Source organism: Hydra vulgaris, chromosome 07 (genome assembly GCF_038396675.1).
Source record: "Hydra vulgaris chromosome 07, alternate assembly HydraT2T_AEP".
NCBI lineage: Eukaryota > Metazoa > Cnidaria > Hydrozoa > Anthoathecata > Hydridae > Hydra > Hydra vulgaris.
The window spans coordinates 2,847,281-2,957,500 of NC_088926.1; the positions used below are offsets into that span (position 1 = coordinate 2,847,281).

General features: G+C 27.8%; 3 protein-coding genes and 1 long non-coding RNA gene across 6 annotated transcripts; 3 read left to right on the forward strand and 1 right to left on the reverse strand.

Moving 5' to 3' along the window:
• The first annotated feature begins 16,291 nt into the window (after positions 1-16,291).
• Positions 16,292-18,062, forward strand: LOC136082816 (uncharacterized). Its single transcript, XR_010639739.1, has 3 exons — positions 16,292-17,457; positions 17,609-17,655; positions 17,766-18,062. It is a non-coding gene; the product is annotated as an uncharacterized LOC136082816 (long non-coding RNA).
• Positions 18,063-37,355: 19,293 nt separating this feature from the next.
• LOC100200691 (mRNA export factor GLE1) lies at positions 37,356-87,947 on the reverse strand. Of its 3 annotated transcripts, none has more exons than XM_065800812.1 (5): positions 87,869-87,947; positions 67,397-67,520; positions 56,269-56,733; positions 43,454-44,038; positions 37,356-37,719 (listed from the first exon to the last, which is right to left on the reverse strand). In XM_065800812.1, exons 2-5 carry the CDS (start codon positions 67,503-67,505, stop codon positions 37,691-37,693), a joined length of 1,188 nt encoding a protein of 395 aa, XP_065656884.1. In that variant the 5' UTR covers positions 67,506-67,520; positions 87,869-87,947; the 3' UTR covers positions 37,356-37,690. The 3 variants fall into 3 exon arrangements, with proteins under 3 accessions (XP_065656884.1, XP_065656882.1, XP_065656883.1); XM_065800810.1 differs by lacking the exon at positions 87,869-87,947 and adding an exon at positions 87,372-87,567; XM_065800811.1 differs by lacking the exon at positions 87,869-87,947 and adding an exon at positions 85,945-86,094.
• Positions 45,076-47,799, forward strand: LOC136082186 (uncharacterized). The gene is made up of 4 exons (XM_065800702.1): positions 45,076-45,467; positions 45,547-46,685; positions 46,833-47,263; positions 47,508-47,799. Exons 1-4 carry the CDS (start codon positions 45,224-45,226, stop codon positions 47,797-47,799), a joined length of 2,106 nt encoding a protein of 701 aa, XP_065656774.1. The 5' UTR covers positions 45,076-45,223.
• LOC136082233 (uncharacterized) lies at positions 80,918-83,696 on the forward strand. The gene is made up of 2 exons (XM_065800809.1): positions 80,918-81,309; positions 81,411-83,696. Exons 1-2 carry the CDS (start codon positions 81,066-81,068, stop codon positions 83,627-83,629), a joined length of 2,463 nt encoding a protein of 820 aa, XP_065656881.1. The 5' UTR covers positions 80,918-81,065; the 3' UTR covers positions 83,630-83,696.
• Positions 87,948-110,220: the final 22,273 nt, after the last annotated feature.

Genomic DNA, 110,220 nt, shown 5'->3' on the forward strand with positions numbered 1-110,220 from the left:
TGTCATTGGCAAACATAACTGTTGTCAAATTTGTTGCTTTACAGAGATCATTAACATAAATTAAAAAAAGTAAAGTTCCTAGTATGGATCTTTGTGGAACTCCCCATGATTTATTTAAAAAATTTGATGATGAGGTTGAATCTATTTTAACAAATTGTTTCCGATATTTTAAATAGTTTTTTAATAATAATAATACATTCCCTGTGATTCCATAGAGTTTTTTAAAAAGAATTTCGTGATCAAAAGTAAAATCAAAAATAGTGTCAAAAGCTTTTGATAAGTCTATGAAGATGCCTAGAGTATATTGTGATTCTTCAAGCAAATGTGCTATACTTCTAGTAGGTAGAAGTATTGCATGTTCAGCAGAACTATTTTTTTTGAATCCAAATTGATTGTTGTATAGTATCTTATTTATAGTTAGATAGTTATATATTCTATTATACAAAATTCTTTCAAAAACTTTTGAAAAAACAAGGAGAACTGAAATTGGGCGATAGTTATTGAGTTTAGTTAGTTCACCTCCTTTAAAGATTGAATTACCTCCTTAAAAGAATTGATCCGGCAGGTCCGGCTTTCGCCAGACCACTTTTGACCAGCTCATGTTTTAACTTATTTATTTATTTAAATCTGCTGTCCGTTTGCAGCGATTGAACCAGTTCCTGATTCCTGTAATCTCCAATTGGCATTTGCTTCAATCCAATATGGCAAAATGCTCTACTAGCTCTTTTGAGGGTTTGCCTTCTCAAACTCATGTATCCAATCCACCTCACCAGCCATCAGTAGGTTTCAAGTTCCCTAAGAGTTCTTTTGGAATCAAAAAGGTAGAACAGAGAAGTTTTACGTCAAAACGGTTTGCTAAGTGGCCTTTTTTACATTATGGTGAGGCAAAGGACACAGTATTCTGCTATACATGTATTGAAGCCTGCAAGCTTAAACGAATTACTGCTAAGAAACCCGAGGCAGTATTTGTAAGTATTTTTGTATACTGTTTGTATATAACATTGCAATTAGATTAAAACAATTGACATTAATGAATTATCCTTTTTTACATACCCTGTAAAAAACTATTTTATTGTTGAAAATATCTTTAAAATTATAAACCGTTCATGAATTTCATCGTTGTGGCAGGTGGTGGTTGGCTTCTCTAATTAGAAAGATACAGTATCATTCAGGAGCCATGAATTGAGTTCTTTTCACAAAGAAGTAGCCATAGTAATGGTAACTATTCCTTCTACAATATCAAATGTTGGAGAGCTACTGTCAAACATACATACAACCAACGTTTGGCTTCTTCACTTGGATCAATTAGTTAGGATTTCGCTTCATTAACAAATAAAGAAGAGCCTAACAGTCTCGTTTTGTTTTTATTTAAGATCCTATTTATAAGATTATTTATATTATTGCACAAATAAACAAGTTTGTGTTTGTGCGTGGGTATTTTTCGTAAACTTTGACGAAAACAACTCATGTAAAATAAAACGCGCTTTATCGTCAGTATAACGGGCTATAACTCAAGTATAAAATTATTTGAACCTACAAACAACTTTTCGGCACCTGATTTTTTAATAAAAATGCCCTTATTATTCAACAACTATGAATCCAATATAAGTGCTATATTTGTTTATTAATATCATTTATTAATATGTAAACTTCTGTTCTTTGTTTACTTAAAAAAAAAAAAATTTTAATTGTTTGTCTTAAAGCAAAATATTTATTAAATATGTTAGTTATTAAAAAAACAACCTGAGATAAAACTTTCTTTGATTTTGAAACTAAATGATTTTTATTTTCATGTATTAGTATAAGATTTATGTTTGTTTTTTTGTTTATTTTCTTTAATTTAATTTCTAGGTTTAATTACTGAAATTTAAATTACTGAAGTCGTTGTTGAAACAATGCACAGTACGGTTTTTTAGTGTCACATGTAGTAAAAAACTGATCCAGTAAATTTTTCATAAAGAGTGTTTTAGAAGAATTAAATTTTAAAATATTTGATTTTTATTTTAATAATTTTTTTAAATGTAGGGTTATCACGCGGGTTGGTTGTCACAATATTTATTACCGAAAATCTAGATAGAACTTAGAATTTTTAAATCGTGCAACAGAAACCTTGTTAAAAAAAATATTTTCACAGTTTTTACAATCTTCTTTTTAACGTGTAGAGAAACGGGTCGTTCAAAGGTAAGACCTCACAAGTTGTATTACAGACTGTATCTCGAAAGAATATTTTGAGTGGTTTTGCTGCAATTGGTGTTTACTCATTAAATCTTAATATTTTAACTGATGCTGATTATTATTCTAATTATGTAACTAATGCTTAAATCCATCTTCTTTACATGCTGATTCAAATAAAGAAATCTACCAACCTTATTAAGTTTAACTAGAACCACCAAATAAAAGGTTTAAAGACCTTGTTCAGATACCGACTAATCAGCCAGACAAAAGTATAAAAGATTCATTTTTATCAAATAAAATCTCTGATCATGATCCAATAACTCCATTAGTTTTTAAAAAATCAATCGTACCACCTGGCCGTATTAGGCCTCTTCCTAAAGCAGGTCAAAGGTTAGCATCAAAAAGGGTGAGGAAAAAGCGTTCAGCTATGGTTCTAAATAACTCAACTGTCAAAAGCATGATTTCAAAGCTTGGCTTTAAAGTATGGTTTCAAAGCATGGCTTACTTTACTAACATGGCTGACAAAAATAAGCAAACTAGTAGGACAAAAAATTCTAAACCACATGTAAATGGACGTAAAAAAAATTTGTTGAAGTCAAATTTTGCTATAAAAAAAAAGCATTTCCATTTAAATTTATCTAAAGTTAAACAATATCTCCTGTTTTAAATCAGTTGCTTATAGCAAATCAAGAGAACAGTGAACTCAATGTCAGCTTTGCAAAAAATGGGCTCATGAATGCACACCGGGCATACTGCAGTTTATTTGTGAAACCTGTTCTTCTTACAGCATTAATTAAAACACCATTTTTAAAAACACTTATTATAATGAAAGTTGCGTTGTACTTTTGAAAGAAAATTAATGTTTTCAGTATATTACATTTTCTTTATTTATATTAGGATTATTCCAAGATTAATTTTCCACGTCCCTGGAAGTATTGCGCTCAACTTGTTTCTCCGCGCAGCGACTTTCTTCGTCAAAGTTTGTGTTTTGGAGTTAGAGAGTTGAGGGAGGGTTGTAACCACAATAAGTAGCCTCCTCGACCAAAGTGGCCTCGGCTTTAGGGATGTGAAATTACTAAAATAAATTTTTTTGGGGGTTTTCGGAATAATCTGAAAAACTTTGGTCTCAGAGTTATATTAATAAAATTAAGTTGTACTCAAATTGGCATTAACTGGTTATAATCCAAACATACTAAGAAATGTGAAAACCAACCCCACACTCTGTGATAACCGACCCTATGGTTGTAATAGTTACCAGAAATAGATAAACTACCTTTGTGCAAAGTTTGGCTTTGATTTAATGAAAAATAAAAAAAAAGCAGTCCAAAACATAAAAAGTGTGAACCAACCCCGCTCTTCCCTATTTGGTGGTTAACCAAGAACACAGCCATGTAGTTAGATATTTAAATAAATTATAATATTTTGCGTATGATACAGGCACAAGTTTTTATTTTTGTTTAGAATTATCCATAAATTACGCTAGATTTGATGAAATAATAGAAGAAGATTTGCACTTATTTCCGGCGATTTTGTCTGACTTAAAGTGTTATTTTAAGTTTTCGTATACTTAGGGTGCACAGTGGGCCAGAATGCACTTTTACTGGACAAAATTCATAACTAATTTAATATTAGAGCTATATTCACTAAAATTAGTATGAGTACTAATATGATGTCTGCGCTTTTTATGAAGGTAATATTTTTTTATTTCGTTGCTATGAATACCTTTATTTTGCTTAGCAACAACCTACTTTTGTTATCTGCAGATATTTTATAAGTGCTATATTCACTAAATTTGGCATGAGTACCAATATGAGATCACACTTCTTACAAAAGTGATAATTTTTTAAATTTAGTTGTTATGGATACTTATATTGCTTAGTTACCGGATACTTTCCTTAGTTACAAAGTGGTAAATTGATATTTGAATATCTTATCGGATTTTTGACCCACCTATATTGAATAAAAATTGAGTATTTAGGTAAATAATGTTTTAGGAATAATAAAAGCAAAAAATAGTGCAAGAAAACGTTATCAATTTTAAATTACATCAAAAAATTATAAAACAATAATATCGTTTGAAGATTGTTTAAGTAATTGTAAAACATCTGAAGGAAATGCTTTATGATTTGTTTGGTGTGATGTTGATTTACGCAATGATGAAATAACAGGATTACTGGAAACTAGGAGTCTATTGATAAGATCAGTATTTGTTGCCTTTCTGGATGTTTTTCGGCTGAAATTTTCGCGATAAGATTTAAAGTCTTTATTTCTAGCCTCTTGAGCTTCCTCTGACATAAGTCCGATGGGTAATGTAAGGCTTTTAATTATGTCATGTCCATGTATCAATACTTTGTGAACTGATTGAGCCATGTAATACCATGGATAAAGGGACACATATAGTCTAAAAGTATCAAAACAATAATCCTTGAACTTTAAGCAGTCTATTTCATTTCCTGAAGAGAGCGTTACCAAGATAATGTAAAATCTGAATATAAGGTTTTGGTCAATACCCAGAATTTCAGCTGTTTGTTCATATGCTGTAAAAGCACGCCTTGAGGTATTGCCATCATTACCTGTTCCAGAACCACCACTTTTAGGGAAATCAACAACAAGTCCCATTTTGTTCATAAAATCAGTCTGAATCTTTTGTTTAGCTACAGATGCCTTTTCTTTGTGTTCTTTAGATCTTGCTTGCCACTTTCTTGTTTCTTTTTTATATGCAATGTGCAATAACATCTCAAAAAATCGAATCCATGCATGAAGACTGGAAAGACCATATTTGAACTCTCTGTTAGTATAATCTATATTAAGGATATCAAGACTATTCATATTTTTTGGAGAGACACCACACACTGAACAGAATTGGTATGAGTTATTTTTTTCAGATAATATTGTTTGAACCTTCCCATCAATCATTGTAAGTTCAATAATACAATTCACTTCAATAGAAGATCCGCAAACCTCTAATAAAATCATACCCAAGCTTTCTATCTCACTTTTAATGTCCTGATCTTCTTCAATCACAGATTCCTTGGATTCCATTTTGTATGCAAATCTTATGGGTCTACAATAGGCTGTGGAGGACGACTTTTGATTTCTCCAAATAGGCACCTTTTCGTTGCTGTTGTTAAATCCAGTCAAATTCAATGGGACAAGACAAGTAATAAATAATGATTCTTCACGCTTTAAATCTCTGTTAATGTCGGGTTCTGATAAAAGTTGTTTATAAATGCTTTGGCCAGTAGCACCATCAAAACCAGCCTTACACGTTAGTGTCATTGTTTTTATTGCTTTGTCGTTCAATATCAAGTGCCTTAGCACAGGTTCCTGAACTGCACAGATTCTTTGCAAAGTATGAGTCATTAAATCTTTTAAAGGAACTGAAGCTGAATAGTCCTCCACTGTTATGTTTGCAGGATAACATTTCAATTTTGCATCTCTGACATCATTGTAAGCGGGGTAGATGTTATATTCTTTCTCCAAGGCTCCGCTTCTAATCAATTGATAGGAAGCTTTTGTCAGACTTGCATCAATTATTAAAGCCAGTGCTTCGTCTGCTGAATATTTAGTTGCTTTATCTGTATTTGATATATTTTAAACATTCTTGGCAGCAATAACAACAGATTCATCTCTAAATTTTTTATTAGCAGCAAAAAATAATTCATTGGATGAATGAGATTCAATTAAACAAGATACACGCCGTTTTTTAGTTTTATTAGAACTATTATCAAATGCAACTGGTTTTCGACCACGTCTACTTGCAGTTGGTTCATTGTCTTTTTTTCTGACAATTAAATATTCATTAAGCCAGTTCACAAACTTCTTTTCAAAATTTTTCACAGTATAGTTTGCAGATTTCCACTTTTTTATATACAAGTAAACAAATCGTTGAACAGCATGTCTAAAATCAACGTCTTTAAAATCAGCAAATTTTGGCTGAATAAATTTTAATATATCTTCAGTAATATTTTGTTTTGAAATACTAAGATTGTTTTTTTGGAGAAAATTATGAATGTCTAAGTTTAACAAAACCATATCTAAATAATTATTGTAACAAGTAATTTGTATTTAAAAGTAAAATGTTATAATATATATGCCGCCTGGACTACTAATACTTGTTAGTAATTAAGTTACTACAAGTGTTAGTAATTAATATTAAAAGTAATTAAATTACTGTCAGTGTTAGTAATTAAATTACTAACAACTACCGAAAATATGTTGTTGCTATGTTATGCAAAGTAAGGTATCCATAGTAACCAAAAAAAGTTAACCTCATAAGAATTCTGAATCTCATTTTAATACATACCCCCAATATTGTGTATTTAGCGCAAGTAAAATACTGTTAAAACAACGTTAATGTAAAAATGAGTTGTTGCTATGCAAAATTTAGTACCATAGCAACCAAGTTAAAACATACATAAAATCTGAACGGGGATTTAAGGGGACGAGCAATCAATTAAAACTCGATTGAAGCATCATATAGCTCAAATAAATATAAGACAACACATGGCAAATTGTGGTAATTATTAGTTATTGTGCGGCAAAAAATAAGTTTCTTAAGAAATTTTTTTTTTTAATCTGTGATTTTCAAAGTATAACTGAGATAACATGCTATAACAAATTTATTTCACACATTGGTTTTTCTTATCTCTAAATACTCTAGAATAACATGTACTAATTTTTTGTTTCAAAAACGTAGATGTAATTGAAATATAACACAACGTTGATGTCACCGTTAATTACTTATTTATAATTTTTATCTTTTTTTATTTTATCTCAATATTCAAATGCTTAGAGTCCTGGTAACTAAGGGATTTAATATAAATAAATTATCAATAGATTTCTCCTAATATATGTAGATACTAAAATTAAATAGGTTTTCAAGATTAGACAACTAAAATTTTTCCCATTTTGTCCACCTACTGGCCCACTGTGCAATGTAAAGTTCAAGTCGAACTTGACTTAATTTATGGACAATTTAATTTTTTTTTGATTTCTTAAGAGAAATCACAACTAAATTCATACTTTGTTGAATTTTTTAGATAACAAACTAGTTCAGTTTTATATTGATTTTAACAGAAAGTAAAAATAAAAAAAAAGTTGTCAATTTTGTTTTTTGCTGAGTGATCAATCTCGTAAAGCTTAGTGTCAAATTTAATTTCGTGGCAGAGGTGAAAAACTGTTCTTTCAAGTTTGCCTCAACACCTTAAAAAATATCATATCATTCAAGTAGTTTATGCAAAGCAACTCTTCAACTCGGCACTACTCTTTTTTTAGAGGTTTTAACTTAAATTCAAATTTTTAAAACCCTTTTAAAAGTTTAACATAAAAGAGAAGACATTTTTATTTATTTATCATTTTTTTTTCTTCTTTAGGTATACCATATAAAGATACATTTATTATCTTGAAAAAAAAAATATGTGCAAAGATATTACGTATCAGATTGATAAAAATACATTAATATAATATTGATACATTAATATAAATTTTGGTATAATAACTATTATATATTTATTTTTCCAAATTATAATACCTAAAAAATAGAAATCAAAGAAAATTCAGCATTTTGGGGTACAAAACTCCAAAATAAACTTTTTGCAGATTCCCTTAACAGCGCTATTTGGCGTATATTTGTGTCTATTAGGGGTGACCAAATTGGAAATGTTGAATTCCGGCTGGAACCGGATTTGCCGAAATTGTTAACAAAAATTAACAATTTTTATTAACAATTTCGGAACAAGAATTATATTTATGTAACTTTTCACCATCAAAATTGAAAGTGAAAGATTGCACCTCAGCATCGTGGCTACATAATATATATTTATAACCTATAATATATACATATATATATATATATATATATATATATATATATATATATATATATATATATATATATATACATATATATATATATATATATATATATATATATATATATATATATACATATATATATATATATGAATTACAATATACCGGAAATATTTTAATTCCGGTATATTGTAATTCAGTAAAATTTGGTAATTTTTTTCAATAAACTAATTAAAAAATTTTATTGCTCTTGTTTTAAATTTTTGGCACCTTCAAATCTATCAAACTAGTCTGACCAGTTCTTAACATCAGCGTTTATATCCCATAATTTTTCTTATTCCTTTCATTGATCCTAACACCACACAGTAAAGAGTAACCCACTCACAAATGAGTGGTTTATCTTCATGTTTCAGATGGTTTCAGTTCTTATTTGCATTTTAGCTGTCTTATACGGCAGGAAGAGTGGCACACGTTGGCAGGAAGAGTGGTTCAATAAAATTTGCAAAATACAAGTAAATAAATATTATTATTGGCTGGGACAAGAAGATCACCATGTTGCCTAGTTACCAAATCTTATTTAAACGCATTGTGCAAAGCAATAATTAATAAAAAATATTTATTAAATAAAACCAAAAAAAATGTAAATAAATATATCTTTTTTGAGAAGTCACTTTGTAGCTAAGTTTGAGAAAAAACATTCATATGTTGAATACTGATATTTTACAAAATGAAACAAATTTGTCCTGGGATGAAAAAAATAAAATAAAATAAACATATTAGTTTCGTACTTTTATAAAACTCTTAGGAAATTATATGGAACTTTTCCATTTTTACCTTGTTCCATAGCAACTTTTATTGGTAATAATTTTATTATTAGAAAAACCATTTTAAAATAGTTTAAAGTATTAGCCTAATAATTTATAAATTATTAGAGTAATCTAGTAGTCGCCACGTAATGAATTGACGACTGAATTACCATCAGTATAAACCTATAGCAAGATTAATTATCAAAAACTAGATTAGATATAATTAGCATAAATAAAGTTATTCTGTAATTTATAAGTTGTATTCAGCTCAAGCTTTGTCTTAAAAAAAAGCCATAAATAAGGGTTAGGGTTAGTGCCAATCGGTATTATAAAAATAATTTCTTAATTAAACTCTGATAAACTGACGCTAATATACATAATAAAGTTTTATAATCATAAAAGAAAACTCAAAAAACCTCTTTACGCTTTGTCTAGATTTGTGAGCATAACAGCAAGATTTATCAGAATACCGGAGCATTAGTTGATTAAATAATTCAATTTGAAGGCCGATTTCACAATTTAAGGGGGTGTTCATATGGATAAAAATCATCCCGCCTAATCGGAATAGAAAAATACCAAGATCACGTCTCTTCTTTAAAACTCATTTAATTTTAACATTGCATTCATATGTAAAATAACTCTCCCACCTTGGCGAGATCTTGCCAATGGGCTACCGGGATCCCAGGTTAGGCATGGTAAAAATTCTTCATGTAAACACACGATGAATACCATCCCGGGTAGACTGGACAGCCTTGTTACAAAATTTAAATAGCATTTACTTGATTTTTGAATTAAAGTCGTTTGACCATGTATATATATAAAACTTTAACATTTCATCGCGTTGGTTTGACAAGGTTCTAACTGGCTTTTTTATGTAAGGAGAATAGCAAATAAATCTTTTTTTCCTCTTTTTTCAATGCCTTAATAAATATATTTATTTGATTATTTTTTGTTTATTTATGTATTTTTATACATCATTTAAAAAAAAAAAACATATAAACTAATTAAAAAATAATAATATAAGTAATTTTAGTTAAACATTAAGAAAAAGTCAAAAGATTTTTTTTCTAAATTCTTCTTGTATAAAAAGTTTCAGTTTCAGACCTTTTCAAATCAACGCGACGATTTGTCTCGAGAGTTCTTTTTTCGTTAGTCAATTAATTATATATGATAATTATTTCGAAAAACTCGCAACATCATCAACTTTTAATATGCGTATAGTAAAAGTTAAAAGTTATCAAATAATTTTTTGTAAATCGAAATAGTTTTTATTAAACTTTTAGTTTTTAATTTGACAATTGACGTGAATGATTATTTGTAAACAAACATCACGTGACCTTAGAAACGAAACACCCGTCTGAGTGAGGTGTTTTTTTCCATATGAACATGAGCTGAAGTTCTCACCGAGGTACTGGGATAGGCGGGTTGTTTTTTCTTCATATGATCAGCCCCAAGTTATGGAGAATTCTTAAATTCATTTTGGGAATCATTTTTATTGAATAATATAGTTTTTAATACTACTCAAGACTTTTCTCCAGAACTTTAACTTTTTAAACAGCGTATTTAAAAAACCTTGTTTTTTATATGAAAAAATATTTGTATCCTATCAAACCCTTGATAATTTCAGTTCTTTAATAATTAATATTTTTTGTTTGAAATTGTGTAAATTATTATTTTGATTTTCATAACTAACCTCAAAATACTACACAAATATTGGATAAAAGGGAATTACTTATGACATATTTCTTTTTAATGAATATGGCAGAACTAGAGATGCGGAATCCTAATAGGATTCCGACTCTAAATCTCTATTTTTTTCTTGGTCTTTGGTGTCCACGAGCTTTAAAAATGTTGTGTTAGTTGAGATCTGCAATAAGAAAAAAAAAATCATGAAGTTTAATGGCTTTTGATCTATTGTTTTTTAGCATAGATCCTGGAGTTCTCACACCATTGTACCAAGGACAATTGGTTCAAAATTGATTGTACTACTAACCTAAAAGTGTTAACTTTTTCTAAAAACTAGCGCAAAAGCCTTTTTAATTTTTTGGAGTTGGTTTTGTCTTCCTAGTTCTTTTTTTCCTGGAGAACCAGGAAAATCCAGGAAGACATAACCATTTTTTGACTTTCAAATGTGGAGTCCTTTTTGTGACTCTACATACCTGGACAGAATGAATTTTTCTTACAATTCAAATTTGTAATTTAAATTGTAAAATTTTAATATTTTATATATTCAAGTTTGTTAACTTAAAGTTTATTAGAATTATTACTCTGCTTAGTTAAGTTTTAAAGAAAACTATAAAGCGTATTATGTTTTTATAATTTTTTTTCTACCACAAAAGTGAAATATTAATTATGGTTTCATAAGTGAATCTGAAAATATTTTTCTGGCATGACATTTTATATAAAAAATGTCGTTGTTTTATTGACATAATTTATAACTAATTGGTTAAATTGTGTGCATATGCAAATATGCGATGATATGATTGAATCTTGCTCACCCCTAACTTGACACCCATAAAAAACCCTAACACCTTTTTCATTAATAAGGGCATTAGCTAATTTTATGCAGTCATAACTTTTAAATGTCAAAATACTTTTTCATAAAGTTTGTAATAAATCAATGATTTTGATCTGGATTCTGATAAACATTTTCTTTTACAATTTTCTAGTTTATTATTAGTATTTTTAATATGTTCGCGACATGCATTATCAGTAAACAGACATACTTATTATCTTCACAACGAATAGACTTTCTTATCTTCGCAATAAACAGACATTCTTATCTGCGCAATAAGCAGACTTTCTTTTTCTATTATTATTATTTCAAGTAGGATTTTACTTTTTTAAATATAATTACGTTGTTGTTTATTATTATTATTAATATTGTTAGCAGTGGCGGATCCAGCATTTTTTTTCAATCTTTGAGATAGCTAACTTCCAGACATGGAGCTAACTCCAATGTTTGGAGTAAGCTCCATGTCTGGAAGTTAACTATCTCAAAGATTAAAAAATGCTGGATCCGCCACTGGTTAGTGCTATTGCACCTAATACAATCATATATATTTACTGTTATTTTTACTTTTAAAATGTTTTGTTATTGTTGTTACTATTACTTTTATTATTATTATTAAATATGATAACTTCAGATAACCTGAAGTAAATATGTTTACTTCAGATTAATAATACCTTTTGTAAATATTCATGATGTAAGTACTTTTTAGCATACATTTGAATCAATATAACTTTAAATTACAAGAAAAAAGGAAAAGAAAAGGAAAAGAAAAGAAAAAGGAAAAGATACTCAAAAAAAGTTTGGCGTTAATAGTTCCAAAAGTGTAATCAAAGATCCAAAATGTATTTTATGTTAAAATAAAGTGAAAAGAAAAGTGTATCATAAATGCTATCCATCAACGCTCAATTTGAAAACGTATAAAGTAAAATTTGAATACTTGTATACTGAACATTTTCTATAGAAAATGGCGTTTATGTAAATTTATTTCTTTTGAATGACCTAGTATAAGAATCATATAACTATAATGAGAGGTTGTCGATGAAGGTATTAATGAGATAGATGAAGATATTAATCAGATAGAAATGCAACAAACTTCTCTTTTATAACAACTTTAAAAACTTTTAATTTTGAAAACTCTTTAATCTTGTGAATAATAGTAAGATTTTTATCAGCTGTCGTTATATTTCAAAGTGAGTTCATATGTCAAGCAACATATGGTGTCACTCTTCATAAAAAAAGAGGTAGTAAAGTAATGACACCATTATGTTAGGAAAGAGAGCTGTAAACTTCTATTAAATCTAGGAATACTGCAAAAACAAACAGTTATACTTACAAAAATGTAGTTCGTACTTAGATTTCTTTATCCCTAAGTAATCATCAAATAACAGGTCTAACTTATATAATAAGATAAAACCACAATCATGAAAAAAGTTATTTTATATGATAAAAATGTCTTAAACAGCTCAGCATATAGTATTAATAAAAATAAGGAAAGACTTGCATTGGACGATAAGGAAAGTTGATGAAGAATTTATATCAGAGTTTATATTAAGTCAACTTGATATGAACCTGAATTGCACATTCTAACATCTAGTGCTATATATGTCTCCCTTCTCTATGCTATCTTTTTAACTCGACTTCTTCTGACTTTCGCTCTATTACACTTTGTTCTTCATAAAATTACTTACTACTGGTGCGCGAAGCGGGTTATGATGCTCATTAGTGTGCTAAACTCGTCTTCGCCGGCCTTGGTATGTGGACTCTATATGACAATCAGCCTGAGGAGGATAAACCACAATACCAGAAAAGACTTATTTGGAGAGGAGAATATAATTAATTGAAAAAAAGTTGCTGTAAAATATGCGAAAAAGTTTTCTAATTTTTTGTATTTCTTACATGGCGGGTAATCTAATTTAATTACTTCCTATTTTTTCTAAATATATCTTCTTAAACTCACTATTTTGTTCCGTTGCGGCGAGTTATAATGTTTTTCATTGCCAGAGGGAGTTTGGAAATACTATTAGAAACTCCAGTTGTATATATTTTTTTTGATAACAGAATGGGATATTATTTAAAAACTAGGTATTTACGAAGAAATAGATTTTTTTTAAATTGGATGTAAAGATTAAAAATTTATAAATGAGTTAGTTATGATAATAAAATAAAACAAGCATGGTTCACGGCAAGGCACAAGGATAAAATTAAAAATATAATTGGAATGAGAAATTTAAACTTGGTACCAGATCTACGAGACTAAATAATAATAAAACTTAACTTTATTTTTAACTTATATAATAATCAAAGAAATTAATTGAATGAATTCCAAGAAAATAAATGTGTTCACAATGTTTGGAAATATAATTATTTTGTTAAGCAAATTATCGATATTGCAAAAATTAGTTGAAAAAATATTACGATAATCATAAGTTACAATGACAACATTATTTTTGTTGGACGTAAGTCACAAAACACAAACTTTTTTCAAAAATAAAAAATTTTAACTAACGCTTCTTAAACATTTCAATAGACGTATGCTAGGTTATTGTGCAGTTATGAATGCAGTTGATTAATGAATACACAAAAATGTTTGCTGGGTTGAAATTTGGTTGAAGCGTTGTTTCAACGTTGTTCAACTATGTCACAACGCTAAAACAATGTTACGGTTTAAACGTTATTTATTTAACGTTGTTTTAACGTTGACAAAAAAAGCTCAATTATAAAAAAACCGTACGTTGAGTTGGCGCTTAAAGTAAAATTAGTTAAAGTGAAAAAAGTAATTAAAATAATATTTTAGTATAATGTGCAATACAGAGGTGTTTATGTGTGAAATTTTTTAATTTTCAATTTCAAAAACGTTTCATGAAGTATTCAAATTTCTACTTGTTCTTACGATAAAAGAAATTAATGGCTTATTTAAGAAACTGGCGAAAAGGCCACTCTAGTGTTCTAGCTCTGGCAGAATCATCTTCTAGTAGCGAAGAAGAGAAACTCGAGAGAAATAATGACAATTCAAAGTTTACACAAAACATCAGTCAAGTAGTCTACTTGACTGATTTTGTCCTCTTCTACTTTGTAGAAGAAGACAAAAATTCGAAAGCGATTAGGGATGCCAAATATTTGGGTTTTTAATATTTTTATAAATACCAAATACCCCAAATAGTGACCCCCCAAATATTTGTACAAATAACAAATAGTAAAATGTATGAAAACAATTTATTTAAGAAGTGATATTTTAAAAATACAAGCATACTCAATTTTTCTTCTTTCATTCTATTACGAAGTTTAGTCTTGAAGTTTCCAGCTAAAGAAAAGACTCTTTCAACGTCTGTTGATGTTGCTTGGACAGTTAATAAGGCATCGTAGATCATCTGAAGTTTATCTGTACGTTCTTTTGTTCCTTCAAACGCCTTAATTTCGTTTTCGATTGAATTTGACTGTTTTCTGATGGTTTACAAAGTGGTTGATAGTGTCATCAAGCTTGGATGTTTTATTTGAATCATTTTCATTATCATTTTCCTCCAACAATGATTCTGCAAATAGTCTTGTATTGAGTTCCTTAATTTCTTTTCTAATAGTTAATTTTGAGGTTTATTTAAAATAATCATTTTTCTTTGGATAATCACCAGTGTGAAGAAAAATCAATGTTGATACTAAATCAACATTTCTTCGTGAATCAATTCGAGTATTTAAATTTTCGAGCATTTTTGGCGAAATATCACTTTCCTGTGCGTTGAGTGTGTTGAATAGACAAATGATCCTTCTACCACCATCAAATTGCAGCATTTAGAGCTTAATTTTTTAATAACTTCTTCAACAGGAATCAAACAATCTATTATGTCTTTAACTTTAGTTTCAATGCTGTCATCATATGAACCTTCAAATTCAATTATAGTAGATTTTACGATTTCTTTCAGTTCATAAAATCTTTGCAACATAGGAAGTACACTATTACATCTTGTCTTGCAGTCAATTAATAGAGTTAACTCTTTTCCTGTTGTTTCTTGGATATTTTCTTTAAAGAGAGCATTTTTCAATGGAGATTTTTGAAGTTTTCTCACATATCGCTTATCACATATCACAATCGCTTCAAGCGATTATGAAAGTGAAGAATTTCTTCATGATTATTTGTCTTAAAGTGACAATGACACTGTGCTTTTCTCAAGAGAAATTGAAAAAAAGGATGTTTCACTTAATCATAAACTGGTGAAATGGGAAGTAGAGCACTGCTGTTTTCGTGAATGTGTAAACGAGCTGTTAGCTATACTGATAGCAGAAGTCTTCTGCTATCTGCAGAAACAGCTTTTAGTATACCAGTCTCAAGACCAAAGTAATATTATTGACCACCACTTTGCTTTTGAAAATAACTGATTTTGGAGTCTGAAGCAAAGTACTTTTATCTTACGGCAGATGATGCCCTTCTGAGAAGGGCATCGTCTGCTTTAGACCCCAAAATCAGTTACTGACAAAAGCAAGTGTGGTGGTCAATACTATTACTTTGTTCTTGAGACTTGTATACTAAAGCTGTTTCTTCATCAAACAAAGGTTCATCAATTTTTATAAATGAAACAATACTTATTGATGTGAATATTTTTGGTTTACCTTTATTTAGGTCTACATCAATGAACCTTTGGCTTATTTTATGTAGAATAGTAAATTTTAACCCTTTTATTGTGGGGTTATATTATGAAAAATCTAAACCATCTAATATTAATGATTTAATTTTTGATTTTTTAAATTATTACAGACAACTTCAGATAGATGGGATATTTTGATATTTTTAAGACAAAAAACTATATAATGTAGTTATTAGAGCATTTATATGTTATGCGCCTGCAAGAGCATTTATTAAAGGTAAATTAATCATAACAGATAAAATGCTTGTGAAAGATGTACAGTTAAATGAGCTTTTAGTATACAATGAGGATAAGAAAAAAGGAAACAAAGTACCAAAATTAGATAACCTTGATTAGTTCCTGATGGCTAAAGGCAGTATGTTATTTATTTTTTAGTAAATTTTTATTTAAATTTATTAAGTTTGTAAAAATATACAACAAAAGATGTTTTAAGAAACTATTTTAATTTATAGAGTTTCAAAAGAGAGTGTGATATTTACTTACTGATATAAGAAATAAGCTACAAAGCAAAAACACAGTGACCAAGCCTGCTTATAATAGTGAATTTATGAGCTAAATTATGTTTATTTAGTCAGTAGCTGAATTTGATGAAGTGGACAAGATATTAGATGACGAAAAAAACTATCCTTATGTGTGAGTTTTAATAAGTATTAAATAGTTATATCCTTTAGTTTCAGAACTTTTTTAAATTTTATGTCTACAGCTTTATGTCAAAACTTATAAAAACTTATAATTGTATATATTAGAACAATAGATTCTTATTTGGTAGTATAATTTCAATGGTTTAAGGGCAATTAATGTTTAATGTCCACAGTTTTATTTCCATTAATATGATTGTAATACGTTATGAGCAAGGTTGAGCAATTTTTACAACCAGATGCCGTTCCTTGTGTTAACTTGTGTTAACTTTATATATCCAAGCTTTTCTTCTCCAAGAGTCTTAAGCTGTGCTATAAATATGCCTGTTCTAATATACGATCAATTTAATCACATGACCAGGACAATATAAAAACAAATAACATTTTTGTATTGTTTTAGAGCAGAACTAAAGTTATTAATAAATTTTAGCAGAACAAATAAGGGGTCGTCCATAAAGTACGTACGCTTTTTTTCGTCCCCCTCCCCCGCATTTTGCAATACCCTTTTTGAGTACCCTCCACCTCCCTGAAAGTACCTACGCTTTCAACCTATTTATCTAACATTTTATGTTGTTTTTTTTTAAATTCAGGGTCTCCTTTCTTTTATAATTGATCCACTGCCCTACCCATCTCATATACGCCATTTGCAGACCCCCTCTTCCCCTCCGAACATACGTACTTTATGGATGATCCCTGAAGTGATTTTAATTAAATGTCATTTTTATCAGTCACTTAAAAATATGTGATTATTTGTATAAAGATAATTAGAATTTCAAAAAATGATATTAGCTTTACATGTTTTGTTTTATTAGTTGAATCAATTACAATTAATTGGTGTAATTTACTTTAAAAGACAGAATTCATAAAATAATGCTGAGGTAATCAAAATAATTTTTAATTATTGATGAATTTTAAGGATTGATATATTTAGAAAAAATTTGTTTGATAATGAGTTTAATTTAAATATTTGAAAAAAAAATTAGTATTAGTTCTCACATAATATTAGTTCTTATATCTATTAAAATTTAGAATATTTTCCAACAGTTTTATGGCCTCCATGAATATGAAGGGATAAGGTGGAATGAAGGGATAAGGTGAAAATATGCTTTAAGAGCACTGATTTATATGGTGTTGTTAAAGGTATACCTTTATAAGATATGTGAAACTCTTTCATTTTTATTTACAGCTTCTTCAATTAAATACGATGGAGCAACTGAAACATTAACTGATGGCATTTTGTCTGACTTCTTAAAATACGATCCATTTCAAAAAGGTGGCGGAAAAGAAAAGAAATTAGATTGATTGTTATAAATATTTACATATATTTTAATGAAGAAATATTTTCTTGTTTTCTACTAATGTTTCGTTTTGAGCGTTAATTCAACATTACCAAAAAAAAACTCAATTATTAAAAAACCTAGGATTGAGTTAATGTTTTAAGTAAAATAAGAAAAGCCGAAAAAGTAAGTGATGTAATATTTTTATTTTTAATAAAAACACAAATACTAATAACGTGGTATTAAAAATTGGTATTAATATTAAGTTTATTAAATGAAGATTAAGTTACAAGTTATTTTTTGGTCTTTAAAATTGTTTGAATGATAGTTTATTATTTTTTGAGACTTTTTCTTTTTTTTACATATTATCAATCAAACTTAGATATGGTTGTGTGATATTTTATTGTATACCTTATATTATACTATTATATTTTATATTGTTAATGAATATCATCTATTTTTGTAATATAATAAATTTATAAAATAAAGAAAATCTTATTTTTGCTAATAATGTCTATTAATATTATTGTTTAACAAGTATCATGGTTATAAAATGTCAAGATTTAGCTAGTTTAACAAGACCTGTTAGTACACTTATATTATGGTTTCTTCATTTTATTATTAGTTCATATAATATTTTCAAAATCAAATATGTGGAGCTGTTTGAAATGAAGATTTACAAGGAGAAGAAGGTGTAATTTTATCTAATTGGATTAGTGATAAAATTGTTTATTGGCCACCAGATACCAAAGCATTGATTGGGCTAAAACGCCAAGAATTGGCTTAAGTTTCCACAAATAAAAACTAAATTCTCTTCAAGTATTTCATCTGTATGTTACAATTATTATTTTTTAAATAATGTGATAAAAAGAGTTATTTTTTTGATACAAAATATATAACTGTTCATATAACTATTTCAATTCCACAGAAAACAAACAGGATTGTGTAAAATTTGAGTTCACAACTACAAAACTTTTCTTTATTTATTTCTTGATGGAAGTACAATGTTCAAAGTACCCATTCTTGGTCTGCAAAGCTGGTTAACACTTGAAAGTGCAAGGGATTGTAAAAAATTGCTTTAGCAAATGCATCCTATTTAACATAAAAAATGACATTATTGACCCCTGTCCAAGCCCCATTAGTGTAAAAACATGGACGTTAAACCTAAATAAAAACGAAAAAAATTCTTTAAATTAGATGCAACATCTCCTGTAAAATCCTATTTTTCCTATGAAAATTTTATATGGCCACCCCGAAAATTGCTTTTCAATGTTAGAAAAGTTTAATATTTTAATTATTAATTTATTTTGAAAAAAGGTTGTTTCATTAAAATTCAATATTTGAAAAAATTATTAATAATCATCTAACAGCAGGGCCGTCCCAAACGGGGGGTGTAGGAGGTGTACCACCCCTCACCCCACTTCCCTAAAGCTGTCATATAAGCATTTTAGTTAGCACATTTAGCAAGTTTTGAACTATAGTTGGCAAATTGCATATATTGAATACCTTATATTTATATATATTTTTTTCAAATCTTTCCTTTTTGATTTTTTTAAATATATTTTTTTATTTACAGCTTCTTCTATTGTATTCAATAGAGTAAAAAACCTCGGTTAATTTTCTAAAATATGCTCCATTTCATAAAGATGATGGAAAAGCGAAGAATTTTGTGTAGATTATATTCAGTTATGTAAATAAATGTAATATTTAAATATATTTTTTAACAAAACAAGTTTTATCACTTTCTTTAATCATACTATTTTAACTAAACTAAACTGAAAAAGTTCTAAATAGTCTAAGTATAGACTATGAGTAGATTCAATATCCATAATATACCTTGATAATGTAATAGAAATGTACAACAACACTATTGGACATGCATAGTACGTTTTGATGGTGATAACAGTTTTTATCAACGGTTTCTGTGATTACAAAACGTTTTTAACAGTCGGTTTAACGTTGATTTATCAACGTTAAAAAAACTGTCATTCTAAACGTTGTTTCAACGTAAGTTCAACGTTATTGTAACGCTTTTTTGCTTCGAATCAACGTTGATATAACGTTTGAACCTAACGTTGATTCAACGTTGACAAATTAACGTTGAAAAAAACTTTCATTCTAAACGTTGAATCAACTTAAATTGAACGTTAGGTTTCAACATTGTTTGCCGGCTGGGTGTGTTTATTATAATATTTTTGATTTCTTGTTTTTGTTTGTTTTTATGTGTAAAACGATTAAGTAAAAAGTACTGTAATTTTTTTAAAAACTAAACCCAGTTTGTACAAGACATGGTTTAGACATCTTAAAAATATTTTGTGCCCACTGGTAAGTAGTTGTTTTAAGATTATTGTTGATTGCTTTTGTCGATTTTTATATCGTTTTTTATCTTGCTTTTAAGTTCTGGGAGAACTTACAATTTATTTGTTCATTACTTATTCTATTATATGCTAATTTTTTTTTACATATTACAGGCCTTGTTAAGAAGCGCTACGCAGCTCGCTTTTTGCTTGCGAAAAGGCGATTTGCCTACGCGTTTAGCAGTTTTGCGCTACGCAAAAACTTTTTAAAAAAAATCTTTTAGAATATTTAAATTATCTTCTGATTGTTGTTAACGTGACGTAACGTAACATTTATTCAGAAAAAATAAAGTCAAAAAGTAAAAGCATTTTAACCGCAATTGTAAAGTAATAGATTTTTTGTTAAAGAAACAGTTTGTTTCATAATTTTTTTTGTTGTTGTTAAAAATTAGTTGAAAAAAATAAAGTGTTTTAAGTTTTATCTTTAAGGAATTAAATATATAAATTCCTTTTAAATATAAAAATTATTTTTAGTCATAACTAGTTTAAAAAATGCACGATTTATTTTGATGTAAATATTTTATTAATAAGATATTTTGTTTATTGTTAATTCAATAACGTAAAGTTTTAATGACGTTCATTTAATTTATGAAAATAAATTATGATCACGAATATGTTTTCGGTAACTGATAAATAACAAAAAAAAACTTTGTTTAAAAACATTATTAAAAAGAGTTCACAAATTAAATAAGAAAAAATGTATTAACAGTTAATAAAATAACCAAAAACCAAATATAAAATCATAAGAAAATAAACAAATATTTTACTTTCATGAAAAAATTATTTTTTTTAAAATAAAATTTAGTTCATATTTGAAAAAAATAATAAAAATGATTTTTTTAATAAGAACTTAGATTTTATTTGTAACTTTTGTTGTAGTGAGAAAAAAACAAACTGTATGATTTTTAACGCGTTAATAAAATAACTTTAATTACAATGCGGTATTTGAAAAGACGCTAGTGACGCAATATAACTTCTAAAGATGCAAAATATATGTGAGTTTGAGTTACTCAGAAATGCGTTACGCGTTTTCGCTACGCAGCGAAATCTCGTAACAAGGCCTGTATTACAAGCTTATTTAGAAATACTTGTATTTACTTATATATAATTGCTTGATTCTATCTTTAGGATATTCTTGATTTACACTCTTTTTTATTTTGGTTCTTTAAAAAGTATGTATATTTGTTAATGCGTCAGAGTGCGTGTATATATTTATTATGAGATGTTTTGTGGTATTTATTTCTAAAGCTTCCGTTTGCATCAGCTCCAAAGAAAAGCGCTTGTTCTTTTCGTTTTGGGAAAAACTGGGTTTTCTTCGCGTTTAAAAACTGCCGGGTGAGAAAAGTTCTCCACCCTAAAATGAGTTTCTTGTATGAAAAAAAATTGATGATTTTATTTTTAAACGCATTATTGTTTTCTTCTAATCAAACCCTTATCCAAACCATTGACGTTTAACGTATAAATCTTATTAGCTGCTTTTGAAAACTAATGCGTATTTTTATATTTTGAAAAATAAAGTATGTTTTTACTTGATTACGAATCAAGTTACGTTAAATCAATTACGTTGATTACAATTCATTAGGCGTTTAAATTGTTTACATAGATTTAAGAGTCATTATACTGCATGCGTCTGCGGTCCGCCTTCAAGAAAAATTAATGCATTCCAAGATTACATTCAAAATATAATTAAAAATAAATCGAAATTAAATAAGTGTTTACTTCGTTAGTGACGTTAACCTCAATATTTTAGACTTTAACGTTATTAAACACGTTGATAAAAATAACGTCATTTTTTAATCTGAATACGTTACAAATATTTATAAACACACGCAATTAACAAAGGGTTTGCTTTATTGATGTTGCACTTGCAACATCAATACATCAAATTTTTATTGATGAGTTTATTAGTTCAAAATTTAAATCATAATTATTTAAAGCACATATTTCTGATCAATATCGGAATTTTAATGTCTTATAAATGTAATAAGCTTGATGCTCACAAAGGGAAAAACAACAACGCGATTAATAAACAACACTACCATTTTCACGGCATTTTACTGCGTGAAATATGAAAAAAACATGAAATAAATTTTAATACTAATATAGCATATAATATCTTTTTAACTGAATTTCTTAAACATTATAAATAAAAATTTCTAGGGTAGATTTATAAAAAAATTTATTGGGTAGATTAGGGTATTATGAGTACCTTAAACTAAACTTATAATATTTTCAAATATAACTATGCTGGATCCAAAATTTAAAACAAAAAACGTTTTTTAGGGATCACTACTTATGACTCAATTAGATATTTGGGCACCCAAAATTTTTTCTTAAAAACATAGAGGTTTTAAAAAAGTATCGAAATAGCTCATATTACGCAGACCTCAAGGAGCACTTTAAATTAGCTCAAAAAAATGACATTAAGTAACAAACTACCAGACTGACAATTAGAACTAATATGCGGAATATATTGATTCGTTATTAACAAAACTTTTTATGAGAAGATCAAATTTTAGGCCACTTTTTATTAAAACAATAGTTTTCTGTTTTAAAAAGAAAAGAAAAAAAATTTATTCGTTATTTATTCAATTTTAATTAACCTTAAAGTTAAATTTTTTTTGAAAGGTATTTAGTATTGTTAAAATATACAAAATTTTTACTATGTTTTGTTTTTATTCAAAAAGCAAATAAAACCACTGCAATTTAAGGACTTTAAACTAGGTAATTTCAATAACACTGGAAAATGCGAGCATGTTATATTACACAAAAATGGTATCTTTAAAGTCGAAAATAAACTTTTTTATGTATTGTTTTTTAAATGCATAGAAAAATTCATTTTTGACTTTAACTTCACTGCTTATATCTTAGAAATCTTTTGGTATGCTCATACTACCAAGGTGTTCATATTATCCAAATCTACCCCAAATCAAAAACGCATTTAAGCTCTTGGTTAATACATAGAATCATAGATCTTACAAAATAAAAAACGGTACACGAAAAAGATGACGTGATATTAAGAATGTAGCTGGCAGAAAATCAATACATCAATTGAATTAAACCAAGACAGAAACACTCTTCTAAAATATGCCAAAATTAAAAATAATTTTTTTTTTAATGAACCTATGGTAGCAAAAACACATAATAACATTTTTGTTAATGTTTGTCAAAATTTAACCGTTAAAATTAGGCCATTTCGAAAAAACTTGCAATCATACTCAATAATGCTGTTAATTATGTTATCTAACTATGCTGTTAATGCAAATGATACCAAATCATAACTGACGCAGGAAAAACGTTTTATTAAATTTTATATCTTTGTTAAAACCAAAGATTTAATGATATCAGTAGTAAGGTAATTATAAATTCAATATTATAACAATACCACTTATAACCTGTCCCCCACGTTTACACATTATTTATTCAACTTCACATGAAGTTTTTTCCAAAAATTTAATGCAGACGTTTTAATTGACCTGATTGAGCATTTTACGCCTAATATACTTAAACCAAGAAAACTTCTCGAATCTTTTTTAATATTCTGGAAAAACTGCTCATAGCCAATCCAATTTAAAAGGTTCTTAAACAATTAAAAGGTTTTTAAAAAATTTCAAAACTTCAATGTTATAACAAAAAATGCGAGACAAATATGCGATACGAAGCTAGAAAATAATGAATAAGCAATGTAACAATAATTATTTAACATATGAAACAATAGAATTAGTTATAACAATGAAAAATAGAATTAGTAGAGTTCGAACATTGAAGTAAGCGCAAAATTTTGAGAATAAACGAAACGAAGTTTAAGTATTAGCGAACGAAAGTTGGGAAGTTAAAAAAGGTCTAAAATATAATGAAAAAAAACAAACTATATTATATCAAGCAATGTTGTTATAAGACGAGCGCGTAAGAAAACAGTTATAAAAATAACAATAGAATCGTTGTTGTGAAACTTTTATATTTTAAAGACAAAACAGCTTGAGCAACGTACTTAATAAATACGGCAAAATAAAATCCTGAAATCTTTTTCATCAACAAAGATTAGTCAGCCCAACTACGAAATAATAATACTAAGTGATTATTAAGTTGCTTACAGACGCTAAATACTTAAGACAAAAGACCAAGTACGCTTGTGTAGCTCTGACAGCGTAAGTTCTAACACAAATAACTGTATACCAGGTTTTAATGAAGCTTTGTTAGAGCGTAAACGTAAAACCGAGGCTATGGTTTACTAAATTATTTTAAAGAATGCTTGAAGTATATTAATAGGGCTGACATGAATAATTTTGATTTTTTGATTTATCTGAGGGAATCTAAAAGTAATTGGCATCTTGCTGGGAATGCAACTGGGATACACTAAGCTTTGTAGCGTTTTGCTTAAGACAATATGTGCGGTCTGACCACTATAAAATAAAAGTATGACCTTTTCAGAAGTCTATAAATCCAGTATACATCCTACTAGTAAACCACAAGTAAGTTTGGTCAGGCTTTCAAATACCGCAAAGAGAAGCTCCAAATATTGTAACAACTTGTATTTTTAATAAATCTATCGAAAAAGTTTTTTTTTTTTTTCTTATTTCTCAATATTGTCGCTGTAAAAATTTTCTTTTAAAAACGCTTTTGTTTTAGTGAATTAAAAACATTGAAAGACATTAATCTCTGTTTCGTTGGGAAAAAAAAAGATTTTTTCTTGCAAGACATTAAAATTTTATATGAAGTATATGACGTAATTTTTTTTTAATGTACGTACGATAAACAAAAAAATTAATGGCTTTAATATCACGTTAGATCACAAAATATTCTCCTAAGAGCCATTGCCTCTAAGAATCAAACAATTTTGAAGAAATAAAATTGTCACCAATTCTGCTCTTTTTACATATTTGCTTTGTATATTAGATGCATTGATAAATACAAAATATTTTGGTCTAAATATTTGTCGTTCGGCAACGGCGGTACTTTGAAAATCGGACGAATTTTAGTCAATTTGCTTATATCATACTTTAAGAAGCTATAACTGGAATATTATTTATTTTGAAATGTTTTGTCAACTTATTTATAACAGCCAATTGAAAATATGTTCATAAAAATGTAGACTTTTTGTAAAATTTTAACCATCGTAGTTATCATAATTATTGTATTTATTATATTATTTAGTTCTTCTTTGTCTATTAGCTGATTGTTTGCTGTTTCCACCGGTTCTTTCGATGATTCTTCTTTATAACTTTTGGCTCATCTCAAAAGTAAAGATTTAATCTGCTGCGAAGTAACATATTGGTGGGGATTTAAATTTTTACAAAGTAACTTCTCCACCTGGTCTGAACTCATTTTCATTCTGTTGACAAAAAAAATAGTCTTGGTCCCCGATCCGCTACCGTATTATTCTTAGTTTTTTTAGTTTTTTGTTTGTTTGATTGTCTCTTATTTTTTATCGATAAAATAATTTGTCAGTATTTTTAAATGACTATCGTTAAAATTATATTGATACTATTTACTTTCTTTCTTTAAATGTAAATATTTATGAAAGTTTTTTATCTTTTTATTATATTGGAATTGTACATAATATTTTTAACAATCTTATTCTATTTTAAACTCGTAAAGCCCACATAGGAGCTCTATGAAAAGATTGTGGTGACTTTAGTCATCAATATCTTCTTTGAGCCTCTGCCTGTTTTTTTATAAATCAACTTTGAGAGCCACATCAGATATAGTAAGTATATCTCTTGATATCAGCAAATGCAGTTGTGAAGATGATTTCATTTTTGATACAAACGACTTTTTAACTTTATTCTTTGCCGCTGTTATCTGCGAATAGTGGTAAATACCATGTGCGTGTCAAACTCGATCCTGTCAATAAATAATGCACTACAACCACTCTTTTGACAGAATATTGGGTTGCATAGTTGTCTGTCTTCTCTTGCATTTGGCTTTTTAAAATTTTTCTCGCTTATTAGACGTTTATCTGTTGGATTACATGGAAGAACCATTTGATAGTCAAATACAAATGTAATGCCACTATGTAGTTGATTGACACCTTTCCCAATATTAAAGTCTCCACAATTTCATATGTTGGGCAAATACTTTAATGAATTTTCCTTAATAACAACACACAGAGGTAGCGTATTTTTTTTTAAAGCAATCAAAAATATATTAACGTCGATATCATCACTTTTTGTCAAAGCAATTATCAAGTAAATTTGGGGTATAATTTTACAATAATACCAAGGATGTTGATTAATTTATATAATAATTTCCTCAATAATATATAGAATAAAAATACATATTTTTTTAAATTTATTATAGAGCAAAAGCTCTGTAATAAATTAAAAAAAAATAAAAACACTGAAAATGAGATAAACTACAAAAATTATAAATAATTTTACCAAAATCTTATCAAAAAGGCAAAAAATAAATACTACAGTAATCAAGTCATTAAATGCAAATCTGATAATAAAAAAACGCGGTCCATCATTAATGAGAAAATGGGAAGGAAAAAAATAAATTCAACTTCTTTACCAAAAAGAATTAATATTAACAACACTGACATATCCTGTAAAAAACAAATCTTGGAAGAATTTAACAAATATTTTATAAATATTGGTCCTAATCTCGCTAATAAAATCCAACATCTGATTCATTTAAAAACTACCCAAAAGCGCAGATAACGCTATCATGTATGATAATGAACTCAACTATAAAGAATTCGAAAAAGCCTTTTCCTTTTTAAAAAAAAGAAAGCACCAGGGTTTGATGAAATAACTAGCGATTTAGTTATCTTCAATAAAATCAGTCTTAGCAGACCTCTGATCCATATACTTAAGCTCTCAATAACATTGACGATTTTCCCTGATGTACTTAAATTAGCAAAAGTAATTTCTATATTTAAATGCAATGAACATTCAGACATAACCTATTATAGACCTATATCAATACTTTTTGTATTTTCAAAACTTTTTGAACGTGTAATTTAAAATAGAATCTATAATCACTTCACTAAAAACAAATTATTTTACTCAAACCAGTTTGGATTTCAAAAAACCTCTCAACAGAGCATGCAATCATTGAATTAGTTAATCAAAAAACTGATAATTTTAAACAAAACAAATTTACTCTGGGAGTATTTACTGACTTATAAAAAGCTTTTGACACACTTGACCATTGCATCCTATTAGATAAACTAAAGCACTATGGTATAATTAATAAAACTTACAATTGGATTCAAAGTTATCTTACCAATAAAATAATACGTTTGTAATATCAATCTGGAGTTTTAAATATTTTATGTGGAGTCCCCAAGGATCTATCCTTGGCCTATTCCTATTTCTAATTCATATAAATGATTTTTGCAATGCATCTTTAAAACTTAATTCAGTCATGTTTGCTGATGATACAAATCTATTTCTTACTAACAATGATATCAAGAAATTATACTTAGATATGAATATTGAACATATAGATTTGAATATTGAACTAAATAAAGTAAATAATTGGCTTAGGGCTAACAAGCTCTCATTTAACTCAGAGAAAACAAACTATATATTATTCCATAAAAAAACACAAGAAGAAAATCTTCCTCTTAAGTTGCCTGACTCTATCTTAAATGATAACTTAATTAAAAAACAAGCCAGCATAACATTCTTAGGAGTTTTTGTTGATGAGAACTTATCCTGGCTTCCTCAAATAAGATATATTCAATCTAAAATCACTAATATAATTGGTATGATGTATCGAGTTCGCTCATATATTAATAAACAAAGTCTCAAACTAATATATTTTGGACTAATTCATTATTTCATTAGCTATGCAAATATAACATGGGCGAGTACGCAACCATCAAAACTTAAAAAAATTTATAGTCTACAAAAACATGCTAGCAGAATCATTTACTCTAAACATAAAGGTGAACACGCCAAACCTATAATGAAAGATATAAAAATGATGGATGTTTTTGAAATAAATATCTATCAGTATTTAATTTTTATTTATCAATTCAATAATAATCTCTCTCCTGCAAACTTTAATAACAAGTTTGAAATAAACATAAATGAAAACTATTATCTAAGAGCAAATATTAGTAACTTATATAAACTGCCTCAAAACTTTAATAAATATGCTGAATATAGCATTGCGTATCGAGGACCAAATATATGGAATAGTTATCAAAAAGGATTCATTAAGTTCATTTAAGTTTCTAATAAAAAAGGAAAATTTTAAAATTTAAGAATCATTTGTGCTTAAAAAGATCACCAAGTAATATTAATTATTTTAGTATTTATTTTATTTGATCTTTTTTTGATTTTCTGATTAGCACAGCAATTTTATGCCCATTAGGGTTTTTAATTAAATATCTATATTCTATTAAAAATGTCTAAAGGGGCTCTATGAAAAGATTGCGATGAGGTATTGTCATTTTCATCTTCTTTGAGCCCCTGTTTGTTTAACTCTTTATTTTATAAAGATCATAGTAAAAAAAAACAGTTTTTATTTTTTTATTGTATATACAAAAACGGTGCTTGTTGACATAATTTTACTGTCTTCTTTGTTTCTACGGACATATTTTTATTTTTTTCTTGTATATATATATGTTGATTATTTACTGTTAAACAGAAAAAAACAAAAAAAATTGATTATGGGTATTAGTATTTTGTTTTGTGAGTACCATTAAATTTAAAATAATTAAGTCACTTTCTAATGCTTTTTAAGCAACAAATATATTAGAAGTTGTTTCAGCATATGAGTTAGATGAGTTCCAATATTTACCATCGGTTAACTCATATCAGAACACTAACGTTCTAAAATAACATGAGTTGTGTTAAAAATAATTATAAGTGAGTAAACAGTTAAAAAAATCAAATTCATTGTTTCCAATGTATTAAACAGTTTGCTGTAGACTATTTCTTAATAAAGAACATTAGTATCCTTAAAATACTTTTTATCAAAAATTATTTATTAAAAAATACTTACAAAGAAATGAATGAATGAATATCTAATATTTAAATATAGTAGGTAGCGATTTAAAAACAAATCAAAAGCAATTCGATGGTTCAACATTCACATGGACAGGTAGAGAGCTTGTCAATAATACCTATTGCACAGCTTTTAACAACAAATACAAGAGCTGTAATATCTTCCTTGATAACTTTAATAAATTATCAGTGTTAGTTATGCTAATAACTAACACTGATAATTTATTTAATGTTAATAACACTGATAATTTATTTAACGTTAATAATCAGTGTTTATAACACCAAGTATCAGAAAATTCTGCCATAGCTCGTGAAAGAAAGAAAGATTTATTGTAAGAAAAAAAGCAAAAACCATGAAACAACATTTGCACCCTAACAACCTCTTAAAAATGTCTCACATGTGATACAAACTAAACTCACAGCACCACTTTTTGTATCAACAATGATTAAAACAGTTTCAAAATTATTTTGTAGAAAAATTTACGAAAGAGTAGAAAGTTTTTTTTGTTTCAGTTCCAAAATTAGAAAGCAAACACAGAACAGATTAACAGAGTACAAAGAAAGGCAATAAGAAGGGCATTTAAAGAAAGCAAATCTTTATTATTAATTGCGATTAACTAATGTTTTTAGAAAAATTAAACATTGATAATTAAATTAATGTTATAAACTTTTTTTTACACAGTCCTGAGTTACTCACAACTTCACAAATGTTATCTATTATGTTGACAAAGTTCTACAAGATTAAATCTCCAAACATATATATAAAAATATATATATATATTTTTTCTTAGTTTATATTTGTTGTCGTAGTAAGTAAATTCCTTTCACAAACACAAACAAGGTTTCTGAAAGAAGATCGTACTGATCTTATCGTCAGAACCTTTTATAAGCGTGTCTGTATAAATTACATAAAAACATAATCAACAAAACAAAACGTAATTAACAATAAAAGTTCTAAAGAAAATATAAAATAACAACTAAAAAAACCTGACTACATCATCCATTAAGATAATTAAATATTATATAGAAATTATCTAAAATATTTAATATAAATTTAAAATAATTTATATGTTTATATTGATATAATGCTTATGGCAATATTTATAATTAGTATAAAAAGGTACCTCCTATGATGCTATGTAAGTATTGCGTGGTTTTTAACGTAGGTATTGGTTGGGTTTTAAATAAGGCAGCCAAAAGATAAAGAGATTTTTTGATAACATCAGAAAGTTAAAAAAATGAAAAATAAAAAATTTTAAAAATTTGCATTGTTATTATATGAACCATTTTTCCACCAGTAAACCATTTTTTCCACCAGTGAACCATTTTTTCCACCAGTGAATCATTGTTTCTACCAATGGGAAATCAAAAGTATGCGCATTGTTTTTATATGAACCATTTTTTCCACCACTAAACTATTTTTTCCACCACTGAACTGTTTTTTTACTAGTAAACTATTTTTTCTAGCAAGGGGAGTTTTCTTCACAATACAGTGAATACCTTTGAAATTCCGAAAGAAAAAAATCCTAATTTGCAAAATTAAAACGTTCAAAAAGAAAAAAAAGGATTTAAAAACAAAATTAAATCAATGATTGATTTAAAAAGAGATCATTTTACGCATCTAAGAGATTTTGAAGCTTAAACAATCTACAAATAAATCAAAAAACTTCGTAATCGTTCCTAAACTAAACTTTATGAAAATCCTTTTTTTTTTTTTTTTGTTACTTTGAAATTTATGAAAATCCTAAAGTTATTATTTATTTAGTTATTTAAAATGTAAAAAAAAGGAAAAATTAATTATTCCCGTACTTTTGCTAAAGCTATTTTTAATCGGATCAGTAGGAAATTAAGCTTGAACAACTTATTTGTTTCACTTGATAGAAGATGACGAGATAAGCCAATAAAGCCATGCCAGGTATGTGAAAGTGAATATCTTGTACATCTTTTTTACCTGTATATCTTTTTTATGCTGGTAATCTCTTTTACCGGATGTTAATTAGTTACCAGTTTCTTTAATTAGTGTTATTTTAGATAAAGAGATCTTTTAACAATGATATTAAAGCCCACATGGCTAAAAAAGTTTAAAACAAACTATATATTGTGAAAAATATTATTTCAAGAAAAAAAAAAGACTCTGTTACAGTATAAATATTTTAATCTTTAATCATGCAAATTTAAGTTAAACTAAATAGTTAAATGTATGTATATATTAATTTTATATATTTTTTATAAGAGTATATTAATATATATGTAAATTATATCAGGAATTAAGAAGATCCAATTTTATTTGTCTTTCAAAAGAGAAAATTAATTTTTAGTCTTTAGTAAATTTGCATTTAAAATTTTTGAATGCATAGTCCAAATTCCATAAACCAAAACAATATATATACGCAAAAGATTTACTTTCTTTTATTGAAATTTAAGAGGAAAAAAGGTGCTCTATCGAATCGTTGCGTATCAAATTTTTTCAGAACTTGAGTCGCACCAAAAAGTTTTTTTGTGCAGATACTTCTTTCCGATATTTTGCTTCACCACAATTATGATAGGTCATCGGATTTTTTGCGATTTATTGAAACGAGTTACTGAAATTTTATCCGGCTTGAGTTTTTTCTAGAGCATATTCATCGCGGTTTACCAAAATAAGTCACGGCTAGCTCTCAGAACATGGATTATTTTTTGTTTTTCTTTTTCTTTTTTTTCTTGTAAGACTGCAGCTATAGGAGGTAATTTAGCAACCCTCTTAAAAGTAAAAGTAGCTGCTAGGGCAGCAACCTGTTCAATGGTGAAGATATTTTGCTCTTCTTGAGCTGCACGCAAAATACAGCTGTTTTAAGACTGAGGGGCCAAATATTTTTTTACAGCTTCAAGTAGTAAAAAAAAGGCGAGCGCTTTCTTTTACAACTAAAATGTATCAACTAGATAGGATTCTCTTCAGCAGGTACGTCAACACGAAAGTGTTCGTCTCTACTCTTGAGATTACCAAATATTTACCGGCATTCAGAAAGCTTCTTGCCCTTTTACATACTTCATAGCATTTTTCCAGAGCTGATGTAAGTATTCTAAATTTATCATCGAAATTCTTTTTCTTTATCTGGACGCCTGAAATGTATTTTGTATGTAAATGTATCTAATTTATATTGCGAATAGCTCTCTAATCTAATAACGAAGAATACTAAATAAATTGCATCACCATAAAAACATTACCTCCGCAAGACTTGAGGTATAATTTTGCTGCTGCTAAAGTAACTCATTGCGGAGACAAAGCTAATTTACCTAGAGACGTTAACGTTGCAGAGATGCAAAGGTTTGCTGGTACCATACTTGCTCGTTGCTATCTACTAATAAATCTTTCTTAAAAGGTTCTAGCTAGTAAGGGTTGCCCGCTATGGAGAAACAAGAATTTTTTGAAATAAAGTCTGAAAGTTGATTCAATATACAATGAGCAAGTAAAGCTCACATTGCTCTCATTTACAAAGTTCAGTAACAAAAGATTTAATATTGTTGCTCAAGAAATCAATGCAACGAGTCGGCTTTTTTTCATAAATTGCGCTTAACTCCCCGCGTTATGTAGCTTCTTCTTTAACAAGCATTATTCTTTTACATACTGGGATGAACATTGGCTGTAATACAATTGAAATGTTGTTGAGCAACATTGTTTTAAAACCTGGCAAGCATTTTATGTTTTTTAAGCACCAACAAAATACTGACATGTAAGTCCTGCAGCAAACCTGAAGGCAGTCTTATTGAGAGCTTTAGCTACTCATTTTTGATGCTCAGCACGAACAAAGACAGCGTTTATCTTCATCCTTATTACGCCTCTATCTTAAGAGCCATCATGGTTGCGTGCACCCATTTTCGCATAACTAATCAATTTCCGGCTAACCACCACGTACCCATCGGTCAAATCTTAAGTACTTTGCTTTACGACAATATATCGAGGACATATTTTTTTATAAACCCTCCGTGAGAATTTCTAAACTTCGTCTTGAAAACATGTACCAATTTGCTTTCAGTTACATTTCTTGTTCACATGACCGTTTACATTATATTGGCGATATCAAGTCGAGGCAACACTTTTACTATATGGCTTAGCCCTCAACCAGGTGAAAAGTAGTTTAACCACGAGCCAAAAGTTCTTTAAAGATCATCTGAGAGCTAAAGTGCTGCGGTAGAACTGACTCAAACAACTAACCTGCCCTTATGTCAGACTCGGATAATGAAAGAATCAGCACATTTCTTATCAAACCGAACGTAGTCAGGTTTTTGACCGGCTTTCTACAGTGCAAAGAATAAATTATTGACGCAGCCGTTCGTGACTACTTCTAACATATGATTTTTAAAATCAGACAAAATTTTATATACTATAAAAAATTGAAGGTCATAATTTAACATACTTGCCATTAGTTCTATTTAGTTAGAAACTTAACTCTCTACTTATTTATATTTATTATCAAATTTTTTTTATTTAGACATTTAAAAATGAAATAAAAAGCTTACGGCAAAGATTCTCTTAGAAAAAAGGTTATTTTTGAATTGCATCCAAAAGAGAATAAAAGCTTTGTTGTAAATCATTTTTGAAATGGAAAATCTACTTTGCATAATATAATAAAATAAATTATATATAATATATTACAAAGAAAGTAGAAAAATAAAGGATATACTCCTATATATATGATATATATATAAATATAGGATATACTCTAAAATATATTTTAACAACAAATTTATATAATATAATATTGGGCCAAAACAAATGACCTTGAAGTTGATTTCAATGTGAAAGAAGGTAAGAAACAAGAAATTTAAAAGTTTTTTAGCTTTATTCATTTATTTTACATTGAATAAATGTATCATTTTTTTTATATACGCGATTCTTGTTTTATTAAAAATTAACAAAAAAAATATCATTTGTAAAAAAAGTGATTGAAAAGAAAAGAAAAAAAAAATCTGAAGAAGCATCTTTGATTTATCAAAAGAACAGTATTTTGCAGCGTGCTCTTCCATAACAATTCAGTATATCACAACCAAACATATACAAAATTATCATTAAAAAAAACAAATATTCTTTATCATAAAACACCTAGAACATATACACCATAAGAACATAGCAAAAAAGTTGTTTATTTGAGAGACGTAATTTCGGAAAAAAACTGTTGTTATTGACAATTATTGTAGTTGTTAATGACTACCAAAGTTGTTAATGAATACCGAATTTGAACAAACCAATACTTCAGTTAACACAAGATTCTATTCTTATAACATAAATACAGAATCAAATAATGTAAGGTTGAAAATAAGAAACATATTTTCTTGGATTTCATTCTCGACGAAAGAAATTTCTCACTATTACATTGGCCCATCTGGTTAAGCAGTCAATCAAAATGTGTATATTTCAATATCTCGAAAGCTTTAGCAAGTCTGTATTTGTCTTCTCCCATTTCGGTTGGTTGATTTTTTGCTCTATAGACAACATTGCCAAGCCGGAAGATTTGCCAACCATTCGCCACCCAACCATCGGTTTAACCACCTCTGCTGGTTGCACTTCATTGAATAATTGGACAGTGAACTCGGCATAATATTAGCATGTTATTATATATATTATAAAACTATATATTTTTTATATAGTTTTATATAAAGCACACTGTGTGTAGATTAGTGTATTTTACACTAACCTACACACAGTGTAGTCAAAGTGTGTTCACTTTTTGTAGCACTTTTTTCTTACACACAAAAAGTGTACATGTTCCTAATGTACTAAGCAGTAATAAATTAGTAAAAAACATCCAACTTATATCTTTTGTAATTGCATGTAAATATTTATGTAACATAAAATGACAACATTTAAAACATCAATATTTAATTTAAAAAAACTATTTCAGGAGAAGCTCACACATCTTATGGTAAAAAGCTGAAGCCATCAAGGAAGCCTGCCATAATTGAATGTCGTTGTAGATGTCTAACTAAGTTCACAGATATTGAAAAAGAACAGATACTTTCTGCATTTTCTGCGCTTAAAGATCATGGTGAACAAAATATATATCTGCAGGGTTGCATAAATATAACCCCTGTCAGTAATATTCGTCGAAGACCTATAAAAATGGCAAAGAACGAAGCAGCTTTTTCTATTCAGTCACTGCAATGGATCAAACTGTTACCGTTTGCAAAGCAACGTTTCTTGCAATACATGGGGTAAAGGAATCTAGGCTTAAGAGAAAAGTTCTTAACTTTACTGCTCCCATTGAAGATGGCCGGGGTATACACGAAAATCACAAAACAATTGTTAAAGAAATTAGAGATCGCGTTTGTGATCATATTAAACTGTTTCCTGCACGTGAAAGCCACTACAGCCGATCAAAAAACAAACACAAAAAATACCTGAATTCATCTCTGACTGTGGCAGAAATGCATCACCTATTTTTAAAGACAAACCCAGATCTTATACCTAATGATTGTAAATACTGGCTTTTTACCTTGACATATTTAACTTTGAATTTAGTATTAAATTTGGATTTCCAAGGAGTGACATATGCGATAAATGTGAAAAATTTTAGGCACAAATAAAAGCAGCTAAGTTTATTAATGATGCCATTCTTGTAAATAAACTGAAATTTCAACATGAGCTTTACATAAAGAAAGCTGATGTGTTTAATGTGCAAATCAACGAAGCCACAGAAGCTGCAAAACTAAGCAAAGACACTGCAGTGATCTGTTTGGACTTTGAAAAAAATTTACCGCTTCCTCTAACTGGCATTGGACAAGAATATTATGAGCGTCAACTTTGGATTCACAACCTGTGCATTCATGACAATATAAATGAATCTGTTCACATGTATCTGTATGCTGAGCATTTTGCAGCTAACGGCCCAAATGAAGTCATTTCATGTTTGGATCATTACATTTCTGGTCTTACATCTACAACTACAAAGATTGTGATTTTTATGGATAACTGTTTTTCAGAGAATAAAAACCGTTACATCTTTGCTTATCGACAAAGATTGGTAAATAAGAATGTCTCTATAACACGAGGTTATGTAAAGTATCCCCTTCCAGGACATAGCCGAATGCCTTGTGATCGTAATTTTGGGCGCATTGAATAAAGGAGAAGAAAAAAAGGACAGGGTAATTTTACCTTCACAGTGGGTATCGCTTGTAAAGAATACAGATACCAGAAAACCATTTAATGTTGTTTACGTGGAACATCCTCTTACAGACAACATGATCCAAGATGGAACCCCAGTTGTTAAAGTACTGGACTTTAAAAGGGCTTATAATCTTTTAATAAAACCAGTAACTGGAATTAGCGAGTTTAGAGGAGCAAAATTTGAACGAGGCAATGTACCACTAAGTAGAATTTCAATGACCGGAGAATGTTGTGATGTCATAAAAACTTTTAAATGTGGTAAAAAACTTTCAACTCTCCTTTCACTCAAACCTAATAGAGCATACGTAAATTTTTTGCCTGTTAAACCTGCAAAATTTCATGACATTTGTGATCTTTTAACCCATGTCAATCTTCCCGAAGGAGTTACTTTTTATAGCAATATTCATGGCATAGATGGAGACACGAGTGACATTGAAGATATAGAATAGACTTATTTCTTTATTGTAATAATATGTTGAAAAATTACATTAGTTCTGTGTGTTTTTTTTGGTGCAAAAAGTACCTAACTCTCCTTATAGGACAAAAAGTACTTAAGTCCAAAAAATAAATTAAATATATCTTCTAAAAGATTAGGGCGTAAGGCTTTAAAATAAGCAGGTTTATTCATTATAATAATGCAAATGTATAGGAGTTATTAGAAATTCATTAGCATGTCTTGCCTGATTTCAGGATCAGTTTGAATATTCAAACTACATTTTCTTAGAATGACTATTTTGTGACTTAAGTACTTTTAGCACTAAGGTCTTCAATTATGCTTTTCCAAAATAAAAAAACAAAAACAAAAAACAAAAACAAAACTTGCAAGATTTTTAAACATCTTTGTTTCACTGTGTAAAATCAATAATTTGATTTCCGAGTAAATGGTTTTATTTGCAATAAAAACTATTTACTAATGGTTTTATATAAGTATATCATCACATTTCTAATCAACGGGGCATAAGCGACAGAGTAGAAATAGAATTCAAAAAAGTGTAACAATGAGTCAACGGAAAACTATTCTAAAAAAGTAAAACAATGTTTGAAAAAAACTGTTTTTACATGAAAAAATAATAAAAATAATTTTACATGACAGGAAAAAAACTATAGAAAAATTACAAAAGCTATATAAATAAAAAAGATATATATAATTTATTTAAAAAAGTTGATTTAAATTGTTAAAAAAAAGTATTTAATAGAAACATATAAACTAAATAAATTCTAATATAATGAAATAACTTCTAATAAACCGAAAAGTCATCATTTTACAATCAACTACAATAAATACGTTGTCATTCGTCACCATTGTAAAACTTGTTAAAGTGTTTTCTTTCATAGTAAATAAGTTCGTGAAGCATTTTAATATACTTGATTAGTTAGTTGTCTTCGTCTTCTACTTTGACATCTATAAAATTAATTTTTCCAGTTTATCTGACATTTAAATTACACTATTGACATAGTTTAAGCATATATAATACAATTGTAAGTTTAGACTGTATAACGCAGTATGAGCGTATGAATTAACACGAGCTTATAACGTATGACATAGTACGACAGTAAAATACATAATACAAAATGAAATTAATTTAAATTAATAAAAATTCCTTTCAAAATTATGTTCGAAGCTTTATAAAAATAGATAATAAACAGAATGTTTACTAAATAAATTTATGAACAAATGTAAAACAGGTAAGTATCTAATAAGGTAAATATCTAAAATATAATAAAATAGATGACAAATAACTTTAAACATTTCAGTTTTTTGGACAACAAATAAAAAAATAATGTCTCAAAGTTAACGCATGATTTGGACACCATTAGTGCAGTAAATTGTTAGAAACCCTAGAAAACAAGTTGTATGTAAAAATGAAGTGTTCCACGATACAACAACGTGTTATCATTAAATGCTGCACCTTTGTTGATGCATTCAGCTTTTCATTGTTGATGCATTCAGCCACATTTATGCAGAATATTCATCAAAAATTTCAACACAAGTGTGCATGTGTCAACAAAGGCGTGGAAGACATTGTGTTATCGTTGATGTGTTATTCCATAAATAAACCTGTCCTATGTACTTTACAATTCCATAAAAAGTTTTAAAAACTAAAAACTTTGTTTTCTATTTAATTCAAATCTTACTTTAAATTTTTTGTCATCCTGTATATAAAATGTTTTTGTTGTTGTTGGAAGAATAACATATATCAATCTAATGTTTGAATGATCTGAACGTTGCCATTAAGAACTTTGAGGTTTTTTAAATGACAAACATAATAACTAAAAACTCTTTTTTTAGACGAAACAAACCATTAGAGTTTATCCTGAAAAAACCAACCCTTTTATAAATCTGTCTCATATTTTACATTAGCATTTAAGAGTTTGCTTTTCTTTTACCTATATGCAACAGATTTAACAAATTCATGGAACAAGATTATCCTTCCTGAATGCTAATACGTTCAACTTATTCTTTTAAACTTAAAATTGAAAGTCTGTTTTTTTCTCTTTCGCAATTGCTTTTCAAATTTATTTATTTTTTAATTTTCTTTTTACCGCTTTTTTAGTAGAAACAGTTTACCTTAATTTCTAAGTTTACCTTCTATTTTTATCCAAATATTGCACATATAGAGATTAAGCTAACTTGCAGCTTTTCTATAATTCATTAATGATTATGAAATTGTAAACAAAATGTTTTAATTCATAAACAGTTGCATGTTCTCAACAAAAAACTCTTTGTTGATCTTTCGTTCAAAAGCATGCTGAAAATAAGAAATGAAAACTAAAAACTAGGATATAAATGATGCAAAATGTATGTTTCTATATAAAAATAACATTAAAAACTTGTTAAGGCGCATTGTAAGGCATTTGAAACGGCTTCATCTTATTATTATATCATCTTGTTGGCTGTTAAGACAGATTTTGTTAAGTCTTCGAACTAATATTTGGCAGAATCAGTTGTTTGGGCTTTATACTAACTTGAATCTATGCAGTTTTTCAACCAGCTGGTAAAAGCTGCAACTTTTATTATCAACCAAATTATTTAGAGACATTGTTGCATTTTGTACTAACAATGTACTTTGATTACTTTCTAGTAGTATTTCAACAACTTTGAGTAGTAGAGCTATGCAATTTTCTTTAAATTTGTATTTTATGCCCTCTGTAATATCTTTAGAGCATAAAGTTAATTTGACTGCTGTAGTCAAAGTGCATTTGATCAGCAAAAAAATTTTCTAAATGAAAATTAATTTTATAATAATTTTCTATTTGACTTATTGTTTAATGAGTTTGAATCCAATGGTTGCCAGCATCAATTAAATTTTTATTATGAAAAAAAAAAAAAAAAAGCCCTATCTCTAACTTTCCTCAAGATATATGTATATTATATTTAAACAAATACATATTAAAAACCTAAATGTTTTTTAAATGTCACTAAACCAATTGAAAATTCCCTTCTAACATTCATTTTACATAGACATCCTTTCTAACAAAAATTTTGCATGAACATTTCTTCTGACATTATTTTTGCATGGACATCCCTTCTGACATTAATTTTGCATGAACATTCCTTTTAGCAGGTGAATCAGGAAATATTTAGCACAAAGCTTTTAAAATCTTTTTTAGACATCCTTGATTTAACACTAAAAATAAACACAGTCTATCACATGCAATCCACAACCGTTCAGTTGGAACACGGACCATCCATGGACAGCTGTACCACATTTTTTGTCAGAAACTTTTTTAATGCCTTAGTTTTGTGATTAAAGCATTAAAAGAATTACTGATAATTACATGACTGATTACTGCTTCACCCTGTTACTTAAACTAAAACTACCCATGCAAAGCCTTCATCTTGCATTCAACACAGTCATAAAAAATAATTAAAAAAAAAGCAACTAATTATTTAAAAAAATTTAAAACTTAGTCTCATATTATGCATACTCGCCTTATAAATACCAATAATAAATTTTTTACACAATTATTTTATTTTAATGTTTTCTCAAAAAAAGTTTTTACAATAAATGATAAATTGTAAAATAATACAGGCAAAATATTTTCAAAGTTAACAAAAAAAAAAGAAGAAAGAAACTCAAATTAAAATATAATTTTACACAGAAATATGAGTACGCACCTTGAAAATTTGTTATATCATAATAAAAAAAAATTCATAATAAAAAATAAAAAATAAAAAGTGAGAAGTAATATAGCAAATATAAAAAACTGAAAAAAAAAAAAAAAATTTAAGTATAAAAATATTTTTATTTTTAAATAAAGAAAAAAAAGAAGTAAACACCTGTCAAATTCAATAATATAATAGCAACAATATTAATAACAATAATAATATAACAAAAACAGTAACATAAAAATAATTATAACAATATTAACAACAATAAGAATATTTATTATGATAAAATTATAGTAATAATAATAATAAAGTTGTTAGAAGATAAATAATTAAAGAAAATTTTTTTAGAGAAATCTATGCTGTATTAATATATAACTCTAAAAATATAGCGATACTCTAACAATACTCTAATAGACAAAATAATAATAACAAGTTAACTTCTGGCAACTAAGAAACTGCTGACATGTTTAAAATAGACTTTGTAAGTGCTTTTATAGAACATATATAATAACAAATACTGTAATCATCCTCTTATTAATAGACATGCAGGAGATTCAATAAGTGATAAAAAAGATAAATTTTCTATCGAAAGCATTTTTTAAATCTTTAACGGAAATTAAACCCAGCACATTGTATGATCCTGGTGATATATTTAATATACTCTTAAAATTATTTGTTTTGTATTCTACATTTCTATTTGATGCCAGTTATAAGTTAAGTTCTTTACTAATAGCGCCAAGCTCTTGTCTCTCGGATTTTTAAAATAGAGCTACTGCAGATCCAAATAATTAAAGGACCATCTTTTTGACATGCACTTGTCACACTATGGAAAGAATATTCAATTTACAAGCTATAGAGCATCTAACAAATCAAAGCTTAATAACTCCTGATCAAAAACAAGTTTCCTATTTCAACAAATTTTCAACAAATTTCCTCAAAAAGTTTCCTTAAAAAAAGATTTTAAAAATTTTTTAGATTTGCAAATGATTGAAGTAGCGCGCACTTAATAGCCATTTGATAACGAATGTTAAATTTTTTAGATTTCCAAAAAGCATTTCAAATCTCTAATGATCATTAGTTGGACTTGTATTATTATTAGTTGTATAATGTAAAAGGTCACATGATAAGTGGGGTTGTGCAGTGTGTAAACCTGATTATGCTCAATTACAGGTGCTTGATTTGGATTCACTTGAAGTTAGGCATCTAAACTATGATTTGGTAACATGTTTTAAAATTTCTAATGACCTAGTTTATACTAAAAGTTCTATGTTCTTTGTCCAATATTCAAACAACGTTGGTTAGATTTTCAAAAATATAGTTTTTCTTAATGAGTCAATGCCATCTAAAACCAGTATCCAAAAAAAAAATTTAAAAAAATTTCAATTTCAAAAATATTATTTACTCTATTAATTTTTGTAGTGGTACATTTTTAATTTATTTAAGGGCATACTGTTGTTTATCTTTTGTATAGAACTGTTTTCTTTAGAGGTGTGTCCTTTAGAACAGGTATTTGTTGTTCTAATAACGGATGGTTACTAAAAATCCGGACTATAGACTCACAGTAAAAGTCATACTTCAATGCTGAAAAAATTCCAAGAAGCACTATCTATGATATAATCAAACTTGCTGAGAATGATTCTGGATACAAAAGAGTGCAAGAAAGTGGTCGAGTGGCCAAAATCATGATCACCAAATTGATCAAGGTCCTGAGAACCATTTTTGACCACAGTGACTGAGTTTCAATGAGGCAAAGTCGAAAAATTGTGTCATTCATCAACACTCATCATACCGATGGTAATTATGTAATTTGGCCAAACATGGCCTCGTGGCATTATGCCAAAACACCAATTTTGTCAAAAAAGTTGACAACCTTGTATTTTCACTTTTGGGATCAACTTGTCTTAGAGTTAGCAGAATCTGAAGAAACAGACTGGTTGAAGACAAACTTAATTAAAATAAAAACTCTATTTAATGATATTAGTTAATCTCTACCTTAAAAACCATGGGAGTTTTTTAATCTCTACATTAAAAACTATGGGAGCCCTTGAAAATAAGACCTGATTTTTAGTAACAACCCATTAGGTATAAATCAATCAAATTATTTCTTCTTTCCTTCTTTTTAAATCCCAAATATAATTTTATAATTCTTTTTTGTACAGCAAAAAAAGTTGTAAAAATTTTAACTTTAACTATTTTTATAACTTTTAATTTAAAAATTTTTTAATTATGTACAAAATTACAACAAAATACTGTAGTAAGACAAAAAATTGAAATTTTTTTTTTGAAACTTGGTTTTGTTTAAAGGCTTGGACATTTTTTCTGACATAAAGAAAAACAGATAAGTGTTTTATAACTTATTTATGTGCAAAGTTTGTTCTAAAAAAATTGAAATTATACACACACACACACACACACACACACACACACACACACACACACACGCACACACACATTATATTTTAAAGAAAAACACAATCTTTTTTAATCTTGACATGTTTCGTAGTTAAAATACTACATTTTCAAAAGATAAAATTACAATTTAAAACTCTGGATATAAACATAAGTAACTATAATTGTTTTAAAATTTTGGATACTGCTTCTAACAAAAACAAAAATTGAAAATTAAAGAAGCACCCCATATTAAATGGGAAAACCCATCTTTAAATAAACAAACTGTTCATTATAATATAAATTTGTCTAGTGTTTTTTTTTTTGTTTTTTTTATTTACTTATAATTTTATTTTTTTGCTACTTACGGTATCATAATTTGTATTGGTGTGTAATAATACTATTTGTCTGTTATTATTTCTCTGTAATGTCTTCAAATTTTGATTTTATATTTATATCCAGAGTTTTAAATTGTAATTTTATCTTTTGAAAATGTAGTATACTAACTACGAAACATGTCAAGATTAAAAAATATTGTGTTTTTCTTTAAAATATGTTCACATTTATTGCTTTTGTGTTGCTTAAGAAATATATATATATATATTAGGTTAAAAATATTTGAGTTGAAAAATACCTGAAAAACTTCCATTAGAGTATGAAGACTTTTCTTCTGAATTCTTTGAATTGGAAAAACTTCTCTCAAATAATTTTTGATTAACTGATTTAGATTCTAAACCTTTGTATATATGTAAAGTTTCACTTGTTTTACCTATCTCACTTTCGTCAATAACTACAGACTTTTTAATAACACCATCTTGTGGGATTTCATCCTGACCTCCATATGTTATTTTTTTGCGCTGCTCCATTAAGGTTGCTGGGTCTTGAACTTTCTTTTGAACAGGACGAACATAACTAGAACTTTTTTCAGGAGCACCTGTCTTGCTGAACATAGTTTTTGCAGATTTAACATCACCAGTCACTAAGTCATCAACTTTTGAAGATTTTTTCCAGCCACTCTTACCTATACTGTTAAATCTTTTACGAATGTCATTTATGTCATGTGAACTTTTTACAATTTGCTCTTTGCCACCAGATTTCTCAATCAAAACACCATGTTTATCATACTGAATGGAATCATTTCCATCAAGATCATCTTCACTGTCACTATGTTTGTAGAACTCACCTTGAGCAGTTTTTAAATAAGCATTTTTAACAGCACCTAAATATGATACAATAAATATAAATTAATATGACAGTCATAATATGAAATAAATATGATATTTATAACTGTTATATATAGAATATTATATAGATATAAAAAATTAAAAAACCCAACAATAAAATAACTTGTTTTTTAAATCAATACAAAAAGTAATCTATTAGATACAATATTAATTCTTTAAACTCCTTCATAAACTTAAAAAAAATCAAACCTAAAACCTTTTCTCTTTAAGAGAAAAGGTTATAGGTTTGATATTTTTTACAATAAAAATATTATAACATCTATAATTATATTGCGAATATTTTTTTATGGTTGGTATTTAATGTTTATAGGGTCATTCCATGCCAAGTGGTGCAAAGGTCCCTTATGGACCATCTCAGATTTTATTGAAATTTTTTGATTTTGTACATATATATGTTAAAAGCATGTTTTAAAAATTTTAGATCAATATCTAATATGGTTCTTGAGAAAACACTATTTAAGTAGTGGGCTATTTTGCATAAAATTTCACTCTACAAGAAAAAAGGGTTTTTTCATCATTTTTAACAGCCAATAACTTTTGAACAAGTTAGTTTTATACTTCAATTATTATAAGATAGCAAGTGTGCTGTGGATACTTTGAAAAAAGAAAAAAATATTATTTCTGGCATCTTAACTTTTTCCATAATGGCGGGCTAAAGTTGATTTTTTTGTTTTAAGAATAAGTTTTTTTGTGATTTTAAAGACCTTAATCTTAAAAACTAGTTACAAAGTTAATACAAATCAAATTGCCTGCTGATCTACATGTGGTGGATAAACATTTTTAAAAAAATCAGTTGATTAAAGAGCTGCATTCAAAAGTTATAGGTCTCCAAAATGAGTCAGATCGAGATTTTCGTAAAATTGATCTGTGATGCAAAGCATCTGTAACCTAAGATGGCACTTTTTTTTTTTTATAAAATTTTTTATACGCATCAATTAAAGACTGTTAATTATTAAAAATCAAAAAAATTAATGGGCGCTTATTTATAACCCCCAAAAGGTAGTCTCTAAAAGTCAGGTAAATTTTCCATAAAAAATTATTACTTTTTAAAAGTTTAGTTATTGTTTCATTTAATTCTATATTACTAGTATGTCAATCTAAAAAGTACTAATAAAACCAAATAAATTGTTGTATTTTAGAACTAATTAATAATAAGTAATATGCCTGAGCTTTCTACTTGCTGTATTGGTAAAGCATTAAATGAGCAGTGCTATCTATCTAATAAAAGTAAACGCTACCAAGAACTGTCTAAACTAAACCAAGAGCTTATTTCTTTGAGAAGCAAAATAAATCCCATAGATTTTATTTGTAGCTATCACGAGAAAGTTTACTTGTCGAGGTATGAGAATGAACATCGCAGGTATTGTTGTAATCCGTTGAACAAGCACGCAAAAAATGTGAAAAGTAAGTTTCAATATTTAATATCTTAATTTAATAAAAATACCTTAATAACACTAAATAAATAAAAAAAAAAGATTCTTAGATTCTCTTAGAGTTATCAGTCTTTCATATGCCAAAGATTTTGGTTTAATACCTGGTCAAAAAATTTGCACTAGTTGCAGAAAAGTTCTGAATTGCAAACATAATACAAAAGAAAATGAACTCCAAGAAAAAGAAATTTATGTTGACAACCATACATTAAAAGAAGATCTTAATTCAAGTATTGCAAGTTTTGGATGCTCACCTCTAAAACTTGTTTCAAAAAAAGATAGAGTTGCATATGGAAAGCGTAAAATTGATAGCGTAAGAGCTCATACACAAAAGGCTGTTGCCAATGTGCTAGGTTTAGAAATAGCTGCACTTTGTGGAATTGAATCACCCTCAAAAAAATGTTTGAAAAAAACAAACACAGATTTAGACAATATTATGACTCAAATTAAGTCAAAATTTGAAAAAACATTGTCAAATTCTGAAAAAATCACACTTCTTACACTCACTCCAGACAATTGGTCAATAGAGAAAACTCAGAAGTTTTTTTTTACTTCAAAAAGATCTGTAGTACAAGCCAGAAAATTAGGTAAAAAAAGTGGAATACTATCAAAACCTTCTCCAAAATCGGGTAGAAAACTAAGCGAAGATGTAATTACAGAGGTTGTTCATTTCTACGAATGCGATGAATATTCAAGGGTTTGTCCAGGAAAAAAAGAGTTTGTTTCAGTTAAAGTAGATAGTAAAAAGCAACATATCCAAAAGCGCCTTCTACTAGTCAATATAAAAGAGCTACATATTGAGTTTAAAAAGAAATATAATTATCTTAAAGTTGGATTTTCAAAATTTTGTGAGCTAAGGCCCAAGTGGTGCATTCCTGTGGGTGGTGCTTCTGGTCTGCATGCAGTTTGTGTTTGCCAGTACCATCAAAATGTAAAGCTCCTTGTACAGAAAATTCCTGGAATTTCTGATTACAAAATCTTGTTAAAATTAATGGTTTGTAGCATTGAAAATAGAGATTGTATGCTGCATAGCTGCGATAAATGTCCTGCTAAAAAGGTTTTGTTAGACTACATTGACACTTTGTTTACAGAAAAAGAAATTAGTGAAGTTAACTTTTATCAATGGCAAAAATCAAATTACCAATGTACTTTAGTACCAGCAACTCTACCTTTAGATGAATTTATTGAAATGGTTTATGAACAGTTAGATAGTTTATGAGTGCATCATTTTATATCAAAAAGTCAAGCCACCTACTACCAACATTTGAAAACTAATTTAAAAGAAAATCAAGCTTTGGTTCTTCTTGACTTTGCAGAAAACTATAGTTTTCTAATACAGGATGCAGTGCAAGGTTTTCACTGGAATAACAGCCAAGCAACTGTGCACCCCTTTGTTGCGTATTTTATAAAAGATGGAAAACTTGATACTCAAAGTTATTGTGTTATATCAGATCATCTGAAACATGGAACAGATGCTGTTCATTGCTTTATCGGTAATGTTATTGATAAACTTAAACAATTACAAACATTTGAACACATTATCTATTTTAGTGATGGAGCTGCATCACAATATAAAAATTACAAAAATCTTATCAACTTATGCTACCATAAACACGATTTTGAAATGACTGCAGAGTGGCACTTTTTTGCAACATCGCATGGTAAAAGCCCTTGTGATGGTGTTGGTGCAACAGTGAAACGTCTTGTTGCACGAGCCAGTCTACAATCACTAAACGATCCTATTGACACACCAAGCAAAATGTACAGCTGGTGTGTTCAACACGTCAAAGGAATATCTTTTTTTTTTTTTTGACAAAGTTTCAATAGAAACACATACTACAAACTTCAATTTGGAAGAGAGATATCGTTCTTGTTCGACAATACCTGGGACACGAAACCACCACAGTTTTATCCCAATGTCACTTACCTCAATAAAAATAAGAGTCTCATTTGATATTATTTGCACTAATGTGGATTTTTCTACTTGCAGAATTTATATTAATAAAATTTCCAGTTACTCACCAGGAGAATATGTGGCCTGCGTTTACGATGTTCAATGGTATTTAGGAAATATTCTTAGTATTTCAGAAGAGCATCAAGATCTTAATATGAAATTCATGAAAAAGTCTTTATGTAACAAGTTTACGTGGCCATGCAGAGATGATCTTTGTTGGGTACCTCTAATGCATATTTTATGCAAAGTGCAATCTCTCAAAGTCCAGTCAAACAGTGGAAGATTTTATAGTATTGACTTAAAAGAAATCAATGAGATTATTTTATTATTTGAGAAATTTAACTTTTTGTAAATTTTATTATTTTTGTTTATTTTCTTAAAAACATTTTGTTTGTTTTTCATTAAAAAAATTATTGTATTATAAAGAGGGGAGGGGACAGAGGGGAGGGGACTTTATCTATTGGGATTTAAAAGTTCTTTATCTAAAGGGATTAAAAGGCTTTAAGCATTGATATTTTTTAATTGATATTTCATAATAAATAACATTATATAATTCAATGCATTTATTTATTATGTCAATTTCAGAATTTAATGAAAATTTACCTGACTTTTAGAGACTACCTTTTGGGGGTTATAAATAAGCGCCCATTAATTTTTTTGATTTTTAATAATTAACAGTCTTTAATTGATGCGTATAAAAAATTTTATATAAAAAAAAAAGTGCCATCTTAGGTTACAGATGCTTTGCATCACAGATCAATTTTACGAAAATCTCGATCTGACTCATTTTGGAGACCTATAACTTTTGAATGCAGCTCTTTAATCAACTGATTTTTTTAAAAATGTTTATCCACCACATGTAGATCAGCAGGCAATTTGATTTGTATTAACTTTGTAACTAGTTTTTAAGATTAAGGTCTTTAAAATCACAAAAAAACTTATTCTTAAAACAAAAAAATCAACTTTAGCCCGCCATTATGGAAAAAGTTAAGATGCCAGAAATAATATTTTTTTCTTTTTTCAAAGTATCCACAGCACACTTGCTATCTTATAATAATTGAAGTATAAAACTAACTTGTTCAAAAGTTATTGGCTGTTAAAAATGATGAAAAAACCCTTTTTTCTTGTAGAGTGAAATTTTATGCAAAATAGCCCACTACTTAAATAGTGTTTTCTCAAGAACCATATTAGATATTGATCTAAAATTTTTAAAACATGCTTTTAACATATATATGTACAAAATCAAAAAATTTCAATAAAATCTGAGATGGTCCATGAGGGACCTCATTAAAATTTGCACCACATGGCATGGAATGACCCTATATCAATTTATATTAAATATTTTTGACTGGGTTAATTCTAGTTCACACATGATAACTTTTAGTTGCTCACACATGATAAATTGTGTTTAGGAGGTCTAAATATCAAACATCACAACTTTTGGAACATTTGCTTTGCAAAGACAACCACTGAGCAACTATATTCCCTAAAACCAATATACCAAAAGGATCAACATTCTTGTCTGAGTCCTCCGAACAGCTGAATTCAAAATCACTATACTTACTAACTATTTGGTTTAGAAATCTGAACACTGAATTTTTTGTCTTCTATATCTAGCATCTAACTTAATAACTTCTGCTCCTAGGATTGATCTTTGTATACAGCTTACTATGCCAAGTTTATATACAGCATTTTATATTAGCTAGGAAATGCAAGAGCTGCCTTCATTCTTAAACTTTTTTCACATTCTATAAAACTTCTTTTCATTTACAACTTTACCTACTTCTACATTTCACCACCAAGTAATGTAGAAGTCTGTTAAGACATTCTTTTGCCTCTGAGTTTTACGGAGTTCTTTGCTAGATACTTCTAAAAAGCTTTTTCTTATTTATTTTACTTTCCCTAACCTTTTTTATGACCTGATTTATACTAACTTCTCTTTAGATTTTTCATTAATATCATGCCACTACTAACTTGAGCTGCGTAATACAAGCTTCATCTTGGATACCTCACCCAATTTCAGTCTTGTTTTTGATTAAAACATAATATGTCAGTGTACTGGTGTTTCAAAGCCACCTAATTCATTGGTTACTTTGTTACGTTTTTTTGTAAACCAAGTATTATAGGCTATTAAACCTATAGCATCTGAAATTACTAACAACATTTTTGTATTCAATATTTCTTTGGGACCGCCCCCCCCCGCCCCTCACATATACACCCTCAAAAAAATCCACGCCTGCAACAACATGCCAATGACTATGACTTATATATGAGCAACACAAGCTGAATAGCTTTTAACAAACCTGACTTTGGCTAAATATTAGCAGGAGCTAGGCACTTGAGATATAGCACTGGTTTTGTGCTATATCTCATCTATATAAACCACTGATGGATTTCAAAAAACGGTGTATATATTTTGAGGAGAATTCAACTTTCTGTACTGCTTCAAAATTTATGAATGATTGACTCCCATGTTTCTTTATGGAATCTATTTATTCCATCAACATCTTTTTTTTGCCAATTGTATCTTATTTTAATTGCATCAATCTATCTAAATACCATACAGATGCACAATTTGGCTTGTGTGAAGGAAGAGCGCAGACTAAAAACTCCAGACTAAACATTAGCAACAGCTAGAGTGGTCAATAACGACAGTTTAAAAATCTGATTTTGTTTTGTCAAAAATCGATTTCTGTGAAAAATTAGCTGGAACACTCTTCTACCCTACACTGAATTCACTTGCCCCTCTCTCATTCCTTCGTAATAGTTTACAACTTTAGTTGCAACAACAGTTGTAAGTTGAACAGTTGTTACATAACAAAAAATTGATAATTTTACATTGTATTTATTTTCATTTAATGCTGAAACTGTGTGTGTGTGTGTGTGTGTATAAACACACACACACACATATATGTATATATTGAGCGTTTACATAAATTAAATGTGTACACCCTTAATATATATACATATATTTTTTGTTGTGTTTGTATTTTGTTGGCAACATTTAACATTAAAAAAAAAAATGTTTTAGTTTTCACATTTAACTTAAAATAAGTTTCAAAAATGACAAAAGAAGAAGACGTTATAAAAAATACTTTGCACAAATATGTGGAAAATCCAAATATAGAAGCTACAATTCAATGGCAAAAAAGTTGCAAATACACCGTTAGTTATGTTATTTACAGTTTTTTCTAAACAAAATTGATCAAACGCAAATCTGTTAACGGAAGAAAGAGCGATATAAAATTGGTTAAAAAACTGGATAACAGTTTTATGAATAATGCAAGCTTCTCACTAAAGGAATGCACAAAAAAATAAGGACTTTCTTATAGTTTTGTTGTAAAAGTTCGAAACAAACATGCTTTTCAAGCTTTCAAATAGCAAAAAGTGCCTAGCTGTTCTGAAATTTAAAAAAAAAGGTGCACAAAACCGCTGAAAAAAAGTTATATGACAATTATATTTCTAAAAATGTTTGAATTATTGAAGATGAAACTTATATGAAGTATGATCACCAGTAATATCCTGGTGCTGGTCTATTATAATGCAAAAATATAGGGAAAAAAGTAGATAAGAAATTTAAATACACAAAACATGGTCAGTTTGGTAAAAAAAAGCATTGATTTGGCAGGCTATTTGCAGGGCAGGCAAAAAACGACAAAAAATCAGCACCCTATATTTCTGATTCATCATTTTCTGTTAAAATATGCTTTAAAGAGTGTATACAAAAACGCCCATGGCCTACTATATTCATGGCTATATATCTTACATTTTTGATAGGAACTTAAGGGGCTAATTTTTAATGGAAAAAATGGCTGCACAGAAAATAATATTTTTAAAAAGCAACTCAAATCTTCATTTTTAACTTACAGATTTTTAATGTAAAAGTGGCAGTTGGTTTTTAATATATAAATTTTTTAAGATAAAATAGGTATCAAGGATTTAAAGACATTAGTGTAATATTTGTTGGAATTGTCACAGAAATTATTCAAATCAATATACATTTATATCTATGTACATTATATTTATCTATAATATATATCTGTGTTCATGTATACTTTAATGCTATGAAAAAAATGTCAAGAAGTAGTTCAAAGAAACCAATAGGTAAATTTTATTAAACTTTATAAACAAATGCTATGCAACTGATATATATTAGCAAATTTGATTTCACTTTTTTCTTTGCCTCTTTTAAAATGTTTTTAAGTTATTATTGGAAACCAAATTCTTCGCAAATACACTACAAATAAATACTACAAGCTGTTTGCAGGGTACAAATACACTACAAACAAATACTACAAGCTTGGTACAAATAGTCCACCATGCAATAATAGAGATAGATAAGAGTTATTTCCAAGATCAATGTCTCCAGCTTTGTAGTTTTTGCATTTAGACCTTTTTAACAATTTTTTTGCAACAGCCTGCTATAGTTATTGTCACTTGACTATTATAATCAAGGGAAATTTCCATAATTTCTTCACTTCGATTTTCAATGTGATTTCTATTGAGTCACTTCGATTTTAAATGTGACTATTCCTTTGCACACGTTACCTACTTTGTCAGCATAAACATACTCTCCTCCTTGATATTGTGCTGCTTTTTGTAAATACATTTCATCATAATACAATTAGGATAAATTTTTCCTTTTTCACTTAGAAATTTTAGAGCCTTTATAGAATCGATACCTTCTTGCTGAACTTTATTTTACAAAGATATTGATGGTAAAGGAAACTAATAGTTTGTATGCCTGCAAAGATGTATAACGTAGAAGTTATGCATACTAAATCATCTCTCCAGAACATGTTGGCCTGCCATGTGGCTAAAAAAGCTCTCCATCTTTAACTGTGTCTAAAATAGTGTCATGATTTTCTAATGTGTAGTTTCTCATATAAGAAGGAAATTTTTCTAGCATACTAATCTTATCAATTTTTGCATTATGTCCTTTGACAAACCAACTTGGTAATGGAAATGGTGTTCCTTTGTATTGCAAACATACATTTAGGTCTTACATCAACTGTTATTGATTCTAATATAGTTAGAAAATATGTTTGTACATTAAATACTATATTATAAAATACACCACCTTTTTTAAATTGTATAAATTGAAACCCCTGGAGGTGCTACTGCTTCATTCAAATTATGTACATTTGTAATTGTATCATTTTCCTTAAATATTTCTAATTGATCTTTTTGGAATATTCTCTTTTTAGGAGGACTTCGAGAAGTTTTTAAAACTGCTTATGATAATTTTTTTGCAAAAGTTTACAAGTATACAAGTATATAGAAGGAACAGATATTAAAAACCAATTAAGGGTGCATTTTTCACCTCTAATTATATGTTTATTTTCAAAACGAATTTCACATAAAACAGAATGTTTTGTTGGAGTCCAATCTGAACGATTAACAAATCACATCCAAAGTTGATTTAAGTTTTGGTCTGTTAGAAAATGAAAAGATGCATTTTGTTTGTGTTTATTGCTTAAAAGGATCCCAAACTTTTGGTTGATAAGTTGTGTTCATATTAAAGAAAATGATTAAAAAAAAAATGCTTGGGCTAAATTTTTATGATAAAAACAAAAGAATAAATGCATACCAAGAAAAACTAACTTTTTTATTTTAGTCGAAGCTCACCTCGTTTTTGAAAAGATCAATTATGTAAACAAACAAAAAAGTCAATGACATTATGTACAAAAACTCTTAGGAATAAAACACACTTGAATAAATTATCAAGTCTGTAGATTGTACAACAAAACAGCAAGTTTCATTGTACAATCTACAGACTTGATAAAGATGTACAATCTACAGACTTGACGAAAGCCACTAGTTTTAAGAAAATGATAAAAAAAAATGTTTAGCCCAAACATTTTTTTTAATCATTTTCTCAAAACTAGTGGCTTTTGACATGTTTTGTCTGGTTTCGACATATTTTGGACATCTTTTTATCTGGTCTTATTACAGTATTTAGTTAATCTTATTACAATACTTTTTAATATATTATGTATCCGCTGATTTTCATACTATTACTATTATCAAGGAACTTTTATGCTATATTATCTTACATTCATTTCTCAGCTTTGTTGTAATTTTTACATGCACAATTTTCGTCTTTTATTATTATTCAGAGAATTTCTTATATCCTTCACTACATGTTTAAATCATTTACATTTTGCAGGCAATACATATATTTTTTCTACTATCATATATTACTTGATTTTTAATGATTTTAAGTTACTTGTTGTTCTGCTTTTTTAAGTTACTTGTTGTTCTTAAGTTACTTGTTGTTGCTGCGAGTTGTTCATTTTCTTATACTTTAGATTGGTTAACAAAATTCGAATGAAGTATCTATGACAGCATTAGAGTTTTTTAACGACTCTATTGTGCTTTATTTAATTTTAAAAGGGTTTTTAATAGGGTATATTGTCATTTGATTGCTTTTGGTTTATTTTTGCTGGAAGTACCTATTTGGTTTAAATGATCTTAGGGGGAAATTTATTAGTAATTTCTGTTTTCATACTTTAGTTTTGTTCTGGTGTTTTTATGAGAATTTTAATTTATTGTGCTTAGTGTTTTCTACCGGTGATATGGTATATGATTTATTTAGTTATTTTTATTTATATTGTACAGTATATCTACACTTTTTGCATCATATCATCAAAAAATATTAGAGTTTACAAATTTGGGTACGGTTGGGTTTTGGCTATTTGTAGTGAGTCCTTTTTTACTGCAGTATGGATTTGGTGTAAGTCGCGGGGTAGAGCATAAGTGGAGATGACGTTTGTCTGACGTTATAAACTAGTTATTAGTGCTGATCATCGAAACGCCAGTAATAATAGACGCGACTCTGAGGAGAAATTTATTACTTAATCACTACACAAATTATGTTTACACATTAGCAATAATGTTTTTTTCCATTCTGAGGTCTTTCATTGTTGTATGCATACTTTTTATTTTTGTAATCAATTTTTTGTTTTACTTCTTTTTTGTCTGGTGACATATTTTTTTTTGTATATTTCCGTTCATATTAATGTTTACAAAACAATTTTTTTTATTATTATTGTTAGTACTGTTTAGGTGCATTGTCTGTCTTATTTATTTTTAAATATTCCTCTATTAATCTTTATTTTTGTCTTGATGACTGTCAAAACATGTTTTGTTCGAAAAATAATTCTTCTTTATTCTAATGTACTTCATTTCTTCCATTAGGCGTTCACTGCTCGTTTGTGACCATTTGGCAAATTTTATATGCCAAAGTTTTTAAATAAATATCAATTTTAAATAAAAATATAATATATCAGGCTTTGTTACGAGATTTTGCTGCGTAATGAAAACGCGTAACGCATATCTAAGTACCTCAAACTCAGCAAATATATTTTGTATTGTTAAAAGTATTTTGTCACTAGCGTCTTTTCAAGTACCGCATTGTAAATTAAAGTTATTTTATTAACCCGTTAAAAAACATACAAACAGTTTTTTTTTCTCACCATAACAAAAGTTACAAATAAAATCTAAGTTCCTATTTGAAAAATCATTTTTATCATTTTTTTCAAATATGAACTAAATTTTATTTTGAAAAAAATATTTTTTTCATAAAACGTAAAACAATATTTATTTTCTAATAGTTTTACAGTTGGTTTTTGGTTATTTTATTAACTGTTAATAAACTTTTTCTTATTTATTTTGTGAACCCTTTTTAATAATGTTTTTAAATAATAAAGAGTTTTTTTATATTATTTATCAGTTACCGATAACATATTTGTGATCATAATTTATTTTCATAAATTAAACGAACGTCATTAAAACTTAACGTTATTGAATTAACAATAAACAAAATATCTTATTAATAAAATATTTACATCAAAATAAATCGTGCATTTTTTTAAACTATTATGACAAAAAATAATTTTTATATTTAAAAGGAATTTATATATTTAATTCCTTAAGATAAAACTTTAAACACAATTTATTTTTTTTAACTAACTTTTAACAACAACAAAAATTTTTTTTGTTAAAGAAACAAACTGTTTCTTTAACAAAAAATCTATTAGTTTACAATTGCGGTTAAATGCTTTTATTACGACTTAATTTCTTCTGAATAAACGTCATGTTAACGACACCAAAAGATAATTTAAATATTCTAAAAGAAAAAAGTTTTTGCGTAGTGCATAACTGCTGAACGCGTAGGCAAATCGTCTTTTCGCAAGCAAATTGCGAGCTGCGTAACGCTTCTTAACAAGGCCTGATATATATAATATACATATAATATATATATAAAAAAAGGAACAAATAAAATCAAAACAAACATTTTCATTGAAAAAAAAAAAAAACAGTTTGAAGCTTAAAACTTTAATCTTAAAAATGTTGTTGTCGTACTTTGAGTTTTTTAAACTTTAAAAAAAATAAGGCAATAAAATTTTTTATAAAGAAAATTCAAAATATGAAAGCAGAGATGTATTATGCACAATATGTTACACAATATTTTTGTTGAACCATGACTTTGCACCTTATAGTTTTTGATTAAAACAAAAATTTACTTAATAAAATTTATAAAAAGCCTCTTTAATTTCTTTCTTATATTCTATTCTATTTTATATATATTTTTATTATATATATTTCTTTCTTATATTCTATTCTATTATATATATATTTTTAACGTTTTTGAGTTAAAAACAAAATAAGAAAAACATTTTTTGTCTTGAAAGTTAAAAAAAAGAAAAAAGACAAAAAAACTAAATGTGTTAAATGGTTGGAGTTAGCATACTGTTATTAATACTAGAAATTATAGCAAAATTACAACCAAAACTATAATATCAGAACAATGACATACCTAGAGATTTCCTGCTTTTGATTTCTTGTTGCAACCTTTGGTTCTCACGCTCCTTTTCTAACTCTCTCTGTTCGTCATCCAAACGCTTTTGATATTGTGCTTTAACAAGATTAAGTTCACGCTCTTTCTCCTCTTTAATTTCTTGAGCTCTTTTTTTTTCTTCAACATCCATGTCTACTGGCTCTCTTTTACTAATGTCACCAATTTCAATGTTTAAATTTTCAGATGATGAAAATGAGGTCATGTCACGTTTGTATTGCTCAAATAAAAGGTTAGTGCGAGATGATATTCGATTACCTTTAGTAACTACAGGGTTTTCTATGTTTTTCAGCTCGTACAATGAGCTTCTGCGTTCACCCTCACCAAGTCGTTCAAAGTCAAGGGAATTTGAGCGCTTATTAAACCTTGATTGCTTCTCCTGGTAATATAATCTCTCTTTACTAAGCGTTCGATCACCCAAATCTCCTTTAAAATAAAACAGATGTTATATTAGAACATTTAAAGATATATATATATATATATATATATATATATATATATATATATATATATATATATATATATATATTACATATACTCTGAGTATATGTATATATATATATATGTATATATGAGTATATGAATATATATATATGTATACTCTGAGTATATGTATATATATATACTGAGAGTATATGTATATATATATATATATATATATATATATATATATATATATATATATATATATATATATATACATATACTCTGAATATATACATATCCATTGTGGAGATTAATGGAGAGCAGAACAAGTCTTTTGCTCTCCATTACGTCTCCACACTGGTATAAGTGCCTCCAACTGTACTCCCTCACTGTATTCTCATCACCTTTTGTGTACACAAAGCCAATGGTAAAAAAATTTGAAGATTTAAATATAATATTAATTTCTATTTCTACCACCTGTAGCAAAGTATTATGGTCTAAATTCTTTACTTCTATTTATTATTTAGATAACATAACAATTATTTAATATATTTTTTAACTTGTTTCAGAAAAATGGGAAGAACAAAGAAAAAGATGGCAGTAAACAATAAGAAATCAAACCTAAAATAAAAAAGTGTTGACGTTATCTTCATCTAGTATCTACTGGGTATCTACTGAGAAAGTTACCTAACTTCCCAAAAATACGCAGTGGTCTATTTGTGGAAGTTCATACAATGCATTGTTGGAATTCTTTAGCCAAAACAAAAATTTTCAATTAAACTTTATAATTTTAGTTACTCATAGTGAAAGTACACATACTGGTCATGCGACATACTGGTCGTGTGAGATGCACTCCTAGTATTTCTATTACTCAGCCCTTTTAAATGTAGCAGTTACTGAAACATCATTGCTTGTAACAACACGATTACTATTTTATTTTATCTCTAGTATAAGACTGTTAACTTCATAGAAATTTAGTTTACAATAAAATGTTAACTTTATAAAACTTATAACAGAAACTAATAAAGTTAAGTAGGTACTTAAAAATGCAGCCCTCCGAATTAGGAAAAATAAGGTTGGCAAAAAGCGATTTAGGTTGGTATCAAGTCAGCATAGAGAAATTAAAATGTTTTTTTTTTAGGTACTTTAGGTTCCTAGGCCCTACACAGCGCAATTTTGGGGGGAAAATCTTTATATGAGATTGTTATTTGACAAGTATGAATAACACTTATATGAGAAGTATGAACATACCAAAAGGTTGAAGTTTAGAAACTACCTGGAATTTACTTAACACAAATATGAAAAAATTCTCCCCCTTATAGTCACATATATAACACTGTTTTTAGGCTAAAATGGTTTCCATAGCAACCACTTTATGGGCAAATAACATCTAATTCAAAAAATTCAATATAGCAGGGGTTAGGAGAAAACTTTAAAATTGTATTTTTTTTTTTAAATCATGAATTTGGCTAGATTTTTTTGGCCAAAATCATGATTTAGTGAAATGGTGATGTATTATTGTACTATAAGTTTGTCATTGTAAAAGAAGCAAAAAATATGAAGATTCTAGGGTAACTCCATGTCAAATGACCCAGAAAAGTCACCCTATATCTCAGATTTTGCAGATTTTTATACAGTTTAGAGTACTTAGTAAGATCAGAATTCCTTGAAAATTTTAGCCTTTGGCTCCAAGAAGATTCTGAATTATGACCATTTTACTTTTAACAAATGTTGGCCAGGCCCCTCTTGTTCCCTCAGAATTGCAACGTTTATTTATAGGTCTCAAGTTACATAACTTTAAAAATATTTGATCTTTTTACTTAAAAACTTTTACCTGGCTGTTTTCAGGGGTGGTGAATCCAATGAAATGATCAGAATTGTAAACAATTATTTTTAAGTACCTGTATTTATCAATTTAAATTAATTTAGGTAATTTTTTATATACCTAACTTTGATGCTCAAGGAACCTGTGTGGTCTTGATGATATCAAAAAAATATATATTACACATCATTTTATATTAATTGATCTTTCAAAAAATATAAAGATTTTGATTTGCAAGTATATGGATATCCATATATGGATAACAGGCACAGTTCCCACTAATTTGTAGCGGAGTATTGCAACTGATTTTTCACTACCTTCCAGACTAGCTGGAGCTCTGAAACTTTTGGTATTTCTGTAGTGCTGATGAGCATGCATGTTAAAGTTGTTTTAAGGGCCCAAGATACCAGGGGGAAGGGGGCTGGGTCATGGGCCCACTTTTTGTAGCGGAACCTTGTGATTTTTTCACTACTTTTCAGACAAACTGGAGCTCTGAAACTTTCAGCATTTGTGTAGTCCTGATGAACGTGTTAAAATTGTTTCTAGGGCAAATGATTAGAGGGTCCATAAGACTGGGGCACTTTCTTAAAATGTTTAAAAAAAGTACATATGTTTATGAGATTTTTGATTTGCAAGTATGTGGATTAAAAACAGTCATCCATCTAAAACAATGATTTTAACAGAATTTTACATTGTATAATTTAAAACTGTTTGAATTAAAAAGAAAACAAACAGAATAAGACTGATCTGTCAGACAGCAACAACTAAAGAATACAAATTGATGTTATCAGAGGCAATAAACAAGTGAACAATTCATTCCTACATTGTAAAATGTCAAGCAAGATACATAAGGCAACAAAAGGAATTTGGCAAAAGACTGCTGTATTGTCTTAAGTGTTTTTGCAGAAAACTACACGTTTTGCGATTCAAGATGAAATCCGAAGTTACCATTGGTGCCAAAGTCATATTACACGGCATTGCTCTCTATTTATTAAACAAAAATGACCAGCTTAAAGAAAAATCGCTTTGCTTCATGTCAGAAGATAATGAGCATGACATTGGTTTTGTGTATGAAGTTCAGACACAAATAGTTAATTTAAAAGAAAATCATCTTAATATTTCAAAGATTCGTTATTTTTCAGATGGTTGTGCTGAGCTGTATAAAAACAACAAAAACCTTTACAATATCTGTCTCCATAAAGATGATTTTGACATTGATGCAGATTAGACATTTTTGCTACAAGTCATGGTAAATCACCATGTGATTACCATGACTTGTACCAAAAATGCATAATCTGCATGACAGTGTTGGTGGCACTGTAAAACGATTAGCTGAAAATACAAGTCTACAAAGCCCCATAAATGACCAGATATTGAATTGTAATAAAACGCTTGACTGCGTTAAGAAAAAAAGACTGACAAAACTGAGCACCACTTTGAAAAAACGTTTTCTGCTAAGTAGTACAATTTCTGGAATTAGGAGCTATCATCAATTTAACCCAGAATCTATAGAAACTATTAGCTTTAAATAAACAAGTGAAGATTTGAATATAATAGACATGTTTTCTTTTACTGATATTCAAAGTATTTAACATAATCAGCAAATTAACATCAATACATTGAAAATTAACATTAATACATTGAATTAGGTAAATATGTTCTTTGTATATATTATATATTTCATTGGATTGGTATGATAAATAAAATTGACAATATTGAGCAAGATGGTATGGCAACATATATGCACCCACATGGTCCTTTTAACAAATTCTTCTAACCATCTAGAGCAGATAAGTTTTGGGTTCCAATCACCAATATAATTTGTACCATCAGTGCACCTGTAACAACAATTGGGCGTATGTATTATTTGACCGTTTATGCATCTAAGCAAATCTTTTCACAATCTTGACACATTAAATTTTTGGATTTTCTTTTGTAAATAATTAAATAAAACAGAACAAGTACAAACCAAAAAAACTTTTAAAAACAATATATTCAAAGTTATTTTTACTGAATTAAAAAAGCAAACAGAAACAAAAAATTTTTTTGTTGAGAAAATAAGTAGGATATGGCCACAGTGTCATGGACCCTCTGGTCATCTGCACTGGAAACAATTTTAATTTAGAGCTCCAGTTTGTCTGGAAGCTAGGGAAAATCAATTGCAATATTCTGCTACAAAAAAGTGGGAACCATACCCATTATCCAAATATAGAAATCCATTAACTTGCAGATCAAAATCACAGGATTCTACTACAAAAAAGTGGAGCACTTGCCCATGTCCCAAGCACTTGCCCGAAGGCCCAAATATTTTGGGGCCCTAAAAACAATTTTAACATGCACATTCATTGGCACAACAAAAATGCCAAAATTTTTAGAGCTCCAGCTAGTTGGATTGGGTTGGGAAAAATCAATTGCAATATTTCGCTACAAAAACTGTGGGAACGATGCCCCATTATCCATACACGGAAATCCATTAACTTGCAGATCAAAATCTTTATATTTTTTGAAAGATCAATTAATATAAAATGGTGCGTAATATATATTTTTTTGTTTTCATTAAGGCTACATAAGTTTTTTATGCATTATAAACAGATATTTAAAAAATTGACCAATTTTATTTAAATTGATAAGGTACTTAATAATAATTTTTTACACTTTTTGTCATTTCAGTGGATTCGTCACCCCCAAAAATAGCCAGTTACAAATTTTTAAGTAAAAAAATGAAATATTTTTAAAGTTATGTAACTTGAAACCTCTAAATAAACATTGCAATTTTGAAGGGACAAGAGGGGCCTGGCCAGTATCTGCTAAAAGTAAAACGGTCATATTTCAGGATCTTCTTGGAGCAAGAAGCTAAAAATTTCAAAGAATTCTTATTTTACTAAGCACTCTCAAATGTATAAAAATCAGCAAAATCTGAGATGTATGGTGACATAACCTAGGTCATTTGACATGGAATTACCCCCCAGTTTGTTCTGATATACCTTTAAGTAAAGAGTGTTCTTGCTTTGTTTCCAAGCTTCAAAAAGTTTGGAAAAAGCAGCATTTAGTTCATTAATTCCTTCTTCAATCCAGCAAGTACTTGAAACAACTTAAAAAAACCAAAGTGGAAACTTCAAAGTAAATTTAAGTAAATTTAGACTTTCAAAGTAAAGCAAAGTGGAAATTTCAAGCAGTCTATTATTATTAGGCAGACTATACATAATAAAACAATAATTTATACAGATTTTCAAATGTCACTAAATGAATGTGAGTAAGATGAAAACCAAGATTACCAGATCAACAGATTAAAATTGCAATTAAAAAACTAAAAAACCATAAAATTTAATGAGGTTTTGAAAGAATATTAGTTAAATTAAATTAAAATGAAAAGATGTAAGGTTTGTTTACAGCTCGATATACTTAAAAAAAATACATGTGTATACACATATATATAAATGTATATACACATATATATATATATACACTACATATAGGGTATATATATGTTATGCACACACACATTTATATATATATATATATATATATATATATATATATATATATATATATATATATATATATATATATATATATATATAATAAATATGAAACCAAATATATATGTATATATACAGTAAATTGTTTTAGAATTTTCCTCCAGTTATATGTTCCAATGTGGTCCGATAACTTGTTCTAGTGACTTTTAGTAGTAATTTGTTCAAGTAATATGTTCCAGTAAAATGTTGCAGTAATCTCTTTAAAACCAGTAAAATGTTGCAAAAAATCCAAGATGAGGACCGAAGAAAACCTACCAGGCAAAGACTTTCAGGAAAAGCAAAATATTCTGTTGGCCTCTAAAAGGATGGTATAAATTCAAACCTGTTTAACATTGTTTTTTGATTTGGATGATGAACACTAAATCTTCATAACTTTACTCATGGGTTTTTGCTTGTTGCTCCTTCATAATGATTGTACATCTCTTACTGTTATATCTTAATAAGGTTGCAGCTCTAAAACTGAGCTTAATGGTTTTGAAAAGACTGGTTGCAAGAATTCTAGAACTCTGGGATGGCTCTCAGAGAGGCTGATTCAATCAACAGCTGTAAAATATCAGAGTATTAACAGTGCCATGTTGCACATAGAAAGAGTCTCTCTTATTATTTCCTCAAGAATGAGGAAACCACATAGCTGTTAGCTTAGGCTGTCATACATCATTCATGATTTAGTCTATGATAAAAAAAGAGCTACTCATTTTTTGCGAAACTCGGCATTCATCTTCAATCCTTAGTGTTATTTGTAATGGCTTTATTATTTAATCAGTGTAATAAAATAAAAATAAAAAAATAAGTAAAAAAATAACTAATATTAAAAAAAATATTTTAAGAAGTATGTCGAACTGGTACTCAAAAGAAATTATATAAAATTAGCATTCAGGATCCATAAAATACAGGTCTTGGTAAGTTTATTCTACACCGACCATTTTTTTACCTATTCCTTTCTTCAATATTTTTTAGTAAGCGATAGAAAAACTATACATATTGTCTACCTTTTAAAGTTACGAATAAAAAAAGAATTTAAAAAAAAAGAATTTATAACATAACTTAAAAATTTTTTTAAATGCTTCAGTAGTTGTTGTAAGAACTGCTACTTAGTGGTAGAAAATAAAAACCTGTCAAACCTTTGTCTTGAATTAACAATTAATGTTCAATACTTTAAAACTTCTAATTGTAAAATTGTAAACTTCTATAAAAAATGGGTACAGAAATAACTTTTTTACTTTGTTAAGTTTTTATTAAACTTTTTTCCAGACCATCTGCAGCTTATTAAGAACCTCGACCAGTTATTTAATTTTGAAGAAAATAAGTTTGAATGTTAAATCTTTTTTCCTATAAAAAAAAAGTTTTCTCTTTAATGTGTGTTAAACGAGTAGACTTAACTAATTACCTAAGCACATTAATAACTTAAATAATTTATACTGCCGTTTTGATGTTTATTACAATTTTAAGCTTTTTAAAAACTCTCTCCTTTTTGTTTGTTAAAGTATATTATATCTTTATATATCAACAATAGAACTTCAAAAATTTTTTAATTTGTATTTTAGAAAATTGGAAAAGATTTAAAAAAATTATTTGCAAGCGACAGGATTTGAACACTCAAGTTGCACTTGAGAAAAGCAACAAGCTAATCACTTTGGCCACTAAAATACACTAGACCGCCAATTTTTAACACAATTTAAAAAACAAAATACGAAAATTTAATAAAATAAATGCTTTAAATCAAAATTAAGGAGATTTTGCCAAAATACAATTTTTAAATAAAAATAAAACTTTATAAAAGTAAGAATATCTATTGGACTGCAAAAAAATTTTTATTTTGTTGTTTTAAAAACTCAAAAAAGATTTTTTTTTTAAATGTTGAAAAGCAAGGATTTGAACCACGGCATTTCACTTTAGAATGCTACAATCTAACCACTTTGGCCACTAAGGTGTGTTGTTCAGTAAAAAAAAAGACTTTATAAAATTTGTTCACATTTTCTAATACAAAAAGTGATGCTTTTTGTATTAGAAAATGTGAACAAATTTTCTCTTATAATCCGTCATAATGGCAAAAAAGAGTTCTTCAAATGAACTCTTTTTTGCCATTATGACGGGTGTAATGGCTGCCATGACTTCTTTTATATAATCTTTTTTTGAAATAAATATTGATTTAAGTTTACAAAAAAACAATAGCACAATATTTTGAAATATTCTATTGAATGAATTCAGGTAAATTAAAGGGTCCAGGTTTATTTGCATCATTACGAAGATAGCAGATAAATTCTTTTTAATATGTGTTTAAATACATTGTTGATTTTGCAGATCTGGTATTAAATTTGAAGTTAGAATATGAGTGATTGTTTTTATGTAGACTAAGTGTGATTGGATGGTTAGGTTTGTTTAAAATTCGTTTAAGCGTGCTGAGACATACGAAATCAAGATGTTCTTTAATAGGAAGGATACCATAGTAGCTAGCATCATGTGGATCAATATCAGCAGCATTTAGAAGGTTTTGAAAGACTTACATCCTAGATCTAGTTTTATTGGTCGTTAAGGTGAGGATAACTGCATTGTAAGTGAAGTGGCTAAGGTAGTAACCCCTGTAGGCAGATATAAGCATGGGTTTGAGACCATCCACCAAATATTTGGAGCTGCTTTAAAAGATACTGAATAGGGGTAATTTTCTTATGTAGACTAGACCACTGCTTGTCAAAATTGAGAATTGAGTTGAAGTTGATGTCAAGGTATTTGTATGACAACTTCAAGAATTTCGCTTTTTAATGTTATGACTGGCTTTTCACCTCTGCCAATATAAATAACTTTGCATTTGGCTATGTTGAGAAACATTTTCTTATCATTGCACCATTGTTGTAGACAATCTGCCACTTTTTGTGGAAGGAAAAAGTTATTACCAGTTATTTAAGCTAGGATATTATCTGCATATTTCTTGTGTGTAATGCCCTTCGGGAGGTAGTCATTTATGTCTAGTACATAGACTTCTGTATCAAACACTCACGAATAAGTAACGGCTGCAGTATTAAATTTAGAATGAAAATATTATAGAATTTTTGGAAATAAGAATAATTTTATAAAAAAAAATATATATTATTTTTTTATTTTTAGTTAATTTTTTTTTTTTAAAACTATAGTTTAATTAATAAAATGATGATTTTTATATAAGTAACTTATTTTTCCAAAATTTTTATTAAGAAACTTATTTTTCCAAAATTTTTATGAGCACTAGGTTGACCTTTTTTTGGATCTTTTAGCTCAATCACCATTCTTTTTTGTTCTTTAGTGTTTTCCTACTTCTCAGTAATACACTCTTTTTAATTTTATTTTTAATCAAATTGACTAAGTCCTATCTCTTTATCCCTTGGCAAATATTGTTATGCTAGTTACATTATGATCATTACACCGAATAGTTAAGCTCTAACACCACCAACCTTGTTGGCTTTAAAGCTTGCAATTTTTATCTTCCTCAATTTCATACACAGATATTTTATGATCCTAATCACTTACCTTCACTCTTTAATTTTAAAAGATTCTTGGGCTGATGTCATCATGGAATCTTTATTTCTCATGAAATCAGGCTATGGAAGCTTTTATTCATTCTTGCTGAATTCAAGTCTTGCCTCACTCTACCCCATGGTTTGCTCTTTCTTGTGGAGCTGTCTGTTTTTAGTAGTAACTATTTCTTCCATCTTTTCAACAAAAAAAAAATGAACTCTAAACAAAATGTATTGTCTGACGCTAAGATCGATTCCTAAGCTAAGGTTGAATTTCAGTTTCATGTGTAAATAATAGAAAATAAAACAATAGAAAAATTATAACATAATAAATTAAACAGTTTTTTTAACATCGATAATCAGTTCAGATTACTGGTTTCTTTATAACTCTCATACTTTACAACTTTCAATAGTTTAAGAATGAGAGCTAATGCTTTGTGTAACCACCAACTTAAAAAGTAGTTTCTTATGCTATTTTCCTTTAACTGCTTTTGTGCTGAATATATTACAAAAAGAAACCTTTTATAAAATAAAACTACAATTTTTTACTCTTCCTTTGTGATTATCCTAAGAAAAAACAATGCACAAAAATTAATTAAACTTCTATAATTATCAACTTTTATAAACTTCTATAACTATAAACTTTTATAAACTTCTGTAAATTAAAAACTTCTATAAACTTCTTTAATTAAACTTCTATAAATGTCATTGTTTACTTTAACCAAGCCCAGCAAGAGGGGAACAATTTTGGCTTTACTTATAACTTAAATAAATATACTTTTAGTACAAAAAATAAAAATAAAAAACTTTTTTTTGTAGGATTGTTTACAAAACTAAAAAAAATAATTATGAGATCAACATAATATAATATATTTTTTTGACCCCATAATTTTTTTATAATATATATAATATATATATATATATATATATATATATATATATATATATATAATATATAATATAATCATATACTATATATGTAATATATGGTTATATATTATAACCATAGCCATACCTTTATAATTTTACAAATATGCAATCTAGAATAAAAACATCCCAATAAAAAGTCTTACTGATTATTAAATTTTAAACACTTGGGCAAACATTAAAAATTTCATACTTTGGATAAACAAAGCAAACAAAGCAAAAATCATGTCAATATTTACTGATATTACATTACAATAACCTCAAACAAAAACAATAGAAAAAAAAATCTAAATAAATGACAATTTTTTTAATTCAGGCATTTTTAAAAACAATATTTTTAAATTCTTAATAATAAAAATGTCTAAATAAACAATCTTTTATATTAAAACTGCCTCATAAAAAATCAACTGAAAATAAAAATGAACCTGTCTATTATTATTTATAAATCATTTGTTATCCAATTAAGTTCTATGTTACATCAATAAAATTTTTATGACAAATCAAAACCTATTATAGTCTATTAAACTTTAAAGAGTTTGAAAATTAACTTTTATATGTCCATAAATATGTAGGAGTAATAAATTACAAGTAATATGCAACTACCTTTTTTGATGAGTATACTGCTATAGAAATAAAGAAAGTATTTTAAAAAAGTCTGCAAATTATAACAGCATAATTAACTCATATTCATCTCACAAAAAATGTAAAAATATTTTTTAATACAGATAATAAAATTAACAAATTTATCACAGCATAATTACTTCACATTTATCTTCTCACCAACAACTCACAAGCCAATATCATGCTTCCTAATCCTCTAGACCATGTTTTCACAGTAACCAGCATTATATATAAAAAGCAAACATTTGATTGCAAATTTTACCTACCTCCATCTTCATCAATTGAAGAGTTTTTGCTATTATTCAACTCATCACTGTCTTTCAATTTGACAAACTTTTTGCTATGATTTGCATCATGAATTTTAGTATCCTCCATATTGTTCTTAAACAACTAAAACATATAATCTTAAAATTTAATTTATAATTAAAATTTAATTTATTAAATTTATATTTATAACAAAATCAAACAAGAAAAAAAAAAAAAAAATTAAAACTTTAAAAAAATACTGTCAAAATTATAAATTTCGGTATCCTTTTCTAGTATTTTCATGAGGTAGATCAAGTTGTTTCTACCAATAAACAAGAAGTTCATGATTGGTTTTTATTACATCCTTATAATTACATACATATACTCTTCCATACTTATCTATGACACTGTAGGATAAAAAGGGTGTGACCTTATCTTGAATTGTGACTTTCCTCATGATTCTACCAATTTAATTGTCTTTTTTTTTTTCTTCAATTTTAAATGTATTTTAAGCATAGTATTTTTGTTGCTTCTTGACAATTGTTCAACTTGATCCAATTGTTCAATTTATATTTTAAAGAAGCTAATAAAATTAACACTTAACAATGAAAAAGCAGCATTCTTCAAAGTATTTGTTCAAGACATTTTTTTTGTACTTTTTTAAGTTTTTTGTCTATTTTACTACCACCATTTGATTGAGTTTATGTCAAGCTTGATAAGTTGAAGCTAAATCCATACTCTTTTGAAAACTCAAAAAATTCCAAGCAGTTGTAGAGGTTAATATCACCCACAAGTTCTAATAGTATTCTGTGAATGATGAAAATTGATGATTTGATCACTGAAATCACTTAAAGATACATCTACTAATACTGGAAAATTTTTTAAAGAAAAAAATAAATAAATAAATAAGAGAATAGAATCTTTTTATTTTTTTTTATAGTAATAGTATGTTTATGACTTCAAAATCTTAAAAATTCTTTTTTAGCAGGAGTTTAGTATAAGCTAATATTGTCAAAATGTTTGGAATGAACTGCCTCAGGTTATTCATTTTCAAAAACATTGTTTCTTTTGTCATGATTCTTTTTTATTAATATCTAATTACTTTTAAGTACTAGCAAGTACGACCAAGGAAAGTAACAGTTTTTGGTACTTTCCTTTTTTCAACAATGGTAAGGTTTTGGTTAGGGTAATTTTCGGTTTTGAACAATTGGCTTGAAGAAGAGTACTTTGTGTTTAGTTTACACACCCTTACAAAATGATTAAGTCTTGCATATTTCGTACATTTTAGACTTAAGTTTGGGTTAGAAAAATTAGCTTAGTGTGGACAACAGAAAACATTTCATAGGTCTGTTTCCCTATTTGAGGAACAAACTTGCATGAATTTTATTGTTGAGGACCTCAATCTTGGATCAATGTCATCATTGTTATTTGTTAAAGGAATCAATATGTCATCGAAGTTAATTGTTTAGTCAGCTTGACAGCCTTCGGAATTAGGGTCAGCATTGGGCAATATCAAACCTAACTGTCGACCTAAAAGTGTTTGAGGTTGGCAAAAAATCGCCAACCTTGTTTCAATGTTTTGTAACCCCTTTGTTTTAAATTTTTTTGCAGACCTAACACTGACCTTTAACAGTTTGAAGTCGGCAATTTATTACTGACCTTATTTTTTCTAATTCTGAGGGTTGGCTTGGTGTGTAAAGTCATTCCCTAGCAACTTGGGATTTAATACTAGCGAATACATTATCCAATTAGGTTTGTTTTTGAGGGCTCTAAACTCACACTTCCTAGCTTTGTTTTCTATAAATTAGTTACTCAGCAAATGTTGTTTTGTATACTGGTGTTAAACAAATAGCGCTTATATATTATGTTATTCAACAGTCTAAACCCATTCATTTTCATAAGTTAAAATTTATTTCCTTCAGTTTTCAGGTTTTTATTTGTTATCAACAAAAAACTATTTCTCAAAATTATTTAAAAAAATTGTAATTTTGCAGGGTGGACTTTAAAAATTAGATAATATAAACAGTCACGAATAAGAATAAAAACTTTCAGTGTAATCAAGCTTTAAAAATCATCAACCATTCAAATCTCATAAATTTCGATTTATCAAAAATTAGCTTCCCGTTTATTTCTCACGATAGTATATAATTTATAAAAGCATATTAAATCTTATTGAATTTATGATAAAACAGCTGTTAAAAATAAAACCAAAATTAAACTGTTTATGGGTGTTCTGTACAAAATTCCTATCCTTTTCTAAAGATACCCCCCCCCCTCCCTATACTATTAGGCATGCAAGAGTAATAAAAGTAGTAATCTTGTTGCTTCTTTTCTTAAGTCTTCTTGTTGCTATAAGATATATGCTCCCATTATATAAAATTTTAACATATAAATGTGATTGGATATATTATGCCATAAAAGTTTTTAATTAGCTTTTTATAGCTATGGATTATTTTCTGCTCTTCCAGAAGCTGGATATCATCAACTTTTATTACCAATGTTTCACTGCCATAAATCATAACAGTTTTTATGTATATAGCCTATAACTTTCCATTAATCATCGCATCCGCATTTAACGTGATAAGACGTGTACTTTTTTTTTCTGTATACGTAAGAACTTAATTATTACTATTTTCTCAACTTTTCTTACTTAACTTCTTTATTTTATCTAAATCTAAATTTTTATTCTAAATTCTTCTTTTTTTTTTCATTTTGTTTGCTAATTTTTTTTAACTGCTCTATTTTTCTATATAGTTTTTTTTTTAATTTATTTTTTAGTCTATATATTTTGTTTCTTTATAAAATTTATATAATATAATAAATAAAATATAATAAATATTTTTTTTCTTTGAGATTTATTAAATTGTAAATTTTATTTTACTATTATTGTTATTATTGTTCCTGTTATTATTTTGATATTTTACATTATATTATTTATTTATTATTAGTTTCATAAAACCGACACAACGTCATTACAATATTCATGATTAAGCAAGGTAAGCTGTTCGGAACTATCCGATATTATAAGTGGACAAAATGAAACTATTCAAAGACTTATAAAAAGAATTGAATTATTAGAATCGAAAAAAGAAACTGAAAACAGTTCAGCTACATTTTGATCAAATTTTTATAACTAAAATAAATCTGCAGAAAAAGCTATTGTCGAAACTCAATTACCAAAAACTATATTATCTGAACAGGAAAAGAAAAAAAGCGTGAAAAAAAAGAACAACATCGTTTTTAGAATTTCAGAATCAAATAATTTAAATGAACTTGAAAAAAACAACGACGATAAAAAAATAATTGACCAGATATTTGAGGAAACTGGTCAAGGCAATTAAAATAATAAGATTAAAAAACAAAAAAGACTCAAAAACTCCTCTGCCCATTATTGCTGTACTTCTTGAAAACTGCAAATGCAATAAAGTTTTACTTACCACTATGAAATTATGCAAAAACATAAAATATATCAATGTATTCATTAACCCAGATATGACACTCGCCGAAAGGCAAATCGATTCTTAACTTAAAAGAAAAACAGAAAAAAAACCAAATACTTCTAGAAAATGAACCAAACTCACCTTTTAGATAGTGCATTAGGCGCAACGAAGTCATCAAACTCAATTTTAGTAAACAAAAAATATAAAAGAAACTATCATAAATTGGATTATTTTCATGCCATTAAAAAATTAATTAAACCTAAAAAAAGAAATTAAACCTGTAAAAGCTATATACACAAACATCGACTCCCTATTAAATAAACGCCATAAGCTCAAACAAATTGTAAACAATCTAAAACCCGAAAATATTTTTTTAACAGAAACTCGCCTAAAAAAAAAAAAAAATTGAAGTTAATGATCTCGAGTTAGCTATTGAAAATTACTTACTACATACAAATCACAGCAATAGCTCTTGCCGAAGAGGTTTAGCAAAATTTATTCATAGCAAACTAAAGTCATCCCTAAAAAACCTAGATATATTTCCATCTGAATTGCCTAGTTGTGAAATTATAACCAAAACTTCTAAGTTATTGTTAAGTTTATATTGCAGATCACCAAATAGTAACAATAAAAACATTAACTGCATAAATCAACACATTGCCAAACTTTCAAATAAATATCTAAACATTCTTATTATTGGAGATTTTAACTACCCAGATATCAGCTGGCAAAATCCAAAACAACCTATTACAAATGCCTCTAAATCAATTAAATTTACTGAAAATATTTGCGATTCTTTTTTAAAATCTTTCTATAATTGACCTCTTATTTACTTCTGATGAAAACATGATTTCCTTTTTAACTCATCTAGCACCCATTGGCAAAAGTTATCATCAACTATTCTACTTTACTGTGTCGATTGAATCTATTTAAATATCATGCCATACCATACAAAACATTTATACACCAAAGGGAACAATGACAAAATTAATAAAGACCTTGCAAATATTAAACTCTGTCCAACATCCAACTCAGCCCAACAATGGAGTATCTATTTCAATAAACTTAAAACTAGTATCAACAATAATATACCAAAATCTAACTTTAAAAATATAAAATACTAAAAATGGATTGACTTTCAAATAATCAATAAACTTAAACTTAAACGAGAGAAATATCGAGAGAAATATATACTGAACAGAAATGAAGAAACATATAATGAGTACCGCATTTCATGAAACAAGACAAAAGCAGCGTGCAGAAAAGCAATTATTGAATGGGAAAAAAAGCTTGCTAGAGACATAGACTAAAATCCAAAAGCATTTTACTCGGATATCAAATCAAAAAGAAGAATTCCCTGACATCCAATACAATAATATTGTTGCAACTACTGATCTAGATAAAGCTCATCTATTTAATAGTTATTTTGCTAATAATTTTTCAAACAAAAAATAACAGCAATACCGCCATTTAACCTAGCATATAAAAACGTAACTCCACAAACAAACAATATTGATATAATTCCAGAAATTATCCAAACATACCTTAAAAGTCTAAACTCATCTAAATCACAAGGTCCTAATGAATAACACCCAATAATATTTAAGAAAACTTGGTTTCAAATGTCTAAACATCTATCTACTATTTTTAACAAAGTCCTTGAGAGTGGATCAATACCCTAAATATGGAAAGACGCAACAATTACACCGATATTCAAAAAAGGAGACAGATCAAAAGCACTTAATTATAGCTATCTGCTATAATTAAGTGCTTTTATAGCTATAAGTATTATATAGGTATAACTTGTACTTCAATTATAGCTAATTGAAGTACAAGTTATACCTATCAGTATAACTTGTACTTCAATAAAAATCTTTGAAAAAATTATAAAAAATCATATTATAACACACCTGATTAACAATAACTTATTAAGTCCACACCAATATGGATTTCATCCAGATCATTCCTGCTTAACTAACCTTTTAACTGTAATTAATTATTGGACATCATCACTTGATAATAATGTCAAACTTTAGAAATAAGAAATAATGTGGAACTTGTCAAAGTTCCACATAAATTTCTTATTTCTAAACTTATAGCTTATGGTATAAATGGATCAATACTATATTGGATTAAAAACTTTTCAAATAACCGCAAACAAAGAGTTGTTGTTAATGGTAATTACTCAAACTGGGTTCCCGTTAAAAATGGAATTGCCCAAGGCTCCGTCTTTTTTATGATATATGTAAACGATATTCCTGAAGTACTCAAATCATAAGCTGCTCTTTTCGTTGACAATTCCAAAATTTTCCGTTCTATTGAAAATACTCAATCTGCGCAAGAATTACAAAATGACATCGACACTCTTGTTACAAGGTCTCAAAAACGGAGAATGAAGTTCAACATTGATAAATGTTCTGTAATGCACTTAGGACACAACAATAAATCCTATACTTATAATATGCATGATCCAGAAAAAAATATAAAAGTAAACATTAAACCCACAAACTGCGAATGAGATTTAGGTGTTCACATAGATTCGAACTTATTATTTTCCAAACACACAACTATTCAAGTCAACAAAGCCACACAAATAATAGGAATAATAATAGAACATTTCATATCCAGATTATTTTCCTTCAAAAAAACTATTTTCAGCTCTAGTACACCCTCACTTAGAATACTGTGGATCAATCTGTAACCCTGGACTTCTCAAAGTTAAACGGCAAATAGAAAATGTGTTAAGAAGAGCTTCAAAACGAATCAATGGATTATATGATCTACCGTATGAACAAAGATTGTTGGCATTAAATATGACAACTGTAAAATACAGGCTACTTCGTGCGGACCTAATCAACGTCTATAAATGGTGCAAAAATAACAATAGTAATAGGAGTCTTTTTGAAATAGATAGCCAATTTATTACTCGTGGTCATGTATATAAACTAAAAAAACAATCTTCACAATTAAATTTACATATGAACTTTTTTTCTCTAAGAATAATAAACAAATGGAACTCTCTTTCTAATGACATTGTATCAGCATTATCTATAAAAACGCTAAAGCTGCTTCTAGAAAATCATCTAAAAAATGAAGGGCTTCTCTACAACTAATCCACATTTTATTTTATATTAGTTATACGAACTCTGTAATTGTCAAGTATTATATAACTACAGGCCTTGTTAAGAAGCGTTGCGCAGCTCGCATTTTGCTTGCAAAAAAGCGATTTGCCTACGCGTTCAGAAGTTTTGCGCTACGCAAAAACTGTTATCTTTTAGAATATTTAAATTATCTTTTGGTGTCGTTAACGTGACGTTTATTTAGAAGAAATAAAATCGTAAGTAAAAGCATTTCACCGCAATTGTAAACTAATAGATTTTTTGTTAAAGAAACAGTTTGTTAATTTTTTTGTTGTTGTTAAAAATTAGTTAAAAAAAATAAAGTGTTTTAAGTTTTATCTTAAGGAATTAAATATATAAATTCCTTTTAAATATAAAAATTATTTTTTGTCATAATAGTTTTAAAAAATGCACGATTTATTTTGATGTAAATATTTTATTAAAAGGATATTTTGTTTATTGTTAATTCAATAACGTAAAGATTTAATGACGTTCGTTTAACTTATGAAAATAAATAAACTTATGAAAATAATATGATCACGAATATGTTATCGGTGACTGATAAATAAAAAAAAACTCTTTACTTAAAAACATTGTTAAAAAGAGTTCACAAAATAAATAAGAAAAAATTTATTAACAGTTAATAAAATAACCAAAAGCCAACTGTAAAATTATAAGAAAATAAACAAATACTACGTTTTATGAAAAAAATATTTTTTTCAAAATAAAATTTAGTTCATATTTGAAAAAAATGATAAAAATGATTTTTCAAATAAGAACTACGATTTTATTTGTAACTTTTGTTACAGTGATGAAAAAAAACTGTCTGTATGATTTTTAACGGGTTAATAAAATAACTTTAATTGCAATGCGTTACTTAAAAATACGCTAGTGACGCACTATAACTTCTAACAATACAAAATATATTTTCTGAGTTGAGTTGAGATTTGAGATGAGATTTTGAAAATTTTTGAGATTTGAGTTGAGATTTTGAAAAGCGTTACGCGTTTTTGTTACGCAGCGAAATCTCGCAACAAAGCCTGTAACTAGGTTGACAGGCAGTTTACGCCTACACAATTTATTGTAAAACCTTAATGTTAAAAAAAATTAATATTTAATGATGCCCTTTAATGAAACTGCTAGAAGTGAGCATAAATTATTGAATTCAGCCCAGACACACTTCTCATGTCTCTTCCACCAGCTTATGTAACAAAAGAAAAGATTTAATATATTTTTGCTCTAAAGGAGATAAAGCTCATTCGCTAGGAAATTTGTTTTTAATTAGTTACTTAGTTAATTAGTTTCCTTAGAGTGCGAGGTAAACTTTATGATTTACTAAGTAAATAAAACTAATAATTCTAAATCTATTTAATAGGATTTAGTTTAAATTTTTAGTAAGAAACTGTAGAAACTCAAGGATAACAAAGCAAAATGAAAATAAAATAAAACTTATATATATAGAGAGAGAGGGAATAAAAGGGAGTCAAATGAAATAGAGGATGGAACGAAATATTTATGACAGTGTTTATTCTTTTGCTCCTACTTATTTATTAAAAAAACATTTTGCAAATCTTTTTTGATCATGTTGTAAGAATTTTTTTTATATGAATGAATCTATTTTTTTTCTAGGAATGGACAAATTTTCAGTTGCGTAATCAAATAATAAAATGGACAAAAAACTCTTAGAAGTGAAATTTGCTGGTATTGAACTCAAAATTTTTCCTTGTATAACTTTTTATGTCATTAAAAACTCAAACTGTTGACATAAAAAAGCAAAAACATGTTGACACGCCAAGATTTGAAGCAGAGTGTCTCAATAAATATGATATATTCGAAATATTAAAAGATGCTGACAACAAAAAAGCAGCCAAGCAATGTAGGAAACAAGGTAAGCTTGACTTAGATAATGAGCAGCAGATAAATCAACCAACAACAGCGACTCCAACAACAACAACAGAAGCAAACCAGGTCACAGGCCTTGTTATGAGATTTTATTGGGAAACAAAAAGGCTAATATTGTAACTTTAATACAACTTTGATATTTACATTATTAAAAGTTAAACTGCATCATTAGCACATTTTAAAGTACCGTATTGTAACCAAATTTAATTTTAAACCACTTTAAAAATCATTTAAACTAATATAACAGAAACTACTCATGTGTTTTGAATTCGGTATTTGAAAAAGTTCATAGTTCTTTATAAATTATCTCTTAAAGCAATCTTATACTTATACATAATCTTTTGTTTGCTAATTCATAAATAAATTGTCAAAAGAACTTTACACAAATTGAAATTAATAAGAAACAAAAAATTAAAACTTCTATTATGAATGTAACTCTTTATTTGAAATTAATTTTCATACAATATTTCAAGGGAGTATAGATACCCTTGTTGTCAAATATATATAATTTCAAATAAAGAGTTACATCCATAATAGAAGTTTTAATCAAATTAAATTTAAAACTCTTTAACAATGTCTCTTAAAATTTAAATTTGTGAAAAGAATTCTCTTAAACAAAAACAATTCTCTGTTTTTTTAAAGTTAAAATTTTTTTTTATTGGGTTTCACATGTTATTAACTATGATAAAAAGACTTATGCGTTTTATGTTAATTAGCAAATAATAAGAAAAAAAAAATTTCTTTAATAAGTATTGTGAAACTATTTTACATTCCTTTAAGAGTAAAATTTAAATTTTTAAAATCATATTTAATTCAAAGTCTTTTCAAAAATTAAAATTTTTTTTTTTAATAAATTACCCAGTTTCTTTAACAAAAAGATTCAGTTGCAATTAAATGCTTTTTTTTATGAACTAATATTTTCTGAATTAGCATCACATGAACAATATTAAAAGATAATTTAAATATTTCAAAATAAAAAAGATTTTTCTTAACGTAAAACCTATGAATGCACACGCATTTCATACATGAAATACAAGCTGTGTAACGCTTCTATAGGTGAAGTGTAAAAAGTGCGGTAATGTTTTGAACCAACCTTGGGCATATCAAAATAAAATAAAATTTTAATACTATACATACAAAATATGTTTTGAGGAAGCATAGCACATACTAAGTTTTATCGCCCAAATGACTTATTATTTTTGTTGCAAAAAGACCAGCTGCAGAAAAAGCACAAAAGTTCAGATTTTACAAATGTAGGCTTAAAAGTCATTAAAAAACTATACGCTCTTGGCAAAAAATCATGTTCCTCCATTTTCAAAACAACAGCATTTCCTATTGAATTTTCAGTGTCTCACATCAAATTGGTATGTTAGGCAAATATGTTTTTTTTTATAGCTTTAATAAGTTTGTCTGCTATTCTTTTGCCCTTTTCAAGAGCAAAAGAAATAGATTCAGATGGGGAGTCAGAAAAATCAGAAACTATTTCGAGTAATGCCTCAATTTATTCAAGAAAGTTTATCTTCAGATTCAGACTCATACTCTTTTAATGGTGTAGCTGGATTTGAAGCGTCAAGTCTTTCAATTAACTTAACTATTAATTTGCAATATTTTATTGAAGACGGAACTGTAACTAGCTCTATCTCAGATTTGGACTGAACATTGGTTTTACTATTGTGCAAATACTCTAAGGATCCCACTTACATCTGCACGTCAATGTTGCATTTGAAGAACGAGAGATGAATGCACTTTTGACTTATAATGTTGTTAACATCTTTAAGTTTTTTAATATAAAAGTTACGGTAACATTGGCTGTAAACAAATTAGTATCCCGGCCGCAAAAGGGCCTTACTGTTGCTTTTACTGAGACTAGGGCATCAATGATAGCAGATACAGTTTTAATCATATTACTAGATAAAGCCAAAGATTCACCTTTCGGCATACTTATGTCTATTAATGCCATTTGTATAAAATTTCTTAATAAATAGACACGCTGGAGCATTAACAAAAAATTGTTTCATCTAGTCATGCAGTCTTTTATTAGAGTTATTTGTTTCCCTAATTCAGCCACAACATACTTCTGCAAGATATCTTTTAATTTTGTGATTGTCTGAACTTTACTATTAATTTTTGTATCTTTTGATCACTGGACCATAACTTATCTCAGTAACATCACATTGGTTTTCTTGATGCCTAGCACCTTGATGACTAGCATCAAGATCAACCAATTCATTGCTGTCAGAAAAATCATCATTCTTACAAGAGATACTCTCTGAAAAATTGTCTTCTATATCTGATTGTTTTTCTTCATCAAATTGCTGATCTATTTCTCTTTTTATATCCTGCTTTTGATATAATAATTTTATAACAGCCAGTTGCACACAATAGGCAAAACATAATTATTGATTTACAGGTAATATTCTCCCAACTTTTTTCATCACATTTGCTCCGTCAGTCATAATACCAAAAATATCTTTTCGCAAATCTAGTCCATGTTGTGCAAGTATTTGCTCTAATAGCTTAATACACTTAATACACTGCAGACATTGATCTTGTTATATAAATTAAGCAACATTTTCAAATGTAACAACAAGTTTAGGGTATTTTTACATACGGCATATAACATTGAACAAAATCCCATCAAGGGCTGTTAATCGTCCAAGTGTTGCAGAAAGTGATTTTTCTTCTTGCCCAAATATCAGAAAATAATTGGTCAATGTTTTAGATTTTTTTTGTAAGTAACCTAGTGTGTCAGTAACTTAATGTGGCAGTAATTTTTTTTTGTCAGTAACCTAGTGTGTCAGAAATCTAGTGTGTTTACTGAAATAGTAGCTGTTGTAAGGTTAATTTTATGGAAGGAAAGTGCGTATAGAAACCTTTCATTAGGCCACCTCCAATATTTAAAATCTTTTTTCAGTCAGTACTTACACACGCTGTCTGTCCTTTTTCTTCTCATAAGAAATGTTTCTGAACCGTAGAACTAATTTTGTTGTCATATTCCATTTTGTCATATTCCAATTAAAACTAGTACAATAAAATAGTCACAAACAAATAAAGTCTATTCAAAATAAAAATTGCAATGAACTTGAATAAACGCGACTAAGCTCCAACAATTCTTAAGAATGTAATTGCAACCCAGTTTCAATTATTGTAATAAATCTAATCCAATTATTCAAAAACATAATTGCAAGGATTTCGAATTTGTAATGTTCGAATTTGATTGCAATCAAACGAAAAAAAATAATTTAAGAACTTTTAATATGAAGATAGTCAAATTTAAACCAAAAAAATTTTAATTTAAAATGTTCAACTGATTAAAAATAATTCAGGGATTAAATGCTTAATTCTTGAACTTCATGATTGTTAAAAAATGCAGAATCCCTGGATTTTGAGATTCCCGGATTCCCAAACCTAACCCTAATACAGATTTATTTATAATTTATATTACATGTTTAGATAACCAGTTTGATGTCAAACTGAAATAGCCCGTTTTGTTGCTGTTTACCTCCCTAAAATCGAAAAAGCTGCCACAGTGAAAAAGGATACTTTACTATGGTTACAACCCACTCTCAACTATTTAACTTCAAATTTTAACTTTTCAATTATTTAACTTCAAATTTTAACTTTTGAGAAACAAGTTGAGATGCCGGGGCTTTCAATACATACTCTTAAATCCTTAATACAAGGGGAAGACATTTAATAATTTTTGAAAAATTTTCCCACCAACCCTAAGCTTATTAAGACCCCCCCCCCCTGTTTATTAATTTTTACTTGTTATCAACAAAAAAATTTGTTGCGTGTTTTGTAAAAAATATTAATTTAGATTTATAAATTGAAATTTTTTATATAAAATAAAAAATTTTAATTTATAAATTAAATTTTTAATTTTATATAAAAAATAAATTTATTTTTTATTTTCATAAAATAAAAAATAAAATATTTTTTTTTTTAATTTTATATAAAATAAAAAAAATTTATTTATAAAAATAAAAAATATTTATTTATAAAAATAAAAAATATTTATTTATAAAAATAAAAAATATTTATAAAAATAAAAAATATTTATAAAAATAAAAAATATTTATTTATAAAAATAAAAAATATTTATTTATAAAAATAAAAAATATTTATTTATAAAAATAAAAATATTTATTTATAAAAATAAAAAATATTTATTTATGGATATTAACTGTTTTTAACTACCGCAAAATAAGTTTAATTTACTAATTAAGATAAACAAATCTAGAAGTTTTATTTTGTAAATGTACATATTAGGAAATGTCTATTTTGTTTCAATTTTTTTTGTTTTTTAATGATCATTAAATAAATAATTAAATTTAATATTACATTTTTTATTTTCATTTGACATAAGGGTCATTCCATGCCAAGTGGTGCAAATTTTAATGAGGTCCCTCATGGACCATCTCAGATTTTATTGAAATTTTTTGATTTTGTACATATATATGTTAAAAGTATGTTTTGAAAATTTTAGATCAATATCTAATATGGTTCTTGAAAAAACGCTATTTAAGTAGTGGGCTATTTTGCATAAAATTTCACTCAACAAGAAAAAAGGGTTTTTTCATCATTTTTAACAGCCAATAACTTTTGAACAAGTTAGTTTTATACTTCAATTATTATAAGATAGCAAGTGTGCTGTGGATACTTTGAAAAAAGAAAAAAATATTATTTCTGGCATCTTAACTTTTTCCATAATGGCGGGCTAAAGTTGATTTTTTTGTTTTAAGAATAAATTTTTTTGTGATTTTAAAGACCTTAATCTTAAAAACTAGTTACAAAGTTAATACAAATCAAATTGCCTGCTGATCCACATGTGGTGGATAAACATTTTTTAAAAAATCAGTTGATTAAAGAGCTGCATTCAAAAGTTATAGGTCTCCAAAATGAGTCAGATCGAGATTTTCGTAAAATTGATCTGTGATGCAAAGCATCTGTTACCTAAGATGGCACTTTTTTTTTTTTATAAAATTTTTTATACGCATCAATTAAAGACTGTTAATTATTAAAAATCAAAAAAATTAATGGGCGCTTATTTATAACCCCCAAAAGGTAGTCTCTAAAAGTCAGGTAAATTTTCCATAAAAAATTATTACTTTTTAAAAGTTTAGTTATTGTTTCATTTAATTCTATATTACTAGTATGTCAATCTAAAAAGTACTAATAAAACCAAATAAATTGTTGTATTTTAGAACTAATTAATAATAAGTAATATGCCTGAGCTTTCTACTTGCTGTATTGGTAAAGCATTAAATGAACAGTGCTATCTATCTAATAAAAGTAAACGCTACCAAGAACTGTCTAAACTAAACCAAGAGCTTATTTCTTTGAGAAGCAAAATAAATCCCATAGATTTTATTTGTAGCTATCACGAGAAAGTTTACTTGTCGAGGTATGAGAATGAACATCGCAGGTATTGTTGTAATCCGTTGAACAAGCACGCAAAAAATGTGAAAAGTAAGTTTCAATATTTAATATCTTAATTTAATAAAAATACCTTAATAACACTAAATAAATAAAAAAAAAAATATTTAATAATTATTTCCGTTATTTTTTAGATTCTCTTAGAGTTATCAGTCTTTCATATGCCAAAGATTTTGGTTTAATACCTGGTCAAAAAATTTGCACTAGTTGCAGAAAAGTTCTGAATTGCAAACATAATACAAAAGAAAATGAACTCCAAGAAAAAGAAATTTATGTTGACAACCATACATTAAAAGAAGATCTTAATTCAAGTATTGCAAGTTTTGGATGCTCACCTCTAAAACTTGTTTCAAAAAAAGATAGAGTTGCATATGGAAAGCGTAAAATTGATAGCGTAAGAGCTCATACACAAAAGGCTGTTGCCAATGTGCTAGGTTTAGAAATAGCTGCACTTTGTGGAATTGAATCACCCTCAAAAAAATGTTTGAAAAAAACAAACACAGATTTAGACAATATTATGACTCAAATTAAGTCAAAATTTGAAAAAACATTGTCAAATTCTGAAAAAATCACACTTCTTACACTCACTCCAGACAGTTGGTCAATAGAGAAAACTCAGAAGTTTTTTTTTGCTTCAAAAAGATCTGTAGTACAAGCCAGAAAATTAAGTAAAAAAAGTGGAATACTATCAAAACCTTCTCCAAAATCGGGTAGAAAACTAAGCGAAGATGTAATTACAGAGGTTGTTCATTTCTACGAATGCGATGAATATTCAAGGGTTTGTCCAGGAAAAAAAGAGTTTGTTTCAGTTAAAGTAGATAGTAAAAAGCAACATATCCAAAAGCGCCTTCTACTAGTCAATATGAAAGAGCTACATATTGAGTTTAAAAAGAAATATAATTATCTTAAAGTTGGATTTTCAAAATTTTGTGAGCTAAGGCCCAAGTGGTGCATTCCTGTGGGTGGTGCTTCTGGTCTGCATGCAGTTTGTGTTTGCCAGTACCATCAAAATGTAAAGCTTCTTGTACAGAAAATTCCTGGAATTTCTGATTACAAAATCTTATTAAAATTAATGGTTTGTAGCATTAAAAATAGAGATTGTATGCTGCATAGCTGCGATAAATGTCCTGCTAAAAAGGTTTTGTTAGACTACATTGACACTTTGTTTACAGAAAAAGAAATTAGTGAAGTTAACTTTTATCAATGGCAAAAATCAAATTACCAATGTACTTTAGTACCAGCAACTCTACCTTTAGATGAATTTATTGAAATGGTTTATGAACAGTTAGATAGTTTACGAGTGCATCATTTTATATCAAAAAGTCAAGCCACCTACTACCAACATTTGAAAACTAATTTAAAAGAAAATCAAGCTTTGGTTCTTCTTGACTTTGCAGAAAACTATAGTTTTCTAATACAGGATGCAGTGCAAGGTTTTCACTGGAATAACAGCCAAGCAACTGTGCACCCCTTTGTTGCGTATTTTATAAAAGATGGAAAACTTGATACTCAAAGTTATTGTGTTATATCAGATCATCTGAAACATGGAACAGATGCTGTTCATTGCTTTATCGGTAATGTTATTGATAAACTTAAACAATTACAAACATTTGAACACATTATCTATTTTAGTGATGGAGCTGCATCACAATATAAAAATTACAAAAATCTTATCAACTTATGCTACCATAAACACGATTTTGACATGATTGCAGAGTGGCACTTTTTTGCAACATCGCATGGTAAAAGCCCTTGTGATGGTGTTGGTGGAACAGTGAAACGTCTTGTTGCACGAGCCAGTCTACAATCACTAAACGATCCTATTGACACACCAAGCAAAATGTACAGCTGGTGTGTTCAACACGTCAAAGGAATATCTTTTTTTTTTGTTGACAAAGTTTCAATAGAAACACATACTACAAACTTCAATTTGGAAGAGAGATATCGTTCTTGTTCGACAATACCTGGGACACGAAACCACCACAGTTTTATCCCAATGTCACTTACCTCAATAAAAATAAGAAGAGTCTCATTTGATATTATTTGCACTAATGTGGATTTTTCTACTTGCAGAATTTATATTAATAAAATTTCCAGTTACTCACCAGGAGAATATGTGGCCTGCGTTTATGATGCTCAATGGTATTTAGGAAATATTCTTAGTATTTCAGAAGAGCATCAAGATCTTAATATGAAATTCATGAAAAAGTCTTTATGTAACAAGTTTACGTGGCCATGCAGAGATGATCTTTGTTGGGTACCTCTAATGCATATTTTATGCAAAGTGCAATCTCTTAAAGTCCAGTCAAACAGTGGAAGATTTTATAGTATTGATTTAAAAGAAATCAATTAGATTATTTTATTATGTGAGAAATTTAACTTTTTGTAAATTCTATTATTTTTGTTTATTTTCTTAAAAACATTTTGTTTGTTTTTCATTAAAAAAATTATTGTATTATAAAGAGGGGAGGGGACAGAGGGGAGGGGACTTTATCTATTGGGATTTAAAAGTTCTTTATCTAAAGGGATTAAAAGGCTTTAAGCATTGATATTTTTTAATTGATATTTCATAATAAATAACATTATATAATTCAATGCATTTATTTATTATGTCAATTTCAGAATTTTATGGAAAATTTACCTGACTTTTAGAGACTACCTTTTGGGGGTTATAAATAAGCGCCCATTAATTTTTTTGGTTTTTATTAATTAACAGTCTTTAATTGATGCGTATAAAAAATTTTATAAAAAAAAAAAAGTGCCATCTTAGGTAACAGATGCTTTGCATCACAGATCAATTTTACGAAAATCTCGATCTGACTCATTTTGGAGACCTATAACTTTTGAATGCAGCTCTTTAATCAACTGATTTTTTAAAAAATGTTTATCCACCACATGTGGATCAGCAGGCAATTTGATTTGTATTAACTTTGTAACTAGTTTTTAAGATTAAGGTCTTTAAAATCACAAAAAAATTTATTCTTAAAACAAAAAAATCAACTTTAGCCCGCCATTATGGAAAAAGTTAAGATGCCAGAAATAATATTTTTTTCTTTTTTCAAAGTATCCACAGCACACTTGCTATCTTATAATAATTGAAGTATAAAACTAACTTGTTCAAAAGTTATTGGCTGTTAAAAATGATGAAAAAACCCTTTTTTCTTGTTGAGTGAAATTTTATGCAAAATAGCCCACTACTTAAATAGCGTTTTTTCAAGAACCATATTAGATATTGATCTAAAATTTTCAAAACATACTTTTAACATATATATGTACAAAATCAAAAAATTTCAATAAAATCTGAGATGGTCCATAAGGGACCTTTGCACCACTTGGCATGGAATGACCCATAAACTAATCTCTTTTATAATCAATTAGTTTCTTTAAAAAAAAAAACATAATATAAAAAGTTTTTTTATGTTTCTTTTATGATCTCTTTTTTTTATGTGTCATATCATCTTTTTTTTTTCTTAAGCAGAACATTTTTGATGGTAAAGTTAAGTTGACAAAAATAAAATTTTCTTTATTTTTTCTATTAATTATATAATTACATGTAAATAGCGCTAATATCAAATGTAATTGTCAATCAACCTTTTTTTATGTAATCGCCATTACTTCTTCGTAAGTGGTTTTTATAATGTTAATTATTTCTTTTACCTTACTGCTAAAAATCTTTTGGCTAACTTTTAAAAGTTATTTAAGATTTAAAAGTGTTTAAGATTGGCAAAAAATTGCTGACCTTGTTTCTATGTTTTATGGTAACCCCTTTGTGTCAATTTTCTTTTGCCGACCTCAAACTATATAAATATATATACATCAAAATATATATTTATATATGCACTTCCTTGAGGCAACAGACTATTTCAGATAGTCTAATTTTGCTGACCCCCCCCCCCCTATTAAGTTGTGTGTGGTAGCCTAGCCACGGCTCTATATATATATATATATATATATATATATATATATATATATATATATATATATATATATATATACATATATATATATATATATATATATATGTATATATATTTGGGGCTATTGCCAAATCAAAGCTTAGTCATCATATTGCTGTTATGCCTACTAACATCCTACTTTATGCAAATGATTTAGTATTACTTGCACCATTATGGAGTGCACAACAATGTTTATTGAATGTATGTTTAAGTGTTGTTGGTGGACATTTGTTAAATGTAGTTGACAGTTTTATGCCAACATAGATTCATTAAATGTAATTTATTAGTCAAACTATGCAAAATTTTAATAGACCCAATTTTATGGTATGGCTCTGTGACAAAGGTATAATATCACTGTGTTAAAGACTCAAAACTGCTTACATAAAGTGTGTAAAAAAGTTTTTTGTTTATACGTGTTGAGATGTATTAAATTTAGCAAGGAGAAACTCTAAGTCTTACAACTTTGAATAGTTGTGGCTTTAGTTCCTGCTGTTGCCAAAAATTGGGTACACAACTTAAGATACTAAGGTTTCCTAGTTATCTTAGGTAAACAATTTATATAAAAAGGTTTCAAGAATTGTACAGAAGTTTGTAAACTTATAAAACTTAAAAACAAACTTAAAAAGATAGAGGATTGTTTTAAATCTGCATAAAATAAGCAAAAATTGAAAATAAAAAAATTAAAATAAGCAAAGACATAATCTAATCTCACATTTTTTTTAAGTCTGCCTTTCTTGATTTAATGATTCTTTCCAACAATAAGTGCAGGTATGCAGGTATTCCAACAGCAATTGTAAGTAATTTTAAATATTAAATAAACCTATAACTAATATGGTCTAATCTTTTCTTTTTATTTGATAAATAAGAGGTTGAAATTTATCATACTTTTACTATCTATTCTTATTTTAGATTTTATTATATTTTAAAGCCTTATTTGTATTTACTGGTGCTTCTTGGTTCTTTTATCATAAATTTTTATCTAAGAAACAGCTAACAAATAGATTTCTAGACAATTCATAAGAAAATGAACCCTAGAATGAATTAGAAACAAAAAAATTTTAAATTCATTTAATTTTCCAAAATTTTTTTTAAAATTAGTGAGAAATACAAACATCTAAATTAACACATTTTTTAAGTTACTTTAACTGATCTAAAAAACTATTTAGTGTTTACATAATTACAGATCCTAAACATCTTTATTATAAATTAAAGAATTTTTTAAAGATTTCATACATTGCACTATCAAAAAAAAGAGACAAAATGTTATCAAATACAAGCTAAATACTTTACAAAAAATTTTCAATTACAAAAATTTAATTTTTAATAAAAATATATTTAATTTATGAAAACACTAATGTTGCTATTATACACAATATTTTTATGTTTATCTCAAAATCGTAAATTCTGGCAATTTTGGTTAAGGTTAACTATTTATTACTTCAAAAAGATTTAAATTTATTTATATATATAGTATGAGTATATATATTTATAGTATATATATATATATATATATATAGTATGAGTATATATATTTATATATATAGTATGAGTATTTTATATATATATAGTATGAGTATAATTTTTTTAGAAACCATTTTGACTTGTACATTTTTTCAATCAGTGTCATAAAGTTTGAATTAGTTACATCGAATAATTAAACAAGTATTTTATGTTATTTGATATGTTTTAATTGTTACTTTATATCAATTATTTTGAAGTTGGTTTGATTCCTGGAGTTATTTAGATACTTAAGTATATGATGATTAAAATTTAAAATTAGGTCCAACTTAACAATGGTCAAATTGTTCCAATAAGATAAGCTCAATTTAAACATGTTTAGGACTAAAAAAAGTTGTCAGATTTCTTACTATATATACATAATATTGCGTTAATTATTATTTATGATTACTTTGTGCTTAGCCTACAAATCCTTTCAGAAAAAATTTGAGGTTTGCGTTGTAATTTATCAATTGTTTTAAAGCCAAACTTTTTCAGACTCCTTGCTAATCTTTTACTTTTTAGATTTTTTCAACCTCTTTGAAATCTTTTACTTTTTAGATGTAATCTTTTTTGATTTTACCAGTAAATAGTCATATAGCATTTAAATCAACGGATTTCTACAGAAGTTTTTCTACTTACTATTGAAAATTTCTGTTTGCTTGTTGGACTTCAATTTATTGAATATTGCTTGTTGGTTTTTTTTTTATTTGCTCTACTCGTTCAGGATGTTAAAGCTAAGAAAAATACACAAATCTAACTTAATCAAAGATTTACAGCTTATCTTGATCAAGTGTATGCCAATCATTCCGATTATGTGTGTACAAATATAGTGTCATTATTAAATTATTACTTTTGAAAAAAAACAATAAGCATTTGATACGAATATATTATTTTATTTTATTTACATTTTTTTATTTTATTTAAAGATATTTAATTTAAAGCTATTTAAAGATAATTAGAGCCCGGTACGAAATCATAATTCGGAGCAGCTCGAGGAACAAACAAACATCTTGGAAGGGATCTTTAATGTTAAAAAAAAAAGACTTTTATTAACACGTCTGTTAAGAATAGTCTTTAAATAAAACTTGCTAAAATTTTTTTTCAAAACAAAGTTCCAGTTACAAATTTTGACTAACCTAATGCAACTTCCAAAAGTTTTTTAATACTTTAGCTATAAGTTCTTAATACTTTTCAAAATGTTCCGCCTAAAATAAATATTTTGGTAATGCGCCGTTTAAGACTGAGCTTTGAGTTAAAAAAAAAAAAAGAAAGAGAAATCGTTTTACAAGTTAGACACGTTTGACATTAGATTAGAGTAGATTAAAATTTATTAGAACAGTGATACATGTTCTAAAGGACACCAGATTCATAAAATTTGAAAAACTCGGACAACGCGCCCTACAATCACATAATACATATGCGAGATAATTTACAATATGTATATATATATATATATATATATATATATATATATATATATATATATATATATATATATATATATATATATATATATATATATATATATATATATATATATATATATATATATATATTACAATTATATATTAGACCACAGTCATAAAATAAAATATAGTTAGCCGGAACAGTAATTTTCAAAGTCGATAGAATTAATTTTAATTTTGAAGCTTTTGATATTTTTGGCGTTCACGACGACAGACGGCAAGTTATTCCAAATATTAACAACCCTGAGTGAGAAAAAGAGTATTTACGGACATCGAGTTCACATTTTCGTTTGCGTAATTTGAAATTATGTCCTCGAGTGTAAATATAGTTGTTAACATTGCTTCATTGCTAAATAAATTCATTCATGGTTAAAAAAGTTTTTCGAAATGGTTGTTTTACTGTTTGAAATTAAGGCAGGTTCCATGCTAATCAAGGATACTGTTCTTTTACACAATTAAATTCTTAAAAAAATTTTTGTTTAACTTGAAAAAAATAGTTTGACATAAATAAATATTGATTCACATTGTTTAGTTAATGTTTGCACAGTTAAAATACTCCCTCAATATCACATTTATTAATGTACATTGTAAAAGTTTATTATTGTCTGCATAACTTAAGTCGTTCTGATAATCGTTCCCAAGCCCTTTAGTAAATGTAAAATGGGAGTTTGAGATCCCCAAATTTTAAATAGTGACTATGTCAAGATGTTGACAAGTTTCGATCTATAAATTTCTATAAGATCTTTTTCTAGACTAGGCGCATAAAACATTTTTCGATTTGTGTCGATTTTTTTTTGTTCTTTTTTTTGTTTTGCTTTTAATCTAATTATTTAAGAAAAAAACCGGCCTAACTACGATCCAGAGTTTCTAGCAAATTTGGATCGTATTCAGACCGAATCAAGGGTCTTAGGGGCTGGGTGCAAAAATTATTTGGGGACCCCATTCCTAAAAAAAATATATTCAAAAACCATTTTTTATTCACTGAGAAATTTTTTTTGCTTTCACATTCTTATGCTTTGCGGTGTTTGAAAATTCTCTTTCTGGACTACGATTAGTAATGGAAAGGGTTAGAAAAATTCGATGTGTAATGTCAGAATTGGAAAAAACTGATTCTATCTTTTTCCTAAGAATTCCTTGCAACTATTCAAAAAAGCTCCAAAATTGGAAAACCCCTAGCCCCAAATGTGAGATCAACAAGTTGATGAAATATTTTTTGTATCATTTTGAACTAGACTTATATTCATCAATAAATTTTAAGTTTCATAGTAAAATAACTAGAAAGTTTACGCTTGCTTCATGTCGAAGAAAAGCCTTGAGTAGGCATTGAACCATAGATCAGTGAAGGATCCAGCATTTTTTGGTGCTTGAGATAGCTAACAGACATGGCGCAAACTCTAAACATTTGTATGTTTATACTTATGTCAAATAATGATGCTTTGCAAGATATTGCGATGATTAGAGGCTGGGAACAATAAGCCTTAAAATTTCATCCCCTTACCCTACACGTGAGAGCAACAAGTTGGTGAAATAATTTTTTTGCTATTCTTAACTAAGTTTATATTCATCAATAAATTTTGGGTTTCATAGTATTATCTCTTAGCGTTCATAAGTTATGACCATATTAAGTTTAAACCCTCTCAAATTGAGGGGGTTACATATTTTATATCGTCATAATTTTTGAACGCTTTGAGATTGTAATACGATACTTAAAATTTATTGATTAATATAAATTTAGTTAAGAATAACAAAAAAACTATTTCATCAACTTATTGCTTTTACGTTTGGGACAGGGGGGATAAAATTTTAAGGTTTTTTTGTTCCGAACCTCCAAACATTGCAATTTTTTAAAAAGCATCATTATTTGGCATAAGTGTAAAAATGTTTTGAGTTTGCTCCATGTTCTGGAGCAAACTCAAAATGTTTTGAGTTTGCTCCATGTCTGGAAGTTAACTATCTCAAACATCAAAAAATGCTGGATCCGTCACTGCCACAGATCTCTTGTTTCTGTGTGTTTCAGAACTTAGCGTTTAAACGCTGCAAATGTGCAATAAACATTTATACACATATCAATTTTCAGCTTAAGACAAATATCTCAAGAGAATACGTAAAAAAATAATTTTTACTTTTACTTTTAAGGTTCAGAGTTTGCAGTTCGGATCAAAGTTCAAGTTATTAAAACAATTCAAAAACAAGAAAGCGAGAAAACTGTCGCAGCTCTTTGAATCCACTCCTCTTCTTTTTTAATGGTTTTTTACAAGAACTCTTAAGAAGAAGAAGTTTATGAAGCTTCTCCAAGCTCATCGCTCTACATTATCTTGAATAAATTTTACTGTAAGCACAGCAAATTGAATTTTTTTATTACAAAGTATTTTTTTTTAAACAAGAAGTACGTTTCTTGTTTTAAAAAATAAATATCCTAAACTGCAATTTATTTTTAAAAACAAGAAATATACTTCTTATTTTGAGAAATAAATTTCTTAAACTATGGTCAATAGATTTACGATTTTGCTGTGAGTTCTGATAAGTTGTTAACAACTTTAAAAGATTTTAAAAGTTTTGGAATTCATTGTATCCAAAAAATCTGAAGGAGTATCATTCTTAGACATTTTTTCAAACTATGACCTAGAATATCAAAATTAACCTGTAGTCTGGTGAAATATAAAACTCAAGACCTACTGGCTGGTCTTTATCAACAAAAACTGCTATCAGAAAGATTTCAGCTTTGATTCTATCCGTTTTACATCTTTTCGGATCTCCCTTTATTTTTTAGTTACAGAACTTTTTACCATTTTTATATTGTGATCTCGGACAAAAGATGCTAACGCCAGCACCAAACATCTCTATGGTTTTACCATGATTTGAATTTCACCTCTGCAACAGGCTCAATACACATCTGCTAATAGTCTTGTTGATCTTAAAAGTGTAACTAAAGTGTAAGTGTAACTAAAAGTGATGCGATGTAGATAAAATAAGGTTTAATATAACACTGCTAAAAACTTCTTGAATTTAATTTTGATACGATAAAATCAAAGTACTATTTCTCTTGATTTCATTTTAATTATATTTGTACTGATTTTAAGAAAAGTCTGTCATTAGAAAAAAAAAATTGGTTTAGATTATATATTAACATAAAATAAAGTAATTGATTTCATTTTAATTATATTTGTACTGATTTTAAGAAAAGTCTGTCATTAGAAAAAAAAAATTGGTTTAGATTATATATTAACATAAAATAAAGTAATTGATTTCATTTTAATTATATTTGTACTGATTTTAAGAAAAGTCTGTCATTAGGAAAAAAAAATTGGTTTAGAGTTATTTTCTTTCTATTTTACATCTAATTTTAAATCATTTTGCAAACCATCGTTTTTAAACATTTTTTTACTTTATGACATAAATTATTCTTAAATAATAAGACTAAAATATCAAAACTTATGAAATTAATTTTTACATTAAAAATTGCAGAATCAGAAGAGTCGCAGGTCAAAAACCGCGATGCCCTGAAGAGAAAAATTTAGTCAGCCATAATATTGATCTCTTTGAGTATTTTATTACTCAGAATAAAAGCTTGCCTGATTTTAGAGAAATTCAACTTGTATTTCATGAAATTCAAGGCGTATAAAACAGCTCCATATTTGAAGAGTGCATTTCCAAAAACGGCGTAAGTGCCAAAGTCCTTCATTTTTAATTTACTGCTTAGATTGGTTGTAAGTGCCACTGATTCTCATTTTACAAATAATGGGAGTGATACTACTGCTCATAGTGTCTTAAATACGCACTGTTTTTTTTAAAAAAAACAATTTTTTTTTAAAAAAAAAGTAGCTTTTATTGCCTCCTGAAAAAAATTTTTTCAAGACCTTACACCCTTTTGAAAATGCACTCTTCGTTTGTTAATTTTCACTTAATGACTTTTTTCTGCAAGTTCACAATAATCACTGCACTTCTCAAAAGTCAAAATGTAAATGATTTTAAAATTAGAAACTTATATATTTTGTTTTTGCAAAAAGGTATTTTAAAGGAAAGTAGTTTTATTTTTACCTTTACCTTTATTTTTTAACTTTTTATGGTTTTATGATATAATAGTTTTTTCTCCGGCTTAACAGTTTTATTTACGGTTACGGCTATATGAAGCTCTCCGACATGATGGCAGGAGGTAAACAAGAATATTGTTCGGCCAGGTAGTTTAGCTAATATTGAGCAAACCCCTTTTAAATAGTCAGGGTGGTGAACTTAGAGTGGGTGAACTGTATGAGATCAAAAGTATCTAACAAATTTAAAAAATGTGGTTTTTAAACTCTATCGTGTTTAAAAACCACGTTTTTTTTAATTTCATAACGAATTTGTGCTTTTTTAAAATACCACTAGTTAACAATTTTTGTTAACTAGTGGTATTTTAAAAAAGCACAAATTCGTAACAAAAATACTAACAAAAATGCGCACAATCGGTATAGATAAAAAATTTTCCATTACTTGTAATGACGTTACTATATAGTTAATGATTTGTAAATTTCTATTCGCGCCGATTGTTTGAAAATGCCCTTAAAAACTCAAAAAACGTAAAAATGTTAAACTTGAAAAGAGTGGCGCGAGTATAAATAGCATTAAAATAAAAAATAAAAAAATCTCATTGAGAAAGTATTACCTTAGGAATACTTTATGACATTTAGCAAATTAAAATTTGTTCATGAGGGTCTAAATGGGATGGGCTAGTATCTATTCTAACAAACTTTGCACGGAAAAATTGCCTCTTTTGTTATTTTGCTTTGAATTTCTATAAACTTTCAGGTTTTCTTAGACTTTCAAATTTTATTTTTGAATAACTTTAAAAAATGGTTTTGTGACTTTAGCCATTTTTCTAATCCGTTCTTCAATTGGATTTTAAATTTTTAGGATCTTCAGAGCAACTGCTAAGATGATCAACTTTCTGACCTAAAACTTATGAATTCTCTTATTGACAGTTTTCAGTCAAATTTCTAGCATTTGTCCATTGTTGTACTCAGAAGCGCGGTCAGTATGTTAGTTTGAAACGTTATGTTAAATTTTTTCATAAACCAGAAATGGCACCTTTGATTCATATGATTTCTAATAAATCTGTCAAAATTTTGATGAGGTCCAACGTTTCAATATGAAAATTAAGGATGCTGAACATCTTTAGAACTTTCAGATCTAATAAAGAAATCTTCCGACAATAACGATAAAAATAATTTTGATGGTGGGAAGCATTACTACTACACCCCAAACATTAATCCAAACAAAATTTACACCTTCAAAGAACTTTTACCTAGCATAGTCTTAATAATAAAAAGCGTGAAATAAGTTAAAAAAATTATAAAGTTGGTTTTTTTGCGTTATTCTTTAACCATTCTTAGAAGACTCCGTAGTCATCAAGAACTTTAGCAATTTCAGAGCTCTAGTCCTAAAGTATTGGCAAAAGCATCCTAGGGAATAAAACCTTTGAAGGATCAATTTAAGGATAAATATTGACTACTTGTTTTATTGCAAATTTTTGAGCATTAAGTTTACCCATTTCGGAATGCATGAAGATTTTAGAATTAACAGCAACAGCAACACTTCATAATAAACCAACCTTTTGGCAACTTCAAACTGCTTTGTCTTGGGAGCAGCAAGTGAATACTTTTGCAAATAAAATCTGTGCAAAAACGCAAAAAAATTCTAACGAAAAGACTTTTAGTTAAGGTCTCTTCCTGTGACAAAGCAGTCTTTGTAACAGATGTTGTAGATGAATTGTTAACAGCCTCGGGCAATGGCAGTATGAAAGGTTTAGGGCTAGTCACTGGAGGTGTCTCAAGGTGATGTGAGGTGTTTCTTTTTCTTCAACACTAATTCTGAAGTGTTTCCAAGTATTCATTTAAAGATACTACATGCTATAAACAACGTCTGCTGAAACGAACGCTTTTCTCATTGAGGGGATGGGCCAAGCCTTTTAATTTAAGTTGCACTAGTTAGATATGGTTCAAAAGCTCCGTTATTAGCTGTCTAGCAGCGGGTTGGGGATGGGGACATAATTCGATGAACGGGGTGGGGACGGGGACAAAAACCCGTCCCCATATCACTCTCTACTCACAATGTTTATAATTTGTACAAAATAAATAAAGTCTTAACTATTTAAATTTTTTATGAATAACAATAAACCAAATGTATGGCCTTGTTAAAAAATATTTTTTTTGTTTACCAAATCTTTGTTAAAAGATTTTTTTTTTCATGATTTTAATCTACCATCGCACAGTGGGCCGGATGTTAGACATACGGTGGACAAAATTATTTTGATTTTTTTTTTTTTTACAAAAACTCTATCAATATCCAAAGAATCACTTTGTATTAAGATATATTTATTTTTATAATAAATTTTTGTTAAATAGTCGCTAATACTAAAAATTATTTAACAAACTTTGTAAAATTTTAAAAACGCCGATTTATAATTTTTTAATTTCAAATCCTATAAATTCTTAAAATCGTGGAGCTGAATAACAAACACTCAAACACTTCTGGTGGAAAAAACTTAAAAAAAATTTGATGGAACAAACTTTAAAAATAAAAATGCGCACAAAAAAATATGAAAATGCATCACTAGATTTGAAACTCTATTATCTATATAATTATATAATAGATTTGAAATATATAGATAAATATATAAAAAATATGAATAAATATAAAAATTTGAAACTCTACTATTGATATTATCATATGTCCACGACGTTTAAAATAAGTCTGTAGATAATTTTTCATCTCTATATATAATAATGTATTTTTTTATTTTTAATCTATTGGTCGCACATTCTGGATGAATAATATTACAACGTTTTTATTATTATAAAGTCTACTGAGTTCTAAAGGTACTATGCAAATAATCAACTAGCACTCTTCTTTCGTCACTATTTTCATTTTAACTTACCTGTTTGTAAACACTATATTCTCTAGCACTATCAAAACCAGCCTTTCATCTAAACGTCAGTTTAGTTAATTTTTTATCATTTTGATTAGACCAATAGTTTTTATATCACATAGCTTTTAAAGAGTGCGTTTTCGAAGATCTTTTAGCGGTATTTGTACTGAATAGCCATCTAATTGAATTTTTTTGGAATAGCTTTTAGCTTTTGAAGATCTGATACCATTATGTAAAGGATATACGTGGCAGCTGTTTTTTCAGCACCATTCTTTAAAACCTGGTATGTTGATTTTGATATATCACCATTAATAATTAATACTAAAGTTTAATCAAGTGAATATAACTAAGCAGGTTTAATGGGGTTTTTATTTCAAATTTCAGAAATTTTTGTGCCAGTTTTGTACTTAAACTCACTTCTTAGTTTCAATTTTGTTGCATGAAGTAATTTATGGCTATATAAAATATTAATAACATTGTTAAGCTTATTCTTTTTGTTCTGTTACAAGCTTTTCCGAAGGAAGCAACATGGTTTCCCAACTTCATTAACCGATGATGTAGCATTTAATGTACCGTAGGTGTCTTGTAAATCTTGAGCTAGCCAATTTTCATTACTTCTCTCGAAATGAGTATTATAACTGTTTGCAGCTATCAACTTTTTACATTATAATTTTATAAAGTCTTTCACTCAAAATCCTGTAGTTTAATATCTGCAAAAACTAGAACTGTTAATTTCGATGAAAAGAATGGTATATCATGAGGTACTAGTTTACTAAACAAAAATTCAAAAAAATTGTTAGGTAAACAGTACAATATCTATTGAAACAGTACAATATCTATTGAAAAAAAGTTTTTTCCACAACTTAGTAAAGTTGGCAACTGTTTTTGAGTTTAACTCTGTTTAATAAAACTAACCGTTTCCTTCAGGGTTTTTCTATTTTTTGTTTTATAAATAAAAAAACGTTCACAATTAAAATCTATTTAAAATACTGCACAATTAATTTTTTTTTATATCGGCTTCGTTTACATTTCTATCCTCTCATAATGGCAAAATTATCAAAGTCACGTGTCTACGGGAACACTCTATATATACTCTCGAAAAATTCTGTTTAAATTGTTGTACAGCTTTTATGACAATTTTAAATTCGAGAACTATTGACGCATTTGGTGGTTTTTAACCACAAAATGAAATAGTTGCCTAAAACCACCTATTGCGTCAATAGATATCGACTTCAAAATTGTTCTTTATCTTTAAAAACTGACTTAACAATTGTGCATCAACTGTTAATGCAGTTGATGGTTTTTAACAACAAACTTTTGAGCATTCTTGAAACCGTTTTTATTTTCATTTTATGTATATCCATAGTAACAGGTTTTTTATTTTAATCAGATATACATAATTTAAGTAAGAATAATTATTGTTAAGTAAGATTATTTAAGACAAAAATAAGTACTTATAAAAACAAAAGTAACACTCATCCAAATATTTGTTTTATTAAAACTGTTTTATTTATCATAATAGTGTTCAGGTCAGGGGCGGATGTAGCAGTTTTTTAGCTGACTTTCAGACATTGAGCCAACTCCAAACATTTATATGTTTTTTATATGTCAAATAAGGTAGGCACTTTTCAAACTGAACTTTATGTTAAAAAAATTAACAAGATAAATAAAGCCTAATATTATCTTTCTAAAGATCCTTTTATTATGATTATATCATGAAAAGAAGAAAAGTTATTTAGTTTAAAAATACCAAAACAAAAATCGTTAATGATATAAAAATTAGAAAAAAAGCGCTTTTAAAAACAACTTAAAAAAAACAAAACAAAAAACTTTAAACAAGTTTGCTTAAATTTTTGAAAAGGGTGATTTCAAAATGTGACTTAAAACTTAGAGTTTTAAGTCACATTTTGAAAAAAAAAAACTTCTCTCAATCGTGGCAAAAGTAAATTTTTAAACAAATTGTCTAATAATAGCAAATTTAGTTATCAAACATTTTCTTAAATTATAGTGGCTTAAATGGTTAACTGGAGAAAAACATTCTATTCGGGCAATTGTTTTGGAGGAAAACTCTCACCGCCCCACTTCTATGTGGGGCGGTGAGAGTTTTCCTCCAAATATATTTCCTCCCTATATTTTTTTTTTTTAAGGTGGTAGTACAGTAATTTGAAAAAATAATTGTATTCATTTTTTACAAATGTTTTTTTTTTCTCAAATTGTATAATATGCTATTCGAAAGTTAAAAAAAATTTTAAAAAATTGAAAATATTTTTTGAATTATTTTTTATCAATCATTAAAGGTCACCCAGTAAACACGCTTTAGTTGGCCCAACTGACAAACAGTATTGGCTATAGTTGGCTCACTGTGTCATAAATCGACCCTCAGGTTGAACTTTATCCAACTTCAAAAAAAATATGCCATCAAATAGATATTTATTAGAATATTAAAAATTAAACATTTTAAAAATCCAAGAGTGCATTTTTAGACTGGGGGGGGGGGGGTCCAAAATCCTATTGAAAATAATAATCATAGGAGGGCAGAGGGTCTTAGCCCCCAACTTGCCAAATTTTTAATATAAAATATTAATCTAGCATAAAATATAGAAACATTTTTAAATTTTTTGTTTTATTAAATTTTTGGCGCGAAATGCTTCAAAAATTTAAAGATTGGTTTAATAAGTTTTCTAAATCTTAAAAAAATTGTATTATAATACTCATGGCATTGTTATAATTTTAGCAAATAAAAAATGAATATAAATAGTTATTGGTGTGTTTGCTGTGAAACAAAAACTAAAAAGAGTCTTATTGCATTCCAAGATACTACTGAAAAACTGGTGCAAACGCATGTATACTCTGGATACATGAAAGAAATTGCAGCCTATCCTTCTTCTATATGTGGAAATTGCAAAACTAATTTGTACATGCTTGCAAAAAGAAAGAAACCACCAACCAGATGGACACAGAAGATAGAAAAGGTTAGGTTTAAGTTAATTGCATCTTTTAAAATAGAATTTTAAAATATCTGCTAAATTATACAGATGTCAATTCTGTCATAAAAAGCTCAAATGTCAATTCTGAATAATTATTATTTAGATTGATTGGATTTCTAAGAAGCGCAAGTCTGACATTATTACAGTTGAGCTCTTCTGCCTCTCTAAAAAACACATTAAAGATCTGCTCTAAATGTCTGTCAATAATAGGTAATATAAAAAAAAGATTTTAAAATATTACATGATATTGGTATAGTCAAATTACCATCAACAATATTTATTTAGGTCGTGCCTTAGAGCACAAATGCTGCAAATTAACTGCTGTAGAAAACCTTACATCATTGGCATTGGAACAAGGTATGCACAGTGCAGAGCAGGTGGCTTCTTCAATAATCAAGGAAAAAATGAACAAAGAAAAAGTAAATTCTGGTGATCTGTTTTATTTAGCCACCTGCGGAAAACCGCAGATAATAAGAGTTGGTCGTCTTGAGAACAAAGGAGACAGAAATCAAATCCAGCAAATCTTTTTTGAAACATTAAAGCAATTTCGAATAAATCTTGATCTTTCAAACAGAGGAACTAGAAAACTGATTTCTACTCTTAACAAGGCCACATGAAAGAGAGTTGTCCAGTCAGAAGTGACGAAGTTACTGTCAGATCTTGAATTAACTGTGAAAAATTATTACAGTGTTCAGTCCATGCAATTTGAAGTTGGTGATAAAAAGGTTGATAGGAACCTGGTTTTTGTAAAAGATTCTTTAGATTTTGTTATGAATATTATAAGTGAGAGAGCGTTAAATCCTTATAATACCATTGTACGAGTTTCAATTGATGGAGGTGGAGGTTCATTGAAAATTTGTGTTAACATCTTTGATGCAGATGAACTTAAAGTTAACAGTAATAATATAAAAAACAGAAGTAAACGTCGAGGATCTGACGAATATATTGGGTCTGGTGTGCAACGTATACAGTTTATTGCTATTGCTGAAGATGTTCCTGAAACATATCAGAATACAAAACAAATTTTAGATATTATCCAGTTAGACAGCCTGGGTTTTCAGCATGGGATTTAAAGTCGGCTAACATGATTATGGGTTTATCTGGGCATGGTGGCATCCATGCATGTTTATATTGTGAAACTGAGAAGACTATAAATGCAGGAACTCTAAAAACCTTTGGAAGCCTTGATCTTCATCTTTCAGAGTTTCAAGCAGCAGGAGAAAAAAAAGAAACAGCACAGCTGTATAAAAATGTTATACAAAAAAGGCTTATTCATCTTGATGAAGATCCAGAAGTTAAAGCGATAAACAAAAATCCTCCAGCATCGTTACATTTATTTAATGGTTTTATTAATGTTCTCAGCAACCTAGTTTTTACTCTCTGGAAAAACTTTAATCAGTGGCTGTTTGGAAAATACATTCTCAGACATGGCTATCATGGAGGAGGGTTTGATGGAGTGAACTGTAACAAGATATTGAATAATCTTCAAGAACTAAAAGAGGCATTCCTAAATAATTATCGACAACTAATACCTATTATTACATGTTTCAAAGATTTAAAGTGTGTCGTGGATGACTGTGATTTAGTCCCAATGTCAAGCATTCTATTGCTAGATTGAAAGACTCATATAATTACCTTATAGAGTTTTTAAAAGGCAATAATTACACCTTACCCATAACATGGAAGGTCCACATCATGTTAGCGCATATTGTTCCTTTTTGTGAAGAAAATCAAAGTAATCTAGCCATATTTGCAGAACAAACTGGAGAAGCTATTCACTCTAAGTTTAAACCAACTTAGGCAAGATACAAAGGAAATGTAAGTCACAAAGACCACGGAGAGAACTTGCATGAGGCAGTTTTATACTTCTCATCAAGACAAAGATAGTAACTTAAAGACAATATTAATTAACTTTATAAATACTATGCAGTAACTTAATTAAATAAAGATCTGTAAAAGTATTTAGCTTTATATAATTTTCTATAAAATTTGTTTTCTGCCTACAAATGACCAAGAGGCTGGATTTAGGTTCACTAAAATCAATGTTTGAAAAAAATAAAGATAAAAGATATATAAATTTAGCATAAAGTTATTAAAAAAATAAAGTATATTTTGGTGAATAAAGTCATCATAAATTATCATTATTATTCGAAAGAGTCATACATTGCCCCATAAAATACGAGTTTTGGTACATTGCATGCAAAATTCTTACATGCAAGGATTGCAGTGCATGCTTTTTTATGGGGAAGATGGAAGGGAGAGGGATGTAAACAAAAAATTTAAACATATTTCTATATTTTATGCTATATTTATATTTCATATAAAAAATTTGGCATTTGGAGGGTCAAGGCCCCTCTGCCCTTATATTAATAATATTTTCAATAGGATTTTGGACCTCCCCCCAGTCTAAAAATGCACCCTTGGATTTTTTTTTTTAATATTCTAATAAATATCTATTTGATGGCATTTTTTTTTTTTAAGCAGGTTAAAATTCAATCTGAGGGTCGATTTATGACACAGTGTATATTTCTTAATACAATATTCTATTTTTATTTGTTTTTCAAATTTATTTGAAACATTTTTTTTTTTTACTTTTTACTTTTTTGTGATCTTTTATATCGATATTAATATTGGAATTGATTATTTATTTATTTATTTTTTTTATTTATTTTTTTATTTTTATGTATAATATTTAATGACATATATTTGCATAACCGTATGTGTGTATATGATGTGAATATACTATTTACGGAATTTTAGGGGCTTGATGACAAGACAATTGTGTCTTCTTCTTGCCCCAGCCATTGTTAAATTTTAAATACGAAATTTATAAATATGTATTGACAGCAAACTTACAGAGAAAAAAAAAAATGAAGGAGGATAAACCTGAAATATTTTTAATTGACTTCAGTCTGAAAGTATAGCAGTGGTTTCTTTAATAAACCCTTTTATCACTGTTTTCATAAAACTTAGATTTTACATTTGGTAAAGCTTTTTTGACGATATTTTTCTTTTTGATCCATTTATAGCACTTTTATTTAAACAAGATATAAAAAAAAAAAAAAAAAAAAACTAAGGTATAGAGTCACAATCAACCTTGACAAGAACATAAAGTAGTACGTATAGCTTGTACGTATAGCTTGTACGTATAGTCTTGTGCGCAATGAACGCGAATAAATCAAGTTAATAAACAAGAAGCAATAGGTGAAAGTTTTTTTTTTGCAATCTAAAAAAAAATTAGGAATCTGCTATGAATTTATGATTTTATTGAATTTTTGCAAAACTGATTTTTTCAATTTTAATATATATATATATATATATATATATATATATATATACATATATATATATATATATATATATATATATATATATATATATATATATATATATATATATATATATATATATATATATATATATAATTAATCTCCGCTTAACACTATTTATGTAAATGTGTTAAACTGAAATTAAAGTACTTGTAAAATAATAATTTATGATTCCTTAATTTATTTTTGATTAAAAAAGGATTAAGGTTTTGAAATAAAAAAGTAAAACTACAGAAGCATTTTGAAGCATTTTTTGAATTAAAAACTTTTTAATAAACGTGAGCTTATAAAAAAACATTTATAAGCATTTTTTTAATTATTAAAATTTTTTTTTGAATTATCTTTAATTTTTTGGGAACTTTTGATTTGTATTTTTAACTTTTATTCCACACTTCGGCTTCAGCTTTGCCTTTTTTACAAATGGCGGTCTATTGTTATAAACAAAAAAAAAACGGCTACATTTTTTGTCCAATAAAATCCCGCAAGTTAGATATCTAGTCTATATAATATATCATTGTATAAACTAGATGTCTAACTTGCCGGATTTTATTGGACAAAAAATGAAATTGGTTTTTTTTGTTTATAACAATAGTCCGCCATTTGTAAAAAGGGCAAAAACTGAAGCCGAAGTGTGGAATAAAAGTTAAAAATGCAAGTCAAAAGTTCCCAATAAATTGAAGATAATTCAAAAACAAATTTTAACAATTATGTAATGCTTAAAAAAGTTTTTTCATAATTAATTCATAAAAATGCTTCGAAAGCGTCTGTCGTTTTACTTTTCCATTTAAAACTTTAATACTTTTTTAATCGAAAATAAATTAAGGAATCATAAATTATTATTTTACAAGTATTGTAACATCACTTTTACATAAAATAGTATTTAAATTTAAAATATATTTACTTCATTAAGTAAAGAAAAAGCGACTTTCACCTATCGGATCGAAGTTAGACATCTAGTTATTTAATAAATCATTGGCTTTGCTTCATCTGATCTCGGTATTAGTTGTGAATTTAAATGATTCTAACTAACGAAAGTTAAATTATGCCAAAAGTAGCATGGAACTGAGTGGTTAATCCGCCTGATCTAGATCTAGGTATAAAAAGTCAGTAAATTAATTGTGCAACTCGAAAAAGTTGATAAACAAGCGGTAAATGGAATAAAGTTATTGCATGGCTCTCTATGCTGAAAGCCTATTCATCGCGCACCCGAAAGCCGTGAATGGGGACCTATTTTAATATTTTAAAAATTGCGAAGATGAAAAGCTCATATTGAAATACTTGCTTGAGAATTTTTTGAATTATTCTTTTATTTAATTAAATAAATCTTCAAATAAAACATCTAACATTGTTATATATAACTCTTAACATTGTATACAATATACAATGTGAAGAGTTATATATATATATATATATATACATATACATATACATATATATATATATATATATATATATATATATATATATATATATATATATATATATATATATATATATATATATATATATATATATATATATATATATATATATATATATATATATATATATATATATATATATATATATATAAATTAGTAGAAAATTACTAAACAAAAATATTTTTCATTTAACATTGTGTTTCATTAATAAAGACTCATCAGAAATGCCAAAAAAATGTTGTGTATATGGCTGCAAAACTAATTATCAAAGTACCAAAAACAATAAAAGCTTTGAAAAAATACCAGTTTATCGTTTTCGTAAAAATAAAGGACAAAGAAATAATTGGATAAAAAGTTCCAAATTCTAATCTTATAGTTTCAGATGAAACTGTTATTTGCCAATTGCATTGGCCAACAATTTTCGAAAAAGTTACTGTTCAAGGAAAACAAAGACTGAAAATGCTACCCTCTGTATGGCCAGGAATACTTTCAAAGTCAAATACCTACTCCATTACCACGTCATCGCACAACACAGATATCTTTAAACGTTGTTAGAAATGTTAGAACTGATAAACTTAGTACTTTTTTATTAGAAATGTTAGAACTGATGAACTTAACACTTTTTTATTAGCAACATATATTGATTTTAAAAATGTTTAATTAAATAATCTCAGGGTTTTTTCAGTTTCAATAATAAAATATAAGATTGAAAAAAAAATGTTCAATTTATTACGTTTTATGATGGTATTCCTTTATTTCTTTTTAAAATTTTTGAGAATTTACAATTTTGAAACATTTCATTGTGGAATAAAATGTTTTATAAAAAGTTTGTGTAAAAATCGTATAAATATCGTTGATTCTTGGTCAAAGTTTGAGGAAATACTACATTTCTTAAATGTCATGGAAATAGATCATAAGAAAAACATTATTCAGCAACAAATACTGTTGCTGAATAATGTTTTTCTTATGATCTATTTCCATGCTTATTGGAAAAATAAAATATGAATCAGATACAATTATACGTAGTTTTGAATATTTTTCAATATCTTGTGCTTTAAACAATAAACTAAGAAACGATTTTCAATTGCCATCAGTTTGGCACGCATAACTTTGACACGCATCACTTTGACACGCATAACATCAAAAGTTTGCAAAACTGATGATGCTAGTTTCTTAGACTCAGTTTTCAAGAATATTGAAGAAAAAAAAAAAATTTGTATAATTATTCATGATGAAGTATATATCGAAAAAATGCAAAAAAAAATGCTCTACCATGTCAAAATATGCTTTACCATGTCAAAATGTCAAAAATATGCTTTACCATGGTGGAACATTGTTTGGTAAATTTTTAGATGATCGATCATTATTGGCTAAAACTGTGTTGGGAATTATGATAAAGTCTCAAAGGTGGTCCTAAATTTCTGTATAAGATAATTCTAATTTCAAAATTAAGTTCAAATTTTCTGTTTGAACAAATAAACTTCAACATAAAACTTATAAAAATTATCATCTGGCAATGTAAAAGTTGTTATCTGTGATGGTAATCGTGTAAACCAAGCATTTTTAAATTTATATCGCACTATTCCAGAAAAACCGTGGAAAACGGAAGATGGGATTTATTTACTGTTTGACTTTGTTCATCTTTTGAAAAGCATTAGGAATCTATGGCTTACATAAAAAAATGGGGAACTAGTGTACAATGATAATGAAATTCAAAAAACAGCTAAATAGGACACCTTAAATGCTTATATTAATTAGAATCAGAAAAGTTGCAATAGAAATTGCAATAGCTCCCAAGCCAATTGAAAAGCAAAATGCATCTACTTGCCTTATAGTTTTTTCAGATAAGATATATCATGCCCTGCTGACCTGTTCTCAAAAAATTTCAAATTCTAAAGATACTGCAATATTTATAAATAAAGTAATAACCTGGTGGAAAATTCTAAATGTGAAGGTCGTGGAGCTAATGTTATACACAATGATCCAATAAAAGCACCTATTTATAGTCCTGAAGATGGCTGATGTACTTACTATGGTGTTGTTGAGCTATGTAAATATTTATCAGCAACAAGCCATGATTATGTTCTTCTTGGTGTGTTTCAAGTGACCACTTAAAAAAAAAATTGTAAAATTAAAATAAGATTCCGGGGGTGCCTACTTTATAAATTTTCAACAAATTATAGAAAAATTTCTTATAAATCACTCATCGCTGTTGTTATCTTTAAATATTGACATAGATTCTTTTGATTTCAGTTCAGGTCATGAGTGTGCTTCTTATGCATATGTTTTATGTGAAGTAGGTAATGAAATATTTAATAATTTAGAAAAACCAGAGTCATCAACTTCTGATACTACCAAAATGTCTTTGATTTGTAGTTGCTGGCTATGTATGTAGAAATGAATATATTGAAAACAATTTGTTCAATCAAACATTACTTTATTATGAAAAGTTTTGTGAGTACCTCAAGTGTATAGATCGTGGTGGTCTTAAAATTTCACCAGACAATCGGTTTTCTTTTTTCTTTGTCTTATTCCATTCTATAAAAGATAAAGTTTGTCGTAAGTCCTCAAGTGACATCTTTTTGCTGGTTTCTGAATTTTACTATTTTGAAATTAATCAAAAACATTGCAACACACTTGCTAATATATTTTCAAACAATTTTGTTGCACAAATTACACCAAGATCTAATAAAGAACCTGCATTAAAAGTTTTAAAGTTATCATAAATTTGTTTAGAAAAGAATAATTTGTATCTGTTGTTGTTAAAATATGTGCAAATATCTTCTTTGTTTTAATTTTTTTTTTTTTTTAGTTTAAAATTTCAACTTTTTATTAAATTTTAATATTTCTAAATAAACTAATTAAACTTATTAACAGTCATATTTTGACTCCAAAATATAATTTTATAGCAAAGTTGCTAATAATCCGTGAAAATAATATGCCCCCAGTCACGGCTTACAGTTCCGCGATGAATAGGCCTTCAGTATTGATTGCCTTGGGCTATTGCATTTAGAGTTGTAAAGTTCTTGACAGATGATATATGAAATTTAATAATATGAATTCCATTAAGAGAGATTGAGTCCCAAAAAAGAGTAGCTATAATTGAAGGAGAAAAACAAATGAGTTCTGCTACTTTGATATCAGAAATAAAACTTCATAAGCTTTGCAAATGCGGAAGGAGCAGGAATGTTTAAAATAGAACCTGATTTAGCAAGCACATATAGACACAATTTTGAATAGATGAATCATAACAAATGTGCTTTGATTCCGTGGTTTTTATTGTTAATACTTCTGTAGGTAGCCATTCCAGACAATTTTTTATAAATCGAATAAGCATATATAATTTATATCATTGTATAGAGCTTGACTTGACGTTAAGCGGATCCAAAGTTATTGAATTTTTTGTAGTGCAAAAATTGATGATGTTTTGACGAAAGGTATAGGGCTTAAGTATGGAAAATTTGTAGTGTTACGGCACCAAAAAAGAGAGTATTTTTGGATCATATTGACTTTTGAATAACCTTTGAAACGTTATTTCATTTGACTTGAAATCTTCCACATTGATTCAACAACTAAAAAAAAAATGCCAAAATATTTTTATTTAATTCTGTCGGGATTGTCCAGAATCATCTATTTTATAGACTGATAGTTTTCACTTATTTACCTAGTTTCTCCGTGCAGCGGCCTTGCCGTGTTGGCATGCTCATATCGGCCTATATCAGTACTGGCCGATATGAGCATGCCAATACGGCTCCAATATTGGCATTCTAATATTGTAGAAACAATATTGGAGCAATATCAGCATGCTAATACTTTCCAATATTGGTATGCCAATATTGGCGCAATACTTTTTACCATTATCGGCGCAATATTGTATATCTTGTTCAATATTGGCCAAGATATCTAATATTGAACCATTATTGCACCAATATATCTTGATACTAGGAAACTAAATAAAAACACTAATCACACAAAACTAAAGAATATTTATAACAAAAGCATGCTTGCAGGAAAATATTTGGGGCAACCAGAAATGCACAATGTAAACCTTTCTTACGTCAGCTTGGAGCTTTAAATATTTATAAGCTTAATATTCATCAAGTTTTACTATTTATGTTTAAAACAAAACGTGGGTTGTCTCCAGTAACATTTTAATCCTATTTGAATGAAATTTCTCATAAATATCCTACCAAATTTTCAGAGAATAACTTTGTCGTTCCAATAATTCAGCTTAAATTAAGTTCGTACCAAACTCAATATCGGGGACCTTTGTTTGGAAAAATTTTTATCTAATTTTTAATAAAAAACAAAAATATGTTTTAAATTGCACTTTAGAAAATTTTAAGGCGAATTTAAAACGACATTTGCTAAACATGGACTTTGATATATTATATTTCAAATATCTTTTTAATACCTTTTTTGACAATTTAAAAAGGTTTAAATTAAATCACTTAAAATAATCAGTTAAACTTTTGCATTTTCTTTAGCTTTTATTACTAATGGTTTACAAACTATTAGTAACAAACGACATACATAAAAGCAAATCTGCTTTTACGTTTATGTTTTTGTTTATACTTATTATTCAGCCCAAATTCTTACTTTTTTTGCATTATTTTTAATAAAACATAACTCTTGTTTACATGTCATGGATTTTTATGCAAAATGATTTTTTGTGGATTGATAACTTTCATGATTTTCTCTTGTTTGCACTTTTTTATTTTTTAAATTATTTCGCTGAATATTGTTAGCAAATAATTATTTTATTGCTGAAAGTGTATGTATTTATACTGTTTCATTTATCATTTATTACTTACGTATGTATCATTAGTAATTACGTATGAAAGTTTAAGAGCACTAATGTAACGGGGCTCGGTGATAAGACAACTTGTCTTCTTCTTGCTCCGGCCAGGATTTTATATTAATGTAATTTCTTTTTTTGTAATTTTTAAATCACGGTAAAATAAATTAATAGTAATAATAAATTAAAAATAAATAAATAAAAAAATAAAAAAATTCAAAATTAAATTAAAGTATAAAATAAGAAACTTACTCTTTGAGATTGTTTATGTGAACTATTGACAACACCTAAGATCACGTAAAAAAACTTTTTTTTCTAAAACTTATTTCTTGGCATTTAATGAATGATTAGAAGTAGCAAGTTTCAGTAACGAAACAATCTAATAATCATTTTAAACAATAGGCACCAGCGAGAAGGTAAGCCAAGTTGTCTATTAACACAAAACATCACAACAATAACATCGCAATAACAAAACACACAGACCCTGTGACACTAAACACTCCGAATTCACACTAGTGTCACTAAGTGATGGGTAAACTTTTAACCAAAATTAATATCATCCTGAAAAGTTCAAAGTTTGCTCAATTTGCAGATACTCTATTTGCAAACATAAAAAACATATGGACTTCAACCATCTTGTTTTAGAGCTGACTTGCTAGCTGTTGTTACAGAAAAATTCTACATAGCATTAGATAAAGGGGGCAAAGCAAATTCTACTGCTCTGGACACCAAAAACTTTCGATAAAGTCTGGCATGATGGACTTACCTATAAGCTTTCTTTATATGTTGTATCTGGCAAAGTCATTACAATATCTTCGCAATACTATTGATATTCTTATATTGACGAATAGCAACACTGTCAGGGTTTCATAACACACCAGTTCTTTGGAGTTCGCTCCATTCATCTTGTTTTCTTGATTCATATAATTCATAATTTTTGAAGTCCTGTGTTAATTATTGTTTTGCTATATAAACTTTGTCTTGGCTCTTGCAGTAACTTCCAATTCTAATAGTGGTTGCTTGTTGCCTAGTTAAAAATAAAGATGTTAAAATACTTTGTTAAATCAAAATTTTTTAAACGATTTAATTTTGCAATGGAAATCTTTTGACTTTTGAAAGCACTTCATCAGCATAACTCTAGCTATAGGATATTTAAACAAGCAGCCGTGGTGCAATGGTAGCGCACTTGCCTCAGAAACAAAGGATTCGTGGTTCAACCCCATCTCTGGGGAATATTTGCGGCATCGGTTGGAAAGGAGGCGGTGTTTTGTGATAAGACCGTAAGGACTTTGTCCGCGGTGTTATGTGATAAGACCGTAAGGGCTTCTTAAGGCTCCTAAATAAAAAAATTAAAAAATTAAAAAATTAAAAAAACAAGGATGTAAAAAATACTGAAAGATGCGGCCATATCAAGTTAAATTTATCTTTTTCTTTACAAATTTGTAAAAAATGGCAATTGGTTAAAACCAAATCTGGATTTTTGAGGGATACAATGCCTTCATTAATATTTAGATAATCCAAAACAGTGTCGAATGCTAAAATTAAAAGTAAACTTAATTTAAGTAACATAAAGAAAAATAAAAGGTGGATCATTACACTTTGGATTTAATAAATATAATTACTAAAATGAAAAAAAATTGTGCTACAGTATTCCTAATTTATAATTTTTACTTACTTTCTTGACTTATAGATGGAGCAACCATTTTGTTGAGACTATTGTTAATGTCAACAGCTAAAATAAGGGAATTAAAATAATCATTACTAGAGTTCATAGCATTTAACCAAAAAACAAAAAGAAGCAAATAAATGTAAAAAGAAATAAAGAAACACAATTCCATTTTTGCGAGCTTCTTTTGAATACTATTTTTAGGTTTTTATTTTGAAAAAAACGGTTTTAAATAAGTCCAATCTGTAGTTAAAATAGTAAAAATCAAGATTTTTTGAATGCAGACCTTTTACCTGGGGAAAAGTAAAAGATTTGTTTTTATTTGATCAATATTTTAAGAATTATACTTTCACTTCTAATTTAGTTTTCATAATTTAACCAAAACAAACGCAAAAATCAAAACAGATAACGTCATTAAATACGCTAAAAAAAGCATATAAATACAAATTTATATATGCAAATCCTTAGTACCAATTCTTTAGGTAAACTAAAATAAAAACTTTTTTTAAATAGAGAAAAGGCTAAACTTTCTATTTCCAGCTTGACGTTTTTCAAAAACACTTTTTCTTTCTATATAAATCAACCTTGAAGTTTTTAAACGCTGAGAACTAAGATTTTTTGTATAAACGTTAAAAAACGTCCAGATTCCATTAGATTTCTCGTCCTTTTTTTAATAAATATGGAAAGTTTCATAAAAATTAGATGTGTTTAAGTTCTAAGGAAATACAAAAATTACATTCAAAAGCTTCGTTTTAAAAAAACGTTCCCGCAGCAAGTTTTTTTTTTTGAAAAGTGGTCTCAAGATATGAGTAGTATACAAATGAGGCCATACAAAGCTTAGTACTTTCGATATATGGTTGGATAGAGGTTGAGTAACACTAACTGATGCAAAAAATCTTAAGGCGCTTGCTTAACCA

Excerpts from the sequence above, each read along its gene's own strand:
- LOC136082186 (XM_065800702.1), top strand. The coding sequence starts at position 45,224 with ATGCCTGAGCTTTCTACTTGCTGTATTGGTAAAGCATTAAATGAGCAG. Across the intron at positions 45,468-45,546 it reads GCACGCAAAAAATGTGAAAA|ATTCTCTTAGAGTTATCAGT; the intron begins GTAAGTTTCAAT and ends AAAGATTCTTAG. Across the intron at positions 46,686-46,832 it reads TAGATGAATTTATTGAAATG|GATGCAGTGCAAGGTTTTCA; the intron begins GTTTATGAACAG and ends TTTCTAATACAG.
- LOC100200691 (XM_065800812.1), bottom strand. The coding sequence starts at position 67,505 with ATGGAGGATACTAAAATTCATGATGCAAATCATAGCAAAAAGTTTGTC. Across the intron at positions 56,734-67,396 it reads TTCAATTGATGAAGATGGAG|GAGATTTGGGTGATCGAACG; the intron begins GTAGGTAAAATT and ends TTTATTTTAAAG. Across the intron at positions 37,720-43,453 it reads CTCTAATGGAAGTTTTTCAG|ATGTCAAAGTAGAAGACGAA; the intron begins GTATTTTTCAAC and ends TTAATTTTATAG.
- LOC136082233 (XM_065800809.1), top strand. The coding sequence starts at position 81,066 with ATGCCTGAGCTTTCTACTTGCTGTATTGGTAAAGCATTAAATGAACAG. Across the intron at positions 81,310-81,410 it reads GCACGCAAAAAATGTGAAAA|ATTCTCTTAGAGTTATCAGT; the intron begins GTAAGTTTCAAT and ends GTTATTTTTTAG.